Source organism: Plectropomus leopardus, chromosome 3, assembly GCF_026936395.1.
Source record: "Plectropomus leopardus strain MGB_pleo_1.0 chromosome 3, ASM2693639v1, whole genome shotgun sequence".
NCBI lineage: Eukaryota > Metazoa > Chordata > Actinopteri > Perciformes > Serranidae > Plectropomus > Plectropomus leopardus.
This window is the reverse complement of record NC_142178.1, coordinates 14,195,932-14,325,046: the sequence shown is the minus strand read 5'-3', so window position 1 is coordinate 14,325,046 and position 129,115 is coordinate 14,195,932. Positions and strand designations below refer to the sequence as shown.

At 38.5% G+C, this 129,115-nt stretch overlaps 6 protein-coding genes and 10 non-coding genes across 28 annotated transcripts; 2 read left to right on the top strand and 14 right to left on the bottom strand.

Moving 5' to 3' along the window:
- Positions 1-7,970: 7,970 nt before the first annotated feature.
- On the bottom strand, positions 7,971-18,791 carry caly (calcyon neuron-specific vesicular protein). 3 transcript variants are annotated; one of them, XM_042485494.2, is made up of 6 exons: positions 18,661-18,702; positions 18,008-18,105; positions 15,861-16,011; positions 15,062-15,181; positions 13,515-13,628; positions 7,971-11,274 (listed from the first exon to the last, which is right to left on the bottom strand). In XM_042485494.2, exons 3-6 carry the CDS (start codon positions 15,987-15,989, stop codon positions 11,029-11,031), a joined length of 609 nt encoding a protein of 202 aa, XP_042341428.1. In that variant the 5' UTR covers positions 15,990-16,011; positions 18,008-18,105; positions 18,661-18,702; the 3' UTR covers positions 7,971-11,028. The 3 variants fall into 3 exon arrangements, with proteins under 3 accessions (XP_042341428.1, XP_042341430.1, XP_042341431.1); XM_042485496.2 differs by having other exon boundaries at positions 18,008-18,108; positions 18,661-18,699; XM_042485497.2 differs by lacking the exon at positions 18,008-18,105 and having other exon boundaries at positions 18,661-18,791.
- Positions 18,792-26,313: 7,522 nt separating this feature from the next.
- LOC121942321 (trace amine-associated receptor 13c-like) lies at positions 26,314-30,543 on the top strand. Its single transcript, XM_088075678.1, has one exon. It carries the CDS (start codon positions 28,674-28,676, stop codon positions 29,646-29,648), a length of 975 nt encoding a protein of 324 aa, XP_087931804.1. The 5' UTR covers positions 26,314-28,673; the 3' UTR covers positions 29,649-30,543.
- Positions 30,544-30,666: 123 nt separating this feature from the next.
- On the bottom strand, positions 30,667-37,622 carry nsmce1 (NSE1 component of SMC5/6 complex). Its single transcript, XM_042485493.2, has 8 exons — positions 37,422-37,622; positions 36,261-36,392; positions 34,770-34,891; positions 34,079-34,156; positions 33,144-33,290; positions 32,178-32,294; positions 31,487-31,613; positions 30,667-30,984 (listed from the first exon to the last, which is right to left on the bottom strand). Exons 2-8 carry the CDS (start codon positions 36,376-36,378, stop codon positions 30,950-30,952), a joined length of 744 nt encoding a protein of 247 aa, XP_042341427.1. The 5' UTR covers positions 36,379-36,392; positions 37,422-37,622; the 3' UTR covers positions 30,667-30,949.
- A 1,301-nt stretch (positions 37,623-38,923) lies between these two features.
- Positions 38,924-48,972, bottom strand: vps37a (VPS37A subunit of ESCRT-I). 2 transcript variants are annotated; one of them, XM_042485896.2, is made up of 13 exons: positions 48,876-48,972; positions 48,445-48,606; positions 46,472-46,546; positions 45,949-46,066; positions 44,559-44,662; positions 43,880-44,096; positions 43,198-43,268; positions 42,882-43,009; positions 42,718-42,776; positions 42,544-42,612; positions 41,633-41,776; positions 41,445-41,533; positions 38,924-41,262 (listed from the first exon to the last, which is right to left on the bottom strand). In XM_042485896.2, exons 2-12 carry the CDS (start codon positions 48,552-48,554, stop codon positions 41,453-41,455), a joined length of 1,176 nt encoding a protein of 391 aa, XP_042341830.1. In that variant the 5' UTR covers positions 48,555-48,606; positions 48,876-48,972; the 3' UTR covers positions 38,924-41,262; positions 41,445-41,452. The 2 variants fall into 2 exon arrangements, with proteins under 2 accessions (XP_042341830.1, XP_042341831.1); XM_042485897.2 differs by having other exon boundaries at positions 43,880-44,093; positions 48,445-48,925.
- A 1,818-nt stretch (positions 48,973-50,790) lies between these two features.
- Positions 50,791-51,006, bottom strand: LOC148189935 (small nucleolar RNA U3). The gene has a single exon (XR_015776299.1). It is a non-coding gene; the product is annotated as a small nucleolar RNA U3 (small nucleolar RNA).
- Positions 51,007-52,269: 1,263 nt separating this feature from the next.
- Positions 52,270-52,483, bottom strand: LOC148189934 (small nucleolar RNA U3). The gene has a single exon (XR_015776301.1). It is a non-coding gene; the product is annotated as a small nucleolar RNA U3 (small nucleolar RNA).
- A 650-nt stretch (positions 52,484-53,133) lies between these two features.
- On the bottom strand, positions 53,134-53,349 carry LOC121940571 (small nucleolar RNA U3). Its single transcript, XR_006105650.2, has one exon. It is a non-coding gene; the product is annotated as a small nucleolar RNA U3 (small nucleolar RNA).
- An 892-nt stretch (positions 53,350-54,241) lies between these two features.
- Positions 54,242-54,455, bottom strand: LOC121940596 (small nucleolar RNA U3). The gene has a single exon (XR_015776302.1). It is a non-coding gene; the product is annotated as a small nucleolar RNA U3 (small nucleolar RNA).
- A 647-nt stretch (positions 54,456-55,102) lies between these two features.
- Positions 55,103-55,318, bottom strand: LOC121940592 (small nucleolar RNA U3). The gene has a single exon (XR_015776298.1). It is a non-coding gene; the product is annotated as a small nucleolar RNA U3 (small nucleolar RNA).
- An 878-nt stretch (positions 55,319-56,196) lies between these two features.
- On the bottom strand, positions 56,197-56,410 carry LOC121940551 (small nucleolar RNA U3). The gene has a single exon (XR_015776300.1). It is a non-coding gene; the product is annotated as a small nucleolar RNA U3 (small nucleolar RNA).
- A 656-nt stretch (positions 56,411-57,066) lies between these two features.
- LOC148189933 (small nucleolar RNA U3) lies at positions 57,067-57,282 on the bottom strand. Its single transcript, XR_015776297.1, has one exon. It is a non-coding gene; the product is annotated as a small nucleolar RNA U3 (small nucleolar RNA).
- Positions 57,283-58,818: 1,536 nt separating this feature from the next.
- Positions 58,819-59,033, bottom strand: LOC148189932 (small nucleolar RNA U3). The gene has a single exon (XR_015776304.1). It is a non-coding gene; the product is annotated as a small nucleolar RNA U3 (small nucleolar RNA).
- A 681-nt stretch (positions 59,034-59,714) lies between these two features.
- LOC121940100 (small nucleolar RNA U3) lies at positions 59,715-59,929 on the bottom strand. The gene has a single exon (XR_015776303.1). It is a non-coding gene; the product is annotated as a small nucleolar RNA U3 (small nucleolar RNA).
- A 678-nt stretch (positions 59,930-60,607) lies between these two features.
- LOC121942710 (small nucleolar RNA U3) lies at positions 60,608-60,822 on the bottom strand. The gene has a single exon (XR_006105825.2). It is a non-coding gene; the product is annotated as a small nucleolar RNA U3 (small nucleolar RNA).
- A 1,311-nt stretch (positions 60,823-62,133) lies between these two features.
- Positions 62,134-99,858, bottom strand: LOC121942575 (mitochondrial calcium uptake 3a). 10 transcript variants are annotated; one of them, XM_088075671.1, is made up of 16 exons: positions 99,512-99,858; positions 92,661-92,808; positions 91,150-91,181; positions 89,869-89,947; positions 86,062-86,109; positions 84,157-84,239; positions 82,966-83,037; positions 81,648-81,689; positions 77,396-77,491; positions 71,404-71,418; positions 68,850-68,944; positions 68,549-68,720; positions 66,369-66,477; positions 66,068-66,225; positions 64,337-64,401; positions 62,134-63,742 (listed from the first exon to the last, which is right to left on the bottom strand). In XM_088075671.1, the coding sequence occupies exons 1-16, from the start codon at positions 99,776-99,778 to the stop codon at positions 63,736-63,738; spliced, it is 1,488 nt and encodes a 495-aa protein (XP_087931797.1). In that variant the 5' UTR covers positions 99,779-99,858; the 3' UTR covers positions 62,134-63,735. The 10 variants fall into 10 exon arrangements, with proteins under 10 accessions (XP_087931797.1, XP_087931796.1, XP_042341757.2 ...); XM_088075670.1 differs by lacking the exon at positions 64,337-64,401 and having other exon boundaries at positions 62,134-63,739; XM_088075672.1 differs by lacking the exon at positions 62,134-63,742 and having other exon boundaries at positions 64,333-64,401.
- Positions 99,859-103,565: 3,707 nt separating this feature from the next.
- Positions 103,566-108,101, top strand: LOC121942554 (fibroblast growth factor 20-like). The gene is made up of 3 exons (XM_042485798.2): positions 103,566-105,642; positions 106,603-106,706; positions 106,835-108,101. The coding sequence occupies exons 1-3, from the start codon at positions 105,306-105,308 to the stop codon at positions 107,078-107,080; spliced, it is 687 nt and encodes a 228-aa protein (XP_042341732.1). The 5' UTR covers positions 103,566-105,305; the 3' UTR covers positions 107,081-108,101.
- The last annotated feature ends 21,014 nt before the right edge of the window (positions 108,102-129,115 follow it).

Sequence of the window (129,115 nt, the reverse complement as noted above, 5' to 3'; positions counted from 1 at the left end):
GTTTCAGATCTTTTTTGGCAAAGTACAGAAAATCTTAAATCTTAAACTTTAACATACTTTTGTTGTGATTAAAAGTTAGTTCTCGTAGTTATAGTTGGTTGCTACCCTGACAAACAGTTCTGGCAATTGAGTGGATTTTTAAAGCATAATACTAATGGACCACATTCACTCACTCTATTTTCCCAGTTTATAGTTTACTCTATGAGCACTAAATTAACATTTCAGACACTTACAAATCATCACTAACGGGTGTTGTTTTACTGAGATTTTTCGTTAAGTCTCACACTCATATTTTCCTACTCAGATTAAGTGACTTTAACTGGTGTACATGCCATAAACATTACTTTTTCATTCCATTGTGGTACTTCTTGAGGGCTCTTATTGTGCATATTTAACACAATTTGGAGACTTGAATAATCTCGTGCAACAGCAAACAGGGAATAATTTCAAACACAGCTTCTATTTTATGGACAGTTTCATGAACTGTAAAGAGAAACAGAAGAGATTGAACACAGAACGGTGTTCTGGTCACAGTGAGGTAAATTGAGTAATTTAAAATGAACATTGAGCTTCTCTGATTAAATGATGGAATCCCAAATATGCTTTGTGTGTCAACAATGACACCAACAGAAAGACAGCGATAAAGACACACAGAGGGGAGAAAGACAGGTCAGTGAGGACATTCTGAAATGAAGGAAGAGAGAAACAGATGTGAAAAGGCCAAACTAAGAAATTGATCAATTTATTTGTCAATTAAATCATAGAATAGGATTAAAGAGAAATGTAGTTTTCAGTTTCGACAGTTTTTGTATTATGAATAGAGAAGAAATTATAAATAAATGTCAGTTTTCAGGATTAAGCAGGATCTCCATTCAGTATCCTTGTGGTGTGAGAGCAGAAGCTCTTCCTGAGCCTCTCAGTGCTGGCCTGGTGTAACCAGTATCTTTTGTACAATCTCAACAGGGTGAAAAGGGGTGGCTGTGATATTGAATGATTCTCCTGGCCTAATTTTTGCAGCGTCTACTGCAAATATCCTTTATGCAGGAAAGAGCAGCACATATAGTGTGTTCAGCTGAACAAACCACTCTTTCTCCTGTAGGTGACTGTACAGAGACATTCTCCATGACTTAATAATTGTACGGAGCTGAAATGATTAGTTGACAATCAGATGAACAGAAAAATAAAATCTAACTATTTTGATAATTACTAAATCATTTTTTCATGCAAAAGTACCAAATCTTCAATAATAGATTTTCCAAGATTTGCTGCTTTTTATTGTCTTATGTCATCATAAACTGCATATCTTGGTGAAAAAAACAACGCAGACATTTAATGCCATCACTTTGGGCACCCTGAACTGTGATATGCAAAAATAATCTACACACTCATCTCTCATAAAAAAAAATAACTAGTTGTAGACCTTATTAGTGTCAGTAGTTGACTTAAAGCAACAGTCTGGTCGTTAGGTTTTGCACTTCCAGAAACTTGAGGAACTCACATAGAGAAACGTTTTTAAAAAGAGTGATCCACATCAAAGCAGCAAAGGCAGACATATCCTGGCAGTTGTATTTATCTCTGAAAACAGTGGATCCTACATTTCCCACAATGCATCTTTTTCGCATCTTTTATTGGACATCCTGCCTTAAAAAGGCGACTTCTTTCAAAACTAAAACCTCAAGTTTTTGCAGCTTAGGCTTTATGATAAAAAGTCTGAGTCATATTACAAAACTGAGACAACATTTAAGACATAATCAAGGTTATCTATTCACACTTTGGAAATCTTGCTTCACTGGCTTTAGTAACCTGCATTGAATATTATCAGACCATTAAAAAGTCATCACCAGTTGTTATGGATTTGAGATAGTATGGCCCTACTCTATCTTCTGGGCAGTGGCCTCTAGTGGATGTAGGAATTATAATGGGAACAAAGGAGGAAGTCAGGTGAGGCACTAAAAAGAGCAACAAAGTCTTGGGGTGGATGGATGGGTCCAACAAACACAGGACTTTCACCCAGGAAAACACTGTTTGTGTTTCATGTGAAACCAAGAGTTGGCATAACATATATTGTTATGTTACATAACAAATGTACTTATTTTAAAACAATCACAATCTTTTCCTAAACCTAACTGTTAGTTTTGATTCCTAAACCTAACAAAAGTGAAACTGAAACCTAACAAAACTGCAAACATTCCACAGCATTGGATATGCAATGACTGGCCTACTGGTAGGTGTAGCTTGCCCCATGTGAGGAATTATAATGTATGTAATAACAACTAATAACCTCCATTTAATGGGCTGATAACAGTCCACGTAGTGTCCCTTTAAATGAAATCTGGAAACCAAACATCAGGATAGGACCCTTTCATCAAGTTAAGCACATAAATACTTCAAAGTTAGAGAAATAAGATGTCACTACGGTTTTATGAATGCTCCATGATGATGTGAACAGGGTATAATTACCAGTGATTATAATGAACAGTAGGCTCACAGACAGTATATTCATCTTCATAAAACTACTGATACCACAGCGCTGGTATTACATGACACAGAAACCAGACCTCTTGTCTGGATACATTTAGGAACCATGTCGATTGAAAAACAAACGTTCTGTATGGTAAACCCACTTTGGTTTCAGTAACAGTTTGACATTAATTTTTAAACTCAGAGTTTCAAACTGCTTTTCTGCTGCGTCATGCTCTGCATTTGTCCCGCAGATTTTCTGATAACTAATCCCGTGCTACGTCTTAGTTGGCCGAGTCATGGATTCAACAGATCACCATTAATCACACCGTGACCTTCCTCTCAACCAGGCCCATCTAAAGCTCATTCATCCCCATTTGCCATGCAGCTCTGCGGGTCGATAATTGGCAAAGCAAAACACAGATTAAACCCAATTTGGAGGGTTTCAACTTGAAGCTTAGCAGAGACAGCCGGGCTCAGGCTGAACTGGAGTTCACTGCGCTCTGGTCCTCTCTGCCTGTCTGAGGCTGCACCAGGAGGGGACCGCAAACCTAAATCAAACCAATCTGTTCTCTGTGTTTGTGTTTGCATGTGTGTGTGTGTGTGTGTGTGTGTGTGTGTGTGTGTGTGTGTGTGTGTGTGTGTGCAGAGCATGCAACAGTGCAGTTCTCCCTGCGTTACCACCGCTAATAGAAACCAACTTCCAGCGTTCAAACTCCATTTGTCTCATTAACCTATTAGCTTAAAGTTTAATTGCAGGATGTCGTAAAATGATTTGGTCTATGAGTAATGACAATATTTCGGCTCCGTAATGGCCAGAACAAAGCAAACTAGAGCTAAGCTAAGCAAAGCCGGTTGTTTTTCCTCCTCACGGCATGTCTGGGCTGCAGATTCGGGCCTTTACCTCGCCGTGTCGGTCAGATAATTGTTTACTGGCGAGGTTTTTGTTGCATGAGGGCAACATCACGGCAGGATAACAAACTAATGACTAATTTCATGGCTACTGAGTCATTTTAAAACAACCATCATGAGGATCAACTTTTAGGAGCAACTGTGACTAATCCAACAGCAGGTACTCAAGGTTTGGTCAACAAGGTTTTCTTGCTAAGGGAAATAAAAAGTATTAAGATGTCTACACACCAGCTTTTTAGTGACTTTAAAGGCCTTAAAGCAAACATAATCTACTTAAATTCTGTTCATCAAATTTGTGGTTCAAAATAAGCAGAAAGGAGCCCACATTCCTCTCTGCAACCATGGGTGATGACCTCTAGGTGGCAGCGTACCTCATGAAACCTCCACCACTGTAACAACGTCACTCCAATTACAAAACCTCCTCAATTGTCCTGGCTTTTATTTGCTCCGCAGGGCAACGAAACTGAATGACAGTGCGTCCCAGCACTTGATAAGTTATGATCAGCTGCCCCAGCTCTCGCTCCCGCCCTTTAAACAGCAGCTTGATAGGATCTGTGAGGCGCACTGGGCATGTATAGTGTTACTCTCATCAAAGGGGACTGAATGGGGGTGAATGGAGGATGATGTGTGTACTGCCTCTGCTTAGTGGAGGCATTTCCAGCTGGCGCCAGGGCAGAGGAAACCCACTGAGACACACAACAACACACACAGACACAGGGGTCAGCCTGGATTCACCCTCCTCCTCCTCCTCCACCACCACCACCTCCGTGCCTCTTGGCCTCCACCGCCTCCTCTTCTTCTACCCAAACCCTCACCCCCCGCCTTCTCTTCCCAGGCCTGGCCGCCTCTCATCTGCTCTTTCTCTCTTGTTCATCTTTTCTTCTGCTTTTACTTCCATCTCTCTGCTGTCTCCTTTCCTCCACCCCACTTTCCCTCTTCCTGTTTATCAAACTTACATTTTAATTACATTTTATTACACCTAAAAATGCTCCAAAGAGCCAACTTAGGAGTAAATGAGGTTCTTAAGAACAAGACACATGCATCAATACACCTACAGTTGAATGCATTATAAATAAGGTGGACATTATTGGAAAATGGCTTAAAAATAAAATCAAACAAAAGCAGTAAAGAAAGGAAGAAAAAATAATGAGCCCTGATAAATTAAAAAAAAAAGAAAAAGTGAACTCCTATTTAAATCAAATGCAAATGATAAAACTACCACAATTCACATGTTACTTCAGCTAACTTAACTCTAAAAAAGTGGTGGACTCAGGCTGTCTGGGTGGCAGGAGGCAAAAAAAAAATATGAGCACAGCTGTATGTGGTGGCACGCAATACGTTTTCTAGCATGTGGGGCAGCCTATATGGCACTTAATCTCATTTTCTCCACTTTAAAGGCATCCATCAGTGCACTGCATCCCATTTTCTCCACTTTAAGGGTATCCATTAGTGTGCTGCATCATATTTTCTCCACTGAGGAACCATCTATTAGTGCACTACATCTTACTTTTTTCCATTCAAAGGCCACCTATTAGTGCACTGCATCCCATTGTCTCCACTGGAAGGGCACGCTAGAGTTCGGCACTTTGGGAAATATGCTTTTCACTTACTTGCAGAGAATTAGATAACAATTTTTATGCTGTAAACATGAAGCTCCTGTATCTGGAGTAGTCTGGCTCACAACCTTCCATAAAACACCGGCTAAGGTAGACCTCTTTACTGTTCAGCTTAAGACGCACAGGAAAGCAGGAAGACAGTGTTTAAATCACCACAGAGCATTGTTTGTCCTTCCCAATATTAGAGTGCAATCGGGACTCAGAGGAACCTGATTCTCTTGGGATATTAACGGCTAAATGACTCTTGGCACGGCCCTCCCTCACAGTCTTCAGGCGGGAAAGGGGGGACTCCGATCAGTCAGGACAAATTAAAGCCAACCTGCTATTTTACTGTTCAGATCTGTTGATGCTATAAAGCAGGAAAATGGGGCTTGGCGGCTTTTACGTGACTACTTGGCTGATTTTACGTGATTTTCCCCCGGCCCTGTACCTAAGCCTTTCTGGCACAACATGCTATGCCTTGACCAAGCATGGGATCTGTAAATGCCCTAATAAATATTTTTTAGCACTTTATTTAGTTCCATGCCCTGGGCCAACAGCGTCTAAAGTATGTCACCCAAGAACAGTGGGGAGAAAAAGACCCTACAGGCGTAACAGGGCGTAATGTAGATTTAATTAACAAGCCAAGCTTCAGCTCTCTCTCTCTCTTTCTCTCTCACACACACATGCACACACATCAAGGCCTAAACCTACAGTCTAACAGACACAGAAGCACAAAGATGAACACATGAAACACAAAGACACACACAAAAGCTTTAGAAAACACACACACACACACACAAACACACACATACACACACACACACACACATATGCATAACTGCAGGTTAATGACATCATATTCACACACACGCACTCTCTCTTCTAACAAGGCAACACACACACCCAAACTGCAAGCCACACATCCCTGGGTTTAGAGCAATGGTGTGAAAATATGTGAGTGTAAATGAGATGCAGACAGGCTCACAGCAGTAAACCTGAGAGAGAGAGAGAGAGAGAGAGAGAGAGAGAGAGAGAGAGAGAGAGAGAGAGAGAGAGAGAGTGAGAGAGAGGATGTGGCTTGGCTTTGAATTGCAAAACTAAAGTTTGAGAAGGAAGGAATCATATTTTGAATTCTATGCATACTGATCATCTTTGAGCAGCAGAGTGTAAAAGGAGCTGAACATTTTTTTCTTCAGCTGGTTATTTAGGATTAGATCTTCTCTTTTTTTCTTTTCAAACCAGACTGAACAGCAAATGTTTCACCAAAACCTATGCAGTGATTTCTTTCTCTCATGTAGCGCAAAGAGAAGAAATGGTATGCAGAGGTCAGACCTGCATTTACCTATATAAAGTAAGAAAGTTTCATAAGAAAAATCTGCTAACAAAAATACATCCATCACAATTGCCAGATAAAATGTAATTGCACCTTATCATATAGCAGATATTTCTGAAACTCTGTGTTTCAACAGAGCAGTGTTAATGTTTGGTTAGGTTTGGGCACAACAGAACATTTGGTTATGGTTTGGAAACAATGATGTTTTGACTTGAAAAACCCAGTTTGGGGAGCACAACTATGGCAGATATAGCAGCGATATCCCAGTGAAAAACAATCACTTTTTACGCCACTATCCCAGCAGGAAAAGCAGTGATGTCTCTTTAAGAAACAGCTGCTTTTCATGCCTAAAAAGCTGCAGGAAAAACAGTGATGAGTCTCTACAAAACAGCCACATTTAGGGGCTAAAAAGCCCCTGTAAGAACAGCAATGACTCTTTAAATCCCAGCCAGTTTTGTTATTGGTCTCGAACAGTGGTCTCTCAGCGGTCTGCCGCTCAGCAGGTGTCTCACCCACACATGCCCCTCCTGATGCCAAAATCAGCTTATATATTACATCACATTAGAAATGTTGATATGATATGTATGAATTGTGCAAATGTAAGGTAGTTGTGGTTTGCATCACATTTTCTTCTGGCAACTGGGCTAATGTATCACTATGCAAAGCAGCCCCTAAGCTCAATAATACGCTAAAAGCTCAAAATAATACGATACTAGAGCGCAATTGAAGGACAAATTAGGAACTAACTGATATTAAATCCTACTTTCTCGGGTTTGTTTTTAAGGAGCGAATTAAGAATTACCAGTCAAAACACAGCTATATGTTAGTTCTGTGGGATGATGCCCTGTTTTACTTGAGACAGCAGAAAAATGTAAATAATGCTAAAATAAACATGAAATAATGAGTGGTTAGAAGTATGACGTAGGCAGGGCAGATCAAGTAATTAATTGTACTAATTAGTGATCAATGAATAGTTTTGTTAGTTTTCATTTATATGTTTTGTGCAGCTCACTAGCTGATTTCAGGAGGAATGACTCATGGAGAAAGTTTTTAGTAGCACAGTCCACCCAAAATAACTCCCCATGACATAATATTTCACTAAGTATCTCATGGTCTGTTTTCGGATAAGGTGTCATTGTCTATAGACCACCATTCAGAGATATTCAAGTAATATTTTTGAGCAATTCATCCTAATTCTTCACTCGTTCCTGGGCAATTACTCAGTATTTTGTGTACCTTATGGCAAATTTAGATAACTACTAACTAACTTTAAAACTATCTGTAGCTCGACCAGCAGCAACATTAAAATACTACTTAAAAACTTTAATGATAATAATCCAGCAATATAAAATATATATTATAAACCCCCGAACAACTTTTACTTTTGATACTTTAAGTACATTTTGATGCCAATACATGGACTTTTATTCAATTAGAATGTAAACTTGGGACTTTTACTTGTAAGTAAAGCATTAAGTTTCATCTAAAATGATAAAAGTGTCATAACATAGAAAGACTCTGTCAAAGTACCTCAAAAAATGTACTTAAAAAAACACCTAACAAATGGTTTCTGTTAAATCCAACTGTCGATATTACATCCGTCTCAACGAGTCATTAATTCAGGTCATTAGAGGCAGTGGATCTAAATCAACAATGAATGACAGAACTCAACACTTCAGTCATTTATTTCTGTTCAGTCAGTGACATCAGAGCAGATGGGCCTGATGTAAACGTTTGGCACTTGAACTCCTAAAGCGCAAGCTGTGCTGTGATCTCACATTTGTCCTAATCACACGAAGAGTTTTGTTCCAAAATAAGATATCTGCCATTTGAAAAAATGACAAAGAAAAAAGGCAGGTGAAAATAAGTGCTAGCGGATAATTAGGAATAATTATGAGATGTTCCCGAGAATTTTGAGTTATTTCCGAATGAGGAAAAACAATACTCGCTTCCCTTTAAAATGGATGTACAGCCGATTGGAAAAGAACTCCTCATACTTAACAAAGGACACAACCTTAGCATTTAAAAGACACTAAATACTACACACAGAAATTGTCCGTTAATGAAATAAATAGAAATTTTTGTAGACAATCTTTTAAGGTAGTACATTACAAGCACTAATTACATCTACTGCATGATTTAAGCAGCTACTTCATACATTCATGTAAGGATCATGATGAGTCAACCCTGTGGTTCTACTGTACATGTTCATTTACAGCGGCATTACAGAATACTTACAGCAACAATCAAAAGCAAAATGTAGTAACAAAACTAACCATCTGCTTTGTTTTTTTTTTTACAATCATCTTCCGTACATACATTAATGACTTATAATACATTACAGGCTCTAAACTTTTAGCAATAACTACAGTAAGTAACTCAAAGTTCAGTGCATTTGATTCTACAGACAATAACCCATCATTACAAAGAGGTTGTAGCTTTTGATTTTAAATAGTTAAATACTTTCAAGAGCTGCTGTGTGAGTCTTTTTACAACACATTTTCCTCTAACTTTAACCGTAGAAACACACAAAGTCGCAATTTACAGTCTCCAGATATTAAGATGCGGAAACGACTAATTTTGACAAAAAAATTAAAAAGCCAATTATAGTTCCTTGTCTTAAACTATGAGCGCATCCAATGATGATTTCACACATTGCCCTCTGAAACTAAATGAATAGACGGTGAGATAACGAGACGGCGTGATGAGAAAAAACTTGCAGTGATCTCATTAAAAACTTATCTTCACTTCTCACTCCGAGCTCTCGCCTCGTTTCTCTCACCTCCAACTTCCTCAGACAAGTAAATACATCATACAGTGCATACACACGCGCACACACACACACACACACTTGAACACTAATACGCATATGATACATGTACGCTCATGTATGCATTTGATAGTCTACAGTATTTACAGGAATGTATACACACACACTGAATGCAGATGGTGGAGATTACTCATGCCTCGGTAACACTGTAAAAGTCAGGCACATTCTCCAACACTTTAATAACATTCCTGCCTCTAACCACAACAACTCACCACACACACACACACACACACGACCCTGTACTTCCATACTTGTGAGGACTGTCATTGAACTAATGCATTCCCTTGGCCTGAATCTTGCAACCCATCGGCTATCGTCTGGCGATGATAAAACCTCTGGGAGTGAGGGCCAAGTTTCTGGCTGATCTGGTGTAGCTGGTTGATATCTTAGCCAAGATGTTCTTTTTTTAATGTGCAATGCTTATTTTGGCTAATCTTCATTAACATCTGCATATGAATCCAGATAAATTTTAAAAAAGCTGAAAAAAAAAAGCTGATTCGTAAGACAGACATAATTGATGGGTTCAAATACATATTGGTCAAAGCGTTCTGCCTCTCCTTACATATGCAAAATATATTTATAGAGATTACCTAGCCTTTTACCCAAACTGGGATGGGATTTTTCCATTGGATTTTGGAAAATCAGCTCTGCGACAAACAAGTGTTTATGATATTTCGATGTTTTGCTCAGCAAGATAATATTCAAAAATGAACACCAATATTATGATTTTTTTAAGGCCTAAATGCAGTCACCAGAAGTAAAAAGCTAACGTTAGGATATAAGCAAACTACACCACAATCACATGACTTAATGTTGCCCCCACAACTAGGCTGGAAAGCCATATTCATCGCGGCTCTGCTTTATGACATTCTGTAGTCTCATTTAGCCACTTGTTAGCAACCGCCTTTTTTAAGACACATACAAGCTTTGAAGTTGGGTATTTACTGATGTATTTTATGTCTCTTAATTGTATTTTAATCACAGACTGTATTTCAGCCTTCTAAGTAAAACCCATCGACTGTGAGAGGGGAACCGGAGGTGGTGAAATGTTTTTCCGGATTTTAAAACTGACTATTATACCTGTTTCTTTAACCCCCCCCCCACACACACACACACAAAAGCCCAGTCTGCTTTGATTGGTCAGCATTTCTGAGACTTTTGCACCTGCACTCTCTGCACCATCACTGCAGCCCGGGCAATGACTTTGACAGAATAAAGCACCACTTTCTACCGAGAAAAGTAATCAATAAAAGCCTCTAACCCAAAATCTTCACAAGCGCAAATGTTGCTGCAGAAAAATGACCCATATTCAGAGGAATGTACAACACTGGCAACTAAAATCACATACTCCAGTGACGTTAGCATGTAGATAGACTGTATGTAGCAGTATATAAACACTTGCAGTAACGTGCCTGGAGCAGGGATTACTTTTACATATGATTACCTCATTATGTGAAACTTTGGCCATGTTTGAGATGAACATCCTTCACTGTGACATTAAATATGACAGCAAATGCCCTCACTCTCCAAGAAAGTCCTCACTCACTCAAACTTAAGTAGGGGTCTTACAAAGGTAGACATACAAGTACACACACACACACACACACACACACACACACACACACACACACACACACACACACACACACTGCCAGAGTCCAGTATTTGCTTGTATTAAATATTAAAGAATATGACTGGATCTAAGTTGGGTAAATGTGTGGTTTACACAGCTGATTTAAATTTTCAGTAGTTATACGTATACCTTAAAGGTTTTGGAGCACCAGTATAAACAAGGGATTCGATGGACTGTATGAGTGTCGTACTGTACACACACACAGTCATAAAATAACCTTTGATGCCTCCCCATCATAATCTCCTCTAACTGTGATTTCCCTTCACTCCTCTCCCTCCAGCACTCCTTTCAGCGGCTCGCTGCCTTGTTTGGCCACCTCGGCCTCCTTCAGAGCGCTTATAACTGGTAACCATGGCGATGGAAGCTCAGGCCCAGTCCTCTTGACCTGGTTGAGGTGGCTGAGGGCGGCATACAGGCCGGTGTTGGGCCCGCCGCGGATGCCAGGCTCCTCCTGCTGCTGCTGCTCTGTGTAGTACATCTCCAGAGCTGCCGGGGTGCAGTGCTTCTGCTGTTATGACAGAAAGAAAAACAGGTTTGTTTATTTGAGTTAAGGCAAAAAAACTCTTTGACACAAACATCACAAGTCCAGCCTAACAGGTCAGTGGGGGGTGTGACTTCTAAACGTACACTCTAAAGGTGATTAGTGGACAAAATACTAGGCTCAAGGCTGTGAATGAACTTTCAGGCTTAAAATAAAATAGTTTGATCAGAAGATAATGGCTCAGTCACCAGAAGAAAATCCTACAATTCTGCAAAAGAAGAAGATGTTTTATTTGCTAATTCCATAAGTATTTTAAAAACTTTTCTAAAGTGACGTATTTCTCAGTATGTATGTATGAGCTGACTTGGTCAGTGGGAGGAGGAGGGGATGGTGGACATGGCTGCCAAGATGAAGATCAGTAACAAAACCGGTTCTTTTTTAGCAAGACATTTGCAACATTTCCAGCGGCACCACCAAAAATGTGAATGTTATGCCAAATTATAAGCTTTTTTTTGCCATAAACAAGTGTTTTTTTTTTAACATATCAGTTACATAATAGCATACAAATGGCCTGTCTGTGGTTTGCAGAAACGTACAATGCCAACATTTATTCTGGCGATTGGGTTGAGGGTAATGCATGGTTTGGAAAGCAAATGTCAGTGTCCAGGCTCTTCTCATGCACTGTTTGTATGTTTTTCTACAAAATGTAATGCTCAAGAAATGTGTATATTTCCCATGTTATTGTCATTATGTCATTACTTCATGTATAACCCACGTACTTTGCAAGGCTGCGATCATGTGGTTGATGCACTGTGTGGAGTAAAGATGGAAGCTTTCCTGAGCGGCACAATCAGGCAGCAAACTGGGATGTTGGAAGGGTCCCAAAACACAGGACTTCAGTGTTCGGAACCATGTGAACTTTAAGTCATTTTAAGGAACATCCTCACCATGTTTCTCTTCCTAAACCTAACCACAGTTACTTTAGTTGCTTAAACTTTACATTAAGGACTTAATGCCATTTTTGGGGTGCTATTTCATAAGATATCATATGAATCGTTGTATAAGAATAAACTGTAGTATCACACTACAATTTAAGTTTATTACTTGTACACTTTAAATTATACTGACACACCAAGGTTGCCAGGTTCAATTTAGCACAAGCCTTTACTTAAAGAAAAAGCATCCGGCACAACATTTTTGAACTCACTTTTACTTGAGGATTGTGAGTGTGTACAAGATGTGGGTGAATAAAATCAAACAAACTGAGCGTCCATCCTGTTAATGCAATGTTTTGAAAAGAGCCCACTGAGCTGTGTTGACCTCACGAGTGTTTCTTTTTCGGGGATCCACTACCTGACCTTTGCTCACAGTGAGGAGTCGGACTGCTCAAAAGCACAGCAGCGTCTACGCCTCCCTCCATCCTCACTCCTCTTTTTATGTCTCTGACAACACATTAGCAGGAAAAAACGCTGAAAGCCACTGTAACCGGCAAAAACTTCAAAAGCCTTGCCGGAAGGTTCCCCCCTCCCCCTTTCCCTTCCCTTCCTTGCTTCCCCCCTCACTGTTAAGCCTTTAATCACAGTTTAGTCACGCTCAGCCCTAATTAAAGACCCCTCCGATTCACAGGCGGGCGTCCCAATCTTTGCCTGACCAGAAAGCTGGCTCTGTAGCTCCCCTCTCCCTCCTTCTCCCTCCGTCTCTCCCACTCTCTCATTTTCCTCTGCGAGACAGCCTCTTTAACTAACATGCGTAGCAGCGCTGTTTCGCTGCATGATGCCTCCAAGGTGTCGTTGGGAGATAATGAGTTTGAGTTTCCAGCTCCAGTTTTCAGAGAATCCACCAGAAGTGACTGATGTGAGGGTGTGCCGAGAAACAAAGCGCCAGCTGCATTGTAGACTGTGTAAGTACCCTGTGAGTTGGAGTCGCACAGACTACTTCGGCCCGGATAATGAAATAAGAAGTCTGTGATATGCACGAATGAGACTGCTGGAAGACGATGGCCAAGATGTTAAGATTTTGTTTCTCGCCCTAAATCATGTAAATCCACGTTTATAAATCTGTGTGTGTGTTCGATGTGTGTGTGCTGATGGGTGCAGTTTTCCTCACTCTTTAGTTTTCTGCTTGCAAAAATCACAGAAACAGTCAAATGACACGTGCCAAGCAGCTTTTTAATAGAGTGGCCTCTACATTTGAGCTTATCTATCTTATCTATGTATGTGTGTGTTTGTGTGTGTGTGTGTGTGTGTGTGTGTGTTCATGCCGCCTACCTTAAGGATGAATCCCTCTGGGCAGGTGAGTTGGTCATACCACATGGCTTTGTACATGAGCAGGAGAAGCAGGCTGGTCAGGAAGGCCAGAGTGATAAGGATCAGACCTGTGATCTGAGCAACAACACACACATCAACACACACACCAACAGTTTACACATATACTCCACTTCAATAACAAGTGCCATCAAAATTTAATTATGAGGCTGGCTATGTTTTTTTTGCTATTGTCAACAAATTCCATGGACAAACCAACAGCAGTGATGTGTTAGTTCTTCTCTTAATACTTTCCAGCCTCCCAGCCCTGTCTGTGGCACTCAGCCCCAATTTCATTGTTTGAAGACAGGTCAAAAAAGGGTCTAAAGATGACAACAAATGTAAAATTTCTTTTTTTAAAAAAGGCTTAGTATTTTTCTTAATCAGCTGGCCGCTGTAGTTTTTAGCAAACATTGCTCAAACAGGGAAATACAGTGCTTTTGTTGGGGACTATTTTAAATAAAATTAAATAAATAAATAAAAAGTTATTAATATTTTAATCTGCAGACTCATTCACATTTGGTGCTCTACTGTGTATTTATGGCAGCAGGACGATGTATATGGGATTGACTCAAGTTAAACTAAAAGCAGTGTTCATGGTAGTCCAGGAACACTATCAGCCAGTGCAAAGTTTGGCTCACTGTTGTGTTTTCAAAGTTTAATTGAAAATTAAATTATCATTTTTTTCGTCTGCTACTGCATACATATGTGCTCTGTGAATCACTTGTCCAGTATTTTCCCTGGAAATAACAATCGGAAACCAATATTGAGAAATTTCTTTTTTTTTCTTATATCGTAAGTTCTTATAAAATATCTGAACAGGAACTTAAGAAGTGGATGCTGATATTGTACCTGCTGAGATATGCCTCCTGTTATTTCAGCCAAGATGAATGTAGCCTATCTCACATTCACATCCCAAAATATGTGCTGGTAAAATTATTAGACGATACATCTCCAGAGAAAAAGTTAAAGGGCAGACGCATTGTTTGGGAATAATGATAATGTACCTGCTGAGATTTGCATCTCCATTATTTTAGCATGTAAGAAAGTCACACCGTTGAGTCAAAACAGCCCAAAATATCACCTGCTAACATTGATCCTTAAGTGTCTGAAAGGGGAACTGAAGAGATGAATGTGTTATTTTGCAAAAGTAATTTTCTACCTAGGCAGCTGAGACAAAGGGGAGTATTTCTGATATTTCCCCAAAGATCTTTTTTCTTCCTTTTGATAATACATAACGATTAAAAATAAATTTCGGCCACAAAAAGGGATGACTAGATGTGATTTCAGTTTAACTTAAATAGTTTTGGGATGGCAATAGACCTCTGTGGTACACAGGAATAAACTTCCTATCAAGGTTTGGATGTACAGTCAATACTTACTCAATCAGTCCATTGTTGGTTTTGTTTTTATCATGAGATTTGTTGACAATCAGAAAAACACAGAGTATAGACAGACTTATCTTTAAATCACAACGAGATGATTTGCAGACATCAGGTTGTATTTTGTACCTTGGCTTTCTCTGAAACATCACTGTAGAAGTTGATATTCAGCTTCTTGATACTGGGCACATACAGCTTGTTCTTCTTCTTCTGCTGCAGCTGATATTGTGTTGACGTCTTCACAATGACCTACAGCAGAAACAATGCACCATTATTGGGACTCTTCTGGAGGAAAAAAAAACTGAGAACTTCTAATTAGCTGTTGTTTTCCATTATGGTTGATGGATGATGTTGTCCCCAGTGTTCGGCGCAGGCTCGGTGATCCTGCATACACTGGAAATGCTATTTTGCATGTCTAAAAATACCCAAGCATCATTTGCAAAAGCAGCCAGTTTTAATCGATGCCTTAAAAACACATTTGGGAGCTACAAAGTGTTTTTTATGTTAATTTTTCAGTAACATCTAATCAGCCTGTGGAACATCCTGTGCTGCTGAGTGCATCATGCAACAAAATGTGATTGTGAGGGCTTTCTTCTTGCATTATGCATTCAAAGAGGTGCTTGTTTTGGGTGGGCTGATGCCAAGGTCTTAACCTGGGACAGGAGGTAACAGAGGGCAAATACGGCAGTCTCAGAGTGGGGGCTTACGCTTGGAAGGTAAGTATGCCCACATGAATTTTAATAGGGTTTGTCCAGACGCTTTCTGAAGTGAGTCATAATCTGTTGGCTATTTCGGTAATGCAGCGTCATGCATACGGTTTGTTGTGGTCGGTGTGCAGCGTAGAAACACAATATTTCAAAGACTACAAACATAAGTAGTCAGGCACACAAACACACTACCAAACACTGAGCTAACAGGCTGCACTTACCTTTTCTGCAAACGGCTGCTGGAGCTTGTTGACCTCCAGCGGTGTGATGAGGGGGATGTTATCAAAGCCATCGTCCGCAGACGGCTGCTTCTCCAGCTTATCAGAAAGATTGCTGCCGAGCTTCACCATGGCTGAAAATGCCTGGACAGATCTGGAGAGCAGGGACAGACAGCTCAGGTCAGACTGACTCAGACGGTGTGCTTTGTAACCAAATGTGACAGCACTGCTTGTAGCTTAAAATGAATATCCTGCCAGGACTCGAATGAAGGTGGAGAAGACCACAGTGTAATTAGCAAAAAGAGAGCAATAGTAATCAGACCACATTAAAAAAAAGTACCTCTGATCCTGCAAGAAATGAGTTAAAGATGCAGTTTCAGTCTGCTTTTCCACATTTTTGATCCTGACTAAAAGATCTCACCCACTATTGGATGAATTTCCTTTAAATCTAATATAGCTTCATGTTCCCCTCAGGATGAATTGTTAAAAAGTTTGGTGTTCATCAGATAGAAACATAGTCTGGGACATACCCCACCGTAAAAAGACAGCACATTGTCCTTACCGACTCGTGACTTGTCATATTGTGATTTATGCGAGGCCACCAGTGTCCAGTAATGTCACACTGTGAGACACACCTCTTTGCAGCAGGTTTTCACCTGTCCATCTAATATTTTCAACCTACATGGACGTGGATCGGCGGAGAATTGGAGAACTACGCTCTAAATATGAGTTTTCCACACACTGCCCCCTACAGTTTGGGAGACTATTGTTTTGATGCAAGGAGAAACGCGCACGCAGTATGAAATCTAGGTCAGCTCAGTTCATGAAGAAAGCATAACTAAGGCTGTAGTTTTTGTATTAAAGGTGCTGCTTGGTGGAATTTGTAACATTTAGACTAGCTAGGCCAAATGTTTACTCCCTTTCCAGTCTTAATGTGCAGCTACGCTCACCGACTGTTTGCAGTGGCTCCCCAGCACAGATACGAGACTGATACCAATCTACTCTCAGCGAGAAAGCAAATAAGCATATTTCCCAAGATGTCAGAGTATTCCTTTAATAACTGAATAACTCTGTGAGGTTATAAATGGATTTATAATTATGTGGCTTAAAGTGGAGGCATATTAATAAACTTCAGACTGCTGTGTTTGCAGTTATCCTCACAGGGAAGCCTGCTTTCCTCTGTTTATCCAAGCCAACAGTCTAAAGTCAATGTTTCATAACCAATATGTATGATTAATCTCTTATATCTCTGCCCTATCTCTTCCCCCATACGCTTATCCACAATGTTCACAATCGACGTGTAAATCTAACGCGTCACCAACAGGGCGCCAAACGCCCCTCTGCCCTGATAACAATTCTATTTTCTCTCCTCGATCAAATGATCGTCTAAATGTGGAGCGAAGAGGTGAGGATCCACTTATCTCATTCACACGGTGCAACACAACACCTTCCCTCAGCCAAGGACCCCACAGGCCCCGCTGACGCCAGTGACTCACAATGATGATACACTCGCCAGGAGGCAAAGAGCTACAGTTTTAATGCCGCCGGAGACATCCCTGATGCACAGGAAATGTGCTTTTGATAAAGGAGATACGAGATCATTAACTAAGGACACATCCGCTGTGAATGAATGCTAAAGAGGGAAGTGTACATTATCATTACGTGGAAACCAAATTTAACTCTGGACATTTTGGACTTAGATAACAACAGACCAGGCCTACAAACAGACTGGTGCAAAACTATCACCTCTAAACTGTGTAAAAGATGAAGCAGCTTTGTCAAGACAGAAAAAAAAAGAAAAAAGGATCTTAAGTGAGTGTATTTCTCAAGTAGCCTACAGCTGGTGTTCTTGGTGTGTGGGTGGCTAAAGTGGTCATCTGTGCTGACAACCATTTTTTCCTCCCCACAGTTGGAGGGAAGTGTGGGTACAATGAATCATCCTGAATCTGTGATTAACAAATGAGCCGAGTGTTGCTGTCAAACACAGTGTTCCCACACTCTGACAGCAAACGAGTCCAGCAAATGAGAGCTGCAAATGACATCTTTTTCAATGCACATTTGGCAAGATTATACAGGTTAATTCATCGCCACGGTCTGACAGATATTTATCAACTGACAGGACAGAGAGCTTTGTAAAGGTGAAGACGTACCGTGTTATGAATAGTTAAGAGTGGGCTGCGTGTGCCTGAGCTTCTCAAGTTCTTCAGGGTTCACTGGTCATGCATATCTGAACTTGCTGCATTGAAGACTGCTGCGACAAGATAGACAGACTGGGAGTCAGAGATGTAACAGCAGCAATTTTGGTATAGGAAACAGGAAGGCTGATTAAAAAAAACAATTTTCTATCTTATTATATATCTATATCAAACAATATTCCAGCCGAGGAAGCCAGTTTTAGCACACTTTCATGACCTTATATGTCACATTGTACATTTTCTGCATTAGTTAATTAATGTAGCCTAAAGCCATAAGGAAAATCAAAAGATGCGTCTTTAATTGTAGCCGTTTATATTATGTAAACGTAGCGCAAATTACGCCTGTCACGCAGACATACAGCCCTATATAACACCCGAGTAAAGATGTGATCCCTCTCTACTCATTCACTAAAACAGACACAAAAATCATGAATCACCTGCATTAAATCCCTTAATCGCGTCATATGAAGAAAAACCTCTCCTACAGGGAGATATACCGCAGCGGCACGGACTCTCTGTACCCACAAACACGTGCGTTTAATACACAAATACCCGGCTGGGCACAGATGTTCACAAATGTGAACGGAGAGGAGACAATATAAACTTACCGTGTTTTTCGGTGCTCTCCTGTCGCCTGTGGACGGGATCGGACCCCACTGATGCTGACGGGGACTCGATGTGATCGCCGGTTGCCGTGGTGATGTGTGATTCACGGCAGGACTGCGCATGTAATTCAGCCCCGGAGCTGCTGCTCGGTCCTCCGGAGGAAACTGGCAGCTCAGTGTGAATGCGCATCTGAACGGGATTGTGGCTGATCAGGAAATTGCGTTTTTGTCTGTGGGAAATAATCATATCTCGGTTTATCTGAGTGTTTGTCATCAATGCGGTAAGACAGGGCCTGAGGTTTAGTTTGTCTCTGTGTGGAAACTCACAGAGTCTGCATTGTAAACCACAGAGTAAAAATTTCTTGCGTTGTGTGTTTACATGGAAACAAGACTGACAAGATAAATCACATGCAAGCCGATGACGCAATAATGTACAAGATAATAACCTAGAAATATAAGTAGTAAGGTATTAGCCATTTCTTAAACTACTCATGTAAGGTAATCCCAAATAACAACACAGTGACAAATGCAACATGCACAAATTCACTTGATGTTAATTCTTATTTTTTTTCTTAAATATTCTCTAAATTTGTGATTTGTCTCTTAGTTAGATAAAACATTTTCAAGACTACAGGACAGCAGTGTTTCTGTATCTGCTCACTTCTGTGTGTGATACATTTACTGGAGGTAAGTGCAGTTCTGAGGTACTTCTACTTGACTTGAGTATTTCCATTTAATCCTACTCACCACATTTCAGGGGGAATTTTGTGCTTTTTACCAGACTACATTTAGTTTAGTACTGGCTATGGTAACAAATTTAGTTTAGTTATTGTCTATGCTCATACATGTAATTTAGCTATTGGCTTTGATTACACATATTACAGTTCAGTTATTTGCAATGACTATTTTTATTATATATATATATATATATATATATATATATATATATATATATATATGTGTGTGTATGTATATTATTTAGTTATATATATATATATATATATATATATATATATATATATATAATTCATTCATTATTACAACAGTGTTTTACTACATTGTCATTAATTAGCTGTTTATACAAAAGCCTCCACACCAACCTGATACTTATATGTCTTTCTAACTACATTATAGTGTGTTATATCGTATAATTATTACATGCTTATATGCTACTTATAAATGCCAAACAAAGTGTTGACCTGGCAATTTTACAGAGTCAGATTTGACTAAAAAAGTATGATAACTTGTATAATAAGATGACATTTTAATGCTCCAACAGTGCTAACATTTAAATTCTTACATATTTGTGCATCAGTAATAATATTCCAATACCATAACTCTCTAAAAGGGGACAGTCCGCATAATATCACTGTATAATAAGATTGTTTAAGTGCATTTTGCTACTGCAGTTTAAGTATCATGAATTGAGTACTTTTCCTTGCAATGGAGTGTTTTTACATGAGGTATTCCTACTTTTACTTAAGTGAAAGATCATTTTTACTAGCTGCTTCAATTCAGTGAAATATTCAAACATAAGCTGCTGTGAATTTTTAATAGTGTCACTTTTTTAGACGCAATGCAAATATTGCGTAGTATTTCGTTCACATTTATTTGTAACTCAGCCTGACCTTTTGAGCAGTTCTGAAAAAGTTGGGAACTTTTCTACACATTAAAATAAAGTTCTCCAGCTGCAAAACACAAGTTCCTATCGATGGACAGAGGGTCAAAGGCCAGCAGACGTAGTGTAGCTCTGTTGCCTTTGACCTACTAACAGATACCCTGTGACCTGGATGACCTGGGGAATCTTCAAAGACATATTCAATCATTTGTGTATTTCTGGGTTATTGACTGCTGAATCAAAGGTGTCTTGCTGTGAGAAGAGTTAGGTGGAGCAGCTTACTGAGGGGGTTTTGTTCCACAGTGATGTGGTTCACCTCTCCGAGTGAAGGTAAGGAGGAGGTGATGCATATGCAGAGGTATGAGTCAAAGAGAAGTGAAAGATGTATTTCTGAGTATTTCTTCAAATGTGTGAGTGTGAGACAAGCCTGTGTTTGAGAGAGAGAGAGGAGAGCGATGTGTGTGGAGAATGAGTGGGAAGAAGGAGCCAGGCTCGTCTGCAGATTTAGATCAACCTTTTCATGGAAAGAGGACCCATGCTGTTTTCCTCTTTGGCCGTGCCTGACTGTATGAATTCATTATGCCTTTAGGGGAGCACTCATCCAAAAATCAGCACTGAACCCCCCGCGCCCCCCTGCCAACCCATCAATTGGGCCTACATTTATTATTTTGACCTTTCCTTTGCGGGGGAGTGACATCAAAGTGGATCCTCGACTAGTTCCTCTGTAAGGGAGACGGAGGTGTCATCCGCACAGTGTGAGAGGCAGACTGCCGGCCTGCGCTGGTTTTGTTGTCAGTGAAGAAGAGAGACGGAGTCTGGGTCAACATAATTAAAATGAGAATCAATTAGGCTGCAGTGTATGGAGGGAAAACTGGGGGAAATCAGGCGTGTTAATGTGTGGGCATGTTTGTTTGTGAACCTATTTGGATGATTTGATCATTTCGCAGACTAAAATATTGCATTTTAAATATACATAACTTCTACTTCAACCATAAGTAATCAGAATAAGTCCACTCCTAAATCATTTTTTTTAATATTATACATTGTATGTGCAGGTTTATACGGCTAGTGAAATGTGTGCTAATATGATTTTTGTTTTTTTGTTGTTTGTTTTGCATTAAAATATTCAGTTTGTGTGATGATAATGATATATCTCTTGTTTATATTTTGAACTGAAAAAATCTACTAAACATAAACCGAGTCGTTTGCCATTTATATTCCATAAAAAAAGAAGAAAAAAAGGATTTTTTGTGGGAGTTTTCCCTCATCCCCTGTGAGGTTCGAAGGACAGAGGGATATTTTATGTTGTAAAACCATCTGAGGCAAACTGTGATTTGTAATATTTGGTTCTATAAATAAAATTAACTTAACTTGAAAACATAAACAGCAAATCAGCCTACAGTCTAAAACCAACGGATTGTTGAGTCAGACAGTGTCATTAATGTTAATTTAACTTTTTAGTAACTTCTAAAAGTAAGGTCTAAAAGTTTTCCTAGGACGTACTATAGGAAAATCCTGCTCCTACAGTTAAACCATAAGCACCAAAACTATTTTGCAGTAAATTGGTTCCAATAAACAAAGCAAGTTTTGACATTTAAAGGTCAAAAGACAGACCGAACTATAAAATTAAGAGTTATTATTTATACCAAAGTAAATAAATATAAATGTGTTTATTCAGTTTTAACTGGTAAAAATATTTAAATGTTTCCATTAATTATAAGATAACATTTTATATTCTAATCAGAAACAGACCATTATTTCTGAAAGTCCTCCTGTCAGATTTGTAAACATGACTCCACAAGCTCTTTCTTCAAGTATCAGCACTTCGACTAACTGTGGATTTGAAGCTTTTGTGTTGTTCTATCTGAGGCAGAGCAGTGATGATGTGGTTAAAGGAAACAGAAGAACAGACGCTGGTGTTCACCAGAAAAAAATATAAGGACAGTGCTTCCTTTTGCCTCCAGTGTTTTCTCACAGACTTTAACTTTCATTGAGATTAAGGGCATGAAGACCAAACTTTTCCACATTATCAAAAAGTGACAACCCTTATTTTTTAACATCAACTACAAAACTGGATTTTTGTCTAAAAAACAAAAAAAAAAAAAAACCAAAAAAAAAAACACACACACACATAAAAGTCTGGGGTGAAGTTTTGGTAAATTACTTTACTTATTTACTTATTTACTTATTATTTTGGTAAATTACTTTACTATACTTATATGTGTGAGTGTATATATATATATATATATATATATATATATATATATATATATATATATATATGCTTTAAATATTAAATAGATTTTCATACAAATAATTACAGATTTTCAGGGAGAACAGGCTGAATAATTGATTGACTGTAATCTCAGTGTTAGCAGAACGCCGAGTGGTCACTGCCTTTCAAGATAGCACTTAATTTAACATGAAAAAGCTTCGAGACTGCACAGATATTAAAAACAAAATAAAGCCAAATGTTCAATATAGTATAGATCTAGAGCACATCTGTAAAGGCCAGTGAATTATACAGGAAAATGAAGGAAAGGTCTCCAACCTTCAGCTTTAAGACACTGTAGCAGGACTGGCCCTGTACTGGCCGCTCAGCTCTCCTTCAATCACCTCTTCTCTGACTCAACAGAGGAGCAACTTTTGTTCCTCCTCAACAGAAAACTCATCTTCTAAACAACATCGCCCTCTTCCCATCGAAGACTGTAACCTATCCAGGTTCTCTATAAATGTCATCTGTCTTTTTCCCAGTTTAACTCAGTTCCTGTCTAACTTTTTTCTTCTCTGGTCACACCAATATTTAAAAACAACAATGCGGCTGATTTTATTATTATTCCTGGCTAGGGCTTATTTTCTACTTTTAATTTGTAATACCAGTAAGAACATCAGTGAAGTGCCTAAAAGATATATGGTAATAAAAAAAAATAACTACATTTAAAGTGTGCAATAATGTGGATTACATAATCTGTTACTACAGTGAGTTTTTAAACTGTCATTACAAAATGATTACTAATCAATGTATTTTCTTTTCTTTACAAAAACAACACAAAAAGAGTACTAATGCTTTATAAATTGTTTGCAATAATCTGAAGGTGGATTGGGTTTTCTGAGTATGAAACTTAATTTTTTTTTTTTTTTTTACATTTTGATAAGGCAATAACAATATATTTCCATTTAATAAAACTTATACTTCCAATTGTTTTGCTTTCCTCTTTCTGTCTGCTGTACATTTTGTAATTCACCTCCTCATATGAGCAGCAATCACTGACTTTATTTCACAATATACAATATATTATTTAGGGGTAGTCTGAGTGACATATAGCAGGAACTTGGATAGGAAGGTTACAAATTATAAAATAAAATTAAAATTAAAATTAATAAAATTATAAAGTCACGTAAAGTTTCAAAACATAAAAGTGATAAAATTAGTTGAATATGAGATGACACTAATCTAAAAAAAACAAAACATCTCCACACATTGTGTTAGTTTAACAGAAATGCTTCTTCACCCTTTGTCACATTGCTGTGTTTTAAATCAATGTCAACAGCTTTACCAACAGGGCCATCTAGTGTTTCATCAGCAACACAACCTATCTGGCAGAGGTTGAGCCCAACAACAGAGAGACAGAGTTTCTGCTTCCCGACTCAAACAAACCGTCGGTTCAGGTTTGGCTATCGGATGGGTGAGCTAAAACAGATCTCACTGCACGTTTTCAGCGCAGCCACTAAACATGTTCACAGTGTGACGCATTTCTGGATCAGTTGGTTTTCATCATTAACAGATGGCAGCACCTCATCAGTGACAAGAATCATTGGATACTGGACATCTGAAAATTAAGAAATAATAGTCTGTTGATGTGAAAATTATAAACTATACATTAGTAAATATTTACTAATGTATAATATGATTTTTGTGTGTTTTCAAGGACTTTTATTTCCAACAAATAGGAATCAAGATGTCAAATTTGAGTCAATGCTTTGTTGATGATTTGGATATCAGGTTTTAATGATAGAGATATTATTTTTTGATCATTGTTTAATAACACACACATTTTTTTTTGTTATGGTCCACATTACAGAGGGCATAAGCGAATTATGAGACAATGGGCTGATACATGCAAAAGGCCCCACCACCTCTCCCACACTTTGTACCATATTACCATATTTTTTGTTGTTGTTTTGTGTCTCTTTGTGTTTTTCTCTTGTTTTTTTTTCTTTGTGTGGTCATATTGTGTCTTTTTGTGGTTGTTTTGCCTGCTTTTTAAAAGTTATTTTGTGTATCTTTGCAGTTCCTTTGAATCTCTTTGTGGTCATTTTGAGCCTGTTCCTTAATTTTTAACCTGTTCCTTCATAAAATAAAATGAATAAAGTTAATGTAATTCCTAGTTCGTACACGTTAATTTGATTGACATTTACAGGTGAAGGCAACTGGAGGCCTGTAGGCCCATTCAGTAATCCATCCATGATAAAATATAATATTTAATAAGAAATGTCTTTGCAAAACTAAGATAAACTGCAAGTAAAGACATTTTTAATTAAGCAGGCTACGAAGTTTATATGAAATTATAGCCTACATCAAGAACACAACTGATAAATCCGGTAATAATTAACTACTCATTAATTACCAATGAAGGCATTTTTGTACAAACGGCTCCTAAACACTAAATAATAGTGTTACCAAATAAATAATCCGTCTCTGCCAATAATCACACAGAAACAGGTTGTGCTGTTTTAGCAGATATTTCAGCAATTGTTCTTTGTCAGAGGTGAAAAGTCTGAAAGGGTATCAACAATGCTGATAGATGAGAATACATTATAAAGGATAAATTCACTTTTAACCCAGATATTGTCAAAAGGTTTAACATAGTTGTGCACAACACAATTTCATCATAGCTTTGGTTTGGAGAATCCTCCAGATGCAGTTTCTGGCTGGACTTTGAAACAGTCCAGTCAGTTTCTGGTCCTTAAGAAACCAGGATTAATCTTTTTGAAAGGATGAAAGTCAAAAAACATCAATTCAGGCATCCCTAAATGGTCAACATAAAGACGGTCACAAAGCTTGCTGATAAATTTCAAGCGTTAATGTAACCAAAAGAAAAGGTCAATAGGACCTGAGCAAAAATGCCATCTATAGATCAATTCTGATCCTTTAAATGTTAAGTATTTGCACTGGAGTACTTTCAGTTTTGAGACAGGTACACAGACATACTTAGCTCTTGACATTTAAAAAATGTTAAATATTCAGTCTACTTCATAAGCTGTTACAAGGACAAAACACAAGACAAAATGTCTACTAAATTGGATTTGCTGCATTTTGTGGCATAAGATGAAAAATATTATAAATAAAATGAAAAATATTCAATTATCTGTTAAAAATGTGTCAACTCAGAAAAATCTATTTATTACATGATTAAGTGGTTGAAATTGTGACATTTTAAACGAGTGTTAAATAGTGATGAGTTTGTGGTTTAACATACCCATTTACATATGGCTGGTTTAGATATATTTTACTATTAATCGATTAATCTATTAATTAATGAGTAAAACTAGTCATAAAATCTGACACTTTTCCCCTCGGTAAAAGCACACAAAATCTCTAAAAATAATCTGTTAAACCAATAGATAAATTATTATCTTTAGTTCAATTATTGTCTGGAAACACAGCGCAGAATGATTTAGGTTTTGTACGGAATTATTTAGGATGGACACACATGAACACATCAAAATCATCAGTTCCTTTAGATGATGCATTAGTCTCAACATAAAAAAAAGTTATGGTTGATAGTGTGTGTTGTGTTCCAGAGGGACATGCTTACACCTTGTAATAATGTCTGACAACACATTAAACCACAGGTGAATTCCAATCATAGGTGTTAATAAACAAATCTGAACAACAACACATGATGCAACGCATGAGCCATGACCTCAAGGGGATGACTGTAGCAGACATGAATGTAGTTGTTTGTAAAAACAAAGTGTTACTAATAAAGACTGACGATGGCTCCATGACCGAGCGATAGTGAGTCATCCTGTATGAGACCAGGACCTTGACACTGAACTGGACAAATTAAATTTAACCATCGTTAATGTTGTTATTTACACCTGTGCTTTTCCTACTGTGACATGTCAGAACGCTAGCACACACAGCTGCAGAAGCAAACACACTGAGATTATGGGGAAATGCTGTGAACAGAACTGAACTCAAGATCCTAACCAAATTAACTGCTATCCAGTCACAATCGTTCTGGATTGACTTCCTTGATGTCTCATCAAGGTCCTGAGGCCACAGCATCTGCAAACAGATAAATAGATAGTCGCCCTGATTACTAATGACTTGCTGCTGTGACTGGGCAAAGTCACTGTTACCTCTGCTGACCCCGCCAGCTTACGTCCGCTCACACTGCCTAAACAATCTTTGTGCGAGAGCTGTGGACCATCTTGAAGTCAGTGGGTGGTCCAAACAAAAACACTAAAAAAACACCCCGACAGTCCTTTCAAACAGCGCTGTAAAACTGCTGCTGGGAAGTGAAAGTCCAACTAATGTAGACTACTGAGCTATCAACTCCCCCATTTCTCAGAACAAATTTGGTTCACTGAGACCTCTGTCCAATGCAGCTGAGACACAAAAGGGAAAAGTTAGGGGCATTGTGGACTATAGCTTAAGGCTCCCTTGCATCTGAGGTCAGGTCAGCAAAACCTAAAGATGTTGTGATAATAGACGCTGTCAAACCTATCAACCACCTCCTATCTATTTTAGGGCAATCGTGGCTAACCTTGAGGCAGCAACATATGCAGGATGAGGATGCAGGACCCAATCCATGAAGTACTAAAAATTAGCCAGGGCTCCAAACTACTTGAAGGTGAAGTCAAGTTGAATTGTCCTACGCCTTGGAGTTTGACTAGAAAATGTGGACTGTGACAACAGGGGAATCTGCCACTAGTTCTTTGTCAAACCAAATGTAAGAGAAGAGCAAGCAGAGCCTTGACAATCCAAGATGTCTTTGATGGATTAATGCCCATCTCAGCTGTGGTTTAGGAGGTAGAATGGATCATCCATTCATTGCATGGTTAACATCTTGGTCCTGTCTGCATGTCAAAGAGTCATTGAGCAAAACAGTTAACCCCAAATTGCTCCTTGCTCTGACAGAAGTGTTATATTCAGGTACTAAAATGCAGACTATGAAATCCAAGGCTTCAAATTATAATTAGTTAAATTGACAATAATCCTTTCCCATCATACAACTATTTTCTACTGCTTATCTGGGGCCAAGTTGCATTGGTCAGGCTAAGCAAAGTAGTCCACATGCTTCTCACCCGAGCAATGTTTCCCTGCTCCTCCTGAACGATCCTGAGGTGCTCTTAAGCCACATGAGTTATGTATTCTCTCTAGTGAGTTCTAGGTTGATTACAGGGTTTCTTACCAGCTTTTGTATCCATGATATTATTTTTCGGGTCACTGCCGAAAGCTCATGACCATAACTGAGGGTTGTAACATACATCGACTGGTAAACCAAAAGCTTTGCCTTCCAGCTTATCTCCCGCTTCACCACAACAGCCCAATACAATGCCCCCATTACTGCCAATCCTGCACCAATCCACCTGTTGATCTCACACTTATTATTATACCCTCATTAATGAACAAGACCCACTTATTTGAACTCCGTCATGTGGGGTGAACCACTGTGTTGTTTTCTGGCAGAGAACCATGGCCTCAGACTTGGAAATGCTGACTTCAAGTGCTTTCCCTGACCTCCATTTACACTGAAGAAGCGCCTCAGCCGAGGAAGCCAAACAATGTCTTGGGCCTTCCCCATGGCATTTCCTAAAGTTGACTAATACTTGGGTTTTTGCTTCGGTGACCAACAAACCAGCAGCCCATCTGGCCACACTGTACCTGTAGGTTGCTCAATATAAAATATAGATTCCTGAGGCGGTGGATACTCGGGAATGCTGTTTTGTGTGCAGGTACAAATAAAAGTCAGAACCTTCCTCTCAGTGACACACAGTTGCCTTTTCAATTTGCTTTTGGAAACCTAGCTATTGCTATTACAGGGGCTTTATGTGGCTTTCACAAAACTTAGACAAGATTTACAGTTAAGAGAAAAGTTTTTCATCAGTTGCATGAAACTAACATGTTGCATCATGTAACTGCAAAAAAAAAAAGAAAATGGGAGGGTGGAATTAGCAAGGGAAAGATGCGGAGGAAGAGGGATGAGGAGAAACAACAGCTACAATGAATAACCTGACAAAAGCAGCCTATTGGCCTATCAGACAGTGATGAGAATGAGGAGTTAAGGAGTGCCATCAGAGAAAAGTGAGCTGCACTGTCATGTACGATTAGAGCACTGCTTGAGCTCAGCAGGTTCAGGTCATCACCTTTACTCAGTGCAGGGTGATGGATGTCGAGCTCTGCTACCCTCAGCTCCAGAACACGTCCTGCAGGGGTTTGATGCGTCCTCGCTTTGAGGCCATCCTCCTCTACACACTATTTTCCTCCATTACTGTGTTCACTGTGGCTCTCAACCTGCTGGTTATTATCTCCATCTCGCACTTCCGACAGCTTCACACACCCACTAACCTGCTCCTGCTCTCCCTGGCCATCTCAGACCTCCTTGTTGGGCTGGTGGTTATGCCGGTGGAAACAGTGCGATTTATAGAAACGTGCTGGTTTTTGGGCGATCTCATGTGCGCTCTGTCTTACATTATAGGCTTCACCCTCACCTCAGCCTCTGTGGGGAACATGGTGCTTATATCGATTGATCGCTTTGTCGCTATTTGTTATCCTCTGCAGTACCTCAACAAAATCACTCGCAGCAGAGTTGAGGTGTCTGTGTGTTTGTGCTGGGCCTGCTCATTGCTCTACAACGGGCTCATTTTAAAGGACCATCTCAGGCAGCCAGCCAGACATAACTCCTGCTACGGGGAGTGTATGGTGGTGATTAACTATGTGTCTGGAACTGTCGACCTTGTGTTCACGTTCATCGGCCCCTGCTCAGTCATCCTCATTCTGTACATGAGAGTGTTTATTGTTGCAGTGTCTCAGGCTCGTGCTATGCAGTCTCATATTACAGCTGTTGCAACCAGAAGAGTCGCTGCAAAGAAATCAGAGAGAAAAGCAGCCGGAACTCTGGGTATTGTCGTACTGGTGTTTTTGATGAGTTTCTGTCCATATTACTATCCCTCTCTCGCAGGACAAGATATCTCAAACAGTGCATCATCTTGGGCCATTGTGTCCTGGCTGTTGTATTTCAATTCTTGTTTGAACCCAATCATATATGCATTTTTCTATCCGTGGTTTAGAAAAGCCATCAAGTTAATTGTCTCCCTAAAGATACTTGAGCAGGGCACCTCTCAGGCAAATATACTTTAAAGTCAGTCTGTACACACTTTTTTTATGACCTGAATCACCTGGCAAATGAAAGTGTAGCAAAAATGTGACAGATATAGTGATATGTGACAGTAGTGAAATAGTAATAATGCGTTGTCTGTCATTATTTATCAAGTATTAATGCCACCTTTTTTAAGTTTCAGCCTCTTAAATATGGTAATTTTCTTCTTTTCTTTGTTTTACATTATAGTACTTTACTGAATATATTTGGGTTGGTAAAGCAAAAAAGGGGATTTAAAAATATCACCTTGGCTTGAGAAAAGTGTAATGGGCATGTTTGGCTATTTTTACATTTTATAGACCAAACTTTTACTTGATAAGTTGCAGACCTGACCTGGTGTGATATTTATTGTACTAGACTTCAATTTTTGCATGCAGCCCTTTCTCAAACACAAACAATAAAAACATGCAGTATATTTAACTGATACAGAACATTGTATGCCTTTAATTATGAAGCTATATCGACCCTAACAGAGTGAGCCTGACTGGCTCCAAAAGCAGAATCTTTCTACACTTGTTATGCTCCACTTTCAGCATTGCTATTGCACAAAGACTTTGCGACAAATATGTGATTTAAAGATAATAGAAGACATTTTCAATTGGACTCTAAAACTGTTATTTTGATCTAGATGGTTATATTTTGAAGAAAAAGAAAGTTATAGCTCTTAGTGTGAGCAGAGTTGCCTACCTGCATCACCTTAAATTGTTTCGAGTGTTCAGGGAAAGGCGGATGCTGGATTAAAACATGTTTCATCAACATTTCAGCAATTCATCTTAAACTGGATTATCAAATTAACATGAATTATACATGTGAGGATTCAGCAGCAATGCAAAACTAATGTCAAAATTACATCCGTTTTAAGAAATATGTTTCACTGCACTTTGATATTTATGTCTTCCCTTGTTTGATAGAAAAAATAACGCTATTCTTTTATTATGGCATCAAGGTGGAAGAAAGCTGCAAGTTATGCAGAGATAAAATTAAATAAATGTCTTAACATTACATTTTGAGAGGTTTTATTATGTTCTTAATAACAGAGCTTTAAGTGTCACAAAGAAGGGAACAATCCAGAAGGAAATGACAAAACGTTTCCAAAGGATGGAAAAAAATATTCAGGTGGTTGTTTGATAATGATTTTGTTTAAATAAACACTTGAACAAATATTATGTAAAAAATAAAAACTCTGAAAAAGAATTATATTAACAGTTAAAGGTTTAGTACAAATTATGTTAAAAGTACACAAAAAAATTACCAAACATAAACAAATTTGATGTTAAAGTCCTCATCTTCTTGACTGAGACTGGGGCCGTCTGACTTCTGTAATAAACGGTAAAAAAATATTTAAAACATACAAGGAGACAGTATTTTCTCGTTCTAGTCACTTGTCATTCATACATTTATTCATTTCCCTTCTAATAGTTTATTAATACATTTAAATGAAGCCTGGTGTAGTATGTAATTTTTCAAGGTCAGATAAAAAAAGACTGATGTCAACATTTTTAAATGGAATTTTTCATGAATTCATTTTATATAGATAATTTAGGTCATTCAGACTGTAGATCGTTATCTTGTATCACAAAATTCCAAATGTACAAATATTTTCCATAAAATACCAAACACAAAAGGGAAAAATCTGATTTTTAAAAGCAAAACATCCCAAGAATGGATCTGGAAGGTGCCCTTTTCAATGTTTGTTTGTTTTGTTCTGTTTTTTTAGACAGTTTGAGGTAAATGTATGCAGAACTTTAAAATAAGCATCTATGTAAGTACTGTAGGTCAAATATGTGTTTAAACAACTTCTATATAAATACATACATACCGGGGATTTCATGTGGCCAAAAGTCTTCACAAGCTGGGCACCGCGGCTCTGCTCGTCCTTTAAAGTATCTGGCCACACATGGGTTGTGTATTTTTATGCCACATGTAGGATTCTCACAAATTTGGCACTGAAAAGAAAAAAAATCTGATCAGAAAAATACTGTGAGAAAAGTCATTTTGTAAAGATCAGGTTTGTCACACATTAGCTGTACTGATGCAAAAATGATCACTTTAATGTCAATACAATGCAAAGAACAACTCAAAGTGACGCAGAAAATGCAAACTGACAAAAATAAAAAGCACAAGGACACATCACCACTACCTACATAAAATCACATAATTAAAAAAAGTTAATTATTGTTCATTCATATTTATGCGGTGACTCAAGAGCAAGTCTTTGACTTGCCAAGTAGTTTGCTTAGTTACACTGCAGTTATCATTACGTTTGTTCCTCAGATTCTTATGTCTCTTTAAGGATCTATGTCCTAACTGTGAATATAAACATGTGACTATAGAAGGCTGCCTTCAAATAAAAAACAGCTCTCAGCAGTGAGGAGGAACATTTCTATCTGATCGATGGAATTTTAATGAGAGATTCTAAATGACAGAACTGATTCTAATTAACTCGATTCAGGTAATTAACAGAGCGTACACTGTTTATACATGTAAGAGACACAAAAGAAAACATTTACCTGGAAAGCGATGTTGCGACAGATGTGGCACACTTTGACTTGCTCCTGATACATTGTGCGAATGTATGGCTCCATCTCTATAATACATCTGGTGGACAACGTGTATTCACCCCGTTTCTACATCGGTGAACAGAAACGAATCACAAACCGAATAACCCAACAAAATGGGAGCAAGAAGTGCTTAAATACTGCAGCAAAGACACTAATCAGATTCCATCTGGTTAGTGGAGTCTATATTGAATATGATTGTATTTAAAATTTCTTTTTAAAATAAAGATAGATTATAAATGTGCCATGACAAATTGTTTTACTTATTACTGCTCACACGATTTGAGCAGCAAAGTCTAGTTTTGGGAATATGAACTTTAAATCTTTCACAGCTATTGTCATGATAGCATATTTATTAAAATGGTATTGTTTATTTCTATTATGACCTTTTATACACTTGTTATTCAGCAATCTTAAATAATACCTTGTATTTTTCACCCCTGTGAATCTCGAAACTTTTCATTGTCACCTAATTTCCCAACAGGGATCAGTAAGAGTCAGTTAACTCAGCCAGTTGATGATTGGCATCATCAAAATTTATAAAGTTGCCTTTGTTAGCACTGTTAGTGGTGTTAGCACCTTTAGTACTTTTAAATTGATTGACTGCATCTGCCATTTCGGCTCAGCCACCTCCATGTCTGCTTGTAATGTCAAATGTGAGAGCCGTGAGCAGGCAATCGGAGCCTGGACTCCGAATTTCATACATTGCACCTTTAACTAAAACATATCCTGTTTAAGTTGGAACATTTTATCAAAGTGTCCCCAACTGACATGGAATGCAAGAAAAGTGTTTAAATCAAACTTAAAAAACACAGTTTCCTCCCGACACAAAAAGCCTTAACAGTTTGAAGAAAATGGGGTAAAGAGAATATCACCTTAACGTGATTTTAACATCCTGGTGGAGTCACTGTGTTTTACCTCACTAAGCCATTTGTCCTGCACCAGTCGGCTCAAGAGGTGCTCTGTCTCGCTCTTCTTCAGCTTTTTGCTGGTCAGGGTGTCGGCGCTGTTCAGAATATCAGTGGAGGAGGCCTTGCCATTCTCAGAGCCCACGATCAGGTCCATCTGGATGACAATCGCATTGTTTAGTCACGGCATACTTTGCACAACGAAGGAGGCATTGCAGAAACATCTGAACATTTTCCCCTGCACTAAAAGCAGACGTTCCAACTAAAGATTCACTAAACAAACTGCCACTCTACTTTGTCTGCTTGCTACTTTTCCTAATTGCAGTGAGGTTATACTTTGGGTAGTGAAAGTCTGATTTTATTTTATTTTTCAATGTTGACGTGTGATATGAGATATCAAGGTCAATTTTATTATAAGACTGCTGTACTACTGTGGGATTAAGTTCCTAACCGCCATCATCGTTTGAATGAATAAAAGTTAAACAAAGTTTATCAGGTTTATCAGGTTTGTTACTGTCAGCAGTAAGCAGGACAGTGTGCGGAAGTTTCTCTCTTTGTCTATCGATGCCACATAAGAGAAATAATCAGACAAATAAAATAAAAAGCTTCCTCAGCGGACACACCTGTCATACATTCAGGTATGTAGATTCTTTTCAGCTCGTACGCGGTAACAAAATCACGGCACTCGAAGAAAAACTCCGCTGAACGGTGGAGTTACTGCTGCTCTATCACTGCATCGATCAGCAGTGGAAATATTCAAATACAGTCTAAACTTAAAATGATATTGATTTAAAATAGAGCTTGACAGACAATTCATTTTTCAGGTTTTATTTACATTATAGTCCCGCCTTTTAAAATATGTGCAGCAACTGTGATGAAGAAGTATTTGGATGACAGTGTGTAGAAAAATATTTAAGAGCGGATTTCTTTGTGAATTTAACTCACCGTTTTCCTGAACAGCTCCAACTCATTGTCAGCATAGTCTGAGGACATCCTGGTGACATCAGTCTCTGTCATGTTCACCTGCACAGAAGTGAAGTAGAACAGAGATTAACAGCGCTTCCTATTGGTTTAATTTATTAATGCTGGCAACTTTCTTTTGACATTACAAGGTGCATAAATCTGTTCATCTATTAGAAACCATTTTTCAAATTCCATGAATCTTTAACCTCCTACTTAACAGCTACTCAAAATGAATGTTTGCCTGTAATCTGATTCAGTGACCCTTAATCCTGGAGTAAGTAAGAAACAATTATTGATGAATGATCGTAATGTGGTTCTCAAACAGAAGCCGCAGTCATTTTACAGCAGCTTCTTGTATAAAAAAAAAAAAAAAAAAAATGGTGAGCTAAAGCAACAGACTTTCACATTTGTTTTTAGATCTAAACTATTTTAATTGGCCAGATACTGTAGCAAAATCTGAGGATAATTATTAGTTTTCTTTTCTGAAACTGAGTCTTTGTGCATGTTTGATTTTGCAGAACATGCAGCAAAGGCTAGCAGAAATTCCTGTGTACAGGTTCTGCTCCTGTGGCACAACTCACACGCCAAAGCTCTCTTGACTATTAAAAAGTTACTGATTAAGGAAAACAGGTCTGAAAATAAAAGGCCCCGTAAAGGAATTAAACTCACTAACCAAGGCGTAGTACTGGTGACCGTTGTCTTCAGACATCCCTTTTCTAATCTGCATGAACATGGGCTGGAGCTTTGAGTTGATGGTATCAATGAAATCATCCAGTTTGTCAGGGGTGTGCTGTGCTGCAAAATAAGACAAAGAGTAGCCAAGTTTGTTATTATAAAGAGAACAAATCTGTAACTCATCGATTTACTGCTCCTCTCTCCTCAAAGGTAGTGACACAGGTTAATGTTAGAGGGACCCTCATGAAAATCAGTACACCTAAAACTCTGGCAAATCCTTGCAATTTGAGGTCCAGGGCCCCATATTTATCAACACATGTAAAAGGTTTAAATTCTGTCTTACAAATAACATTAAAAATGTGCAGAAGTCCAAAAAAATCTGTAGTTATCAACAGTTATTAAACATATATATTGTAAGGAAACATTAATGTGTTTTGTTTTTTTCCTCACCAGAATAATTAGAAAGAGAGCAAATTAACAGAGACAAATCTGCATCACAAGTTATCTGCATATTTACTGAATGAAACCCCTTTGTGTTGGCATATTTAAATGTGTTGCTTGACGGCATTTTTATTGCAATGTGGGTAGAGTCTACAGCTCCAATTGGGTCCGGAAATCGGGTGATGGCGTGAAATCCCGGTTTGATTTCGGCCGGTTCTGTGCACTCTTTGAAAACGCGCTTCCTGCAGAGCGCATGGTTTGCCAAATCTTCCCAAACCCGAAGATGAGACATGGCACTAAATTTCAAATGCCTGTCACAGATGTCGTTTGAAAGTTTTGACACTAATTGGGTAACTTATCTGTTTCAAATTAGAAAAAAAAATTAATTGAGTGTATATTGATGAAAGGAAAAATGGAACATCTGTTGTTGTCATGATAGCTTAATGTACGCTTTGACAATTGTAATGCTTTCTATTTGTAGTTTCACTATTCTACTAGATTCTGTATGTAAGCATGGTCAGAGCTGTGCATCTATTTACACACATTCCTAAATATAAGTTCAAGTTGATAAATATCACACTTTGTGGGAATGGTCTTACGCACTCATCACGCACACATCTGTGTGTACACACTGTAGACAAATGAGGGCCCATGTGTAAATAGTTATGGTAAAAAACTTACTTCTTTTTAGGAAATTGTCCAAATCTATTGCCTGTGATTTTTATTTCTTTAAATCCATGCTTTATATTCCTGTATCATGGAGATTCCAATGTCTGTCTACTTCAATTATAAGGTAATTTATTTTTCCCAAAAGCTAAGTCCCGGAAAGTAGTGTTCATGAGGTTTATAAACCGTTAAAATAGTCAATGTAAAAGACAATGGACACACTGAGTTGAACATCATGATCAAAACAGACAAAAGACCTCTGTTTGGAGGCTTAATTCTATTCTTGTGATTAAGGCTCTGAAAAAAATCCTGTTTTCTAATACAGAGGTGAACTCTTGACTTACTCTGGATTAGTAACTGTTACGTAAATAAAAGTACTTACTGTTGTGGGTTTCACAACAATATTGATAGAGTTTCTTCGCCCCTTGTTCATCAACGATGCCATTGGCCATCATGGTCTGTAGGAACCGTCGATGGCTGTCTCCCATCTGTCGTGACATGTCTCTGGACTGATCTAGACACACGCAACACGTATACAGTCTTTACCCTACAATATACGGGGAAACTGTCATTAAAGTAAAGCACTGTTAACCCTTTGAAACCTGGTCTGACATTGCTTTTCTTGTGCTGCATTCAGACGCAGTGTTTAAACCTTTGAAACCTGAGCAAACCGGTTAGATTTCTTTCAAAAACATGGTGAAAAGGCAAAGAGCTACTCGGCAAGTAAAGTCCCACCAATTGCAAGAATTTAGAAGTTTTAGAAAATAATTTTTAAAAAGCTGGGGAAAACTCTCCACAGCACAACAATATATTTATGATTACAATAATTAAAAATTTAAAATTATTTTGTAGAATTAATGTTTTACTTATTTTTGGGTCATTTCTTTGTTTTTACTTTTCTTGTTTTGTTTGTTTGGATTTTTGTGTGTGTGTTAATTTTGAGGTAATTTTCTTGTGCTTTTTTTCCTAATAGTTTCTTGCTTATTTCTGGGTCATTTCTCATTGAGTTGCTCATTGCCTTCTTCCAATGTTTTTGAAAGAAATCAAGCCAATTTACCCAGGTTTTAAAGGGTTAAACGTAGCAATCACATCGTTATTACATGAAAAGAGAAAACAAACCCCACATGAAGGAGTCATCATTTCGGTGTCAGCTACCAACATAAAAAAAATAACGAATAAAAAGTTAAAATTAGATTAAATCAGTAGCTTTAACATAAACTCATTAGATGACTGTTTAAATTAGGAGCATGAAGAAATGGCTACATTGGTGGCTAACTGAGTTTCACAGTATTTACGTTGCAAACTGTTGTCTTCAATTGAAGCAGCTTTGTGTGTATATTATGGTTGTCAAATAAATCCATCTAATCTGGTTTATAGCTTCATATTGACGTGAATAATAATAAAATAACTTCCAAGAGCGTAAACAGCAATAAATGCCTTCTTTAACTACGGAGTTGTATTGGTACGTTAACTTGTCCAGCTAACAGGTGTTTCAGCACCTCTACAGTGCTAACCAAACGTTAACCGTTAACCGTTTACTAACCTGTGCCAAGGTGAGGATTTAGTCGGTTAACGGCCGACCCCGGTTATTAAGCCCTACAGCGGCCCAAACTTTGAATATTTAGGTGATAAAAAGGTCCTCGAATAAAGACAACTCGTGCGAAAGTTTTCCAGCTTGTTAATTTTCAGCAGCGCGCGCCTCCTGTGTTGTTTTTCCGGCTCGTTCTTCTTCTTCTTCTCTCTGCCGACTTCCGGTTATTGGCACGTGAATTGCCGCCACCTACACCTTCGGAGTGAAGATCACGTGCACCGTAGAGAGACAACAAAAATACTGTATATCTCAATTTCTCTCCTTACACTGAACAGCATATCGGTGTTGTAAGCTGAATTTCACCCATACTTATATTCACAGCAATGTAAATTTAACATCTTGACAATTGTTATTCGATTTGTTGTTACAGTGCTCCAAAACAAGGTTCCTGCAGGGTCCTTCCTGCCAAGTTAGATTTAAGACTTTTTAAGACTCTTTTTTTTCTCAATACCACTTACAATAAAGCTTAAGACCAAAATTGAATAAGCTCAGTTTTATATTGCCCAAATGGTTATTGTAATATAAAACATGGCAGTTTGTTTTTTGTTTTTTGTTTTTTTTGGTCCACTAAAAAAGTTATCTACATCAGATGTTGAATGAGACATGGAAGACGTTGGACATTTAATATATTACCACAATGGTATTTATATGGTTTACCAACAGAAGTGGGAAATATCTAGCATTTCTGACTGGTTTTCTTTGTGATTTTGTATTTCTCACTCTGCGTGTAAGATTTCACTGCTTGAATTCCCATCATGATGAGTTTAGGAGGATGAATTTGTGAATTCATCCTCCTAAACTTCCTAAAATTCACCTCTTGACCAGTCCTTTAGTAAATGAACTCAAAAAGTATGAATGTATGCAAAGAGAGTGACGATGATGTCATGTTAACGCAGAGGTTAGTCACTGCTGAGACCATCAGGACTCATACAGTCTCTGACAGTAGTCTGGAAAGATTACGTGTTAGTTTGGTTAGGTCGCTGAGTTCAGGCTCTGTGGCTGCTGATGCATTGTCTTAATTTTCCATACAACAATAAAACCTGCTGAGCAGGAAAATTTTCCCATCGGCCCTGTGTGCATGTGCGCCTCTGCAGCTCCTGCCTGTAGTTAACCTGACACAGCTGTGTGTAGTGAGTAGAATATATGGAGCTCAGACATACGGTAGATAATAAAATGCTGATGAGGACAAGTATAATACAACTGTAATGATCAATTTTCCATGTTAAAGGAAAAATATCCTCCATGATTACTTTATGGTATCACCTAATATCTTGTAAAACATATATAACTGAACATTAAGGCCTTTTGTGACGTGTAATAAATTAAAGTCTATAAAGATGTAAATGCATCCAGTATGACACCATTCCTGTTATGATCTTATTAATGATTCAATGGTGCCCAACAAGCTCAGAGTGCTGATGATGATTGTCAAACAGCAAGTAAAGCAAACAAGATTTATTCTAAATGCTTTATTACTCTAACAAATTAAATAAGAACATATAATACAAGGTGTCTGAGTCTTTGATTACAATAAAGCCTATTATTAACATTTAAATACAGTATCCAATGTCATCGAGGTTTACTGCAGCATTTAACCTAATACTCCTCAACTTTATCCCAAATCTTCTGAGGCTCTTCACCACAAATTTCAAGTTGAAAAAAGGTGTCCAAAAAAAAGTCGGGTTATCATAACAGTGCTCATCGTGATCAGTGTGTTTACAAGTACACAAATAACTCAATTTGTGTAAAAACGCACAGAATCAAGGTGAAGGTGTGATTCAACCGTTTGTATGTTTTACTGTTCTCTGATTTTCAGATAACTTCAGTTAACATAACGTGTTTGTTAAACTGCTCAGTGTCTGTAATAGTTCGTGTTAACATGTATTATTATGAACCCCACAAACCTAATACTGCAATTCAAAAAACTGACCAGGACGCACGCTTGTTATATGGATTGCGTTGCGTTTGATTTACGGTGTTGACATTACGAGAATGAGAGAAGTGCTTTGGAAAGTGTAATCGAATGATAAAATAATTGTGTAAACACACTGATACCGAGGCTGCGTTCAAGACATTACTTAAAGGGATAGTTCTGATTTTTGAAATGGGGTCGTATGGCGCACTTATCCATGGACAGTGTATCACAAATAGGAGAGTTGGCAGGCCCCCAGTTTGGAGAAGCAGGCTAGAGTCCGACACAAAAATTTAATCAATGTATTGCTGTGGAGGGGTCAGCCACGAAACGTATCTAAGCCACCTAAAAAAAAAAAAAGTTCAAATCAGTTTAAATGTACGCTGTATAGAGAGTGTTTTCACCACTTTACCTTTCTGTCAGACAGCCTGTTCCAACAGGCATCTATGCTCTTATCAAAGCCACCAGACTTCATTGTAAAAAAACAGTCATTTTTTGTTTGCTGAACACAGGAGCTGCTGGTGTACTGCTGCTTCGATCAGTTGGTTAGTTTGTGTTACTGTGTGACTTTGGTTAATCCAAACATCACCCCTTTAAACCCCAAAGTCACACAATAATAGAAACAAATTAACCGTTTTAAGCACTAGAAGACCAGCAGCTCGTGTGATCAGCAATGTTAAATCACTGTTTTTCTCAATGGAGTTTGGCTTTGAAGAGAGCGTTACAACAGCTTCATTTTCCTGTTGGAAATCACTGTCTGACACGAAGGTAAAGCCGTGAAAATATTCTTAATATAGCATACACTACAACTGATATATAAAACTGGTATTTTTTTTAGTTGGCTAAAATCTGTTTTGTTGCTGACCCATCCACAGCAGTTCTTTGCTTAGCTTCCATGTCAGACTTCAGCCTGCTTCTCAAAGTTGGGGTCTACCGACTGATATCGCTCTATGTAACATACTGTCCATGCATGAGTACCCAATAGAAGCCCACTTTAGGGGGAAACCCAACAACTTGAATAAGAATCAGCCACTGTCTGAAATTCATATGTTGTTTAAATCTTAAGCTCTGCTGACAACACTGCCCCGTCCTTGCTTCATTTTTTTTGTTTTTTGTTTTTGTTGGAGGATCCCAAATTTGTCATGTTATGTTACAAATTGGGAATGCATTCGACAGATTATCTTTACTAGTTGAAGTGCCACTGCCACTGCTGAGTTTCATGTAAATGTCTGGAACAAGCAGCTCAATGTAAACAGTAGATTTGCAATGCAAAGGTTGTTGTCCTGTCTGTCCAGTAGGACCTTTCTCCAAAAATTAAGCAGGGACTTTAACAATGATCTCAGATGGTAAGTACAGACACCAACATTAGCATTTTAACAATCATTTTAAAGTTACATTTACTTTCTCACTGCATGGAAAAAAGTAAAATTGGGAGTCCTGACCTAAACAATCACCATCCACTCTGATTGGGTGCAGATGTTGCTCTTATTGAGCAAAGTGACATAAACCCAGGAAATAAACTTTCATCACTGTCAAGTCAAAACTGGACAAACTGTATGTGCAACAGAAATTATCCACAGTGTTGTCAATCCCTAGTAATGTTTTTGGAAAAGCGATGCGTGTGTTACTCTTTCTTCCTGTTGTGGCCTCTTGTGGTGATCCAATAGCTTCTCCATCTTGCTGTCACAATTTCAACTTGAACAGTATTTTTAGCTCAGATCCGGGCACAGTGGGCTTCTTTGTTTTGTTTTTTTAGCCCATCTTTGCTATCATCGCCTTCTTATTTCTCCAAAGTGCCCATAGTTGACTCTGTGTGCTTTTCGTCCCATCAAATGTCTTTTTCCATTTAGTTGGCAGCAGTTGGCTGAGAAAACACCAAACCTAATGACCAAAGAAGAAGAAGAGACGACGATGACAAATCAGTTTTCTCTTATGAAAATGAAGGAAACCATGAGGGCTGCCTGTTGTGAAACGGTCAGCTGAGCATCACCAGTTCCCCTCAACAAAGACAAAATTTACTGTCTGAGTGACTTGAAATGACTGTTCGTGTGTGTGTGTTGTACCTTGTGTTCTAGTGGCTGGTAGGAAACTGTCCATGTGTGTTGATGGACTGTTGCAGCTTTTCCTCTTTGGCCCTTCTGCTGTGGCAAAGCTGTGGAAAGACACAAAAACAGTCAACACACATTCTTCTTAAAATGTTGTATAACGCACTTGTTATCACATTCATACTCCATGATGAAGCACTTCTCACCGTTCTCTTCTCCATGAAGCTGGTCAGGAATTCGTCGATGTCTGTTCGTCCCTCCAGGAAGTTTTCAGCCGTCTCCTCTGACTCCTCCTCGGCCTGGTGGGCTGCAACTTTTAACCGTGCCTGTAGTGTACTAAGACTGCAACTCTAGTGGGGGATAATAGACAAAACAGTATTTCAAGACATGTTTAACAATGCTTGGGTGAAGTGTCTTTGAACTACATAATATTTCCTCCCATAGATTTTAGATTTTTTTTTTGACAAGGTGAAAACAAAGTAGACTTCTTGCCTCTTCAGCAGCACTACGGTTAAAGCTGTAACCATATACAAATAACTATTGTTATATTTGCTGAAATGGCCAATAGATTCACACAGTATCAAATGAGACAAATGAAAAGAATCTCGGTCCTCTGCTTCCTCATATTGCTTCTTGCAGCATTTGGAAAAATCCACGACATGAGAACGTAAACAACAAATCAGAGAGAAAGGGGTTTCCATCAGAGCTGTCTATCATGTCAGTCACTGCACTTGAACTGCAGTCAAACTGTCAAATGCAGCGCTCATCAAATATGAATAAAGATCTGTTATTGCATTGCCAGTTTCTCGCCTCAAATGCTTTCAGAAACATATTTTAATGTTCTGCTTGGCTGTAAAATGAAAACTAAGTAACTCGACTGCCATGTTGGAGGCAGTTGAGTGAAAACTAAGCATTTTATTCCATTCAGAAATGCTTAACTTAAATTTAAAGGACTATGAGTAGATTCTGGGGGACTCCTACTATTCAAGGAAAGACCCAAATGACTCAAAATGGTCAAAATTCAACCAAAAAGATCAGCAGCTGTAATCCAAAAAGGTGAATCTGCACTTAAAACCTGTTATCAACCAAACCATAGTATGATGATATGGCTGCCCACCTCACTGAGTTCATGCTGTCTCTGCATCCTCGTCTCAAAGGCCGACTTCATCTGAGTCAACTGTTCGTACTGTCAAAGGACAAAAACAAAGTCACAATCTGCTGGACAATACCATGAGTTTGTTGTGTGTCTGTTTAAGACAGGGAGCAAAAGGGCTTAGATGTAAGATCTGACCTTGTAGAGCATTTCTTGTCTTTTTCCCTCCAGCTGTGGCTCCATCTGAAGATTTTTCTCTGAAAATGACAAACAGAGGCACAAATCTTTGTAAATCTCAAGTTCAAATTCTCTTTTACGACTGACCATAAAGACCTTTGGTGCAGCGGCAAAAAGGAACTTACTAGCCATGTCCACTATGTTGGTGACGAGCTCTTCTTTATCACTGGTGACCTGTTTCAGTTGTGGCAAACTCACAAAGAACTCCAGCAACACATCCTCGTTGTCAGACATGTCAGACAGCTGGCTCAGACTAGGGAGGACACAGCAGAGGTGGCAGACACAGATACATTTAAAGCAGGAAGTCAGAACGAGATTTATTATAGGCACTAAAGAAATGTTTTCCCTTTTCTAAAACCCACATTATAACACGCTTAAAAATTTGACAATTAATAAAATATAAAATATAATCTAAATTGAGAATATTTGGGAATACTTTACTTCAAGTCACAGAGTTCAGGAAAAGACTCAGGAATATCAGGCATCTTGTACATGTGTCCGTTCAGTCCAGCCTGTAACAGAAAACAGCAATATGAGCAAGTGACGTTCTTCAGTCACTAAATCGGTCTGAAACTGAGCAATCAGTTGCTGTGAAAGATCTAGAAATGAAAACTTTGCTTGGAAAATCCTGGGTAGTCAGACTGTCAGTGTTGAGATGTTGTTCTACCTCTTGCTTTTAGCAGTCATTACCTCCACCGAGGTGGTTTGGTTTGTTTGTTTGTCAGCAAGATTTCAGAAAAACTATGGGACCAAATTTTCATGAAACTTAGTAGAGGGGGGGTGACATGGGCCAAGGAAGAAACCATTACATTCTGGAGCAGATCTGAATCACAAAGCAGATACACTAAGGCATGAGGCCTTGGTACGAGTCTGTGCTCTCTGAGTGCCCTTCTAATTTTTTTTAAAATCTAAGTCGATGAACTGATATTTGTTTTTTAAAGCACTGAAGCTGGGGAAAGCTCCTCTTTGTTCAATCATACCAAGCTGTTCACAAACACTTCATGCATATATCAACTTTATTTCCTAAAAATGTAGAGTTCATATTATAGTCCTCTGTGTTAGTGAGTGTGTTTTGGACGGATGTTATCGACACATTTGTGGACATTTTCCATAATCAGTGCACCTGGGAGTCTCCAGTAGGAACAGGCAGTGGCAAGTCAGAAATGAGTCCATATGGGGCTGGAGCTCGAGGCGGTCCATGAGCACTATCGACCCCTGGGTGAGGCATGGGAGCAGGGCCCGGACCAGGAGGCGGCGTGTGACTGGGGCCCACATGGCGAGGGCCGTAATGGTAAGCTTGGGTGGGGTAAGGAGCCATGCTTGACGGCTTGTACATACTGCTGGGGAAATGTGGGGGGAAATAAAATTACTTCACTCAAACATAACAAAGACAACACATGATCATGGCAAGAAAAACATGTTTTTTTCAAGCTTTGTCAGTTTCTGTCATTATTTTATTTACCAGCCTCATTGTAAGGAGGAATGAGGAAAGCACAGTACAGAACTGTCCTAGTCGTGACTATTTATGCAAAGGTACACAGCCTCAAACATGTTTCAAGAAATTAAGTTTTACACAATATCTTTAAAAGGGAAAAGAAAAAACATGTCAGAGTTCCAAAGAATGGCCCTAAATTCCCATTTGAATTATCAATTGATCTTTATTGCTACTTTCTTCCTGCATTGCCCCAATAAAAACATGATGGCAAAAATACTGGTTGCAGAACACTGAACTTTTGGTTGTAATGAAGTGTAATGAGAGAGTACTGAGAGACGAGTGTCCGTGAATATAAGAGGAAACTCACTATGGAAAGCCAGCAGCACCACTGGACATCAAGGCAGGAGGACTCTTCCAAAACTCGTCCAGCAGACTCTGAATGACCTTACCCAGATCTGAGTGCATCCCAAACTACAACACACACACAACAACAGTGGAAATACTTAACTTGAAGTTAAATACAATAAATAAATTGTAATAACTGAGAAGAGAGGGGGAAGAAAAGAAACAGGAAAACAAATACATCAGGTTGATGCTTTTACAGGCTATTGGAACAAATCAGGAAAGAGTTGGACAAAAATGTTTAAATGTAGCTGTATGTAATCAGATTTCTACCCCTATCTCTGTTTTAAACTATGTTGGGTTAAGCTGCCCAGTTATGATCAGGTTTTATTTTTTTGGAATACGCCATTCATGGATTTGAACATGGTGGTGTCGTGGTTAGCACTGTTGCCTCACAGCAGGGTCCCGGGTTGGGATGAGGTGCAGTCCATGGGCGGGGGCCCTTCTGTGTGGAGTTTGCATGTTCTCCCCGTGCCTGCGTGGGTTCTCTCCGGGGTCTCCAGCTTCCTCTCACAGTCCAAAGACATGCAGGTCAGGTTGATTGGTGACTCTAAACTGCCCTTAGGTGTGACTGTGAGTGTGAAAGGTTGTCTGTCTATATGTGTCGGCCCTGCGATAGTCTGGCAACATGTCCAGGGTGTACTGCGCCCTCCGTCCAATGACAGCTGGGGTTGGCCTAAACACCCCCCGAACCTTACAAGGACAATTGGGATAGTGGCTCAGATGACGAGGGGTCAAACTGATGCTGGGCAGATAAAAACCTGCATAATAATGGAATTATGAATACAAGAAATGACAAAAACAAAGTATGTTTTTCCTAATAAAACAGAGAATGTGGACTGAGTACGCAGAGAGAAGAAAGCCTCTGTGCTGAGACACGTTTTACTTTTCTACTCACATGTGCCTACATCTTTCAAAGACCTACTGTTCGACTGCTGAAACTAATTTACTTTGAGTCATTTATTCCAGTTTTAGTTTTGAGATTGAAATCATTTGGATACATCTTTGCTTTCATCACACCATACGGCTTCCACAGTGATACTGGCCCTAATAACATAGCACACTATCAAATGTGGTTACCAATAACAACGTTGTAAACACACAGCAAGAGAGATTGTGTCACTAACAGTCAGTAGTCATGAAAAGAGTACAAGAGAAGAGAAATAAAAGCAGACATCTGTTTTTGTGTGCACATTAGCGTACTGCACTGTCATCTGCCCAGCTTACAAACAGGCCAATGGTGGCTTTCATGAATATTCTATAATGCAGATCTGGAAAAACACCAACCACTTGATCTCCTTGAACTACTTCAGCATTCTTAAAAACACCTCATGAAAGCCCACACAACTACTTACATTAGTGATGAGGGGGCTAGTGATCATGGTGCCATTATTGCTGTCGACTAAGTGATGACCAACGGGGGGGTAGACACTAACCACCGGCTTCTCCTGAGGGAACTGAGGAGGCAGCAGGCTAGGGGAAAGAGAGAGATTCAGCCTTTAGAAATCACAGTCACAGCATGAATAACATGCTATAAAATATGTGATAATAGTATATCAACATTGTCATCTGGTATTATGGTAGAGTAATTTACATTTGTCCCTATATAGCCAAGCTCTATGTTCTGAAAATTAGAAACCTTAGTACCACTAGAGTGTATGTGGTGAAGTTTTTTTTTACTAACAGCTCCCAGGAGCATAAAGGAGTTTCAATTCATGCTATGGGGAAGAAAACCAATAAGACGTGTTGTTTGATTGCTTAGCGATCTTTCCTGCTTTTCTTGCCTTTCTTCTCTGACGTTCTTGTTAAAATATGGAACGCTGGGGGCGCTTTACAACCAAAGTCAGTCACTGACTGTATGCACAAAGATGTACTCACATATTAACACTAATGGTGGAGTTGTTGACTGTGAATGGTATTCTGTACTCGACATCCTTCTGGATCTCTGCAAGGCTGTTGAGAAACAGAAAAAACATAATCAGTAATCCTGCTTGCGCAATCATGATCAGCACATTTAGAAAACGTATTGTGCATCTACAATCAATGTTTATGAACATTCTGGAGAAGGACAGATTCATAAAGAGAGGCCATTAATGCCCATTCCCAACTGATAACTCTACTTCATAACAAAACAAAGTCTGACAGCAAATATACTGTAATGCTGATCTACGGGTGGGCAATATATCAATTGTGCTCCGTGTATTGCGGCTGTTTTCATCAGCGTCTATAAAATGACTGTATCAGGAACACAAGTATGAGTAGTTACGACATTTTTTAAATCATTTTACTATATTAAAACAGCCCTTATTTATTTTTTTAATTGTATTTTATTTAGCTTTAGTAAAACTGCACCTTATTTAACTTTATTACAACAGTACTTTATAATTACAGTAGTATATTTCATTTTGTCATAAAAGTACTTTATATAATAACTTATTTTAAGAGTACTTTATTTAACATTATTATAACAGTACTGTATTTAACTGTTTTTCCTGACAGTATTTTATTTGACTTTTTTATGACTACTTTATTTAACTTTATGGTAACAGTAGTATATTTAGTAATTAAGTCTTTTATTCAACTACAGTAGTTTAAGTTAGATATCAGAGCATTGATATTAATATTGTTTGAAGCCATACAACCTTGAAAATAACACAATATTATTTTTAGGCTGGAACACCCAGCCCTGGGCTGATCCCAGTATCTATTTGTCTCGGTGCCAAGTCCATAACTTAATGGTTTTTGACAGCTGCAAAGAAACAAAATGGTTTGTAGTATTGATATTGGTCCCAAATTTAATATCAGATTTGTAAATAATCTATACCTCACAGTATACCTAACAACAGCCAGCCCAACAAGAGGGCTACATGTTAAGAAAGTACTGGTCCTGCATGCTTTTATTTACAATTTACAAAAAATGTGAATTATCATCTCCCATCCATGTACTCCTTAACGTCACTGCCATGCGACTAACAGCATTCACCACAGCACATTTAGCCTTCATGGCTTCTGCAATCCCACGAACTTTACATCTGTTGGAGAAGCATGTTTCCTTCTGCGTGTAATCGCATGTTTTGTCACAGGCACACTTCACATCAGGAGAGAGATTCCTGTCATTTAATGCATCTGGCTGACAAGAAATTAACTAAGAGAACAGTCTGTTAATGCTGTCTATTTATGTCTGACTGAGTACTAAGATAAAAACAAACTGTCTGTGAGATTGAGCTCCTTAGTAAACAAAGGCTATTAATACTTTAATCTCCACATCTAATTAGCTAGCTGCTCCTAAAACTATATGCGTGACACTCTGGCGAGGTAAACACCGGAATGATCACAGGACTGGGCCAGCGGGCTACAACTCGTGTCATCAATCCTAAAAATAGGCTCTGTAACTGTCACTTGATTAGCTAGTCAGCTAACGCAGCGCCCAGGCAAATCACATATAGCTAGTTAGCTACGATGATAGATTAGCAAACATTAGCTGCTCAACGACCACGCTGAGGCGTGTCAAACCAGTGGCTGTGGGTTCACGTAGAATCGCGTGAATCGCTTTGACACATTTTCAGAGTCGCAAGGACAAATGTACGAAAAATGAAGCTGTATTTGTTAGCCTAGCTTACTAGCTCTGACCTAACGTTAACTGTGAGCCAGGTGGCTAGCTATGCTAAGTAAACATCAGCTGTGTGTGTGTTAACCCAGAAAACATGTTTCAGTAAACAACGTTAATAAAGTGAATAAAAAAACATTGTTGTGACCATATTCTGAGTTTGAATAAAAACAGACTTATGTTTAACGAGCTAATCAGCAGCACCGGGGTCTGGTTTTGTGGGGCCGGTTGCCGTCCACGTTACCTGGGGTGAGCGGCTTTGAGTGACTCGATCTGCCGCTGTCTTTGTTGCTGGAGGCTGTTGAGAGGAGGGAGAGGTCCGGAGCCTTTGGACAGGGGGAAAAGCCAGTTCATCCTCTCCTGGCGACACCGCGGACTGAAGTTGGTGACAGAGTGCAAAGGCCGACTACAGACGAAGATGAAATGGAAGAGAAAGTGAGAATGAAAAGCACACGGTGTGCAGATATGTGATGCTAACCCCTGTTAGCTGCTCGACTCCGTTTGCTGTCCACACGGTTTTTTATTTACTCTGTTACGTTACAAAGTCAGATGACATATCCTCGTGAGTCGAATAAAATGTCAATCCCGCTCTATCTCCAAGACTTAATATGTAAATTCAGCATTGTCGTTATTATTATTGAGGCGAGAGATAAATATAGCAGAGAAGACGACAACCTTGCGAGTAAGCAGAAGAAGCTTGATCAACTTATTTACGTATGACGTCAATTCTACGTAAAGCGCAACTTCCTGTTTTTCTACCCATGGATTTTTTGCCCCCCCCCTTACCTGATGTTTTCTATATGTTCGTTTTTTCAATAAAACACTTTTTTAATTTTTTCTTTTTTACAGTTTCCTTGTTTTTCTATTGTTTCTAAAATAGAAACAGTTAGACAAAAAAGTGAATTATTTTAATACACCTCAAATGACACATAACAAAAGTAACAGCCAGTGCTGATGATTATATTTCCACAGAAAACCTACTTTTCTGGACCTCCAAAAGACCATCAAATCAAATTTGGTTACTTATTGTTGCAGTTTACTTTTGGTGGTATAATGACTATATATTATTTCCTATATTGCCTGTATTTTTGTAGTATATATACAGTCGTTTGTTTGTTGTAATTTCTATTTTTTCCCCATTAATGTATAAAAAGAACTCACACAACATTCCTCTTTTTTTTAAGCAAAAGTTGAAATCACGTATTACGTAATAATTTGAGATAACCAGAGAAATCATGGCCTGTACAAGTTGAAGAGAAGTAGCAGGGCAATTAAAGACTGATGTGAGAATAACTGCTAATCTAATCAAAGGGGATATTACATTAAGCTTTGGTTTATTCGCATCATGCAGACAGGACCTCTTCTGTGGGGACAGTGTTGGGTTGAATGAGAGACCTTTAACCCCACAAAACAAGGCACAACAGTGGAAGGCAAAGGAGGTAAATGTGACCAGCTGACAGCTGACTGAGCACTTCATTCAGAAAATAAAGGACGACTGAGCCTGCTGTTTTTGGACTTTTGGCACACATTCAACCTCTGCACCTCAGTAAATTGGGGAAAAAAAACTAAATCAATAGATGTCAGTCAAGCACAGCCTGTCATAGGCGAAGTCAAAGTCCTGGGAGGAGGTCAGATTAGTCATGTGAAAACATCTGTGTGAGCGTAACATAGGGAGGGGCTTTTGAACAATGCACATTTTTCATAGTCAACATTTTGACATGTCACTGTAGGAAAAGCACAGGTGTAAATAATCCAATCAATTATGGTGAGATTCCATTTAGCTGAGTCAGTTTTAAGGTTCCTGGTATTGTGCATGCTGGCTCACTGTCACTCTGTTGCAGTTTACAAAGACATTTGAATAGCACAGAGCAATCAGTGATGGGATTAGTGATACCTGTGTTTTTCCTACGATGACAACTCAAAAATGTGCTGAGTAGAGATGGCAATTTCGACACCGAAGATTGAACTGTTTCAAAACATTTCATCACTTCCAGCTTCAGCACATATCTCGAGACATGTTTCGAAACATCATGTGATCGGTACCAAACCCGGACAGATTAAGTCTCTGTTAATGAATGAAACCATTGAAGTGTTCTACAAACTAACTATAGCATACAGAAGACCAATGTCGTTAGGTCACATAGCTAATAATGATATGAAATAGTTATCATATCCTACAAGAACTAAATCAATAGCAGTTTGATTTGATTTGACACCTATTGAACGATAAATGTGTGTAATGCAAGCTTCTACCAGTAGATGGCAATGTAGAACAAACAGGTTTTAAACAAGTTTCAATATGTTTCAAAGCAATGGTGTTAAAAGACAAGCAAAGTGTTAAAACGTTTCAGCGTTTCGAATTTGCCATCTCTAGTTTTTCCTACTATGACAGATCAAGAATGTGTTAGGGACTATCACGCTACTTTGTCAGACAATGGAGTGCATGTTGAATTTCTATGATTCACATGTGTAGACATAGTAAGAACAACAAAACACTATACAAAGTTTGAGAAATTTTAAGTGTACAGTTAAAATTAACTCTCTAAAAACAAAGGTAATTTAGCTTTTTATAGAAAAACAGACATCTGCTTCCACTCTGATCATATTCCCTTCATCTATGCTCCACAAGGAAGCAAAGAACAATCATCAAGGACAGAGAGCACGTGAGGAGAATCACCATTCTCTGTCCACTTCACGCTCAGAAAGAAATATCGCAACTCATCATCGTGGTTAGCGAGACCAAACACTTTAGAAACACATTTCTCAAGTCAACAACTATAGAAATGATCCCTGAAAGTATAGTCTTAACTCACCTGGGAGTTAAAATGGCATCTGATTCACAGAAAACTTACTTTCACTGAGGGTTCCTCACTGCCATTAATCAAGCGGTCTAGTTGTTGTGTCTCTGCAGCTAATCCCTGCATGACTGACAGCACACACATGCAGAAGAGAGAAGCAGCACTGAGTGACGATATAGAAAAAGCAACAAAAGTATCACAGAAAGAAAGTGGTTCAAATAATGGCAAGAGAAAAGACTAAATTCTCTCACTGTTTGGAAAAAGAAAAGTTGCGTATGTCACAATAGAAATTCATAATACAGAGAAATTAGGTTATTGGGTTCATTTCTTTCATCTGATCTGTTTTTTTTTATTACCATGAGAAACTAAGTAACTTCTCTGGCTGCATTTAAATACAGTATTTACAATGTAAGGTCTCACTTCATTTTAACACTCACTGTACCTCATGTTTTCACTGGACTTGGAAAACACGGCTTCAAATACATTGCTGCACACACATGGAATGAACTCCTAAAAGTGTTTGTTACATTCACTTATTCCATTTGAACATTTTAAAGGTTGCTCTTTTACAGTCACAGTCACAATTGTAGTCGCTTCTCTTAAGTGTAAATATGTGTAAAATGCATTTGTCATTGTTTGAATTGTATGTTATTTTTGTGCATAGATCTCTCTTAAGAAATTCAGATCTCCATAAGAAAACCTGTTTAAATGAAGGATTAAATAAAGTCCTCCACAAATAAAATGTTTTGACTCATGAGAAAAAACCTTGTTTTTTTAAGACTAAACTGAACAACTCAATGTGATTTTCAGATACTTTTTTACTGTAATAATTCTGCCTCTGCCTTATTATTTCCAGCACTAAGCTATTTTTGGACAATATTCTACTTGATAGTTGGCCCTGATAGTGAAGTATAAAATGGACACCTCTGTCAAAGTTGATGTCTGAACAAATGTTCGAGATATCTTTACTTATAGAGACAAACGTTGTTTTGAGATCAAAGTAATTTATAGACACTTTCTTACTGTAATATTTCTGTTTCAGCCTAATTATTTTCTACAATAAAAGAGGCATACTGCATTTTCAGCCTAAGATCAACTTAACAAACGGCATTAATGATTAACTGACAAACTGTCGATTATATCTCAATCAAACCCTACAACCAACAAATGATCTGTTTGTATTCTCACAAATCCATGAAAAACTCTTAGACTGCTTTAAAGCAAATCATTTGATTAACGTATTCTTTTCATTTATCTACATGAAAGCTGCTTCCACTCTGATCATATTCCCTCCATCAATGCTCCACAAGAGGCAAAGAACAATCATCAATGACAGAGAGCATATGATGCAAACATTACTCTCTGTCAACTTCACGCTCAGAAGGAAATATCACATCTCATCATCGTGGTTAGCGAGACCAAACACTTTAGAAACACATTTCTCAAGTCAGTAACTATAGAAATGATCCCTGAAAGTATAGTCTTAACTTGACTGTGGGTGAAAACTGCACCTGATTCACATGAAAGTGATTGTCACTCAGGGTTCAGAGGTACAGAAGATAATCATTGTGTGCTTCAGAGGACTCGGGTAAGTAAATCTATAAACAACAATAAGAACAGATGAAAAGACTCTTCTCTCACTGACTGGGCAAAGAAAAGATGTGTTCATGTCCCGATAAACATTCATAATACCGCAAAATCTGATATTTATTTCATTTCTTTAAACTGGTCTGTTTTTCAATTACAGAACATCAAGTCCTGCAGAGGTGATCATAATAATATAATCATAATAACTGACTCAAGAGAAAACCTCACTTTTAAGAAGACTAAAATGGACACTTCAGTGTGATTTTTCAGACACTGCCTGTATGTAGTTATGTTTTTTTTAGTTGGATTTTGTTTTTTATTATAAAGGAAGCATTATGTAATTCATGTACAAGAATCTCCTTGATGAATGACCTGAATTATAAAATAATTATTTGCTAATTCAATTCTTGTCTTAAAACAAATAAAGTTTTATCATCATTAAACTGTGGCAAAGTCTTCATTTCACAATTTAAGTGTTAACTTAAGTTCATACTTAAGCCAAGGGAGCTTGTTTTTATGTTTATTTTAGTTTTTAAATGTGTACTGTTCCCACTCTGATCATATTCTCTTCCTCTGTGCTCCACAAGGAAGCAAAGAACGGTCATCAATGACAGAGAGCATATGAACTGAATCATTACTCTCTGTCCGCTTCACGCTCAGAAGAGAATATCACGACTCATCATCGTGGTTAGCGAGACCAAACACTTTAGAAACACATTTCTCAAGTCAGTAACTATAGAAATGATCCCTGAAAGTATAGTCTTAGTTTGTCTGAGGGTGAAAACTGCAGCTCATTCACAGGAGAATCACTCTCACTGAGGGTTCCTCCTGCCATGAACTCCTCCAGTCGCCGCATCTTTCGCCAGAAATATTGTCATTAGTATTGTAAATGCACATTGGTTCCAAATATTGGTTATCGGTTATCGGTCTCATTAACTACTAATAATCACTATCTACCCTGAAAAACCAATATCCGTCAACCCCTACTATTAAGACTTATTGGACGTTATTTTATTATTTTCCTATGACATACTGCATAACAGCACTGACATTAAATGTAGGTCTTTGGAACAGAAGTATTTAAGATGTAATTATAACACAGGCCTCTACAACTTTAACTGCACATAGATGAGACTTTAATAATGGATATCAGTGAGTGGCTGTGGTGTTCAGACTCCAGTCTTACAAGCCGCTATATCTGCCAAAACATCTGGTGTCAGTACTTTTTCCATCATTCATAGTATTTCTGTCATTCATGCCAGCTAACAACAAGTATTGGAGAATATACAGCAATTAAAGAGTACATATTATTTCATATCCTAATTATTTGTTTTTTTCACATAAATAAAATGTTAAAGTCATGAGACAAACGTTTTGAGATCAAAGTAATTTATAGACACTTTCTTACTGTAATATTTCTGTTTCAGCCTAATTATTTTCTACAATAAAAGAGGCATACTGCATTTTCAGCCTAAGATCAACTTAACAAACGGCATTAATGATTAACTGACAAACTGTCGATTACATCTCAATCAAACCCTACAACCAACAAATGATCTGTTTGTATTCTCACAAATCCATGAAAAACTCTTAGACTGCTTTAAAGCAAAACATCTGATTAACATATTCTTTTCATTTATCTACATGAAAGCTGCTTCCACTCTGATCATATTCCCTCCATCAATGCTCCACAAGAGGCAAAGAACAATCATCAATGACAGAGAGCATATGACGCAAACATTACTCTCTGTCAACTTCACGCTCAGAAGGAAATATCACATCTCATCATCGTGGTTAGCGAGACCAAACACTTTAGAAACACATTTCTCAAGTCAGTAACTATAGAAATGATCCCTGAAAGTATAGTCTTAACTTGACTGTGGGTGAAAACTGCACCTGATTCACATGAAAGTGATTGTCACTCAGGGTTCAGAGGTACAGAAGATAATCATTGTGTGCTTCAGAGGACTCGGGTAAGTAAATCTATAAACAACAATAAGAACAGATGAAAAGACTCTTCTCTCACTGACTGGGCAAAGAAAAGATGTGTTCATGTCCCAATCGACATTCATAATACCGCAAAATCTGATATTTATTTCATTTCTTTAAACTGGTCTGTTTTTCAATTACAGAGCATCAAGTCCTGCAGAGGTGATCATAATAATATAATCATAATAACTGACTCAAGAGAAAACCTCACTTTTAAGAAGACTAAAATGGACACTTCAGTGTGATTTTTCAGACACTGCCTGTATGTAGTTATGTTTTTTCAGTTGGATTTTTTTTTATTATGAAGGAAGCATTATGTAATTCATGTACAAGAATCTCCTTGATGAATGACCTGAATTATAAAATAATTATTTGCTAATTCAATTCTTGTCTTAAAACAAATAAAGTTTTATCATCATTAAACTGTGGCAAAGTCTTCATTTCACAATTTAAGTGTTAACTTAAGTTCATACTTAAGACAAAGGAGCTTGTTTTTATGTTTATTTTAGTTTTTAAATGTGCATTGTTCCCACTCTGATCATATTCTCTTCCTCTGTGCTCCACAAGGAAGCAAAGAACGGTCATCAATGACAGAGAGCATATGAACTGAATCATTACTCTCTGTCCGCTTCACGCTCAGAAGAGAATATCACGACTCATCATCGTGGTTAGCGAGACCAAACACTTTAGAAACACATTTCTCAAGTCAGTAACTATAGAAATGATCCCTGAAAGTATAGTCTTAGTTTGTCTGAGGGTGAAAACTGCAGCTCATTCACAGGAGAATCACTCTCACTGAGGGTTCCTCCTGCCATGAACTCCTCCAGTCGCCGCATCTTTCGCCAGAAATATTGTCATTAGTATTGTAAATGTACATTGGTTCCAAATATCGGTCTCATTAATTACTAATAATCACTATCTACCCTGAAAAACCAATATCCGTCAACCCCTACTATTAAGACTTATTGGACGTTATTTTATTATTTTCCTATGACATACTGCATAACAGCACTGACATTAAATGTAGGTCTTTGGAACAGAAGTATTTAAGATGTAATTATAACACAGGCCTCTACAACTTTAACTGCACATAGATGAGACTTTAATAATGGATAACAGTGAGCGGCTGTGGTGTTCAGACTCAAGTCTTACAAGCCGCTATATCTGCCAAAACATCTGGTGTCAGTACTTTTTCCATCATTCATAGTATTTCTGTCATTCATGCCAGCTAACAACAAGTATTGGAGAATACACAGCAATTAAAGAGTACATATTATTTCATATCCTAATTATTTGTTTTTTTCACATAAATAAAATGTTAAAGTCATGAGACAAACGTTTTGAAATCAAAGTGATTTATAGACACTTTCTTACTGTAATATTTCTGTTTCAGCCTAATTATTTTCTACAATAAAAGAGGCATACTGCATTTTCAGCCTAAGATCAACTTAACAAACGGCATTAATGATTAACTGACATAGTGTTGATTACATCTCAATCAAACCCTACAATCAACAAATGATCTGTTTGTGTCCTCACAAATTCATGAAAAACTTTTAGACTGCTTTAAAGCAAAACATTTGATTAACATATTCTTTTCATTTATCTACATGAAAGCTGCTTCCACTCTGATCATATTCCCTCCATCAATGCTCCACAAGAGGCAAAGAACAATCATCAATGACAGAGAGCATATGATGCAAACATTACTCTCTGTCAACTTCACGCTCAGAAGGAAATATCACATCTCATCATCGTGGTTAGCGAGACCAAACACTTTAGAAACACATTTCTCAAGTCAGTAACTATAGAAATGATCCCTGAAAGTATAGTCTTAACTTGACTGTGGGTGAAAACTGCACCTGATTCACATGAAAGTGATTGTCACTCAGGGTTCAGAGGTACAGAAGATAATCATTGTGTGCTTCAGAGGACTCGGGTAAGTAAATCTATAAACAACAATAAGAACAGATGAAAAGACTCTTCTCTCACTGACTGGGCAAAGAAAAGATGTGTTCATGTCCCGATAAACATTCATAATACCGCAAAATCTGATATTTATTTCATTTCTTTAAACTGGTCTGTTTTTCAATTACAGAACATCAAGTCCTGCAGAGGTGATCATAATAATATAATCATAATAACTGACTCAAGAGAAAACCTCACTTTTAAGAAGACTAAAATGGACACTTCAGTGTGATTTTTCAGACACTGCCTGTATGTAGTTATGTTTTTTCAGTTGGATTTTTTTTTTATTATAAAGGAAGCATTATGTAATTCATGTACAAGAATCTCCTTGATGAATGACCTGAATTATAAAATAATTATTTGCTGATTAAATTCTTGTCTTAACACAAATAAAGTTTTATCATTGTTGAACTGTGGCAAAGTCTTAATTTCACAATTTAAGTGTTAAATGCACTTAAGTTCATACTTAAGTAAGCAAAAGAGCTTGTTTTTATGTTTATATTAGTTTTTAAATGTGTATTGTTCCCACTCTGATCATATTCTCTTCCTCTGTGCTCCACAAGGAAGCAAAGAACGGTCATCAATGACAGAGAGCATATGAACTGAATCATTACTCTCTGTCCGCTTCACGCTCAGAAGAGAATATCACGACTCATCATCGTGGTTAGCGAGACCAAACACTTTAGAAACACATTTCTCAAGTCAGTAACTATAGAAATGATCCCTGAAAGTATAGTCTTAGTTTGTCTGAGGGTGAAAACTGCAGCTCATTCACAGGAGAATCACTCTCACTGAGGGTTCCTCCTGCCATGAACTCCTCCAGTTGCCGCGTCTTGTCCAGTCTGGTTTTTTTGAAAATGACAGCACAGACAACCACTGTATGACTGTGACGAGCACAGCTGTGACACAAACGTGAGAGAGGCAATACTGAGCTAAAGAAAATGCTTTTATAGAAGGTGTTAAGAATGTAGGTGACAGAGCAAGAAAAGAGGAGTTACAGAAAGTTTAGCTGAAGTTCAAAATACTGACAAGACAAAAGTTTATCCTTCTGACTGAAAATAGTCACACAGGTTATGATAAAGGCCCAGTTTACATTCAAGACAGTAAATGTGATGTTTTTCACACTTGTTTTAACGTTAGTCATCTTTACACACGTGTTTTTTTAAGTAGACTGCATGTACTGTGGAGCCTGGTGTTAAGACACTTATTTGTCCTCATAACAGGGTTTCAGTTATTTTTTCTACTGTAACACTTGCATTACTTAAAGCAGTTTATGTCTGACAGGAGGACAGGCTCATGTGAAGACTAAAATATATGTGACAGATGAACACTGAGCAAACACTTCCCTGCTCAGCAATGTTGTAACTGTCAGGCCTTCTACACTATTATGTAACAATGAAACAGGCTCATTTAAGTAATATCATAATGTGAATCATGAAAAATGTTAATATTGATGACACTGGGCCTAAACTACACCCACACACATACATTTGTATTAAGCTAGAAAAAAAACAATATATTGAGTCGGGGTGGACAGGTTATTGGCTTGGCTTATTATCAGGGCAATAAAATTAATTTTAAAAAAGTATGCGTATTACACTCATCAAACACCAGGGAAGGACGTCTACAATACATTCAAAGAAAGTGTAAGCATTTTCATTGAACTTAATGAAAAAGTTGCTGGGAACTTGCTGTATATAATGTTGAATGTTTCGGTTTTGATAAAGCATTTGCTAAGGCATTTATACAAAGTTTTGTGTTGGAGTTTATGATATTCGAAGTTCTAAATTTCTACAGAAATATTTTCATTAGTATTGTAAATGCATATTGGTTCCAAATATTGGTTATCGGTCTCATTAGCTACTAATAATCGCTATCTGCCCTGAAAAACCAATATCCGTCAACCACTACTATTAAGACTTATTGGACGTTATTTTATTATTTTCCTATGACATACTGCATAATAGCACTGACATTAAATGTAGGTCTTTGGAACAGAAGTATTTAAGATGTAATCATAACACAGGCCTCTACAACTTTAACTGCACATAGATGAGACTTTAATAATGGATATCAGTGAGTGGCTGTGGTGTTCAGACTCCAGTCTTACAAGCCGCTATATCTGCCAAACTATCTGGTGTCAGTGTTTTCTACATCATTCATAGTGTTTCTGTCATTCATGCCAGCTAACAACAAGTATTGGAGAATACACAGCAATTAACAGGCACATGTTACTCCATATTTTAATTTATAGTTTTTCTTCACATACATTTGCTACCACTCTGATCATATTCTCTTCCTCTGTGCTCCACAAGAAGCAAAGAACGGTCATCAATGACAGAGAGCATATGAACTGAATCATTACTCTCTGTCCGCTTCACGCTCAGAAGAGAATATCACGACTCATCATCGTGGTTAGCGAGACCAAACACTTTAGAAACACATTTCTCAAGTCAGTAACTATAGAAATGATCCCTGAAAGTATAGTCTTAGTGTATCATTGTGTGAAAACAGGATGCCATTCGCAGGAAGATCATTCTCACTCGTGGTTCCTCTCACATAAGCCCAAAACTCTCATTGATTGAGCAGTAAACAAAGTGTCAGTAAACCACGCCAATAAGATTATAATGTAAATTGCAACTAAAGGTGCTGGTTTTAAATTTACATTCAGCTCCATAACACCCACAATGCTTTGCGAAGTGAGTCACAGATATATTCATATCAGTTCCAAATATCGGTTATCGGTCTCATTAACTACTAATAATCACTATCTGCCCTGAAAAACCAATATCTGTCAACCCCTACTATTAAGACTTATTGGACGTTATTTTATTATTTTCCTATGACATACTGCATAACAGCACCAACATTTAATGTAGGTCTTCCAAACGAAAGTTTAAAAAATGTAATCATAACACAGGCCTCTACAACTTTAACTGCACATAGATGAGACTTTAATAATGGATATCAGTGAGTGGCTGTGGTGTTCAGACTCCAGTCTTAACAGGCTGCTGTGACTCCCTAAATATCTGGTGACTCTACCTTTTCCGTTATCAATAATACTTCTGTTATACATACAAACCACTACAAAGTAGTGGCAATTATGCAATTATTGACAAGCATCTACCATTTTTCATTTGAAATTAGTCATTTTTTTTCACATACATTTGCTACCACTCTGATCATATTCTCTTCCTCTGTGCTCCACAAGAAGCAAAGAACGGTCATCAATGACAGAGAGCATATGAACTGAATCATTACTCTCTGTCCGCTTCACGCTCAGAAGAGAATATCACGACTCATCATCGTGGTTAGCGAGACCAAACACTTTAGAAACACATTTCTCAAGTCAGTAACTATAGAAATGATCCCTGAAAGTATAGTCTTAGTGTATCACAGTGTGGAAACAGGATGCCATTCGCAGGAAGATCATTCTCACTCATGGTTCCTCTCACATAAGCCCAAAACTCTCATTGATTGAGCAGTAAAACAAGTGTCAGTGAAACATGCCAATAAGATTATAATGTAAATTGCAACTAAAGGTGCTGATTAAAAGTTTACATTCGGCTCCATAACACCAACAATGCTTTGCGAAGTGAGTCACAGATATATACATATCAGTTCCAAATATCGGTTATCGGTCTTATTAACTACTAATAATCGCTATCTGCCCTGAAAAACCAATATCCGTCAACCCCTTCTATTAAGACTTATTGGACGTTATTTCATTATTTTCCTATGACATACTGCACAACAGCACCGCCATTTAATGTAGGTCTTAAAACAGAAGTATTTAAGATGTAATCATAACACAGGCCTCTACAACTTTAACTGCACATAGATGAGACTTTAATAATGGATATCAGTGAGTGGCTGTGGTGTTCAGACTCCAGTCTTACAAGCCGCTATATCTGCCAAACTATCTGGTGTCAGTGTTTTCTACATCATTCATAGTGTTTCTGTCATTCATGCCAGCTAACAACAAGTATTGGAGAATACACAGCAATTAACAGGCACATGTTATTCCATACTTTAATTTATAGTTTTTTTTCACATACATTTGCTACCACTCTGATCATATTCTCTTCCTCTGTGCTCCACAAGAAGCAAAGAACGGTCATCAATGACAGAGAGCATATGAACTGAATCATTACTCTCTGTCCGCTTCACGCTCAGAAGAGAATATCACGACTCATCATCGTGGTTAGCGAGACCAAACACTTTAGAAACACATTTCTCAAGTCAGTAACTATAGAAATGATCCCTGAAAGTATAGTCTTAGCGTATTACTGTGTGGAAACAGGATGCCATTCGCAGAAAGATCATTCTCACTCGTGGTTCCTCTCACATAAGCCCAAAACTCTCATCGATCGAGCAGTATACAAAGTGTCAGTAAACCACGCCAATAAGATTATAATGTAAGCTGCAACTAAAGGTGCTGATTAAAAGTTTACGTTCAACTCCAAAACACCCACAATGCTTTGCGAAGTGAGCAACAGACGCGTTTTCCATATTTGCTGTTTTTAACGAGCTGTACGCCTTCAAAAATGACCGAATTGATTGGAAAATTCACCACATATCAAAAGAGACTACGTTTCGAGTATTTAAGATTGTTAAATTTGAGTTTGAACAGTTTACAACAGATGCAAGCGGAGTGGTGCGTCGTTTATAGAATTCCTGACAGACTTCAATAACAAGGAAATACAGTTCCGTTTACAACCCTAACACCAGATCCGCCGCATTTTAAGGGTTTCCAGATACGTCACCTTAAAAAGTTAAAACGTTGACAACTGACAGGCAGGCAAAATAAGTAGTTTACACCAGCTAATAGCTACATCTTGTGGAAATGTATGCAAAATCGACATTCATATTCACGGTAACATGATGCCCGTCTTCAGTTTTGCCGTTTAACCTACAGTTGTTTCCCTGCGACACACGGGGTCAGCATTTCATTAGCTAACAATTTGATCGACGAGAACTGTTAAAAACATTAGAAAATATAGTTTAAACAGATAAATATTATGTCGTAAGAGTACTTTTTTTTACGTTTAACAACAGATAACAATCATACATCCACGAAAACACGGTTGAACTTTCTGGAAAAACTAATTAGTTTTGACGTTGACGTTGGTTCAAGTTACGTCTGTCTGTCTGGAGTTTAATGACGACGCCAAATTACATTATTTTAATTTCTTCGCTTCAGAAGTTCTATAAATTACAGATAAACCGAGGAAACACACATTGTCAGAAATAAATAGAAATAAGGTCACTGCGAAAAAGAGAAAACAGACCCGATAATGTCCGTAGCCAGCATAATACTAACCAGTAACGTTAGTTAACGTTAGCACTTTCAAGCTCAGGTGTTCAACACCTTTCTCTCAATGCCTCATTAGTAACGATATTGTAACACAACTTACCGATGTAGTTAGCAGCTTCGGGACTGTAACACCCACTTTTCATTTGCTAATGAACACAAAACACCAAAATCCAGGTGTAAAGTTAACCAGACATGTCCGTGCTTGTCGCTTAAAAACGGGTTGTGTAATGCCCTTTCGTTGCGCATGCTCAGTGAATACCACGGCTCTCGCCTGTTCTTTTAAAATAGTTTATTCACGCATGCAAAAATAATTGACCAGATATACCGACGTGACAAATACATGAATTATTGCAAACAATTTCAGAATAACTTACAATATGAGAACTACGACCCACCATTCCTCACACATCTAGACGTCTTCTTTCATTTCAATATAGTCAAAATATACTCCATATTTCACACCAATACACTCAAAAAATTATACTTAATGTTTCATAATATCTTACAACATATTAAAAAAAGGCGATTAATCAGAGATAGTGCATCTAATGTAATCAACCCACACGTTTTGCAGATCTGTTACTTTTAAAGCTACACAGTGATGAATTACTTGCGGAGAAAAGTCTGGTTTGCTATGTAATATTTTCAGATGAGAAAGGAAATGGAAAGAAGGCACCTATGTAGATATCTGTGTCTAAACATATATATTGCCATACATGCAACTAAGACACAAATCAGGTAAAGACATTAAGGATTCAGTCATGTCAAGTTTTGAAATTACAATGACAATATTACAAAATAATCTCTTTCCTTCCTTTTATGTTTTATGCCATCACATCCAGGTCAAAGCCATCCCCAGTGCTTTTGTAATATCAGGATTATATAGCATCCTAACTTTAGTGATAGTGTTTATATACTCTCTCAGTGCAATAAAAAGAAACAACTATGATGGCTAAATGAAATCAAACAAAATTTAAGTAAAGACGCTACAATGAATTATGCAGCAAAATAAAAGCACACCTTCATTTAATTCTACAGTTTCAGTGTTTCACTGTAGGTTAACATATTATTCTATATTACAGCTATTTATTGTATAAGGATTATATTATCAAATAGTTTACAGTTATTTAATGACTCTTGTGCTCTTCCAGCTGTTACAGTTTGTAGTGTAGTAGTTTAACTGGGTATTCCTACTTAAAAAAGGCATATTTTATAGCTCTGATAAATAATTGAAAACATTATTAAGTAAAAACATATGGTTGGTAGAGCTTCAAAAATGCTGTGACTTGCTTAAATATATCTATAGAATATTGTTATAGATGAAAACCTGACATTACTGGGCTGCTCAGAATAATTTAGCTAATTAACCCTTTTTAAAAATGTAATTAAAATCAATTATATATTTACTCAAACTATAAATAATCATTAATTGCAGTTCTACTGACTGTTTTGAGGGTGGCATGCTTGGACATTGAAGATATTTTCTAATCTAATTCTGTATCTAATTCTTCTGTTTTTTTAATACACTGTAAATAATACTTGTCATCATGTCAAGATGACTAGAAAAAACAGAACCAAAACAGGAGTGATGGTGCTCATTATGATCATACGGAGCATCAGTCAGCTGTGTGCAGGCATGCTTGTAGTTATTATTAACTTTGGAGGTCCATTCGAGATCTGTGCTTGAGAACACAATATTGTTTACTCAGGTCACTGAGACCATTTTGATTTATTCCATCATCAGACCTCTTCCTTCATCTCTTTTCCTTCTCTCTCCTCCTCTATGGCTTCTCCTTGTAGCTCCTCCAGAGCTGGTGCACCTGTCTTCTGGCCTCAGAGCGAACACAGCCAGAGAAGGAGGTATGGTGCCGGCCCTTCACCTGGTAAACACGGAGCAAACGGAGGCATAGTCATGCTGGGGATCAGAAGTCAGACCTGTTAACTGTGTGTTACTATATCTCTGTTTTTGGATTAAAGTGTTGAAATGAGCAGTTGAGCTGTCCACACACTCTGGGTTGTCCAAAATTAAAACAATGAGGAACCTGATGTTGCAACTCTGTACAACTACTGACAGACTGTGCAATGTAGTGATCTTGCAAAGTTTACAGGAAGTACAAGTAAATGTAACCGTGACTGGAAAATGTGATGAATAAATCTAGAAATGGTATGCATTTCTTAAGGACAGGACCTCAGCTAGCAACCATTCTTTTTAAATATTCAGAAGATAGCAGGGCATTTTACTATCATGAAGTTGTTACTACCTGACTAAACTCAAATGTACCCATGCCGCTGATGCATTGCAGCTGAGTCAAGACTAAAGTATAACATGAAAGTGAGAGATGTCAGAAGACATACTGTTATTGGTAAAAGTCAAATTCCAGCTAGACAGCTATACAGCTCTTGATGTGAACGATAAAAAGTAAATTAAAACAATAAACATTAACTTAATGGAACTGTCTGTTGGTGGTGGTACTTATCTGCTTGCAAGCTCCCTCTTCAGACAGGATTTAAAAGATGTGGCACGCTCCACAGATTTATAGCCCTGAGAGGTCAGTGAATAGACGTCATGGCAGAGAAAAAGATGGAAGGAGGAAGAAGGGAAAACAGGGAGAGGCGTCAGGGAAGACAAAAGAGAGAGTGGAGGGTTACAGCACAGGTTGGGGTGATGGCAGCACAGACGAGAGTGGCAGAAAAAGAGAATGAGGATGCAGGCAAAGCGAAGAGAGAAAGAGAGAACACTTGTTAATGAGCCAAGACTGTGAGGCCAAGACAGCATCCAGGTCATAAAAATAACTTACATGTCACTGTTGTGAAATGTTAGTGATGTTTGCAGCATATCAGCCAAAGTGTAAGCTTGCAACAGCCTGGCATCTCATGCATGTGTTCTATGCTAAAAGCTCTGAACTGCAATAAAGTTTCACAACACACCACCAGAGGGCAGTATCCCTCCTCGTGAACAACACTATGACATCCCTGGAGGTGATTTCCAGTTCAGTTCAGTTTTTCATCACTTCAAGTAATTCACTGATGTTGTTACCAGCTGTTGTTAAAAGCTGTCACCCTACAGGCCCAAACTTAAAGCCCTGAAAAAAAGCACAACCATGTCAATATTTAGAAGTCTTTACATCCCCGTTTCCATTAAATCTGCTTAGGGCCTTTTATCAGCCTGTAATGAATGCTCTTAATCTAATATTTTATTCAGTTCACTGTAGTCTCTGCAGATGCCAGTAGAGATGTTACTTGTGATATTTAAGTCCTTTTTCTTGTGACTCCATTTTGGCCACATTATTCATTTCCTGTAATTCTGTAATTACTTGAGAACATTTGCAGTGGCAGAGGGGCGACAATAGCGGTTGTTGTTTTAAAACCCCTTACAATGAATGGAAACAGCCTCTTAAACAGCAGGTGGTCTACTCATTATACAGGATATTCATCACTGGGAACATCTTTTGCAAAAGAAACTACAAAATTGCTGCACTCATGCTGGTGGTTTTCCCCATTTACATTATTCGCTACTGTCGACATATATGTGCAAACCTATGACTAGACAGTTCAGCAGAGGTAAAGGAAGCTTGGACTTTTTTAGGGTAAAGATGATTTTTTAACATAAATGAACAGCTCCTGTGTTTCAGTGTTCAGCTGTTCTATTCCAAACAATTCTCAGAATAAAATACAATACTAAAGTATCTGGTGTAATTGTAGCGCTAATTGAATGTGGAAAAAGTATTAACTTTTGCAAACCTGGCCTGAAAGTATGTTTTTTGTTCATACTTCATAAAAACCTTTAACTATGAGTTTCAAGTTACGTGGGAGGTGATTTTATTGGATAATCTTCATTCTTCTATCAGAATAACTTTATATCCTTTTTATATATTACCTTAATATGGAAGATGAACTGTTTTTTCGGTAATTCCTGTATGTTTCACCTTTACTGTAAGTTCATACAGTAAATCTCACTCATCTCCATGTATGACTTCTGCAGCTGACCTTGACCTCTGACCTTCATGTGGATGGAGGTGAATTTCTGTGATGGGATCAATACAATCCTGTCCTTCTTGTTGTGACTGGCTGTGATTTTGTCTCCTTTTAGTCTTTTTCTTTTTGAATATTACTTGGACTACTTATCTATAATTTAAAGGTTGAACAGTTTAAAGCCTAAGAGCTCTTTCTCTCAATCTTTCAGTTTTCCTCACACAAAAGTTCCTCACCCTGGCTCCCCTGTGCAGCCGGTCCTTCATTATTCCGATGAACTCCTTATGGGAGAGCTGGTCATCATGATCCACGTCAAAGATCTTGAAGATGGTGTGAACGAGGTGACGTGTCAGTTTTAGCCCAGTGGCCACGTACACCGCTCTTGCAAACTCATCTGGTGGAAGAGAGAGTTAAAAGCAATTCTGAAAACTTCAACTACTTGTTGAACTCTAAGCCAGAGGGAACAGCATTTCATCTGTGTGTGTAAACAGAGACCCTCGGTGCCTGTTGTCAGAGCTGCCATTGCTCTCTACCTACCTTGTCCAATGGAGCGAGATGCAAAATTGTACATCTGCATGGCGATGGCAAAGTCTTCAAGGTTGTTGAGAAACTGGAAGAACGACCTGAACTCGTCAAAGGTGATTCCCTGAAATACCAGAAAAAAACACGTGAACCAACCAAGAAAATGACTTTAGGAAGAAATGTTGATAAAATATTGATAAAAATGTTGTTTTCTGGAGAAAGAGAAGCTTGAAAATGAGAGAAATGAGTTTTTCAGCACAGGCTGCGATCCAAAAGGACCCTGAGAGACGTGCATCCAGCATCCAATGAGGCAAATTTACTCTTTTTCTGGAAATTTAACAAACCAAAATAAAATAAAAAACCTCCACCTTACTCATACTATCAGTAAATAACTGAGAGATTCGATGAAATAGTCCTATTAATGACAAAAGTCATTAATGACAGGATTGTGTGTGCATGATATGGACAATTACAAACCTTCTTGCAGGGTTTCTTAACTCCAAAGTAGCTGCATACATTAATAATGCTGAAGCCATTCAACAAGTAGCCGTAACCACCCCATGCTCTTTGCTGTGAATCAAGATCAAACTCATAACGGCTAGACCGCTAGATAATCTAGAAATTCAAACAAATAAGGAAATGCAGTCTGCATACACAGATAAATAGATATAAGGCAGCCGTGTTATCCCTCATATGGAGGAAGTAAACAAAGAAGTAAACAGCAGGATAGATTGACAAATTGTAACTGCACAGGCTGTGTATCAAACGAAGCAGAGACAAACCTGCTTCTTCCACCGCATGAAAAGGAAAGAAAGGAGGGACAGAAAAAAAGTTGGGTTGCATACCGTATTTACATGCGGACCAACAGACAGAGAGACAGACAGAGAGACAGACCGATAGATAGATAGATAGATAGATAGATAGATAGATAACATGCTAGCTAAAAGTGCTGTCGTGTGTGTGTGTGTGTGTGTGTGTGTGGTCAAGTGAGACAGTGGAGCGCTGAAGTGTGGAGAGCCACAACAGCCTCGGGGAGAGACAGTGGTGGGAAATTACGGACGCTCTAGATGGCTGGAAGGCGGGAGCACCGACACAGCAGGAAGAAGAAATTAAACAGATAAAAGGTTAGAAAAGGTATCTTGTGTTGTGAGAAAAAAATGATGATTAACCTGAGGTGCATACTACAAAGAGGACCCTTTTAAGTTTGAACTGCTTATCACTTTGACATGTTTATGGGAGCCTTTAATTCCCATTAGGCAGTACAGGTGCCTAGTAAGATGAATGGGGAAACACAGTGGATGGTCATCATTGTTAATATCACTGTCTTTAAAACTACAGCATACATTGTCATGTTCACCTGGAAAGCTTTACAGCTACAGTAGAAGCAGTCATCTATTAAATCTTACATAAAATCTATACAGACCATAGCCCCATCCACAGGAACTATCATTACCTGGGGACCTCGTGTAATTTGGAATCATTGCAAAGGTCATCTGTGATTCTAATCCCGATCATGCAATTCTGCCATGCCCGTAATTTGTTCAGAACAAATTCTATTGAAAATTTTCTACCACATTTTGCCAAACTCAAAGGTCATTTAATAATATGAATCAGTGTCTCTTTCCTTCCTCTTTCCCAGAGGTCCTGCTGGCAATTGTAAATGAAAGTTCTGACATAATTTTGAGTGTAAAATAGTAATCTGAAAAGATGATGATGAAACGTGACACTGTGGCACATTTTCAGGAGTCACACAAATACAGTTCGATTTTCTTAAACCCATATACATATATATTTAAAAAAGAGTGAAAAGAAAATGACTGTGTGCACAATATCTGGGGGGTATGTCAGTTAAATAAAGACATTGCTTATCACATGCAAATGTGCTGCATCACATCAGGTCCCCTCGTAATCCCGTGTGAATAGGGCTCATCGCTCTACCACAGAACTGCAACTTCTGTCACTATTCTCATGTAATGGTTTTCAGTTGTCAGATAAGGATAGATATCTATACATTTCAAATATTATCCAACATTATCTAAACAAGCAGAAACACAAAGACGTTACATTATATTGTACTGACACATCCACGAAAAATGTGAACGTGACCTCATCAAAACAGCTGAAAATATTATTTTCTGTCAATTTGTCTGTGTTCCTGTCTCAATAAAGAACTTCTCACATATTAGATACCGTACCTTCTCATCAGGTATACACTGGCGCACATTGTCCAGGTAGGCACTGATGTTCTCCACGTTGGTGAAGCGAAGCAGGATTTTGGCAAAGTCTTCCTCACTGATGGTGGTCATCCCTTTAGAATAAGTCAGAAACTCAATTTCCAACACCTCTGTTTGAAGGTTATCCATAAACCTAAAAAAAACCAAGGAAGGGAAAGGAGAAGCTTTACCAAAAGAGGCATGTTACTATATTGCAATTTGGTAAAAATTGTTTACAACATGAGCACAAATGTAATGCTGCCATCTATATATTTATTAGTACCTGTAAAAGTCATCAAATGTAAGCTCGGCCTTCCCTTTCTTCCCGAAAAAATGGACCAACAGGGTGGTGTCGATCGTGATACTCTCATCTGCTCGCTATGAATCATCAGAGAGGAAAAGAGCAAAAGAGAGGATCAATGAGTGACTAATCGATAATCAGAAAGCTTTGTGATTGGAGGAGAAGCAGAGGGCAGCAGGACGAGTCCATCATCAATCCAACATGGCAACTGTGCTGCCAGGCCAGCAGGAAGCAGGTTTCTGCTGCACGTGTGCAGAACGAGCGCCAGATGAGCGACAACAAACTGTCAAACAAACAGATCAGCTCTGACAGTCAGCAGCCACCATGACATCAAACATACCAGTCTAGGCAGCAATGGTGTTTAAAGGGAAAGTTCAGATTTTCTGAAGTGGGGTTGTATGGGGTACTTATCCACAGACAGTATGTAACATACAAAAGCAGACTGGAGTCCGACATGGAACCTAAGCAATCTACTGATGTGGATGTCAGCAACAAAACGTATCTCCCCTAAAAAAGTCACACCTATAAATTCAATATCAGTTTTAGTGTACACTATATTGACATTTTTTTTACCACTTTACCTTAATGTGAGACAGTGATTTACAAAGGGAAAATTAAGCAGTAATATCACTCTCTTCAAAGCCAGACTCCATTCAGAAAAAACAGTCATTTAACATATCTGAACACAGGAGTTGCTGGTCAACCACTGCCTCAATCAGTTAGTTTGTTTTTGTCATTGTGTGACTTTGGCATTTAAAGGTTTAGTGTGGATTCACCAAAGTCACACAATAACACACACAAACTATGTGATCGAAGCAGCGGTAGACCAGCAACTCCTGTGTTCAGCAAGCTATAATTGCAGTTTTTTTGTCAGTGGAGCCTGAAGGCTTTGACAAGAGCATATATGGGGAACTGAGGCTGTCTGATGGAAAACTTTAAGTTTTAAAAAATCTCTCAGTACAGCATACATTTAAACTGATAATATTTTATTTTAGGTGGGACATTTTTAAGTGGCTAAATACATTTTGTTTCTGACCCCTCAAAAACATTACATTGCTTAGCTTCAATGTCAGACTCCAGCCTGCTTCTCCAAACTGGGGGCGTGCCGACTGATAACTGCTGTATGTGACACACTGACTATGGATAAGTACCCCGTAAAACCTCATTTAAAAAATCCAAACTACCAGTATGCCTTTAAGTTTAACCTCTTATATGGGATACGTATCAATTTAATACATAACAGACAGATTTACGACAATGCCACCATGATGGCACAATCATACATGGTGGAAACATCTTGCTTTAAAAGCTTTCAGTATGATAGAGAATGTGCAGAACAGGTAAAATGGATGTAAAGGTTTCCATCAATTTTAATTCTAACAGTCAAGATCATCCTTATCACTGCTTTTTGAAAGCAAAGAGAGAAAATAAAATGAGAGGTATGGAGCTATTTTCCTCCATGCTGCCTAGACTGACAATAAGTGTTGCTGCAGCAGTATGAAACACAAACCACAACTGGCCAGGTGAAGACACAGGAAGTGCTCAAAGCAGAACACACAAAGGCACAGTGACACATGAAAAACAGAATCATGCAAATAATCATTAAGCCAGGGCAAGGAGGGAGGGGGATGTGGGTCAGAAAGACCTTAGTAGGAAGAAAGAGAAAAAAAAGTTGACGGAGAGAGGTGAGAGAAAGACATATGAGACATGTGGAAGAACAACGAAGGACGAGACAGACAAAGACATAACACTAAGCTGCCAAACAGACACAGAGACATTAAAGCCGCCACATCCCATGCACTTCTCTGCAAATGCCACACTGAGACACCCAAACAAATCCTCAAATCACAAACAACAGCAGCACAGAAGGAAACCCACAGAAGCCCATATGCAGAGAGTGTGAGTCGATTCCACCTTTTTCCGACAATGTGCGAGAATCACAGTGTCCTACTGGCAACTTTCCATGTTTATTTCTTTTTTTTCACTCTGTTTAAATATTGTTCAATATTAAACCATTCTGACTTTCCTTCTCCGTTTTCAAGTGTGTCTTTTTTAAATTATCCTTTGCAATCCATTCAACAGGCTTTGGGATGCTTGTTGTGTTTTCCTGTGCTATAATCCGCTGCCTAACATTTTCTAAATCTCTAATAAAAACAAGGTGACAAGTACATTTTATGAGCTTTTAATAAAACGGTGCCTGAAGTTTGTATTTCACTGTGTACCAGTGTTTATGCTCCCTAACATTTCATCCCAGAAAAAGGTGACTGTGCTTTGGAGCAGCTCCAGAAAAGACTCAGCCAGCATCAGTGCAGAAAGAGAGGATGTCAAACGCCCATCTGTGTCTCTCTCTCCCTGCCATGCCCCACCCAGCCAACCCCCCCGTCCAATCCACAGCCATGCTGAGGTTTATGTGCACACATAAGATCCTGTGGAATCTCATGTCCTACTAAAGAGGGAGAGCATTAATGCCATTCCCATCATCATCATCATAACATAATTATCATCATCACTACCAGGATGCCATTCGTGGTTCTACCTCAAGAGTAAAATCCTAAAATCCCACGTAGGACAAGAAGAAAATGTCAAACAAGATGGCAAATGTTTACAAAAGGCAAACGACACAGAGTCACATCTTTTAAAGACGTCGTTGTGTTGTTTGTTGTGACATAAAATAAGTATTCATTCGATCAAAAATGAGTAAATGACTGTAGCTGAGGTGCAGCGGGTAATGATGGAGAGAAAACTGATCATTTTGACCTCGGTGAGATCACTTGAGAACCAAGTTAATACTGTTTAGTGTTCATGTTACATTCTAAAGAAATTTCAAACTTAATTTTAGTCGAAATGAAAATTGGGTTGATGATATTTTTTATGTCTAACCAGGTTAGAATTTCATGTTGTGTGGACGTTAATATTATGACACTGAGCAGACTTTGAGTTTTGTTCTCCATACCTTAGGACTAAGGTCCACGTTGGATTTTACTCTACAACACAACTTGAAACCAAAAAAATACCTTTGCATTCGTCATCAGTATTCTACGTCAAATTGATGTAGGCATTAGGTTCTACATACATCCAGACGATAAACACACAGGAGCTGGACAAGAATCATGCAAGAGATGCAAAAGTCTGCACACTAGACTTTGCCCCCATAAATATTTAATTGATTTTCCAATAAGAGAACGTTTTGAGCTTCATGGTCTTTATCAGGCATTAGATGTCTTGAAAGTGAATTTTTCACAACCTAAATTCAAGCAAATATCGATATCTAATAGCCACGGTGGCCAGCTGGGACAGATCAGTGGTTCCCCCTTTTTGTCTTGTAACTCTTAAAAATAACTTTGACTTTTCAGAGAACCGAAGAGATAAAACTGTCAAGAAAGATAAATGACTGAAAAATAAAAAACAATGTTATGGGCAGCAAAATGTTTTGATGTTCTTCTTTCCTCACTTGTTGAAGGTTAGCAAACACTGGGTTTGTAAACTAAAAGCTTCACTGGCAAAAGCCAATATTATAGTCATTCAAAGCAGTTAGCCAAATCACATTATGGAGCTCAGTTTTGGGTACTTATGGACACAGATAAACCCTAGTAATATTCTGATTAATCAAATTCTACACAAAATGCCTTGAAGTAGATCCCTCTGTAATGGCTACAGATTGGTAACTCACTGAATAAAAATGTCTTCTGGGAAACCAACATTAAAAGTAAATCCTCTTTTAAGACCAACAGCACTAGTTTGTCTCCCCGACATTTAGTCTGTTTCTGATTCACCTTGTGGTCTGGTCTTTGAGTCTTTGATTAGATGAAGGGTACCTTCCTTCATCTAAACACAGCCAAACTGAAACAATTACAGACTTATCATTTCAGTGTCTTGTTTTCTGTGTCTCACTTATGATTACGGACAAACAGGACAAGAATATGTTTGCTCTTTTATCTTTTAACTGACACAATACTGATGTCTTTATGACACATGAGCTGTTCATACAACTAGATAGCATCCAGGTGGTGTGTCTCTGCACCTCTTCCCTTCTTTTGCCATTTCCCTCCTATTCTTTCCATAATCTCCGCTTGTTTTGCTCTTCCAGTGATAGAAGACTAATGACAATTGTTTGGTTCATCTTTTGTATATGGATATATGTGATTGAGGAATTCATAATTAATGCTGTTGAGGTGACAAATCAGTTGTCCCCAGGAGGTCTAAATGTTAATAATTAACCGTGAATGCATTATGGGAAATCAGTTAAATCAATTTGATCAATTATGGAGCCAAAGGTGGTCATCTCCATTTTGTGCTATGGACCAACAGTTCTATCTCCCTATATCACTACTAAAGAAATGTCAAAAATGATTGTTAAAACTCTGTTAACTGTTCTTTTTGTGTCCTTTCATGGCAGCAGAACAAACTTTAAGATTGACACTATCGCCTAAAAAGTTATCATGGTTAACTTACATTTGGAGTAATTGTTTCTGAACACCACTAATTAAACTCCTTTGAGCTGTGTTTTTGTTCTCCCGCAACTCCTATGGGAAATATCTGCTTCTTTAGTGGCTAAATGCTCCACTATGTTCACTGTTGAGTTGCTAGGTCTGCTGTTTGTAGCTGGGCAGGTAGTGTTCACTCAGTTTGTCTGAGCTTTTTCACTATCCCCCCCTTTAAACTGTATGTTCAAGATGGAAAGTTGAAGAAAAGGTTTTCGTCACTGCATAGAATTTTTTTGGGTCTCCCTTAATACCAGTGTAAGAAATACTGATGTCAATTTGAACCCCTTTAAGAACTCACAGTATCAGTCTAATGTCGGAGAAGACGTAATGCCAACTGATCATAACAAGCTTATCATTCCTGGAAGTGTGGCAGCACCGGTGTGAGCTCATCATCTCAGTGAAGACGTCATAGTTACCACGCCCACACGGCACGAGCCAACACCTGGTGTATCCACGTGTCTATTTGTCTGTGTGTGTGTGTGTGTGTGTGTGTGTGTGTGTGTGTGAGAGAGCTCAGAGAGACTTTGATCATGAAGCTGAAGGTAAAAACAGTAATTACTGATGTAAACACTAAACAGTCTTCCTCGCCCTCCCTATCTGTGAGTAATACCTTGGAGGAAGAGCTCATTGTCGTTCTTTAGTCAAGTCAGTCAGCCTGTCAGTCAGTCACACCTTCCAGGATAAAAAAAAACAGTGAACCCCCAACTTGTTCTTCTTTCTCCCTGCACCCCCCCCACCTTCACTATCTTCCTTTTTCTTCTCTCTCTTATCACTTATTTCCCTCTTATCCTGCCGCTGCTCTGATTTCCTTTCTCCTCATGCTACCCGTCAGTACCTCCTTCATCTGACAAACAGAGGTGATTCGCTGTTTCCTTCCCTCCCCTCTTCTCAGCCTGTCAGTCAGTCCCTCCTTCTCCAGACAAAAGCAAAGAGGTATAATGGTGACTAATCTGTTGAGTAAACACATCTTTCTCTAAATACAACCTGCTTCTTTCTTTTCGCCTAGATGTGTTTCCCGAACATCTTCTCCCCCCACCCACTTTGTTCCTCCACAATTGTTCTCTCTGCTGACCTGTGTCATCTCCTTTGGGCCTCTCTCACCTGTTTGTTGTCTCTCTGATTTTATCTCTTCTGCTTTTTTTTCCACCCACAGGTTTTCTAATTATCTGATCTGTTGTTCTTCGAGATTTGTAACAATTCAAACATTTTATTTCTTTTTAATTTATCCTTTTTTAAAAAAAATGTGTTCCCATTTCTCATTATTTTGGTTATTTTTTATGTTTTATTCACCAACACTTTTAATGTCCTTGTTTGTCTTCCTTTTATTTTCCTCCCCCTTCATCCTCCCCCCTGTCTGATTTGTCTGTTCTGTCCGTCTGACATCCCGGCAGATGAAAGGCTGCTCGGTGTAAATACAAGGTCAGTCCCATTACCCTCCACTGTCATTATCTCCACCTCAGCTTCCGCTGCCACCACAGCACACAGCCTGTCATTAGTCACTTAGCTCGCTAGCACTGTTAGCTGTTATTAATCATTACCAGCAGCTTCACCTTGTGTCAGACATATCGGGAAGACAATTTGAGCTGAGCACGAACCAGCCAATGCAAAAACTACCATAATGTGAGATTCTGCAGATAGAAAGCATTTTTACATGAGCAAAATATGTTTGATTTTAGTCCAATTTATCTGTTTTCCATAGATTTTTAGCCATGCTATGAGCGGTTGGGGAATAACTATTTACATGTAACTAGTTGAAAGTAATTAAATTACACGTAACTGTAATGAGTTACAGTTACAGGAGAAAATATGTAATAAATTACAGTACTAATCAAAATCTTGGTGATTACAAAGGGGTTACATATGAGAAAAATATTATCAGTAAAAAGTTTTTTTATGTTGAATAAAACATTCTTTACTTTTCTTTACATCTGTTTGCCTGCTTTTGGTATATTTTTGAACAACACAGGTCAGAAAAGCTGTTGAAACTAATTTAGTGCACTTAATTGCCCTGTTTAAAACACCTGCTTGAAAAGTAATCAAAAAGTCATCAAATATAATAAGTTACATTACTTTGATGAAGTAACAAAAATAGTTGTGTAAGTTATTACATTTTTAACAGGATAACTAGTCATCTGTAACCTATTATATGTTAAAAGTAACCTTCCCAACACTGACTATAGGGCCACAGATTTAGAGACGGCAATTTCGGACCGTTGGTTTGTTGGTCCACCACTTTGGTCCAGACTGAAATATCTCAACAACTATCAGATGAATTGTGATTAAAAAATGTTTCATCCAGATATCAATGGTTCCTTGAGGATGAATCCTACCAAATTTGATAACGCCTGATTTTTCCTCTACTACCACCATAAGATTGACAATTCTTTGCTTTTAGTCAAATGTCTGTGCAATTTTTTTGATGGATTGTCATGAAATTTGGTAAAGACATCCATAATCCACAAAATGAACTATAATAACATTAATGATCCCCTTACTTTATATATTTCTACCTATTCTGATCAAAATTCAATTTGTCCAAAACTGATTTATAACTAGATAACTAAAAAACTAATGACATTTGCATTGGCCACAGCTGTAAACACTGTGTTTAGTGCTAATTAGCGAATGTTCTGACATGCAAGATATGTTCAACATTTTACCCACTTAACATAAACATGTTAGCATTATCATTGTTAGCGTGTTAGCATGCTAACATTAAAATTAGCTCAAAGTAGCCTAGGCCTATTGCTACTCCTATTTATAGCATCACAGAGCCACTAGCACAGTTGTAGACTCTTAGTATTGTATTACTAGTAATTCTGTCCAAAATGTTTGATATATAGCATTGGAGATGTCTAGTCTTGGAAGGAGAAGCTTTTGGGGATTGTTAGCGAGTATCAGTATCCTGCTAGCCACAGGTAGCAGAGATGTAGTACATAGTAAATAACAGCAAAAGACCGCTGTACTCAAATTACTTATACATTCTACGTAATGACCAGGGTTTTTGTATGTGCTCTGCAGTCGAACTTCTTATTCAGTTATTATACCAGTGTCATTAAACATGTTGTGGTGTAAACTGAGAATGATTTGACACCAAAGCTACAACACTAGCCACAACACAGCACAGATTACAAGGCACAGATACACATACAAAAGCATAACGAAGAGACCAAATGACAGAAGGCAGGTGAGAAACAGAACAAGTTATCAGAATACGAACATTATTATATCTATCAACTACCATTACTGGATCGATGCTGTCACACCAGTACAACAAATACAAATATTTAGTAATCTACAAGAACAAATATGAAGAAGTTCTTCATATTTGTTCATCAGGAAAGGGTGACAATGAAATGGGGAAGACATTTCAAACATTTGGAGAAGCCTTGAGTTATCCCAAGAAAGAAATATTTTCCCACAACTTCCTCTCAGTTTTAAAACAGACCAGTTTGATGAACATATTGGGTTTAGCGTGAGGAGATCAGAGCTCCTCCAAACAGAAATGATTTTATGAGGGGAAAGGGAATAGAGGAATAACAGTGGTTTCTATACCCTACCCAGATTTGTAAAACAGTGAAGTAAACTAAAAATTATATATAAAATAATAATTGGGAAAGAAAGGAAGAAAGAGAAATGCCGAGTAAATCTTTGTAAATGATCAGTATCATGCAAAACCAGAATAAAAGCATCGGGTTTGTTCACAACTTTATACAACAAGCCAATTTTAGCACACATTTTTGGTCCTTTCTTCTGTTTTAGCCATGAGAAGAATTAATAACATATATATAATTAATAATTAATAACATATAATAACAAGAATCGGTTGAGTAATTAGGCATGTTTGCACCAGATGTCAAGGCCTTCCAAGCTTTTATTTTGAAGGTAAACATTTCTGGTGTTATTCTGGCGTGATGCAGCTACATTATTTTAGTTCTATGGGACTGGTTAGAGGATCAGATTGAACTACAGGGAACTAAAGAGGAGGAGTGAAGGATGAAGAATGTAGGGATGAAGGGACAGAGGACAGATGGGTCTGTGTACCTCCGCCAGGTCAGAAAAGAGGACTTGACTGGCGCTTCGCCTCAGAACGTCCCAGTAACTCCGCGCCACAAACTCCTGACTGTCTTTTTTTAGCACCTGTAGGAGTGGCCAAGCAGGACCAGGGTCAGTTCACCTACAACTCAACCACTTCAGGAAGTTTACTTCAGCTACCAATATTCAGATCTCAGTATATGCAAACAAATATGTGAAGTTGATTTTCTGAAGTTTTTTTTTTTTTTAAATCACGACATTTGAGATATATACATCATATGTTATTCATATCAGGTATTTACTTAGTTACCAGCTTTCAGTCATCACAGCCTCCTGCATTTTCACCAGTTTAACCGTGTTTTAAGTTATCTGTCATTTGCCACTGCTTATCTATCTATCTATCTATCTATCTATCTATCTATCTATCTATCTAATGCTTATTAGGAAAAAATGATAATACAAGTAGATACATTTATTTAAATGTTTGCAATTCATGTTCTGTCACTGATATAAAACTAATATCCATTTTTTATATCTAATTTAATTGTAAATTCAACCCATCCACTGTAATAAAAACTATGCATTAAATCTTATTGTCAAACATAACAGGAGAGGAGGGGACAGATTTAGACAAACACCTGGTTAACAAAACAATGACAGTTATCTATGAGGAACCCGGTAAGACTTTTATATCTAAATCACTAAAGAAGCTACTATTCTTTGCCTTTGTGCTGAATAAACAACGAACACAAGCAAAATTTGTAGGAAAAAAATAAAAATGTTGCATATCTTATTGATATCTGAAGCAAATACACCATTCTTCCACCCAAAAACAAAGTATGTGAAATCAGCCTTGCATCTCTCTGTTCCAAACGACCCCCCCCCCAAAAGAAGAGCTGCGTCTGTTAGAGTGTATTCTGTTTTTACAAAAGACAACCACAGTGCTGAGCTCATGACCACCCACCTTGTCTATCTCTCCAGGGAGAACGCAGCAGCGGCCATTTTAACATGACCCTGCACCGCTCTTAACTTCACAGTGACAATGCAGCTATCCATCACAGCACTGACAGGACAAGGAGTGTCTGTGTGTGCGTGTGTGTGTGTGAGTGAGAAAGAAAGAAAGAACGCTCATAGTCTGAATAGAGAGTGGTGGCTGGAAGCCTACAGTTACTGCTCAGTACACATCGTGCTGACAGTTTAGCTGCACTGTACTTCATCACCATTAGTAAATATTCATTACCACTCAGGATGGGCAGTGGTTGCTACTGTATATTATATTATGTAAATTAGGTGCAAATAAGGACCTTAAAGTTTTTTTCTCTGTACAACACAAGGCTATTGGGTATTCCAGTGTTAAATTCTACGATTATCATGTTGATTTTTCCTTAAATGTGATTAATAAGTAAATCTGCGATGAAGGTTTTCTTTACAGTAATAATCTCGAAGATTTTCATTCAAAAGAATGTCTGTGATGTCACTTTCTATCACCGAACAAGGTGACAGGGTGGTGATTAGGCCCTTGGTTCACTGGTCGAAGTATTCCAATGTCGATGGTGACGTACGCAAAAATAAAGAAAGCTAAATTAAGTAACTGCTAATGCAAACTGAACATTTCCTACTGCTGTAGCTTCACATTAAAATAATTGAAATGTTAAATCATGACTCTTGACTTTGATTGTGAAATAGTCACTGGACATGCAATGCGTTTGTCAGTGAGGTTAGCTAGTATTAGTAGTATTCATCAAATGCGCGTTCACAGAACAAGACAATGGTTATTTTTGGCATTTTTTGACAGCGGATCAGTTTGAAATATTAAAACAAACAATAATGATACAAGAAGGAGTAGCCACGGTGAGCCGTTAAATGAGGAGCAGCAGGCGACAGGCTGCACACCTCCATCTTAGCAAGGTAACTAACTCCTTTCACTGTGCGCTGCTGTGTGCAGAATTATGCTGTGTGTAAAATAACATCACAGTTGCTCACAGAATGATGGAAAAAGGCCAATTATTGCCTGACTTCTGTATCAGCTCTGTGTTGTAGTACTAAACCACATTTTTTGTCACAACCAGTAACCACATATCTCGCCAAATGAACTAGGAATGAAATCTTCGAGATTGGCACTTTAACAGAAATTTAACAAGACAGGTATAAAAAAATCGTTCTCTTGAATGAAAATGTTAAATTTTGTGTCATACCACTCAGCAGACAAATGTTACCTGTTTGCTTTATTTGAGTGTGAATGTGCTCCCATATCAGGAACTTTCTGTCTGTCGCCTAGACTTCCCTCAGAAAAAAATCTCCTCTTCTCTCTGTGTGTTAACAAAAACCCCAACGGGAACACACACTGCCAAACAAACAGCACGTGTCCTGAAACAGTCGAAAACGGACAGTGTCTGATTGTGTTTAGAGCTTTAGAGTGTCTCAAGTCATTCCAAATCACATCACTCTCTTTTTGTAAGAGTTCATCTCGCCTGACCCCTTAAATCTATTACTCCTCTGCTGCCACCCCACTCTCCATTCATCCCAGCTTCTGCCATCATCCCTCGATCAATCACCCAGCTGACCTGACAGATGGACACTCTGTCTTGAAGGAAGTATCTCTCTCTCTATCCTGCTTATTCTTCCCATCCATTCATCCTTTCAAGAAGTCTACTGTGTACATTTTGCTGACAACAGAGGATCAGGTGGACTGGGTCAGGGTTAAGGCTTTTTTAAAGACCTGGTCAGGACACAAAAGTGTGTGACGGTGGCATAAAACAGAGTGCTCTAAGTATCCCAACATAATTGACATTTAAGTGCAGAAAAACCTACCACAGCGACTGTAACATAAAGAGTCCAAACAAAACAGGGGGAATCTTACTGTTTCACCCAGAGTCCCAGCAGGTTATAAAAGAAGCATTGGATTATGAGATTCATTATTTGTAGAATCTGTCAATGAAACTTGCCTATAACATGAACCATTTCATATTCCTAATAATGACTTTTCCCATACCCCCCTCTATCCATTGGCTGTATTCAATTTCTGTACCATATAACTAAACTCTGACAGAGGCAGCATTATAATTCTTGTGTAAATTGTGATATTTAAAAGGTTGAAGTTAAATTTAAGGAACAGTGCAACATTTTCAGAAACACTCTGAATGCCTCCTTGCTAAAATTTAAATAAAAAACTGATACCATTCTTGTTTCTATACAGTAAATATGAAGCTAGAACCAGGTGCTGATTAGCTTAGCATAAAGACTGGAAGCAGTTGGGAAACAGCTAGCCTTGCTCTGTATGAAGTAACAAATCAGAATAAGTTTCGGTGTAGTGGCTTCAGTTGCAGAGTTTTCAGAGTTTTATTTTATTCACTATTATACATCTTTATATTTTAATTAATCTAGTACGCTACCAATATGTATTTGCAATATTAATAATTTCTATTTAAAAAAATGGCACTTGGCATCACTGTATCAATACAATATTGCCACATAAAATAGTAATACTATGCTGAATCAGTTTTTTCGCCCACCCCTATCCACCACCCCACCCTGTTCTCCTTATGCAGACTTTTGCTCTTTATACTAATTCCTTCATTAATGCTAATCAGCGCACTGTTCACATGACTTCGGCCCTTCCCATCACATGGAGTACATCCAAATTTCTGGCTCATGATTACTTTGGTTTCATACAAATTGTGGTGTATTATTTTTCACAGGAGTATGTACAAACTGCGTCTGGTATGGTCTTTATGCTAATCTACCAGACTGCTGGTTATGGCCTTATATTCAATGGACAGATATAACGAAGGTACTGATCTTCTGACCTAACTCTTGGCAAAAAAGTAAATAAGTGTAATTGAAAAATGTTGAACTATTCCTTTAATCATATTTACCAATATTGAGAAATGCAATCTAAGATCAAAATGTTCTGTCCAGTGAAACATTTAAATGCAAAAACGGATAGAAAAAATCTAAAACAATAATGAAACTGATCTGTAATCAGTAGAACACCGAGTTCAGAGGGGGTTATAGATATTCTGCAATATTGTTTGTAAAATATCTGTCCACCATAACTGATTAATCATTTAAAAGTCCCCACTGTGGTTTTATTATTATCTTAATACAATTTACACACTGCCTTCTTTTTCAAATTACACCTTGTAATGTGTAATCTAGCTGACAGAAACAGCTGGCTCTCTGTTAATCCTCACATCCATTTCTTTAACCATCTACAGAAGAGCAGAAAGAAGACTAAGGGGTTACAGTTTTGGATACATACGCTGTTCATGGGGGCAACCTGATATCCATAGAGCTGCATACTCTGACACACAGAGAGAGAGACACGAGGAAGAAAAAGAGGAGGACAGAGCATGCAGTCAGAGAGGAGAGAAGGTAAAAGACATGTTAGTACATGCAGAGAGGCTGCGGATACGCTCTGCAGAAGGATGTGTCGTTTTCAACACATCTGTGATTGTATTTTAGAAGAACACGCACTTTGCATTACAACACTGTGCACTGCGCTTCCAAGAAATGCATTACTTATTGTTTTCTTTAACTAAAATTAAATGTTACTGATAGCACTTCCCGTGAACTGCAAGTTTAACTGGGACAGATTAGCCAGACACCCTATTAATTAATAACATTCTAATTCCCAAAAAATGATATGATATCTGCCCATATTCATATTTTATATTAATACATAACACAAAGCAACACCCTTGATAAGGCTCCCGTAAATTTCTTTTTTTAAAGAATCGTGACAAAGATTTCTAATGCCAGAGCAGCCCATGTAAAAAATAAACTCTCTGTAATGGCATCACTGTTTGTAAATTACCTTTACGAATCTTTACTTGAATGTTGTGATACTTCAAACATATGCTATATGCCAGCAATGACATTCCTGTAAAAATCTAATATTTATCCATTCTGACTGATTCATCATTTGGTTCTAAGTCTGCATGCAGTCTTAATAGATTATTAAGTTTAAACCTACATTTTACAATTATCCATCAAGCCTGCAGATAAAAACCTAAAAAGCAAAATTCAGTGCAGTAAAGCAAACTGTGTTGTTCCAAAAGAAAAAATACACAAATGTTGAAAAGGACAAATTCTGTGTGAGTGTATCCAATTTAACAGTACACAGTGATACCAAATCGTCAAAAACTGTTTCTATAAGGCCGCATGCACTTTTAACATGGTCACATCGAGGGTCTGACTAACTTGCTTAAATACAGATGACAATTAGCTTGGGTGATGATGTATCATTTTTAATGCATCCATATGACACAACATTCATTTTGCACCTTTAGTAACTAGGACGTGTTGCGTCATTCTACACTCATGGATGTATTAAAATGCCATTTTAAGAGGGAAGATACTTTACAATGTTTACTTTTTACTGTTATATGAACCTCCTTTGTCTTTCCAGTTCACCCCACTGATGATAGCAGCTTGACTGAAGTCCATGTCCCTAAGGACTTACAATTGATCGTCATTTCACTGTTTGCTTTGCTAAGGGTAATTACTGAAAGAATTTTACATCTTTACAAATGTACTTCCACAAACGTACCCTGCACCTACGTTACCAACTTTCTTACCAACTGTGCCGACTTTTCAGCATCGCCTCTCCTCCCTTTCTTTTCATTTTTCTTCCGGAAAATCTCCTGAAGCTGTAATGAGAGAAAGAATGAGAACCTCACTAACAACTCAAAGCCAGATTCAAAGCTCCGTTTGAAGCTTAAATGTTTAAATGTACAAACATTCATTGAGTTCACACTCTTTAATGCTCGTCAATGATGGGATTCAAGCACTGGCCTTTTGACAGCATGATCAAGAGAGTTTTGGTTTTCTAGTTTGGCTTTAGAAGGGACTACTGGTCACATAGATTAAAGGGTAAATCAATGCTCAAACACAATGGGCAGAAAACTGCAGCTGAATTAGTATTCATAGGTCTTCCTTATTTAGAGAGTAAGCGCTGATTGCTTTGTATTTTGCTTTCAATTTACTGGTCCAGGAAAACATCAGCTGTTTTATAGTTTTAACATTAAACAATTTTATATCTAAAATTTTAATCATCAATTTTAATTAATAATGAAAATGGTTACCTACATCACTAAACCAAGCACCGTAGGATCAACTACAGAGGAATATCTTCAGGAATATTTTAAGACTTGTGTTGACAAAGGTGCCATTGCTCATTTACTTTAAATAATATTATCTTAATTTGACTACATATTTGTCTGAATTCAAGACAGCTAAAAAATCGGAACCTATCGCCAAACCCTTAATATGGGAATGTTTTTTTTCCCCTGTCCCACACCTGCACAGTCCCACAGGATCTTCAACCATTACCACCCACACCCACTGATATATCATCGCTTTCCCAACAGCCTCCACAGGGATTCTGATCACTTCCTGCCCGAAGCAGCGTTTTCTATTTAAAATCTGTTGGTCTTAATCCACAGGGAAAGTGAGACACATGTAGCCCTTACAGATTTTTAATCTACAGAAATGGTAATACAGTTAGGCTACTCAGATGTTTTATATGCTGTCTTTAAAATAAGTAAACTATAAGTCAGCTTTAAATGTGACAAAAAGCAGCTTAAGGCAGTGGAGGATTAAGGTACACACAAACATGAATTCTACATCCCTGTTTCACATATTTAACATTTCACATTGATCTTCATATTTTTTAATATCCTGACCTTGTCCTTTTACGATGGGAGCTAAACATGATGTTAATAACATATGAATTCAGTCATTACATGGATTTTCTCTCAGACACTCACCACCAAGAACTCCCTCTTGTCAACCATCTGGTTGCCGTCCGCATCAAACATATTGAAAGCAATCTTAAAGCCAGCATGGGGCTCTAGAGAACAGAGAGGAGAGCACATAGGGTGAGTGTGTGTATGTGTGTTCGTGTTAAAGGCAATTCCAGAAATAGCATGGGAAGAAGTGGCATATAAGCTGGACACAAGGGAGATGGGTTGGGGGGATAAATCTATATAGTCTATGTTAACATTTGAAGTTTTCTATACCACTCTATCCATTTCTCAGAGATCAGGTATAGATGATCAGATAAAGCTTGCGCCTCTATTTGTCTTTATTCCAGAAATATGAGAACGCAAATGTTTGCTTCACATTAACAAAAAAATACTAAAGACATTTTTGAACAAAGTAGAATAGTTTCTAATTTAGCTTTTGTTGAGTTTTCAACTTGAGTAGGAAAGTTCAAGACATCATACATACTCTTTTAAGATAAAGGGCTGTACTGAATTTCTTTTATTTTTCATACTTCCCTTTTAAAAGCAAGCAGGAGAACAGTTTTTTAACTGCAGTGAAAATGTTGTTTTTTAAAGGCAAAATGACAGAAGTATGGATAGAAGCTGAATGTTTTGTGAGATACAAAACATGATGTGAATTTTACAAATAATTATATCTCTATTTTTTAAATAAATTTGGACTTAACAATATTTTGGATTTATTGGAAATGCTTTGATCTCACAAGTCGGAAGCAATCCAGCACGGGCCACCACTGGAATCTAATTCTGCTAATTTTATAATACAAACAAGCATTAGTGTAACCTCATCTTTATCTGCAGCCCTGCAGAAATACAGAGTTTCAACAGAATGAGGACACATGCAAAAGTAAAAGAAGCTGCACAGTATTTAAATGTTCGACTGCTGATTTAGAATTTTAATGTCAATGTTATGAACGGAGCTTTGAAGCTTCAAACTATTTCGTACAGCCCTGGTATTATTATTGAAACGCATGCAGGTACAAAGAGCTCATGACTAGTTAGAAACTGAATTTCAGTTATCAATAATAGTTCTTGAATTACTTGTCATAAATTATCTATTACTTTTCTTTATCTTCCCATCTGAATTTCAAATGAACATTGATTAAATTAAATCAAACGGCAACAGCACAAACCCTTTCCTGATTAATGTGGTCGTGATTAATGGCTCTGATGTGAACGCTCACTGAGCAACACCAGACACAAAACTCCTGTGACTTTCTCTAGGAGGAAGTGTCGCTGCAGATTTCATTTTATTCAGTTCAGAAAAGGGCAGAGACAACCAAACACTGTCAGTGAGCTGTCATTTGAGCATTTACAGGAGAAAAAAAAAGACTTAAATTCCTGATTCTGAAGGAAAGAAGAGTAGACATAAACAACAATTCAGTGTACAAGTTAGGTTTGGATTCACACAACTTTATTGGTCCCAGGATGGGCAATTAATTTGCAGTGTCCCAAGTCCATATAAACAACATTTAGTTAGTGAGTTTTTTTAGTTCATATACATGGCCTAGTAAAATAATATTGGGTTCTCAGACAGTAATGAGCTCAATAGTTGTTGTTTTGTTTTTTTTAAAGGAATAAGCGTCACATTCCTGTCTATATTTAAGTTTTGAAAGGTAACAAGCAGAGGTATTTTTCTCTTCTTCTCGCTGTCTCTCTCACTCTCTGTCTTACCCCAAGGGGAAGGGGAAAACCACCAGATTTGTGTCATAATGGCCTCTCATTAAGTTCTGGGTGGGCCTGAGTATAGTTCATATCATATACCTCAGCTGACCCTGTCCCAAAATAAACACAGCGTACTGCTACAGCAAAGCAGGAGAAACATAAAATAAGAAAGTAGAAGATGAGATGAGGTAACGGAGGATGTGTAGAGAGACTAAATTGACTCACTTGTCAGGATGCAGAGCAGGAACAGGTACTCTGTGTATGAGATGATGCCTAGTAATGAGACCAAGACAGAGAGAGTTAAAGAGAAGGTCACATTCAGCACACACACATACACACACACACACACACACACAATGTTTACAGATGTTCAAAGACCGCAGGCCTCATGACACACACACACACACACACACACGCACATAATCCTTCCTTTCATGAAGATAGCATCTTAAAATGTGTCTTCTGGAGCTGAGCTGCCACAGTCATTTGGCCACACACCGTTTATTTTCTACACCCCAAGTGTCCAATGTAAAGACACTGGCTGGTAGGTGTATGTGTGTGTGTATGTGTCTTTGTTTGGATAAGCAAGTGAAAAATGTTTTAGGAGGTGATCCTTTCTTGCCTCAGGCCCATTTAGGAATCTTTGTAGCCCCATCTCATCTCTCCCTCTCCGTGTTTCGCTTTCTGCCTGATCGTTCAGATAGTTCAGGGTGACTCGCTTGAGTGTTACGGGAGACTGCTTTCCCATGTGCATTTGTGTGTATGTGTGTGTAAGTGAACCTGACACCAGCTGAAACCAGTGTGAGCCTTGTGTTTTCCTGATGCCCGACTGCTTTGTGCAGAGGAGCTGGTTTGGAACTGAATTCTCTTTTCCCCGTGTAGCCTGAGCCATGCAAAGGGCAGGAAACACCCTCTGAAACTACTCGGGTTTCTGAAATGCATTCGGCATGTTTACATTCACATACTTTCAGTGATATGCTGCTAAATAAAAAGGTGGGCACTGATCCAAGGTCATATATATAATAATAAGAAAAACTTTTTATGTCAATTATCAGTCTCAACTAAATTAAAGTTAGTTTCATAGGACTATGTATGTTATCTGCATATTATCTTCATATTTACTTACTTGTATTTATTTTTGCAATTTATTCATATTTGCAATGAGTTTGTACATTTCAAAATGTTGGCTTAGACTAACAATATGCTCATGACTTTGATGCACAATAAAATGCAATTCTATCTCTAATTACCTAAAAAGTTTTCTGCAGGAAATAATGATCACTCATAAAGATTCTTAGAATGGGAGCACTGTTTTATGATCATGGAAAGCAATTTAATCACGGCTACTTCACAGGTAAAATGCTTAAAGATCCATCAACACCACTGCCAAAACCATATCATTCCTTGTAATTAGGGCTGGTCAATATCTATATCATATCAACATCATAATATCAGACTACATATTGTCTTAAATTTTGGATATCGTAATTTTGTAAGTGTTGTCTCCCTGGTTTTACAGGCTGCATTACTGGGAAGTGAAGGAATTTTCTGAATTTACCGACATTCTAGCTCTTCTATTATTTGATTTACCCACTTTGTCATTATATCCACATTACTAATAATTATTGATAAAGAATCTCATAGTTTAAATATTTTGTGAAAGCACCAATAGTCTATATCGAGGTAACTGGTAAGAAAATATTGTGATATTTGATTCTGTCTGTATGACCCAGACCTTCTTATAATATAGAAGCATTATTGGAAAAACTGATCCCCCTGAGAATCAGCAGCACAGTGTCCTGCAGCTTTCAGCTGACTTTTGATTACATCAGTCTTGACAACTCTTACCAACTCTCCACATACAGCAGATGTTCCTCGCTTGAAAATTCACTCAGGTTCACAGTGAACTACCTAGCTATGTGAAGTGCCACGAACAAGGAAAACAATAGCTGGTGAAGAGAATTAGGCATCAAGCAAGCAAAAAAGTCCCAGATATTTTTGTTGGTGTTGGTGGACCAAAAAAAAAGCTCAAATGCAAATACATTCTGGACTTGCTTTTTGTGAACACATTAACCGTAACATGAAAAGATGATAGTAAGTTAGAGAAATAGGAAAGTCTAGTTTACTTGTATAAGCCATTAAAACAGATGGTGCCTCAATGGGCTTAACTGCCCATATCAATAATTGTTCCTGAGTAAAAGACTGTGCCAGATTACTGTGTAATACAAGGCCAACTAAAACTGACATATTGTAAAGCCAACCACACATACACGCATGCACACAAGCGCGCACACACACCCCCACACACACACATAGTGAGCAATGTTCAGGCAACACTATGCATTCCTTTGTCTGACACATAGCTCTGTCATTCTCAGAAATCCAAAGCCATCCCAAGGATTTTAACTGTCCTCGCACATCATGGCATGAAGAGGAGAGCATGTCCTAACATCAGTGCACACACTCTCTCTCTCTCTCTCTCACACACACACACACAGAGTCACACACCACAAGAAATACTTATATGGCATATTATTTACATCTACGACAGAGTTGTTAGAAAACTGGAAAATGTGTGAATGAACAAATGAGTGGCACAGAGGTAATAACAGTAAATAAGTATACTGCAGATAGAGAGGTATTGCTGAATTCTGATAGTGTGCGCTTGTGTGTGTGGTCTTGGCAATATGCCACCGGCAATTTGAAAAGACATGCACTGTATATAACTACAATCTCTTCCTCTTATCAAGTTAACATGAGGTATTAGGATAAGTTTACAGATTCTCTCTCTCTTCTCTTTTTCTTTCTGAACTTTTTCATTCCTCCGTCTACTTTGTCTGTTTTTTTCTGTATGTATTTGTTTCTCTCCACTCTATGTACTTCTTAAATTCCTCTTCCTTCTCCTTTTACATGTCTAATTTTCATTCTCTTTCTCCTGTCTCTGTCCTTTTCCCTCTTCTCCCCTGCACCTTCTCATTCTCACCATCTCTTTTTTCTTTTAATTTCCTCTCATTTTTGTCTCTGCTTTTTCTGTCCTCATCACTCTGATTGAAAAAAATAGGATAAGGGAAATGCTCCTGGATACTGGTCCCTGAAGTGTAAACGTAACACACACTCACACTCACACATAAGCCACAAGATGTAAAACATTAGCATGGTAGAGGAAGAGAGGGTATGTTATATTTAGCATCTCCCAGAGTGTGTGTGTGTGTGTGTGTGTATGTGTGTGTAATTATCACTATGGGGGCTCACTCCCAGACTGTGTGATTCCTCTGTTACACTCTCCTGAAGCAAATGCTTTAATTAGGGGGAGCTTCTCTCCCTCTCTCTCTGTCTTTGGTGCTGTATAATTTGTTCTGTTCCCATATGCAATGAGGAGAGAAGAGGACAGGAGAAGAGAGGAGGTTTATTTTTAGTTTTTTCAGCAGGTTGTTTGGCTGTGAGGAAGGACAGCATGGCTCCAACCCCGGATTAGAGACACCTACAGTGACACATACACATACACACACACACACAAGCTCACAAGCACTATTTAGTCACACATCGTCAGGTAAGACCTGGTCATCATACACACAGAAAAGTGTACTGAAAATCTGCAAAAATGCTGTAAAATGTATAAAACAGTTCCCCACTTACTCCTCATATCAACAGAAAATTACGCTGAACACGAGTCACAGTGAAATTGGTATATTGAGTATATCTATGAAGCAAATGAAACTGTAGTGGTTAAAGAGCTTCAAATCCTAATCCAACAACATTCACTGACCTTGTGATTATTTGACTACTCTGATAACAATTAATATGTGCTTTTTAAAGTGTGTGTGTGTGTGTGTGTGTGTGTGTGTGTGTGTGTCTGTGTGTTTGTGTGTGTGCACTTGAATTAGTGAGTGCAAATGCAGTCAAGGTGCCTTTGCTCCTGTGTGTGTGTGTGTGTGTGTGTGTGTGTGTGTGTGTGTGTGTGTGTGTGTGTGTGTGTGTGTGTGTGTGTGTGTGTGTGTGTGTGTGTGTGTGTGTGTGTGTACTCTTTCTGACCTCGTTCTCTCAGGTTGCGGAACAGTTTGGAGGATCCTCTCCATACTGGGGGAGTTTCTGTTAAAATCTTCTCCAGCTCCTGACACACACAAATACACAATTTACAAGTGAGTTGTACCATACAATTACAAATCTTTAACTTCATATATCAAACAATGAATTTTACATAACTGAAACAGAAAGAGAGGGTATCGTCTAATGGAAAGAGGGAAAGGATTCACAACAAAATGATCCATCTTGACATCTTATTTATTCCGGTATTGTAATATTGCAAATGTTCTTTTTTTTGTAATCAAGTAAAACTGAAGGATTTGTTAACAGGTAAAATTGTATTGCAAATATATTAAGTTATATGTGGAGAGCCATTTTGTATTTCTTTTTTTGAAACTCATGAGCACTAAACCTCTACTGGTCGTAAATAGGAAAGCTGTGGAGTTTTTGACCACTAGTGGCACTATGGAGCAATGTTTGATTATCAGGTTTTAGTTTTGCTTGTATCTCGAGCTCTATTAGAATGACCACGGAGGTAAGACATCACACATCCCTGCCTACAGCAGAGCAGTAATGCCACTGTGTACTTTATGTATCCATGTTCTCCACTAAATGCACTGAACATGTTTCATGTGCCTCATTGTGTTATACCTTTAATAGAAACAGTAAATGGAACGTGCATGAAGTGTTTGTTCTACATGATGTGTTCAAGGACCGTCAGAAATGTGATGGTCCAATAATTAACTTTTTTAAAGTTTCTGCAGTTTCTGGCAGTGGTGTCATTTTTTTTGGTGGGCCTGTGGGTTTTGAAGACATGTTTTCTTCAAAAATAAACAAAACATTTTAAAAGATAAAAAAAAAAACTGCCAAAATTTCTTGGAAGAAAATATAAAATAATTCCATTTTTTTTGACAAATAAAAATAAAATAAAAAATAAGAAAAAAAGACTGTGAAAGTTTTTAAAAATCACCAAAAAAAAGTAAAGGAGAAAAAAAAACTGCCAAAAGTTTGAAAAGAAAAAGAAATTTGGACCCAGTGGCTGGACCACTTGTTTCAGTTTTTGTGCCATGCAGCAACCATTTTGTGTTTTCTGCACCAACACAATCGAAAAGATATCAGACTTTGCATCCAGTATAACATGCAGTGTTTGAGCCACTTAAGGCTTCAATAATACTGTGCAATAATGCATTGATGCTACTCTTTAACAGTCCTTACAAAACCAGAGTTTTAACTTTGCAGCAGATGTAACATGCAACAGCAGAAGACAGAAGCATTAAGAGTGTCTCCCACCTGTTTGGCCAGGGACCTCCAGGGCCTCTTGTCTGCCAGAGAACAAGACAAAAGAGGAGAGAAGAAGAAGGGAAAGAGGAGAAGAGAGTTTGGGTGGGCTTGGTCAGATAGCATCTGTATGATCTAGAAATGGGTCTTAATGTGCCGGGTACAGTCACAACACACACACACACCAGCACACACAAACACACTCACTGTATATACACTGTCATCATCACAGGCCCATTTGTACCGTCTAAAGTGCCCTGTGCTTGTCTTTGTAGTATGTGGAATGTCCCTGTAAAAGCACATACTACTTTTGTTCTGTTTTATACAACAAAGTTCATCTAATTCAACTTCAAAGGGGGCATTAGAGGATGTCGGCTGCTGAGAGGGTATGTGCGGCTGTATCGTATGTCAGTGAGCCAGTGTAGATGTAAACACACACATACAGGTGCACAGTTTGCACGCAATACAATCACATGCCGGCTGAAGAAAAGAATGGTAGCTCTATTGGAAGGGTACTTAAAACAACCCCAACTTTTAACAGCATTTTTAAACCAGTTGTCGCAAAGTTAAAAAAAAAAAAAAAGAAAAAGAAAAAGTTAAGTGTGTGGTTTATATATTTACTGGTTAAAAGAAAGGGTGAAGGCAAGCAACTGGAATGTGGACAGGTCAAGTGTGTGTGTGTGTGTGTGTGTGTGTGTGTGTGTGTGTGTGTGTGTGTGTGTGTGTGTGTGTGTGTGTGTGTGTGTGTGAGTGTGTGTGTCTGACTAACATTAACCTCAGACTAAACAATAGCTGTAAAGCCATCTGCTTTGAGGCTGGCTGGCCAGGACTAATCTGTTACAACTGGCAGCAGGCTGACAGAAACAGCAAAGACATGTTGTAATCCAGTTCAGTGTTTTAAACTAAGTTTAAGTAAAAAATAAAAAATAAAAATGGGATCTATTGTACACCTGGCACTGACATCCATATCGTGACATCAATTTTAGATGAGAGAAAGCCAGTTACAAACTAAAAATACTTCAAATTTAGATGGCTATTGAAAGCACATCTAAATTTGACACATTATGCCAGGTTAAAATGGGACCTGGGTCATAAAAATAACTGAATAGCTACATCAAACTGAAATGTCTTGGATGCAAATAGAGAATGTAATTTTTCTAAAAGTAACAAGCCATTTTCTAACTTAAGTTTAAAGACACATTAGCCTAGGAATGCATGTTTTTTACACAATACACAAACAGCAACAATGATGTACTTGAGGTTAGGGCTGCAACTAATGATTGTTTTCATTGTTAAATTAAGCTATCATTTATTTTCTTGATTCATCAATGTGTTGCTTGGTCTATAAAATGTCAGAAGATTGTGGCAAATGTCAATCAGTGTTCCCCAAAGACGACATCCTCAAATATCACGTTAAGTTAGAAATATTCAGTTCACTGTAACAGAGGAGTAAAGAAACCAGAAAATATTCACATTTAAAAAGCTGGTATAAAATAATTTTTTTGTGAGTCAGTGAAACATACTTCTCGGTTCGCTCATGGTCACCGACTCGATGAAGTTCTGTGGAGTCATGTACAGCTGCCCTTCATACTCCACTGAGCTGAACATGCGGAAGCGATGCTCATGGGACGACATGTACACGTCTCCATCCTCAAAGTCAAACGATTGTGCCTGCAGACATAAAACCAAAATATTGTGACAATTATTGACTGTGTTGCCCTCTTGATTAGCAATGCTTTTTTTGAGGATATTTTTTTAATCAAAAGATCTTAAGGCGTTTGAAAAGAGATTACAAAATTACAAAACAAACAGAACAGTCACCAGCAGAGACAAAGCAATCCCACTGGTGCAATATATATGAACAGCATATTTGGTGATGCAGGCTATAAAAAGGTGCATGTAAAAATGTACTTTCACTATTTAACATCAGATTTAAATAATCCACTCTTATCCCCCTTTCCGCCAAATAAGCTCTTATTCTTGAACCAGTTCTGTTAAGGTTCTTGGAAACTTGCTGCTATCTAGCGAACCAGCCCGTATTTCCACCAGCCGTGCCTTTGTAAACAAGGATGTGTTATTAAGGAAGGGCATTGCTCAGTGCATAACCAACAAGTTCTCACTGCAAGACGTCTAGATATCCTCCTGTGTCTGCTGTTGACGCTCCAGGGTGCCGCAACCAACGCCAGGAAGTCAACAAAAGCACATGGTACGGATTAGGTTACAAAGGCATGGGTGGTGGTTAGGTTTAGGCATCAGAAGCACATGGTTGGCTTTAGGAAAAAAACATCATGGTTTGGCTGTACATTCATGCAGGAAGCATGAAGCAAGGTCCAGGGTTAGTTAGACCCATCTACCACCCCTCTGTCCTGTACAGACTTTTAAGTTCCTTACATTACGTCGTCAACGGTAGAATTTTTACGTGATGCCATCCAGCAGCTAATCACGCAGCTACGACAGGATCTGTCTAGCTGCAACTGACACAACTGACAACGCCAATTCCTGTATCATACTGCAACGACAGTTGCCATTCGGGTAACTGACAACATATCGTAACACCACAAAAGGTGGCTTTTGGTGTCGTATCTTACGCTGACATCTTTGATTAAGCGTCATGATTTGATAACTTCATTATTAGAAGGGGCAGGCACAACCTAAGTAAACAGATTAAGCAAGATGGTGGACTGCATTGATTACCAGCAAACATTTGTTCTGTTATTAAAGATGTAGCATTTGTGAAGCATATCAAGCAAACTATTAAGAGACCACGGCATGCTCTTTTTTTGTCTGAGGGTTTCTTACTTGACCTCTCCATCCTCTTTTACCAACCTGTAGAAATTGATGTCGTCATGTTGCACATTCAAGATCAAGGAAAACTTATTTTGGTTTCAACTGAGAACCAACTTTTCAGGTTTTTAACCAATTTATTGTCAGTTGAAGTGATCTACACAGTTTAAAAGTAGGTGCGGCAGCCAGAACAGGAGTTGGTTCAATGTTGGTGGAAAAGGGGTGAGTGCTAAGTTTTAATGATTTTAAACTGTATGTGGCTTCCCTGTCTATGAAAAAAGAAACTCTCCGGTCTTTTACACAGACAGCAGAATCTAAACTGTAAGTGCTGCCTTTCTCCTTTTGAACCTCTATAATGAGGAGAGCCATCTACTCTTGGCATCAACTCTCTCCATTTAGCTCTCTGAGAATATAAACAGTCAGCACCTCTAGCGAAGTACAATAACAGGAGAACAGGGGCAGGCACACACACATACACACACAAATACTTTGTCACTACTTTCTACTTGATTAGCATCTCTCTTGCTCTGTGCGGAGCCAGGGCTTCAACTTGATTAGCTGCAGTGTAGGAGAGCTGCTACGCCAACAGATTGTGCTGCATGAAGCTGTGTAATTAGCAGATAGGTTTCCAAATTTAAACCTGTTTGGCCGCGGGGCCCAGCGCACTGAGGTTCCTGCTCTGCTCAGCTAACATGCTAATGAGCACACAGATTCATTCATAAAGCTTTGATGCTGCCTTCACCGAGGGGGATTTTGAAGGCATGAATAGGAGATGAGTGCTCGGCTTCATGGGAATGCACCGTAATCAAGTGTAAGAGCATCGACGCCCATGGCTTTGACTCTCACTAATGAATGAAGTTTGTAAAGTTCTGCAAAGGCAGCTAGGTTCACCTGCCATGCTGCACAACATGATGTGAAAAGCAGTGTAAGCTCCTTGGAAAAAAAATGTCACAAATTTGAAACGACAGTCAGGTTGGTACACTGTGTTCTTGTGTAGTGATGTCAAGTAGCCACAACTAAACCTGCTCCCGTAGTTCTCCTGACTGCTGAGCAGATGCTCCAGGTGTTTTCCCCTCAGGCAACCCAGTGTTCTCCATACACAGCTGCAGCTTTCAGTCCATCTCCTCAGTTTTCTCAGAGCTGAACTCTCCATACCCTACTCCAAAATGGCATCAAGTTATCTAGAGATGTCCCGATCAGATCAGAAGGATCGGTATTGGGCCCAGTCAACGCATCTGTTAATTGATTGGGATTGGTTATTTTAAGCACGTGCCTCGTTTGACCCTTTATTTACGTGTACGGTCACACAACTGTTGTAACGGGAGAACATGATTGGCAGCAGAAATTCAGGTTTTATTATAACGCTGCTACTCCGAAAAGTAGAAATAGATTTTTTCAGGTTTAACTTATGCTGCTACACCACTTTAAGTGGAATTGAAATCTTTGTTGTTCTTTTTTAGTGACCTCGTTTTCATGTAATGTTGTATTATGTGGAACTGTAACCGATTTTTACTTGTCGTCACTGGAAATGTTAAAGTTTTGAAGTGGACCTGTCATATGGCGTTAACTGCTTCTATTACAATGTTACACTCTGTGAATGTGAGAGCAAAGTCTGAGGAAGTTTGTACTTTGTTACTTTGTTGAAAAAAAAACAAAGGCTGTACTAAGTGGATTTGTGATAAGAGCCACATAAAAGCATTTTTTAGTTTGTTTACTTTGTTATTTTTATAAAAAGTAAAATTAAATTAAATTGTCAAGCATATACACTGGATTGATTTTAATAACTTTAAATGTAATAATTTGTTTCTTCAACTCCTGTACCCTTTTTACAAACTCATGGGCTGTCTCGGCTCGGTTTGGTTTGATTTGGCACGTCAGCCCCGCACTGCAGGGATTCGCGTCTCCATTACAGCGCAACCCGCTTAAGGGTGTCTTTGACTGATGACATCTTTCTTGAGTGATGACGTTTAAAAGCCGCTGGCTGATCTTCAACTTAAGTGCCGCGTTATTTTTGCTGCGTTTTTCTACTACGGAGAGAGTCCATCTCTGGTGTGGCTTGGCATGCTAAAACTGACAAAGGAAACGCAAAGCAGTGCGGCATAGATTGACTGGGCGCGGCCAAAAATGGCAAACTAAAAGGCCCACTGCCTCACTTTCCTTCTGTCATGAGCCTGTGCCTCTGAGACCAACAGGATCCAAGCTGCTTGCCTTTCCTTAACCTTGAGGAGTCTTTCCAGCATAAATGAGAACACAGCTGCCAAAAAATTCCCAAGAGATCCCGTGTCAGTTTGGGTTCAGCCTCACCCAAACGCAGCCCAGCATCACTCACAGAGCCATTGTCTCCTCATGTGATTCTCTAGAGTCCAGACTGCCAATCACCCAACCAGACATCTTGTCACTCTGTACGCTAGTTCAGAATCCAGACAGGATTGTTTTGCTTATTTTATTACTATTAATTCTTTTTTGTTTTTATCCGATTAATCGAAAAAATAAACTACCAATAAATTGATTATCAAAATAATCGTTAGTTGCAGCCCTAGTTCTGTCCGTCTCATGATTCTGTATTACATAGCAACCAACTGACCGTTTGCTTAGCACCACCCTCAAACGCCACAAGCCAATCACATTTTTCAAACAAGAAGGCAATGAGCAACTTCAGAAGAACTGAATGAAAACACATTAGCAAGAAATTAGTTAGAGTATCCACAAAATTGCCTGTAAATTAGCCAAAAAAGAAAGTAAAGTACAAACAAGGAATGGCGTGAAAAAGGTGCCTAAAAAATGTCTAATAATTCTGTTAATTCATTTTCAATATGTAACTGTGATAATTCTATAGTTTTTCACTATTGCTTTCCTTTCATCCTTTTTCCCAAGCATCTTTTAAATATATATATATTTGAAATCTAAAGATTTCTTGCAATTTTTGGAATATTTCTTGCCAAGTTGCTCATTGCCCTTTTCAAATGTTTTTGACAGAAATTGCATCGATGTATTCAGGGTTCACAGGTTTAAATACTCTTGAAACTCATCTTAGAGAGAGCAGCACAAGAAAAGCGATGTCGTTCCAAGTTTCAAAGGGTTAATGCATGTAAAAACTTGTGTTTTCCTGCAGCTTTGTTCCATTTTCCTGCAAGTGAGATCACCCAATTTTCTTAAAGCCTTAATCTTCAGAATCCTCTGAGGCTACCTCTACTGAGGAACAGATGGCTATGTTCCTCTTTTCCCACTGGAGCTATCCCGTTCCCAAGTTGGGAACAGGATAACTAGTTGGCTATGTAGCCAACTTGTTTCCCAGTCAGGTCCTCTTATGGGCTCACCTGCTTCTAAACTGGCTGCTTCTCCTTTATCCCGGTGTCCCAAAAGGCAGATCTTTTACCCCTGACAGTACAGAAGATCTGCCCTCAAATCACAACCTGCATATATTTTACATGATATGACTGTTTTCACAGTTTTAGATGTATTTACTGCCCTCCAAAAAATCATATTTTCTGAACCAAGGTTTTATATTACCTCATAGCTTAAATGTACAGTTGGGTACAAACATAAACATCAGACCAGACTCTGGTGGCAAACACGCCAATATCAAAGGGCAGGGATCAGGAATGGGCCCAAAACAACTTGATCAGGACACCCCCATTGATCACAAAGCACCTGATCAAATACATATTCACTAGTTAGCTGCCTAATATCTGGTGTTGCTGTCTTACTTATTATTTAGTGGTTGTTGTTCCATATGGATGAGAATATTGGTGTAAATGTACTCTTAATATGATGAGTATTCTGTTGTTCCTGACTTGTATCATTTATAAACTACAAGCTGATTTCCAGATAACTGTTTGAAGTTCATTGGGTTGATGCGCTACTAAACTCGTGGAGCCACAAAATGGTATAGTGCGTAACAACTAACTATGACGCACTTTCACAATATCATGATATAATATTACAGTTGTATCATCTTTAACTTCAAATAAATAACAAGAAAAACAGAAATGTATCAAAGTGCATCTTCAGCCAAAAAGTGACAACAATGAACCAAAAATAGGCCGATGCTCCTTACTTAAACTTAGGTATGCATATACAAACAAATCCCAAAATACTACATATGCATGCAAATGTACATTGCTTTATATGAATGTGCACATACACACATAGGTATTGTATGCACCCATGCACTAAAATTAGCAGCAAATGCAAAGATGTGGGAACTATAGGGCTGCAACTGACAAATTTTCCTGTCTGATTAATCAAATATATTATTTTGTCCAATCAAGTCGAAAATTCCGAAATTTTGCATTTAAAAAAACAAACAATTAAACAAAAACAATTAATAAATTATCAGAATTGTTACCAGTTATTTTTCTGAATAAGATGACTGTTTCAGCTTTACTAGGAACTAATCGTTAGATACTGGCAGTGGTTAGAGGTAACTAAGAAGAGTAAATTTACTCAAGCATTGGCCTTAAGTACAATTTTGAAATATTTTACTCTTACCCTTTTTAAGCTATTTGTAAGCTATGTGCTGTTTTGAAGAATGTCCTTCCTCTGTTTAAGTAACATTTGTTGTATTCCAGCCATGCCTTGTGCCATTATTTTGTTATTATTGTATGTAATGTTTGTGTTCCATACCATGTGATCATGGTCTTGAGTCACATAAACAAATGAAAAGTAAAGAAATGGATGAGTTTATCCATTGAGCTAGTTTACACTTCTACGTCTGGACATCTTAGAGGAAAATATTTTCCTCAAGTACATTTATTTTGACCGCTACAGTTACTTTAGTTGTTTTATTTCTCCAAGACATGTTATTATCTTATAAAATGCAGACCATATAAAAGTCATTGTAATCTGCTCCAATTACTGCTGCAACATTAACATTACGTTTACATGTTAATACATTACTAATTTAACATAATATAAAGTTGTGAAAAGGTTGCTTCTACATAGCAAGTAACTCTAATATTTGACTGTAACTTTTGATACTTTTTTGTTTATTTTTCTGCAAAAGGTAGTTAAGTAAAAACTTTTAATGCAGGGCTTTAACTTGAAATGGGGTGTTTTTAATGTGTGGTATTGCTAATTTACATTTAACATAAAGAAGAACTGTTAAATTATGCTATTCAATAACTGGGCCGTGTAGGTAATAGTAACTAATTTCTTTACCTTGTTTAAAAGTGTTACTGAATTTGAATTGTTGCTGTGAGCAGTTCCTTCACACAGCTTTCTGCCTGACTGACAGTAACATCCTCAACGTGTTGTCATTTCAGCACCAGCGCGAGCGGAGAGCGCCATTACTGCATCTGCGCGCGCACATCGTCCTGCAGCCAAACAGTGAGCAAACTGTTTCCACTGGGCGTACTGGGAATGAATGACACAGTTTATCCGCCCGAGAGGAAAACATATAAACTGCTAATCACACCATGGCTACAAAACACAAGCAGGCCCGTCTACCTAGGCCCATGTGGGTCGATGGAAGGATGAAAATACTCTGCCTTTCCTCTCAGTGTTTTTACCCCACAGAGGCCCCTTTGACAACACTGAAGACATTTTTTTGCAAACCATGTCGTTACGTGTCACAAAGTGAACCTCCTACCCTCTCCTTCGCTTCAACGGTCGGTATGGACGGTAACGGCAGACCGTTGATGCTGTGACTCCCCATCCTCTTCCTGCCTCTGCCGCTCCTCATATCGTTGTACAGGTAAAGCGCCACGGCGCCTCCCGTAGCGACACACATTCCGACAGCCAGACACCTCCCTGCCCTGCCTCCACTGGCCGTCTGACCACCGACGAGCTCGCTTTTCGCCGTCGACCAGAGGTTAAGCTTACTGGCCAGCGTTACCACTCTGCGGAAGGCGGCCATTGCTGCTGTTGTTGCTGCTCCTGCGGCTGCGGCTGTGCTGCTGCTGCTGTGATTATAACTTTGCGGGCAGCACTAAACTATCGCGTTTTCTCGCCTTTATCGCGAGATCTGCGGGCACTGATGATGCTGAGGTTGAGAGCAAAGTCTCACACACACACACACAGGGGACCATTTGGTACTTCACTAAGTGAGAGTGAGTGATTAATTTGAACAGAAGTCAATCATAAACAAGAATGTAGTCAAAGACAAACAGTGGACTCCATTCACTCAGTTTACATGCGTAGAATTTAACAAATAAACTGAAGTGTTGGCATTCAGTAATGTAAAACTGATGTAGCCTAAAAAGTGTCATGAATTGGCAGGAAATCATATTTTACAATCAGATCTTTTGCTTTATTAAAAAAAGCATGTTATAAGTGAAAAAGTAAAATAAAAATCCTGCATTAAATATAGAGTCTTAATCAGAGAGATAACCAGTGCACCCGTGGCTACATTTTTATTCTATTTGATTTTAAGATTCATGGTTTTATCATTTTATGATTTAATGATTTTGTGATTTAATTATTATTCATAATTCTATAATTTATGGTGTTGATAATATTGAGCTATGATGCTTCATTATGTTTTTGTTTGCTTTGAATTGCTTTTAAATGTCATTTTATATTGCCCTTTTATATATTATTTTATATATATATATATATAATGCCCTTTTTGTAAAGCATTTTGTGTTGCTTTTGTATTCACCAAATAGGAACCACGCAGGTGGAACTAATGTGTTTTCATAAACAGAGGGTAAACAAACAGCTAACAAACAACTAACATTGCCTTTTAGGTAGAAGCATGGCCGCAGAAATGGAAAGTTGAGTATTTTTTGGTCAAAACATAAGCACATGCATTTATTTCATTTGTTTGTGATTTTTAAATTACCTATATGATACAAAATCAGCTGGCCCCCAGATATTTTCATATTATTGAATCTGACCCCCATAAAAAGTTTGGACACCCATGGCCTACTCCAACGAAACATTTGAAAAGGAGCCACATTTGTAAGTGGTCTTTTAGCTCAAATATCTCACAACATGTAAGTTTACAATTTGGAATAAACTTGAAAGACATCTCGTTTTACATGGGGGAAATTATAAGTAATCATTGATATCAACATATTTCAATCTTCACTTTTTAATGAAGGTCAGTGGTATCAAATTTCCAGTGGGAAGTTCAGGATGAAAGGAGCCATTCGAAAGCAGATATCAAACGAAAATCAAAGATGAACTCTTCATTTAAGTCTTTACATTTGAGACTAATGTTAACCTGATGGGGCTTTTCTTACGACTTTGATGCTGGGAGAATAAAGGGGAGAAGCCTAATAGATGGCCCTGTCACCTGTTCACACATGAAGCACGGTGGATCACTCTAACCTATGAGCTCCATGTAGCAAAAAGTTGAAAACAGATCAAACAATGACTATCAAAACCTTTTCGGTACAAATAAACCCTTTAAAGGGTTGAATATAGCTATTAAGCCTTTAATTTGTTCCTTTGATTTTTAATTTGGTCAAAGTCTAAACAAGATAAGCCTATTATGGTGTCTAATCATTACAATACACTCCCTAATTGGTTGACTGACTGAGATGTAAATGTTTAACAATGAATGCAAAATTACGATTGACATGTATAAAGTTCTCAAAAGTTGAATTTTGACATCTAATTTGTAATTTAATTTAATAACAGAGCTTCGAGCAGAAACATATTAGGTCCTTTGATAATAGTTTGTCTAAATAAAGAACAAAAAGCATTTGTTGTGGTTGATTTTAAAAGCCCAGACCTATCTGGGCACATTAAAGTGCACTGTAAACTCTGACAAGTTGGTCTTACTTAAAATAATCTTGGAAACTGATTGCCTTGAAAAAGGATAGTAAATTTAACCATTAATCGTAATTTTTGTTTACTTTATATCTATTTGTTGCTTAAAATTTAGCTGTATTTTTTACTTAATTTTGTGTAGTTGTTGCCACTTAAACAAGACAAGTGAAATTACCTTGTTTTTTCCAACAAGTTAGCGACTTGAGTAAACCAAGTTAGTCTGACTTAATTTGGTCATGACAGAGGAATTAACCTATGATGAAGTTCTACAAGTTCTGTTTTGTTAAGATGGTTAAGAAAAATACAAATATGACTGACCTGCTTGCAACCAGCAGAAAACAGATATATAGCACAATATACATGGTTTACTGAAGCTGCTAAAACTTAAAAAGACTGCTTTAATTAAACTTGTCCTTTTTAAGTCGCAACAATTTAAGAAACTTCAGCTTAACAATTAGATATAAAATAAACCTAAATTTCATCAAGGCAATCAGTGTCCTAGATTTTTTTAAGTATAATCAACTTGTCAGATTTTATATTGGGGTTAGAGTAAAATCTAAAGAGGTCTAAGCCATTATCTAGGTGGCATAAAGATTAAATTATGATGGAATTAAACAAGTCTACATTTTGATAGGGGCCTTCTGAATCCCGCTTTCAAGGACCCCTGGATTTCCCCAGACCCCAGTTTGGAGACCACTTGCATTAATAACCTCTAGGCTATACGTATTCAGTTATTCCATTATCCAGGCATTCGATTAGGTTGTAATTTCTTTGTGTGCGTGCGTGTGTGTGTGTGTTTGTGTGTGTGTGGGTGGGTTAGTGGGTGAGGGGTGGGGGTATAACCCTGGGGGCCTCCTCCTCCTCCATGAATGTTATAGTGGCTGCATGGTTGGCTTCACTCCGTGTCCCATGTCACAAACAGGGCAGTAAACCAACATAGAATATATTTTAAAGCAAACCATGTGACCCTGGGAACCGTTTCCTTGCACATTGAAAGCGCGCATAGAAATGTGGCATTGTAGTTGACGTCTTCATAGTGGCCTAGTCGATAACCAATGCATCAGGTTCTGATCAGCCTGGAGGCGATTTCAATCGATTTTGTCCCCTTTTAAAAAAGTTCCCTTTCTTGCTGGTCATAAATACTAATGAAGCGAGGGAAAGGAGGAGGCGGAGGACGGACATCACACACACATATGTCCACTCAGTCTGTCTGTTTTACGCACACACCCAGTGAATAACGGGCTTTTTCAATAAAGAAAAAATTACGCACAGGCCAACCGTTGTCCCACAATGCCTCCGTCTTTCTTTCACGCTACAATAAATAAATAAATAAATAAATAAATAAATAAATAAATAAAATAGAAAATCGAAACGAGTACAAAATGACCTACGCATCGCGACCACACGCGCACACAAACACCTCTGCACCTTAAACCCATTCATCAATGCAACTCCCAAGGGAGGGGGCAGCTGTGTGTGCGCGTTAGCTGTGTGCGCGAACGTGTGTCTGTCTGTATAGCTGCCAAAATCAATGCCATATACTATGGGCTGGAACACGGGCCCCCGTGCCACTGTTTAGATAAAACCACAAGAAACACAGACCAAATTACATGGCACGAAGAAAGAAAATTGGTACACTTTTGTTGATCCTAGCTATAAGTCAAAACCCCACATTTGACAATCATCAATTTATCTTCATATTTTGCATTAGTCTGATACAAAAAACGCATGTAAAGATTCGCAAATCTTAATCTAATGCTTTTCTGCAGAAAAGCATGGAAATAAAAATATTTAGCTTGCAATGTATGGCACATATATGGTCATTATGTTCACAGTTATGGTCAATAAAAAGATGTAACAAACCTCGTTCATTTACATAAGGAATTAACAGCTTCTGAAGCCCTTCAAGTGTCAAGTGTCGGGGTATTATAAGCTCGAACTTCAAACAGGTACTGTATATTCCCCTCTTCTGGTTGTTATTGCCTGATCCCCTTACAAGATCCCTGCACTTTGAAGCGTCTGTGTCTTTGATTCGTCTTTTAAAACCACAATTAAGGATATATGGGCTCCTGCGCTGTTCAAAGCGCAGTGGAAAGATCAATGAAGGGGATTGACAGTCAAGTGATGGCGTTTGCACAGGTGTGTGTGGGCGCGTGTGTGCGATTGTGCATGTTTGTGTCTGTGCGGGCGCTGTAAACGCGCGGCTGGGTTACATAAAACGAGGGCAATAAATCAACAGCCGAGTGCGAAAATTACGCAAATGGGGGCTTTCCTCTCTCTCTCTCTGTGTGTCTCCTGCTGCACCTGAGTCATTTCGAACCAAGGGGTGTGGGGTTGTAAAGTGTTAATGGTGTAATGGCAATATCACTTTTCATGCTGTCTGACATATATATATACTCTCTCAAATTCAAATTGTATATTAGCACGAACAAAAATGCTGTCACCAAAGCATTTCATAAAACAAAACAAAATTACTTCACATATACTAAATATATTCATTAATTCGATATATATTTAATTTCCAGGTTAATCTATCTCTCCATCCATCTGTCTATATAAACATACACAAAAACACACGTACATACATACATAGCGCGCACGCACAGACACACACACACACACACACACACACACACACACACACACACACACACACACACACAAACAAAATCAGTATAAAGTGAGTAAAGTAAGCTAAATGAAAAGGCAGTGTGAGCTGCTGTGTTGGTTGTCTCAGGCTGTGACATGCACTGACACATCTTGCTGCTTCTATGGTGCTGACACTATTTCCTCCAAATATATATGTAATATAAATCTGGTCAGAGAGTGTATCAAAATCTCTCTTCTACTCTCTCTTTCTGTACGCTGCTGACATTGGGTCATATGAGCTTCAGTGTAACTACTGTATTGTTGCAAGGGGAAGCGGGGGGAGAGACCTGTCGTGCTCATTTTATTAGTAGTTTTAATTTCCTCTCCAAGTCCCTGCGCACTCCGCACTGAAACTGAACATCAAAGGTGAGACAGGAGAGCGACGAGTAGAGGGATGAAGGGCCGCAGATTCAAACAGGAGCAGATATTAAGCCATAAAGGGAGGAGATCGGGACGCATTTGCATAAAAAGGCAAATCAGGGTGAATTTCCATAGGGAGTATTGCGTTATATAGATGCTGAGTGCACTGCGCTACATGCTGCCACTGGAGGAACTGAGAGAGCTCAGTGTGTACCGCAGGAATAGAAAGGCTGAAGTGAGGAGAGAGAGAGAGAGAGAGAGAGAGAGAGAGAGAGAGAGGAAAACCCTGAAGTGCACCGGAGCAAAGGGGAGTATCCCGAGGTGAGGAAGAGAGAGAGGGAGCGGACAGAGGAGTGGAGAGAGGGATAAATAGCAGAAGAAGAGAGGAGAAGAAGGGACACGAGCTGCTGCAGCCGGGGATACCTGCATACATCAAGATAACGCGGGAGTTTAATCTCAATTAGATGTCAATCTAATTAACTGTGCTGCTGGTGACTGCGCCAAAACGCACACTCATTGGGGATTTTCTCCGCCCAACTTTTCTTTTCCTCCGCTTCTCGGGCTGACCCCCTCGCTCGCTGGTTCGCACCGAGGCTCTTTGCTTATCACTTGGGTCTCCTGAGCTGTAAAAAACCGCATCGGCTGTCTTATCTGTGATGGGGGCAGCGGCGGAGGTTGGGAGCTTCGTCAACGGATTTCTGGACAGCTTTGGCCCCGCGGGTGCCGCTCCGGCTCCCGTTGGCTCTCATTTCGTTCTCACCCCAGCCGGGGCGGTGGACTACAACTCGGTGACCGGACTGATGATGGGGGGACACGGGCGGCAGCAGCAGGAGCACCTGGTGTCTGCGGAGAGGCTGTCCCGGAGCCTGGCGGACCTGAGCCATCTGAAGGGGATTCTGAGGCGGCGACAGCTCTACTGCAGGACCGGGTTTCACCTGGAGATCCGTCCCGACGGCACCGTGCAGGGCACTAGGAAGGACCACAGCAGATTCGGTACACGCCCCTTTACAAATAAACCTATAATAAAAGTAATAATAATCATGATCATCATCATTGATATGATTATTATTATTATTATTGTTATTATTATTATTGTTGTTAGTAGTAGTCTATTGGGGAATTACTGTTATGGGCTCTATTGTAAGATAGTGTCTGACAGGTATCCTTATGATAGACGCACTGGAACACACACACACACACACACACACACACACACACAGGTAAAGTTTAGTGTAATATTTCTGTGAGTGATTAATAAAAACTATCAATATCATATGATAATAACCATGCCATACAAGTTAGTGTAATCAAATGCTACATGCAGTGGTCCACTGTGATGGCAGCTGCTGCTGTTGAAACACTGAGCTGTAGTCTATGGTACTAACAGCATATGTTATACTGCATCATCAAAAACATAATTTATATCAATATGAATAAGCTCCCCAGAAGGGGCATTGCTTTGTGTATTTCATGTTTAAACATTTTTTCACCACATTTCCTCTTTGAGATTAGATTGCAAGCTTTTCTTTACTCTTACCAGCTTATCTTCATTTATCAAGATAAACAGCTGCAGCTTACAGTAGATCAAAAAGAGACCTCTGAGAGATTTCTTTTAGTGCTGGAGGCTGTAGCACTTCTGGCACTTGATTTATTCCATTTGAGACTTGGATGTACCTTCATGCCAGAGGCCATTCCAGACACCCAGCCTTGCTTGTCAGAGTCAGCTGGTGCCGTTGTTAACTGTACTTTTCTTTTTTGCAAGTGTGGGTCAGTTACACTCTCACAGGCGATACTTCTTCAGATGTTCCATTTGGCCTAAATATCTAAATTATCTCACAAATTAAAATCATTTTTTATGTGTCTTTTCATACGTGAGTAAATGTGCTTATCGTGAGTTGTTTTGAGCAAAAGGTTCTGACAAGTGAATCTAATGTGATATGTATATGTGTGCAGGTATCTTGGAGTTCATCAGTCTAGCTGTGGGACTGGTTAGCATCAGAGGGGTGGACAGCGGCCTCTACCTCGCCATGAACAGCAAGGGAGAACTGTATGGATCGGTAAGTGCACACGCTATTAAGCATACACTGAACACACACATCCATCTGTATACCAAATCTCAACATATCCAATTTGGGTCCATTTTGCACCACTAAACAAATCTCTTCCTCCACCTGTCTTTCTGCAGGAGAAACTATCAGCAGAATCCGTTTTTCGGGAACAATTTGAAGAAAACTGGTACAACACCTACTCGTCCAACATCTACCGGCATGGAGAAAAAGGTGCATTTTACTTTGTTGCTCTGAACAAAGATGGGACATCCCGGGATGGAACGAGGTCAAGGCGACATCAGAGGTTCACTCACTTCTTACCGAGGCCTGTAGACCCGGACAGAGTACCAGAGCTATACAGAGACATACTGGGCCAGAGCTGAGACTGATGGGGTGTTACCTTGTCCCTGTCAGAGCCAGTCCGAGCTGAAAAGCAACCCAAGTGCACCTAATCCCAACTCCTTCTTGAGGGAGATGGAAGATCTTGGACAAAACAAGATCACAAAAAGTGCACCAAATCAACACTCCGATAGCATGGAGGAAGGAAAGAGAAGCTCTATGAACCAGACTAGCTGGGGAGTTTGACTGACCAGCACCAGGAATCTTCTGTAGAAGATGTGAGGGCCCCATGACAGACACTTGGGCCCCTAATATAGCCCCTTTACCGGCCAATGTAAAGGGTCCTGGTGGCTAAAAAGACAATTTCTGCAGGTAAACTGAATCCGAACTCCCGCTAGTCCAAGCTGCATGTTCAAGAGGACAAAAGTGTGGGAACTAACGGGTGAGAATAACAACTGACTGCTAGCTTTTTACTGCTGTGGCTTTCAATTTCACTGTTTTCATTTATTTTGTTCAAAACACTACTGTGGCTGCTAAGTAAATGATTTATTTAAATGCTCAATCCACTATACAGTGTGGCTGGTTTACATAAAAAAGGTAGTTTCATGCACTGGAAATCAGTCACGTCTGTTGGGGGAAACGGGTCTGAGAACTGGGGGAATCATCTTTATCGGACTGTCTGTTGGGATCGCAAGGATGGATTCCCTTTGAAACTGCTCCAAAGAGAGATGCTGCTCAGAAAATATGTCTTTTCTACAAAGTGCATGAGAGACAAGAGGAGAAGGACTGATTCAATGGAGTTTTATATGGACTTCCTCTGTGGTGTCCTGTGGTGGAATACTGCGCGTTCAGATGGAAATCTAGAGACTCATTCTCGAACCCAGTGAAGGAATTCTGTTGTTCTCCCACTGACCGCAGTCAAACAACGAGCACGGGGCCAACAAGGACACCTTAACAACCCTGTCAACAGATTTTATTCTTATTTATGAATTTTTTTTTCTTATGACATACAGTATATTTATTTCATATATTTATTTATTTTGAGAATATATTTTTACAGGTATGACTTAAAATAAAAAAAGATATTCAGAACAAGCAGTGAAAGATTTTTCTTTTATATTTTGTCATCACAGTATGAACTGCCATTTTCCATTCTCTCGGTATGATTGAAGAGGTATATTCATATCTGCAGTGAATGACCTTGTGTCATATGGGTCAGTGATAGAGCCATATCTATCCAGTCAAAAACAGCACACTATTGCCATGAGCTGTTAATCATGATTTGCTTGGTGATAAACGATGGGATGACATTTTTCAGCTCGTCAAGGCTGGCCCAAATTTTATTTGGAGCTATTGTTGGAGCAACAGGTACTACAGTAAGAATGTACAGTAAGGGCTACAGTGAGAAGGACTTTTTGACTTTTTATATAATATTTGCTTAAATGGTTGCAATATCCTGGCAGTAGTACATGAAACAGAACATTTTTTCCCCTTCCTCCTCGTAGTGCTTCTGCGTACACAGCAAAGAGAAGTAAACAGAAGACTGATGACAAAAAGCATGCTCTCACTTTCAGAGGTCTTCTTCCAGTTACTTGTCTTTACCTCGTACACTGCTGTTCGCAGTGCAGACACTGACATTGCATTAAAAAACTTATCTGCTCTAATTGTTTCTTTTTAATTCAGGCCGGTGAATTCTTGCAAATGCCATTAGAAGCACCAGGAGGAGCCAGAGGAGTATAATTTTTCACTCAATACATGAACATGATGTTAGAAAAAGTCAAAGTATCATGTAAGTATGACTAAAACTGGACTTTTAAAATACATGTACATGTGTAAGTCCAACTGAAATTGCACTAAGTTGAATTTTGTTGAATTTCGTAGACTAACACACGTAGATAATACGGTTGGAGGTCACTTTACTCCTTCATGTATACGCCTCAACTGGACCTGAACTGGCCTAGGCTGCTCATGCTCTATAGTCCCGATGCCAGGCTTTAAACCGGAAGTCGAACAGTAAAAATTAGTAGAAGACAGCTGGGAAAAACAATAGAAGAGCAGAAAAAAAAATAACACAAAGGTAAAAAGTAGAGTACTGACAAAATGTACAGCACTGTAAAGTTACCCATGTTGTCACCATTCAACATGCAGTTTGTTTGCCGATTGATCTATTATACATACCAGACAAGCTAGCAACCGGAATAAGGCCCAAAAGCAACTAACTGAAGGGGCATATCGCCACCCACTGTGGCGGAGATGGACATACTTTCATCCAAAAATGTATTCTCTTCTGGTGCTTGTATTATGAGAAAAGGACAGTAGTCAAATTAAATGGCCTAATCGAGCTATAACTGTAACTCCACTTAATGGTGCATGTCAATGTACTGAGTGTCTGCGCTGCAGCAACAGTGTACATGGCAAAGACAAGTAAACAGAAGAAGACTGATGATAAATGCAAGCTTTCACTTTCACAGGTCTTTGTCTGTTCACTTGTCTTTGCCATGCATGCTGTTGTTTGCAGTGCAGACATGGACACTGCACTAGAGACTCCTTGGATCTGATTGGTGGATTCATGCAAATGCAATTTAGAGCCGCAGGAGGAGCCAGAGGAGCATGATTTTTCACTGATTATTTGTCTTGTGTACTACTGTCAGGATATAGTGACAGATTTAACAAATATGAGAAAAAGTTATTTTCTAAAATCAAAGTTACCTACTGTAGCTTTCAAGCCCCACTCCAACCAGTGTTACCGCCTGTATTTTTTTGGGTTAATATTCTTTTTCAAACAGAGAATAGAGGTGTACTTAGTAGTTCAATGTAATCCATTACCATGGTAACCATATTGCCATTGTAGTGTACGTGTCAAAGTGATAGCATGTGTAGTGATAGTGATCACTCTTGCATAAGTTAGGAGGCAGAGAATTTCTTTTCCTTCAGTTACTTCTGAGTAAAGACTTCGTAGCTTAAACATTTAACTGACGGTATTAATTTGCAGAATCTATAATTTGATTTTTTTTCTGGCCTAAAAATATGTCACAGTTAGATGGGAAAAAGAGAGACATTGTAAATTATGAATGAGACAAAGGTGACAAATGGTTAAGAGTACGATTCAACAAAAAGAGATAGAGTGATGGGAAAGAAGGAAAATAACATGAAGTCATCTAAGTGAGGAGACAGACAGCACGCGCTTCCTTTGACAGACACTGCAATTAGACAAGTGACTGGCAGGTCGAGAGCACCGCCACACTCTTTCATCTCCCCATCATCATCACTTTATCCCTCTCTTCATCCGCCTGTCTTGGTTGAGTCATCCCTTTTTCGTATGACACCTGAGACTGAATTGACCAGATGTCACTGTGGCAAAGGTGAGAAAAAGGCTGCTATGAAGATGAGAGCTTGAGTTAGAAAATAATAGACTAAGGTGGAATAAGAGGCATATGATTAATAAGGGGATGATCATTTTGCAGCCTACTGAAGGCAGATTGTGGGTTGAATTAAAAAGTGCATTCCTGACCTTCGAAACAGTAATTGACTAAACAATCTCATCTGAAGGTCCAGAGCTTTCAATCATTCAACATATCCTCGTACATTTGGCATGATATCTTATGATTTGGCACCCACCTGGTTAGGTTAGTGTTAGATTGAGGAAAAAAAAGTCATGGTTGGGCATCATGATGTGTGTGATGTGACTTAAACTCAATAGGGCCACAAATGCAAAAGTTCTAAATATTGAAATCTACAGCTATGACTGGCAGTTACTTCCAAAACGAAGCAGCATTTGGTTAGTAAACTTACTACATTATTTTGTTGGGTTACAGGTTAGATTTAAAAAAAAAAACCTGTTCAGGAATGTCTGCCAAGCATCCAAACAGACCAGTGCAATAACTATATGATCTTGATCAACAGTATATACTGTATGTAAGGAATTACTCTTTGCAGCACAAGAACAATGCTGTTTCTTCTACATGCATCATTAGGTAAATTATTATGAAGCAAAGTGGAGTGAAACTGGAGTAAGCATAATTCAGTTACCAGAGCTCTGTAACTTGTCAATCTTTTAAATTACCTTGGCGCACCTTAAGCCCCCTTCACACAGGACTAGAATTACCTAGGGACCACGTGTGATGTAGGAATTCACCCCCACATAATGCGAAGTAACCTTTGTTCTACTTTGCACAGGATAAGTGCTCTAGCAAGCTCTATAGTGTTGTGAGTGAAGTACAATGCATGAACCCCCCCCACTGTGACATCCACAGCACCCTGCGTACTGAGGATGGGAGCAGAAAGGCTCAACAAAGGCCTCACTGACCTTACACAGTACCGAAGCAGAAAAAAACTTGATGCCTATCAGTCTGTATCTGTCCTCAACATCTGGCCAATGTTTGCCTGACACTGGGGAAACACCATTTCTGTCAGATTCATCTCAAATTGTTTTATGTCTCCAGCTGCGATTCACATCAAGGAGATATTGCCATGTACAGGTCATTGCCAGCATACAGGCTCATCAGTTGTTCGGTAACATGTTTCAGATAAGATTACAGGCTGCTGCGGTTCACATCTGCCCAGTTGTGCAGGCAGAAGCATGGCTACATTGTGTCTAGTTAAGACACAGCTCAGTGTGTGTATAATCCTTGAATAAGGGTATACAGTGTAGGATGAGATGGAGAGAACATCAGACAGACAGCGCCTGAGTACCAGCATACACGGACCGAGAGTGTATGTCAGACACAGAAAGAAAGAAAGAGAGAGAGAGAGAGAGAGAGAGAGAGAGAGAGAGAGAGAGAGAGAGAGAGAGAGAGAGAGAGAGAGAGAGAGAGAGAGAGAGAGAGAGAGAGAGAAGTATGACTTGAAAGTTTGTAAGAAACAGGTGGGTTTCTGGGGGGGCTGGATGTGGGTTCTTCGTGTTGCTGGTCTGTCAGGTTACAATCTTCCTTTGAAGTGTGTGTGTGTGTGTGTGTGTGTGTGTGTTTGCAGGGAGGGGGAAGCATGTTTATGTGAGTCAAAGTGACTGCGTAGATTCATGTCAGTACAACTTCTGTGTGTGTGTGTGTGTGTGTGCACGCGCGTGTGTGTATGATCTGAATCTGTGTGAAGGTGAGCCAGGGGTTCTCCTGACTAGAGGGCTGTCTGACTGATGTGTAAAGGCTTGTGTGTGTGCGCGCGTATAGCTGCACTTCTCCCCTCTCTCGTCACTCTCTTTCTGTCCTCTGTGGGGGTTTCCATGGACTGGTTAGATCTCCACTGCTGGATCCAGATGGTAATGGTCCAGACAGAGATACCGAGAGCCACAGAAGTAGGAAATGGACAAAGAGATCCTCTTCTCTGTAACCCTTTGAAACCTGGATAGACATCAGTTTTTCTTGTGCGGCATTCAAAAACTTTTCAAAAGTATTTAAACCTTTGAAACCTGAGCAAGAGGGTTTATTTCTCTTCAAAAACATGGGATAAGGCAGTGAGATAATTGTAAGAAACTAGTAAAAGGTCGCATGAAAATAACCTGAAAATTAATGATAAAAGCAGAGATAGAGAGAGAAATACAGAAAATTAACCAAAAATGGCAAAAATGTCCAGAAACTATATTTATGACTATCAACATTACATATTTAAAATTTGTTACAGAAACGATAACATTTTCAATTTTTAGCTCTTTTTTCAGGTTATTTAATTGTTTGCATTTGTTTTTTACTTTACTTTCTATGCTAATTGTTGAGGTAATTTTTGTGTTCTTTTCACTAATTTGTTGCAAATCTTTAATAGCTGATTGCCTTCCTCCAATGTTTTTGAAAGAAATCAAGCTAATTTGCTCAGGTTTCAAAGGGTTAAATCAAGTAAAACTTGATTAAAACAACCCAGTCTCAACTCATAAAATATTGACGCTTAGTCAGTTGCTCGACTGCGTCAGACACTGACACACCTGTAAGCAGCAGTATGAGATGCTCTGCATTTCTTGATACTCTGGGCAACTCTCCTAGAGAGCGAGAAAGGGGTGGGTGGGGAGGTGGATAGGTCATACAAACTCTGGACTTTCACCAATGAGCCTGCTGTTTGTGTCTAATATGAAACCAAAAGTCAATCGAGTTATTTTAATAAGAAGGTAGTGTGTTGTTATGTGTAGCATACTATACTAGTGATGTATGTTTGTGACAAAGCTGCCATGTTGGAACAGTTAAGTGGGAGAATTAAGCACAGTCCATCAGCAAGAGCATCTTTCTCAAGTCCTTTTTACATACTGTTTATACAGAGACCATTTCAGAGCTGTTGATGCCTCCTGTGGCGGCTTAAAAGCGAGACAACTCTGTTGCCCCATTCTGCGATTATGCCTTTTATACAGAATGGTGAGGCAGCATGACGACGCAATTCCCCACTTTGAACTGGCAGTGTAAAGTGGCTACATTTCACAGCTAAACCTTACACTAAAAAAAAAAAAAACATTTTAAGAGAGAAATAAGTAATGCAGTAACAGTCTCAAATACTTCTTTCAGAATATTGTGACAATTGACACAAAGTTATTTTCATAAATGTGCTATAAAGTGTGTGTGTGTGTGTGTGTGTGTGTGTGTGTGTGTGTGTGTGTGTGTGTGTGTGTGTGTGTGTGTGTGTGTGTGTTCTTTTTGTTTTTCTCAGCAGGCAGGTGTAGAAGTCAGTGATCTCTGCTGGTGTGTATCTACGACTAGCGGAGTCCACACAGGTGTTCTTCCTGCAGTCATCAACACACACGCACACAAACTTAAGACATGCGTGCACAGTCTGTCATCACCTCTCTGTGCGTGAGATTAATGGTGCTGTGTGAATGACTCAGCTGTGGTGAATTCAGACAAAAAGAAAAAAAAAAACTGTGTGTCCTTTCCAAATTCTTAGACATATTAGACAGCTATGAACTCATCCAACTTTTGACTAACAAATGACTTAACCTCTGAAACTCTGACTTGCTCACCAGTGACTCCATCTTAACAGGCTCAAACTTAAACTTCAGATTTCCAAAGATATCAAACACAGTAGGAGTTTCACCCCACAATTGATCACGGAGTTTAAATGTGTGTGTCCTGATTGATAGATCTCTAAATGATTGGGGCCCTTAGGATGTGATTCATGTGTGTTTTAGGAAAGCTTGTGGTCATGGGTGCAGTTGAACTTGAAAGGAAAGATCACCTTAAAAGAAACCAGTGTTGACTGTTGGCAGGACATGAACCAGTGTCTCTGGAGTTATTAAATCACATACTTTATATGCCAAACCATCCACCTGGTCTCAACACATTTTGCAGCAGTATAATGTCATACTGCTGTACTTCCACTTTTGCTACTGAAATAGTAAAACAAACAAACAAATGGTTTGTTTAAAACTGCACTAAGCAACATTTTGATATCAACAATAGATCAAACTCATATATATATATATATATATATATATATATATATATATATATATATATATATATATATATATATATATATATATATGGAATGTGAAATGTGTCACTTGGTGTGTTGAACTACAGAGAGTTGTCTACAACCGTGCAGTTCCTGTCAGCTCAATGGAGTGTTTTAGTGTCTTTCAGCTCATTGTTTTAGTTTTATAACCTGCAACTGTGTTGTTTCACTCAGTGCTCTCAGCCAGTGGCACCCCAAGATCCCCCTCGAAATCTTGGGGTGGCACACCAAAACCAAAAGTCAAAACTAAATTTCAGGAATTTGATTATGCTGTTGAAGTACATGGGCTAGTTGAAAATTACATCAATATGGAGTGTTAAGGAATTGCATACAGATAAACTTTAGTTTTGTATTTTACAGTTAATATTACCAATTGTCTGATATGCAGAGACTAATACCTGTACAGTTAAGGCAGTGGTCCTCCTTATAGGGGCCCACTGCTTTTGGTGTCAAAATAATCAGAGTTAGGGTACTCAACAATGCGAGATGAATGTGCTTTTTTTTTTTTACACATGGTATTAAAAAGTTGCAGGTTATTACTCCAAGTAACATAAGCATCATTATTAAAGGGAAATAATAGAAAGCACAGTCTAAACAGTGTGAGGAGGTTGGCCAAAACAAGTGTTAAATGATTTTAGAAGACACAACAATACAGAGACACACCACATCGCAGGCTGTAGTAAAACAAGTGTGCCTGATGTGCACCTCTACACCCTACTGCTGTTTTTTTCTCTCTCTCTCTGTTTCAATGAAAGAGTGTTACCTGACATATTGCAGATGAAAGATTCACACCGGTGCACATATTTTCCACCCTGTTATCATCTACAGTTCAGTAGCAGCCGTACAACATGTTGTTGAGCTGAAGGCGACGTGCGGATTCCATGTCGAATACCCATCTAACTACCGTCTTCAGCCCATATCCACAAACCACAAATTACAAACACCATGGAATAAAATTGGGCAGAGAAGGAAATCTTTTTCAAATCCATTATTTGTCTTTTATGAAAGACAAAGTTTGTTTCTGAGGTTTTCATAAGTTTACAATGGGTGCTGCCATTACCATTTTCATCGGCCCATAAAAAATAATTCTCTTTTAAGTCATGGAAACATATCAACAGGCCATAATTGGTGGTGCAAGGCTTTTGAAATCAGTGTTTGTCTATGACTGCAAACTGTTTCTCCCTCATAACTTTAATAAATTTAGCTGACTGAATTATGCACCTGAGTCTCTGTGATGCCCGTTTTCCAGCATACACAGATGTATATAAACAGCTATAGTTGAACCTGCATGTGTGATCTCAGATTGTTTTTTTCTTTAAACCTGCTCAGGAAATGCTTATTGTGTTGACGAACTCGGGCAGAATAATGACCTAAGCTAGCAGAGGTGAACATGCTCTATAGGACAGTAAATGAGTTTCAGTTCATTTCCTCTTTTAGTTGTAGGCTACTTTGTGAAATCTCCAGGCTCTTATTCTTGAATGTCAAATGACTGAAAGAAAGGAGTCAAGTAAGAAAGGAACACTGCAGCTACACATCCTATGGTTAGTTAGTCATTTAAAATGTGGGAGAATGAGTTCTCAAATATATATATTTTTTAGCATTTTAACATTACAATAAGACTATCTAAAGCCATGCTTGTGAGGCTGTACTTAGTACTTGTAGAGACTACAGCATTTTTATTTTTTATTTTTACCTTTTTTATTAATATTTAACTAAAATCATGGTTTTTCCTTTACCTTAAGCAAAGTGCTTTAGTGACAAAGACAGGAGTCTGGATGTGAACCAGGGGCTCTGATACTGTACTTTGTATATCCGTCATCCACCCTAACTACCTCCGTGTGAATCCAGCATGGTACAAGCAGTAAATGTGATGTATCATAAACTCAAGAAATGTTGTATCTGATATATCCAATATAGCTAGCAATTGTGTTATCACCACAATGCAATTATAACTGCAATTTATCAATATAGAAACATAATTTCTAAGAGACAGGGTTGGGAGTTTTGACCCAATGATGGTCAGATGAAAAGTCAAGGGATTACCAAAGTGATTTGGATTAATTTTTCTGGACACCATGGGTGTCTGTGTCAAATTCCATGGCAACCTATCAAATATCTATTGAAATATTTCAGTTTAGAACAGTGTTACACCGACACAACATCACTGCCATTCCTAGAACCACATTGCTAGCTAAAAAAATATTACTTGATCCAGCTACAGAAGCTCAGTCAGAAGCCCTGCAGAATTTTCTTCTTTTTGTCATTTTTTTTTCTGCTTTCTGATAATGGCATTGCTACCTTTTGCAACACAAATCTGGCATAACCTCAGTAGACATGGATACATGCTCATCAGCACTCTACAGCGCTTCCAGTAGTCAATAACTCCAAAGCAAAAAAATTACACACAAAAAAAGCACAAATACAAGAAAGACCTAATTTTGGAAGTGGAGAAATTGCTGTCTGATGCTGAAATGTCTTCACCTAGTAGTTTTTGATTTTTCTTTTAAAACCCCCCTTCATGTATGCAAGCTTGTTGGAACTGAAATGGCAACTCTGGTCAGAAAGGAAGTGCAGAGAAAGAGGTATTGGGAACTGACCTGATAGGAGAGGAAAGAAGGGATTAGAGATGAGACAGCAGACACTTATTCCCCGGTGGCTCTCCACCCTTGTGGTGTAAAATCATTTATGTGGCGTACAGCGGACATGTTCGCTCAATGATATGGATTCACAGACAAATTCACTCTTAAATTCTTAATAGGAGCAGAAACATCCATTAACTTGCCAGACGAGGAGGGGTACAGGGAGGGAGAGAGGGGAAAAAACTGTCACAGTGTAGACAGACGGGAAGTTTGAAAGAGAGAAACATTAGAAAAGAATTAATTTATACATGTGCAGAATGCACAATAATGTATTTACAATGTATTGGATACACTGAATTTATAGAAGGTCCCACAACACTTGGAGCATGGCTTAATTTATAGGAAATAAATTATCTACACTGAGTTAACTAAATAGTATTTTACATTTTAATTGATCATAATAACCAGAATTCGAATTAATTAAAGTCATAAAAGTCGCAAAAAGGAGCAAACAGATTGTATGTGCAAATTTCATGCATGACTGACCATTTTAGTTCAGATGTTTCAGTATTAGCAACCCTCTTAACCCAAACAACTGACATTATTTTCCAATAAACATACATGAGGAGCAATTTGGGGCTCAGAGTCTTGCTGAAGGACCATTTGTAGATTGACAAGAAGAGCAAGAAACTGAACCACTGACTACATGGTCAAAGGAATTCATTTTGGAAAATATACTAGTAAAGCCAATATGATTTGTATAGCCCAATATCACAAATTGCAAATTTGCTTAAAGGCCTTACAATCTGTAAGCATACATACAATATCCTCTGTCGTTAAACTCACAATTTGATTAAGGAAAAATGAGACAACCTTTATCTTTGTTATATATATATATATTTTAAATTTATATTTTATTTTGTGACATTAAAGCTATTTCCACCTTAAATTGATGCAGAGAAGGCACAAATTGCTGCTTAAAAATTCACCAGAAGGAAGGAAATTAAGTGTTGCTCAAAACCCCTGTTTTAAATGTGCTGACTTCATGTGTTGACAAAAAACCTACACCATCGAGCCTGACTCTAAAGTTAATTGATAAACACAGTTAATCTAGTTTATTTCACCTGTGCAGAAACAGAAATGTGAAAATGTCAATTTGTAGCTGAATCAAGGATAATTATAATTTCATTTTTAAACTTTGTTTAAAAGTTTAGTTTTAGAGCTGCTAGTATGTATATTATTCCCGAGGTATTTTGAAATCATCCTACTAACTGCTACAGTCACCTGCACTTCCTCTGGGCACTATAAGGACCTTCACACTACTTCTGCCATTGTGAGACACAAAGGTTATAAGTTGCACGGCCACAACAGCTCCTTGTATAAGCATAAAAGGCAACTGAACAAACCACAAGGATATGTGCATATATAGGACTTTAACCACTCCACTATCCTGGTCATTATCCAGCATTTCATAAATCACAACAAAGCCAGTGAGATTACTGTGTTTTCCACTATTATTTCTCCCTCTGAGATCATCTAAAGCATGAAAGCTGCCATTTATTTCGGCTTGAACCGACTGAGTCACAGTCTTCATCCCTGGAGGAAAACTAGCTGCTGCAAAAATATATAATTTTACAAATAAAAGATTATGCATCACAAACTGTATTAAGTGGACATAATGATTAAAAAACTGACCACATTCTTTAAATAAATTCACACCTTGAGGGATCGAAACCCCCAGGACCCTCCTAAATACTCAGCAGACCCTGAATTCAATAACGGCCAAAGCTGTATTTTTATTATCAGCCTTCACGGGTAGTCTAACACCACTCAGCCTCTGGGGCACACACACACACACACACACACACACACACACACACACACACACACACACACACACACACACACACACACACACACAGGGTGGAAGTAATTAAAGCAAGTGGAGCTAAATTGAAGTATATTGAACTCATCTCTCACACGGTCCCGCTCTGTCGATAGATCACTCGCCAAGTGCTATCGACCGCTGCAAAGAGTTCCCCCTGCAAAACACTCCTCTCTGCAGTGTGTGTATGAATGTGTGTGTGGATGTGAGTGAGTGAATGAATGAGAGGAAGGGACAGGGGCAGAGAGGACAGGAGAATCAGTTAGAGAGAGAGAGAGAAAGTGATGCTCTGTGCAGCAGAATTTGCAAAAACTAATTTTAGGATTGACCTTCACGCTATTGTTGCTCTTCATCCCTCATTTCCCCCTCTCTCTCTCGCTTTCTCTCTCTTGCTCTTTTTCTCATATTTTCCTGTCACCTCGTCTGCCCTTCTCTTTCCAACTCCCCATTTTCTCCTTTCCCTCTAAATCTCTTTATCTCTATCTATCTTGTGGGAGGGGTAATGATTTTAACTAAATGAGAGTCTTGCACTTCCCCACCCCACTAGATTAGTGGATCAATGAACAGCCTTTCTGTGTTGAGATGTCCATGTGTGTGTTTGTTCGCTCCACACAGACTGTTTAGTCATCATAAATACCCAGTATCCCAGGTGACTCTGCATTGCACAGAGGACAAAGCCCTGCCAATGAGAAATGACAAAAAAAAAAAGACGGCAGAGATTTTCCAGAAACAGCAGGGGAGTAGAGAGCTATGGATTTTTACTGAATAATCGGTAGGAATTCTGCACAAGGTCTCGACATGACAAATGTGTGTCAAACATACTATCAATGGCGGAGGAGAAGAATGCCTCTGCTGCTCTGTTGAAATGCCTTTCCCCTCTGCTTGATGTGAATTCAATTGGAGTTGAATTGATTATCTCCTATTTGTGATCAATTCTAAGTGGGTTTGCATCTACTGGCCGAGTCCTTCCACTGTGTGACTGAACCTCTGCTCCTCTAAACCCTTTTCTGCATTTATACATTTTGTCTGCTTTCATCATCTCTCTCTCTCTCTGTGATGATCTTGTTGTGTTTGATAAGAAGGATCCATTTGAAAGGCTGAGTAATAATGGCAAAATTTTGGTGAGAAATGCTTTTGATTTGATTAAGTTATGCCATAAATAGGTAAATAATAATATGGAATGTCACCTATAAGCAACGATTAGTTAGAGTAAATGATTCAGTTAATGTCTCTATTTCACACTGCGCCACTGAGCACCTGTGCCTTAAGAGAAAAGATTAAGAGAATCTGTTGGTAACATTCAGTTTTTATGAATCTGCATTACCAAAGAACCGTTAACAATAAAATATTAACAAGCACAACTAGAATAATGGCTTCTAATGTATGTATGTGACTTTACAAACCAAGCTGTACATACAATTTACATCTATTTCTGTTCTAACCTGGCAGCACAGAGGATCTATACAGTCACAGTTTCAAGGTGGACAGCCAAGATTAGTGTCACCAATTCAGTGTCTGACCAAATGCCTTTCCTTATGTTCCTGAGATATGATGTAATGGCCAGAAATGTGTTTTTGCGGAACATTATGATGTCACAGTGAAGTGGACCTTTGACCTTTTGGACATAAAATGCCATCACTTCACTGTTTCATCTGATTAGACATTTGTGTATAAAATCTTGTAAAAACATTTAGCATACGAATTCTTGACTTTTGGCCAAAAACATGTTTAAGAGGACACACTGACTTTGGCTTTTGACATTCAACCACCAAATTCTAACTGGTTAGTTCTTGAGTCCAAGTGGATGTTTGTGCCAAATTTTAAGGAGATTCCCTGAATGCCTTCTTGAGATACCGCATTCACAAGAATGAGATGGATGCAAGGTCACAGTAACCTTGACCTTTGACCACCAAATTCTCATCAGTTGAGTCAATCATGATTGAGTCAAAGTGGATGTTTGTGCCATATTTGAGGAAATTCTCTTACACAGTGTTCTTGACATACCACATTAATAAGAATGGGACAAACACCCCAAAAACATATTGCCGCCGGTCATGGCTATTGCCGGCACGGAGGCTATGTAAAAATCAGAATCTAGTAATTGTATTAAAGTAGTCCTGTACCTGATGTCTATTCTGTTTTCTGCCAATCTTTATTTGACCACACCGCAAAGTGAATTACCTCTCCTCATACTGTGGCTTTATTCATCTTTGAACAAGCCACTTGAGTTGTTCATCACTTCGATGAACAACAAATTGTTTGACTAAACAGGATTGCTGTATGTTAATGTGCTGGATGCATCACTTAACTTCATTTGAACAAAATACTCCACAGAGATCGTGAGGAGTAATGCGCACCACATCACTTGTGGTCTGATCTCATTTGCTCGTAATAACCACTTGGGTGGCAACCAATGAGTGATGGAAATATTGGAAATACAACGCCTACGCATAGGTTTGTTGCCCCAGTGCATGCAGAGACGCTTTCGCACATACATGCACCTGTGTCTCAAAGTATACTTTGCAGGAGTCTCCTAAAAAACAATGTACAGACACAAACAAAGGTAATTCCTTTCAATTGTCACTTTCAACACTAGTGTGTGGCGCTGTATTTATCTGCAGAGACTATGCCCTCTGCCTGTATTTACTTATAATCTTCGTATTTTGCTGTGTTTGGGACATTTCTTGGTGCCGGTGAGGTCGGGACTATTTAAAAAGGAAATGTCAACAACATACCAACAACAAATGTAACATTCTTAGTCAATAGTCAATCCCTCAAGGTTTTCACAGGCTGTTTTTGTGATTACTGCAGCCTGAAATGCTGCATTTCGTGGCATCTTTGAAAAAAAAATGTGATGCAAGTTTTAACATTTTTAGGTGGTTTTTAATCATATGATTTTTTAAAGTTACAATTATATCAGAGCCAATATTGACATAAAATTTAAAAAAAAGGCTGTTTTTGTGTTCACACTGCTGCTCACACTGACATAGAAATGGCTTGACACGGTCATTAAACCTGTTAATAAATGTTAGTTAATGTAATCGTTGTGCTACATGAAGTTACACGGTCACTGTTTGTGTGACAATAACAGACGCTGCAGTTTCATGATTAACACAGAGAGAAAGAGAGGGGCTGAGCAGATCAAAATGCTGTGTGCTGCTGCTCAATGAAATGAGTCACATTTGGGGTAAAGTTGCAATGATTGGACAAAATTGCAAGGCTGTGCAGCATCTTCTCAACATTGCAAAATCCTGGAGGGAATGAATAGTAGTTTTCAGTGTAATGCAAGGAGTGTGGGGAGGAGGGGCCATGTTCTAAAGTTGTGTTTAGAAACACTAAATGTTAGTTCCTGCATAGTACACCTTTAAGATACTTCTTTAAAGTCTATAGTAGGCTATCTTTACCTCACTGTCTGTGAAGGTTTTCATCTTTATTTTTCTCATTTGCTTGTAGCCTAATTTTGCATTAAGGTTATGCAGACTTTCAAAGTGATGTGTTGGCCATATTTGGCATTGTGGTTTCTGGATTTAAATAAGCCTGTGCCTGCACAAACAAGATGGATTTAGAACAGCTTGGATTTATCAGTGTTGAAGGGGGCATGAAGTGTGTGATGTTGTGCATGCATGTGTTTGATAAATACTTGTAAATGATTGTCCTGCATGTATGAACACTTGCTCCAAACGTTCTCAGAGCTTGTTCTACATTTGCTTTGATAAATTAACCCTCTTGCACAGTTAACATCCTTATTTTCATCGGCTAGCTTTTTTTTTTTTTCCCTGGTGCATTCCTACTTTTCGTAATGCTGTCAATCAGTAAAATACCTTGTTTTGCTTGCACTACGCATTTGCATTACTGTACTCTGCAGTCTGCTGGAATGTGTATCATGTCACCTGCATGCTTTGCACATACATGTGTGCTAACATGCAATACAAGCATAACAGGAACCTGCTCAGTAAGACATTTTTCCAGTGTGAAAGCCAAAAAAAAAAAAGAAAAATTTCTTAAATATAATTTGATACATTGATGCATAGCGCCCTATGGAGTTCAAACAGTCAGACAGACAGACAGACACACACACAAACACACACGTCCACACATGCTGTGTGTAGCGTTCTGTTCAGTGTGGAAGACCTATCAAAGCATTGCGGTTTCCTCTCTGTTAGTGTGACAGCTCTTAAGCCTCACACATGAAAGACTGACAGGGAAGTTTTATTACACCTTTTCTCAGAGCAAGTGTGCGAGTGTGAGTGTGTGTGTGTGAGTGTGTAAGTGTGTTTTCAGCTGTGGAGGTGTAGACAACAGTCAGGCTCAGGAGTTGCTAGATTTTCAGAACAAAACGTGGCTTCACAACAACATAGCCTTCCTCAGTGCTTTTATCTGTTGCTCTTTTATGAAGCATGTAGCTGTCAGTGCAAACACGAAGGATTAATCCCTACGCACACACATACACACACACACAGGGCTCAGCTGTTCTGGATTTCTGAATATTTTTGGATTAAAGCTTCTGAGAGAGTACATTACATTATATGCTGGTGCAACAATGTTTTACCAAAAATACAGAAGTCAAACAATTGACCTGGTTGAAATCCTTGAGTAGAATAATCTTAATATTTAAATCATCCCAAAACATTTGGGTATTACAACGGAGGTTATCTGAAGTATATATATATATATAAAAAAGAAAAACCTTCAGGGAAAAACAGCAGAGCTGCTTCAACACAGTAAATACCATATATTCAAAGCTACAGTTGGTAACTTTTATAAATAAAGAAAACTTTCTGTCATATTTGCTGAAGAGTTCATGATATCCTGACAGTAGAACATGAGACAGAAAATTTATGAAAGCATCATGTTCCTCTGTCCCCTCTGAGTTCTCATAATGGCATATGCAAGAAACCACTGCGCCTGAATGAACCAGCAATCAGAGCCGAGGACTCAGTCAGTGAAATCACTGCTTTTGCACACTTTGCGCAGCCTACAACCGCATACACAGCAAAGACAAACCGAAGAAAGCTAATGACAAAAGCAAGCTTAAGAGAAACATTAAAATCAAGCCTGAGAAAAACAAGACTAAACATTGAAGAGGCTTGTCCAAAGTGGAGAGAGCAACGGGACCTAAAATAATTAAAAACTGGGACTGAGGGCATGAGGGATGTGAATTTACTTTTCCTAGTGCCTCTTTCCTTCTGCACAAAATACAGACAAACACCTGCTAACATCTGGCTTTTTCATGCAGTGGGACAGTGTACAATTAGCATTCACACCGGGGTCAAATGACTCTGGAGTAGTCATGGGTATTTATTGTTTCTTGCTCTGATCAGCATTGATGGAAACAGATCACCCGCATGAGCACACTAATTTTAGCTCCTTATCCGGCAAGATGCAATGATGCACTGACACAAAATACTGTCTATCACCTCAGTGCTAAAACATTGCTCAAAATCAGTCTGCACTGAGTTTAAGAGAGAGACTGAAAAAAATAAGTAATGTATAAAGAGAAGTAACCACCGTAAAGTTTTTACTGGCCTCTGTCCATGCTTCTTGCTAATGTTTACCTGTTTGCCGGCCTGTCTTTGACATAGATCGTGACAAAAAAATAAATAAAAAAAGCCCCAGATATACAGAAGGGCACACTCTTGTGGTACAGAGTTGTGTACACAGCTCTGCTCTACTAGCAACTGGAAAGCAGTCTATGGCCTATTTTAGCGGATTTACCCATTTTTAAAAAACCTGCTTGTATGTGCAAATTTTGGTGGAAAAGGGGTATAGGATGGTGAGGGCATGACCTGCTCTACTCTTCCTTTACTCTGCCTCTGATTGGTTTACCCTGACATTCTTACCCGAACCCAAACCCTACCCAATCCCAGTCCTCTTGCTTAAACTTAATCAATCCAACCAACAAAGGCAATGAGTATGAGCCCGTCAAACAAAAAGTTGAGTCCCGCAAGATTTTACCCGGTGGCAAAGAGAGCTTGAGCATGGTCAAAGCAATGCTTATAGGGAACCAGTCTAAATGCTTATGGTGTCATTATTCTACAGCTATTACATTGTGCAATCAACATTTAATTCATTATGAGAACTTAAAGCAAAAAACTGGCCTATTTCCGCTTTAATGCAAGTAATGGTTTAGATGTTTACATCACATTTAACTACTTAAAAAAAGGGGGAACTGCCTCAGTAAAACTATAGCATGCACGTACAGGGAAATTATTGAATGCACATGTGAACTCTAATGATTATGTTATGATTTAGTGGGCTTGCTCTTTTTAGTTGCAGCTGCTGTGTGGATGCAGGCACAAACACGCACACAGATCGAAGGCATCTGATCGCGTCTTATTCTGTGGTTGTGTCACCTCTGCCTCACCGATGATTTCTCTTTAAATGGAGAGAGACCTCAACAAAGAAACAGAGAGAGATAAAGAGGAGCTGTGATGACAGTATCCATACCTGAGGCATTACGACATGTGGAGGTGACAGACAATATTTGGAAAAGCATCCCTTTGTGTGTGTGTGTGTGTGTGTGTGTGTGTGTGTGTGTGTGTGTGTGTGTGTGCAGAATAAATGTCAGTAGAGCTATGGAATGCTTGTTTTATACGTACCACAGCAGCTGTACTCGAACGAATACAGACAGTAACTATGGCAATAGAGACATATGAGACCCTGTAAGAACTGTGCACGCACATGCACACATGCACACACGCACACACACACACACACACACACACACACACACACAGAGAAAACCACACACATTATCAGAAGATCAGGATATGAGTGATCACTGCCTTTCTAAGCCAGGGAGTTTCCTTTCCTGGCTGTAGCTCTATTAAATCTGTGTGTGTGTGTGTGTGTGTGTGTGTGTGTGTGTGTGTGTCTGTGTGTGTGTGTGTGTGTGTATGTGTGTGCTTCTTCGCACTTCCAAGCAGTTTTGACCTGCCAGGAGATAAACAACCTCGTCACCTCAGGTTTTTCTTAGATATAACCTCAATTACACACTCATGAGTGCAGACAAACGCATGCACGCACGCACGCACGCACACACACACACACACACACACACACACACACACACACACACACTTTCTTTCTTTTCAGAGAGGCAGTGTATCATATTTTTACTCTTCATTGAAGAACTTTGGAAGTGAAAGAAAGCAGTGTTCGCTCATCAAGAGCCCCATTCAGTAATTCTGTCACTTGTCATATCACAATACAAAGCTGAAAATGACACCGCGAGTCACACACTTCACCACTACAACTACAATTTATAAGGGGAAAGACTCTGCCCTGCCAACAGGCAATGAATCACATGTATTCCTGAAATAAAATAACAGTTAAAAAGTAAATAGCACTGCTGAGAGGAAACTTGGTGCATTACTAGGTAGTGAAATCACTAAGTACTTCATTACATGTAATAATAATGCAGCTTTGTTAAGCTCCAACTCAGGCTATATAAATAGGTTAAAGAAGGGTTCCCAGGAGCTTTGCAAAAGAGGGTTTTGTTGTATTTTTTTAAAAAAAGAAACCGACAAAAGCATTTAGTCAAGGCTATTCTCATGCACCAGAATTTGTACACTTCTATGTAATACTGAGCCAGTAATTTATGTACAACCCACATATTTTGGAGGGCTGCATTTACATGAACAATGTGCTGATGAAGAAAGAAAAAGTGGTCCTGAGCGGTCCAGTTAGGAGGCAGGTTGGGGTGGTGTATGGGTCACAAAACAAACGTCTTTCCTCTGGTAATTTTCCCCAGGAGACCGGTGTTCAGAAGCGTGTGAACTTTTGAGTATTTTTAAGGTACACTGAACTTAAAGACTTGATGCAGTTCTGGATATAATGACTAAAACTGGGACTTAAATGTTGAGATGTTAAGACAAAAAGTTGCCCATGAAATGTCTCCTCAACATGACACTTAAGCTACAATGCAGAAACTATGCACAGTATTGGTCTCATCAGTTTGCCCCAGTCTAGTTCTGTCCTCCAGAGACGCTGAATCCAGGCTGATCCTGCCCAGCTGTGGTGCGTTACGTCTGGACATGTCAGGGCATGAACACCCCCCGAACATCCACGGAACTGGTGATTTATCTGTGTGTTACTTTTGCATGCTTTAATAGCTGACAAGAAATACACATACACACACACACGCAGACACATGCACACAGTGTATGTGTGAGAGAGTGTTCTGTCGCTGTGTGTTTGTCTCAGAGTATGTGTGTGAATTTGCAGGAATGACTGCATGTATGTGTATGTATGCCTGCACGGATGCTTGAAATCAGGTGGGCTTGCACATCTAGGGTCCCCTTTGAAGGTGTGTTCATGTACACACACATGCAGTGTACATACACACACACTCACACACACACTGACCAGCTGTTTCTCCCTTCCACTGCTCTTTGATGTCTCTACTTTTTCCATCCTACCCACAGTAACCTACTTGCATCTCTCTCGCTGTCTCTCACACACACACACACACACACACTCAAGCGTGCGCGCACACACACACACACACACACACACACATTGTTATTAGTCTGTTACTCTTATTGTAGCTCATTATATTGATTTTTAACAATATTTATAACTTTTAAAAACAAATAGTAATAGACCCTTCTTTTACCTTTTACCTGTGCTCAGATAGGGAATTACAGAGAATAAGCGGTCAAGAATTTACCGTCAAAGTAACAACATTTTTCAAGCAAACAATGCGCACTATCCTGCAAAAGCAACAACTGCAGCAACACACCCATCTTAACAAGTCATTTAGCTCATGATAAATGCTAAAATTTACAGTGGCCAATAAGGGTAAGCACGCCAAAATGGCCCAAAACCTTTCAATCAGGCAAAGCTGCAGCGTCAGAAACAATTCCAATTCAGCAACATGTGAAAATCCAAAACAAATACATTTGTTAGGAAGATGCCACATGATAAACATAGGTGGGTTACATCACAGTGGGCCCCTGGGCACAGATATGCAAGAGGCCCCACCACCTCTCCTACAGAGGTGCAAGACACAGACTTTGTGGTGGTTTTGCATCTCTTTATCATTAAACATCTTATTTTCTTCTTTTTTTTGCTCTTTGTGGTGGTTTTGTGTCTTTTTGCAGTTGTTTGGGTGTCTCTGAGGTAATTTTGTGTCTTTTTTGTTCATTTTTTGTTGCTTTGTGGTTGTTTTGCCTTTTTTCTAGTTATTTTGTGTCTCTCTGTAGTTCTTAGTGTTTTTGTGTTTCTTTAAGTCTCTTCCTGGTTGGTGCATGTTAATTTTGCATATGACATTTTGCAAGTGAAAGCCAGGTGACCCCCTGACACTTTGGGGCACTGGGCCTTTGCCTGATAGACCCATTCAGTAATTCATAATGATGTCACGTATGTCAGCCTTATATAAATTTCAAAATGCCTAAAATAAAGCCAAATGCATATTGTTTACTGGGATCTTCCTGGGGTGCATGTTCAAATAAAACACATAAAATCAAAAGATGTTCTGTTTTATTGAGACTAGATGTCATACTAAAGACAGTGTACTTGTTGCATTACTTTAGTGATAATGAGCACCATGTTCCAACTATAAAAGAAAGTATTTATTGGTTATTAACCAGCAAATAAGAAGAATCATTTGCATTTACACTTACATCTATATGTCTGTATGTCAGTCAGGTGTGGTAATTGCTGTTTAGATTCAGCCCTCTGCTGTAGGTATGTGCAGTAAAATGCACAGAACAATGCAGAAATCAGCACGCCTTTTCTTTTATAAATGTCACTACTGTTGATGCGCAGGGACTCTGTGGTGCTAAAACAGGGATCAGTTTCATACTCATACTATACTCTCTTTTGATAAGCACACACACAGATGTGGTGTATGAGCTTTTTTTGTTCTCTCTTTTAACAAGGATTTTTTTTTGTCTATTTCCAAACTTCAAGAGTCAAGATTGTTGAGCATTTGAGGTATTTGCATGAGGCCACAACAGCAGTGGACCCGGTGAAGGCTAAAGTAGCTGGCCTCATCTGTTCACCTTGGTCTTGAAGGTTTTCTCATTCCGTATTTATGCATTAAGGTGCACTTGAAATTTATGAAACAATTGTGAACAACAGCTAGAGATAAGCTGGCAGGGCATCAATCACGGCTAGCTGAAGTTAAAAAATACTGAATGTTTTGTGAGAGAAGAAAAAATATATCGTTGATTGTTGAGTCTCAT

Coding starts and splice junctions, on each gene's coding strand:
- caly (XM_042485497.2), bottom strand. CDS start 15,989: ATGGTGAAGCTCGGCAGCAATCTTTCTGATAAGCTGGAGAAGCAGCCG. Junction 15,182..15,860: donor AGCAGCCGTTTGCAGAAAAG/GTAAGTGCAGCC, acceptor TTTCTGCTGTAG/GTCATTGTGAAGACGTCAAC. Junction 13,629..15,061: donor ATGTTTCAGAGAAAGCCAAG/GTACAAAATACA, acceptor GTTGTTGCTCAG/ATCACAGGTCTGATCCTTAT.
- LOC121942321 (XM_088075678.1), top strand. CDS start 28,674: ATGGATGTCGAGCTCTGCTACCCTCAGCTCCAGAACACGTCCTGCAGG.
- nsmce1 (XM_042485493.2), bottom strand. CDS start 36,378: ATGTCACGACAGATGGGAGACAGCCATCGACGGTTCCTACAGACCATG. Junction 34,157..34,769: donor GTCACCAGTACTACGCCTTG/GTTAGTGAGTTT, acceptor ACTTCTGTGCAG/GTGAACATGACAGAGACTGA. Junction 32,295..33,143: donor AGGACAAATGGCTTAGTGAG/GTAAAACACAGT, acceptor TCACCGATGTAG/AAACGGGGTGAATACACGTT.
- vps37a (XM_042485896.2), bottom strand. CDS start 48,554: ATGAACTGGCTTTTCCCCCTGTCCAAAGGCTCCGGACCTCTCCCTCCT. Junction 44,663..45,948: donor CTAGCCCCCTCATCACTAAT/GTAAGTAGTTGT, acceptor TGTGTGTTGTAG/TTTGGGATGCACTCAGATCT. Junction 43,010..43,197: donor CCTGAACTCTGTGACTTGAA/GTAAAGTATTCC, acceptor TGTCCTCCCTAG/TCTGAGCCAGCTGTCTGACA.
- LOC121942575 (XM_088075670.1), bottom strand. CDS start 99,778: ATGGCCGCCTTCCGCAGAGTGGTAACGCTGGCCAGTAAGCTTAACCTC. Junction 84,240..86,061: donor CCTGCTCTGCATCCTGACAA/GTGAGTCAATTT, acceptor TCTGTTCTCTAG/AGCCCCATGCTGGCTTTAAG. Junction 77,492..81,647: donor AGGTTGCCCCCATGAACAGC/GTATGTATCCAA, acceptor CCACTCCTACAG/GTGCTAAAAAAAGACAGTCA.
- LOC121942554 (XM_042485798.2), top strand. CDS start 105,306: ATGGGGGCAGCGGCGGAGGTTGGGAGCTTCGTCAACGGATTTCTGGAC. Junction 105,643..106,602: donor GAAGGACCACAGCAGATTCG/GTACACGCCCCT, acceptor ATATGTGTGCAG/GTATCTTGGAGTTCATCAGT. Junction 106,707..106,834: donor AGGGAGAACTGTATGGATCG/GTAAGTGCACAC, acceptor GTCTTTCTGCAG/GAGAAACTATCAGCAGAATC.